General features: G+C 45.2%; 2 protein-coding genes across 2 annotated transcripts; one reads left to right on the top strand and one right to left on the bottom strand.

Moving 5' to 3' along the window:
* The first annotated feature begins 4,445 nt into the window (after positions 1-4,445).
* Positions 4,446-21,013, top strand: dnaaf10 (dynein axonemal assembly factor 10). The gene is made up of 8 exons (XM_055638855.1): positions 4,446-4,687; positions 7,222-7,322; positions 8,651-8,781; positions 10,430-10,531; positions 14,326-14,441; positions 16,668-16,802; positions 18,739-18,836; positions 20,739-21,013. Exons 1-8 carry the CDS (start codon positions 4,502-4,504, stop codon positions 20,944-20,946), a joined length of 1,077 nt encoding a protein of 358 aa, XP_055494830.1. The 5' UTR covers positions 4,446-4,501; the 3' UTR covers positions 20,947-21,013.
* A 7,857-nt stretch (positions 21,014-28,870) lies between these two features.
* Positions 28,871-118,203, bottom strand: LOC129699236 (uncharacterized). Its single transcript, XM_055638852.1, has 20 exons — positions 117,960-118,203; positions 106,069-106,273; positions 100,482-100,648; positions 94,739-94,869; positions 94,155-94,321; positions 87,261-87,346; positions 86,028-86,108; positions 84,461-84,575; positions 82,216-82,385; positions 80,129-80,350; positions 77,653-77,861; positions 68,995-69,129; positions 64,712-64,861; positions 60,381-60,609; positions 52,380-52,581; positions 51,107-51,365; positions 43,279-43,352; positions 37,377-37,534; positions 32,189-32,411; positions 28,871-29,895 (listed from the first exon to the last, which is right to left on the bottom strand). Exons 1-20 carry the CDS (start codon positions 118,119-118,121, stop codon positions 29,756-29,758), a joined length of 3,285 nt encoding a protein of 1,094 aa, XP_055494827.1. The 5' UTR covers positions 118,122-118,203; the 3' UTR covers positions 28,871-29,755.
* Positions 118,204-119,759: the final 1,556 nt, after the last annotated feature.

Here is a 119,759-nt window from a genome sequence, read left to right as displayed (position 1 = left end):
CCCGGCTCTTCCTGTTGGAGGCCGCTCCTCGTTGCGGCCCCAACGACAGCTGAGACCCGACGAGAAAAGGTCGGGTCTCCACTGCAGGGAGAGATTTAAAAGTTCCTCCCCCCCCCTCCCACCCCAACCCCCCCCAGACACACACCCCAACATGTGACAAAAAATAATAAAAACGCGGACAGGCTGCAGAGGCCGCTGCTGACCAGAGTCGCGCCGCCTACCGGTTGAAACTATAATTTATATAGAAGTCAAGTCAAGTCAAGTCAAGTTTTGTATTGTATTGTATTGTATATCTTTATTGTCATTTCCTGAGTACTCACATACCCAGAGGAAACAAAAAAACGTTGCTCAACCAGTGTCCATTCCGTGTGCAGTAAAAAATAAATAGAAATAAAAATACATACATCATGAACAAATTAAACACTCTACTCTCTACTAAACATCAACAGGCGTCCCGATCGGCAGCGGCACGACAGAGGCTCTGCTGCAGTGTGTCCAGGTTGGTGGTTGGTGCGCGATACTTTGGCAGGGGGCAAAGTCCGTTTATCAGTCTTATAGCCTGCGGGAAGAAGAAGAAAGACATAGACAATAGGTGGAGGAGTAGGCCATTCGGCCCTCCGAGCCTGCACCGCCATTCAATATGATCATGGCTGATCATCCAACTCAGTATCCTGTACCTGCCTTCTCTCCATATCCCTGATCCCTTTAGCCACATCTAACTCCCTCTTAAATATAGCCAATGAACTGGCCTCAACTACCTTATGTGGCAGAGAATTCTAGAGATTCACCACTCTCTAGGTAGAGAAAATCTCTAGGTAGAGTATCACTCAGTACCATGATGGTGGTGGACGTGCTAGTCAAGATGGAGATGGTTTTGGAGTTGCATCTTTTTATGTGTTGATGTTTTGGAGATCTCTGTTGCCGGCTGGTTGGGTATTCCTGCTGTCTGAAGAAGGGTCTCGACCCGAAACTTCACCAATTCCCCTCTCCACAGATAGACAATAGACAATAGGTGTAGGAGTAGGCCATTCGGCCCTTCGAGCCAGCACCGCCATTCAATGTGATCATGGCTAATCATCCCCAATCAGTACCCCGTTCCTGCCTTCCCCCCATATCACCTGACTCCGCTATTTTTATGAGCCCTGTCTAGCTCTCTCTTGAAATCATCCAGAGAACCGGCCTCCACCGCCCTCTGAGGCATAGAATTCCACAGACTCACAACTCTCTGGGTGAAAAAGTATTTCCTCGTCTCCATTCAAAATGGCTTACCCATTATTCTTAAACTGTGGCCCCTGATTCTGGACTCCCCCAACATCGGGAACATGTTTCCTACCTCTAGCGTGTCCAAACCCTTAATAATCTTTTAAGTTTCAATAAAACCCCTCTCATCCTTCTAAATTTCAGTGTACAAGCCCAGCTGCTCCATTCTCTCAGCATATGACAATCCCGCCATCCCGGGAATTAACCTTGTAAACCTACGCTACACTCCTGCAATAGCAAGAATGTCCTTCCCAAAATTTGGAGACCAAAACTGCACACAATACTCCAGGTATGGTCTCACTAGGAACAGTCAAAAAACACAACAAGATGCATGAAACATGAAATTAAAGTGACGAGTGTAATGTCCAGGATTGGGGATGTGCGAAGATTGGGGAGGTGGAGGGTCGAGGCTGGGTTCAGTGTGAGCTACGAGGAGGATGCTATGAATTGCACAGTGGCTTGGATAGTTTGGGTGAGTGAGCAGATGTATGGCACATGCAACATAATGTGGATAAATGTGAGGTTATCCACTTTGGTGGCAAGAATAGGAAGGCAGATTATTATCTGAATGGTGTCAGATTAGGATAAGGGGTTGCAATGAGACCTGGGTGTCCTTGTACATTAGTCACTGAAAGTAAGCATGTAGGTACAGCAGAAGAAAGCTAATGGCATGTTAGCCTTCATTGCAAGAGGATTTGAGTTTAGGAGCAAGGAGGTCCTACTGCAGTTCAGATTCAGATTCATTTTAATTGTCATTGTCAGTGTACAGTACAGAGACAACGAAATGCATTTAGCATCTCCCTTGAAGTTGTACAGAGCCCTGGTGAGACCACACCTGGAGTATCGACGTGTGCACTTTTGATTCCTAATTTGAGAAAGGACATTATCGCCATTGAGGGAGTGCAGCATAGGTTCACCAGGTTAATTCCCAGGGTGGTGGGACTGACATATGATGAAAGAATGGGTCGACTGGGCTTGTATTAACTGGAATTTAGAAGAATGAGAGGGGATGTTATCGAAACATATAAAAGGAATGGGCAGGCTAGATGCAGGAAAAAGGTTCCCCATGTTGGGGGAGTCCAAAACCAGGGGCAGTTTAAGAATAAGGAGTAGTTTAAGAATAAGGAGTAGGTCATTTAGGACTGAGATGAGGAAAAAAACCATTCACCCAGTGTGTTGTTAACCTGTGGAATTCTCTGCCACGAAAGGCAGTGGAGGCCAATTTACTGGATGTTTTCAAGAAAGAGTTAATTAGCTCTTCGGGCTAAAGGAATCAAGGAACGGGATACTGATTTTGGATGATTAGCCATGATCATATTTAATGGTGGTGCTGGCTCGAAGGGCGCAATGGCCTTCTTCTGCACCGATTTTCTATGCTTTCTTTGTTTTTCATTGCACCCTCGCCCCGCAAATTCTTCTTAATAAAACAACAAAATACTATAGATAGAGGCACGAGAGACTGCGGATGCTGAAACCTTGAACAAATAACAAAGTGCTGGAGTAACTCATCACAACATGGACGGGTGATGTTTTGGGATGTGACCCTTCTTCAGAGTCAAGAGTCATGAGTGTTTTATTGTCATATGTCCCAGATAGGACAATTAAATTCTTAATTGCTGCAGCACAACAGAATATATAAACATAGTACATAACAGGAGAAGTAAAAAAGTTCAGGGCGCATACACATGCACACATACTCAATAAATTGTTAACAAATATAGTGCAATAATAATAAGTCTGTTGCAGTTCAGAGCTTATTTGTTGTTCATTTCCATTCACAAATGCTGTAAGAAATAATGCAAGACATGTGAAATCTAACAGCTGTGAATTCCAATGCTCAGAAATAATAAATAGGCAAAGAAACAAAAAGGGAACCAGACTGATTCCTGGGATGTCAGGACTGTCTTATGAGGAAAGACTGGATAGACTTGGTTTATACTCTCTAGAATTTAGAAGATTGAGAGGGGTTCTTATAGAAACTTACAAAATTCTTAAGGGGTTGAACAGGCTAGATGCAGGAAGATTGTTCCCGATGTTAGGGAAGTCCAGGACAAGGGGTCACAGCTTAAGGATAAGGGGGAAATCCTTTAAAACCGAGATGAGAAGATCTTTTTTCACACAGAGAGTGGTGAATCTCTGGAACTCTCTGCCGCAGAAGGTAGTTGAGGCCAGTTCATTGGCTATATTTAAGAGGGACTTAGATGTGGCCCTTGTGGCTAAGGGGATCAGGGGGTATGGAGAGAGGGCAGGTACGGGATACTGAGTTGGATGATCAGCCATGATCATATTGAATGGCGGTGCAGGCTCGAAGGGCCGAATGGCCTACTCCTGCACCTAATTTCTATGTTTCTATGTTTCTATGAAGAGAGAAGGTGAGGGATGTTTAACTCGCCTTGAAGAATGCAACGGTAATACCGGTGGGTTGTAAGCTACCCAAATGGATTATGAGATGCTGTTCCTCCAGTTTGCATGTGGCCTTACTATGGCGATGGAGGAGGTTAAAATGGTTAGCAACTGGGAGATCCATCAGAAGGGTCTAGAGTGGAAGTGCAGATGTTCGTTTACACCAAAGATAGACATGAAATGTTGCAGTAACTCAGTGGGACAGGCAGCATCTCTGGAGCGAATGAATGGGCGACGTTTCAGATCGAGACCCTTCTTCAGGCTGTTGCCTATCCATTTTCTTCAAGATGCTGCCTGTCCTGCAGAGTTACTCCAGCACTTTGTGTCTGTCTGCAGTTCCTTGTGTCTTGGCTAAGGGGATCAGGGGGTTTGGAGAGATATGGGCCAAATGCGGGCAGGCGGGACTAATGTAGATGGGGCATGTTGGTCAGCATGGACAAGTTGGGCTGAAGGGCCTGTTTCCATTGTTGGGTGACTCCAATGTGTGTGCGCAAGCGCAGAGCCGGGCCAAAGCAGGAGCGATGCCGGCCGAAGGATGAAGGATTTGCACATGCGCCGTGCCGGCGGACAGTCGGCGGGTGGATAGATGTACGCATGCGTGGATGCCGGCGAGAAGTCAGTTGGTGGGGGGGTGGTGCGCAGGCGTAAAGCCGGCAATATTTCGACGAGTGGAGGGTTGTGCGCAGTCGCTTTGCCGGCAGACGGTGGCCGGGCGTGAGTGTGCGCACGCGCCCTGCCGGCAGCTTGTTGGGGTGGAGTGTGTGCGCAGGCGCGATGCCGGCCGGCCCACCCGGCGCAGGCGCAGTGGGCCGTGTGGGGAAGGAGGGGGGCCGCCATCATGAGCGCGGCGCTGGAGAAGCCGCAGATCATCTCGCACATCCACAAGTCGCTCAACTACACCCTGTTCGACTGCAAATGGATCCCGTGCAGCGCCAAGTTCGTGTGCATGGGCAACTACGCCAGGGGCACGGGGGTGATGCAGGTGTACGAGGTGTGCCAGGGCGAAGCCGTGCTGCTGAAGGAGGTGAGCAACGGCAACGGCTAGGCCGCGTTGCCATGGAGACGGCGGCTCCCCGCGGCCGCTCGGCCCGCAGCGTCACTGCTGGATACAGACATGGAACATGGTCTTGATCAATGAGGGCGTCAAAGGCCGTGGGGAGAAGGCAGGGAATGGGGTTGAGAGGGACCCCTTAAGAACTTACAAAATTATTTAGGGGTTGGACAGGCAGGAAGGTTGTTCCCGATGTTGGGGAAATCTAGAACAAGGGGAGTTATGGATAAGGATAAAGTGGAAAGTCTTTTAGGACTGAGATGAGAAAAACATTTTTCACACAGAGAGTGGTGAATCTGTGGAATTCTGCACAGAAGGTAGTTGAGGCCAGTTCATTGGCTATATTTAAGAGAGAGTTAGATGTGGCCCTTGTGGCTAAAGGGATCAGGGGGTATGGAGAGAAGGCAGGTACGGGATACTGAGTTGGATGATCAACCATGATCATATTGAATGGCGGTGCAGGCTCAAAGGGCCGAATGGCCTACTCCTGCACCTATTTTCTATGTTTCTATGAAAGGAGGTCCTCATTGACACTGGAACCCACTGAATGGTGAAAGGTTCAAGTTCAAATTTATTGTAACCTCAAGTCACATGGCATGACCCATGAGCTTGAACATGCACATGAACTTGAGGTCTGGATAGATGTGGAGAGGATGTTTCCACAATCCATTGCCACAGACGGCTGTGGAGACCAAATTATTGGGCGCTTTTTAAAGCGGAGATTGACGAATTCTTGATTGGTAATAAGGGTGTGAACGGTTGTGGGGAGACGTTTCTTGGTTTCCTGGTCTTCCAAAAATATTCCAAATGGAATTTAAACTGGAAGTGGCAGAGGGAGGACTTAAGCAAAAAAGGGTTTTTGGAGAAGAAGAGCTACCTTAAATTTAGTTGCGTCTGGTTGGGTAACTATGGTAGGGTGAAGTCTATTCCATGCTTTATTTGTGCAGGGGAAGAATGAATTACTGTACGCAGGAGAATGGGGTTGAGAGGGAGAGATAGATCAGTCTGAAGAAGGGTCTCGACCCGAAACGTCACCCATTCCTTCTTTCCAGAGATGCTGCCTGGCTGAGTTACTCCAGCTTTTTGTGTCTATCTATGATAGATCAGCCAAGATTGAAAGGCGGAGTTGACTGTTATTTTAAGAAGATGGACACGAAACTCTGGAGTAACTCGGCGGGACAGGCAGCATCTCTGGAGAGAAGGAATGGTTGACATTTCAGGTCGAACCCTTCTTAATGTATTTTAGTTTAGAGATACAGCACGGAAACAAGCTCTTCGGCCCACCGTGTTCCTGCTAACACTGTCCTACTTACTAGGGCTAGAGAACATAGAACAAACAGCGCAAAATGGACACTTCAGCCCACAAGCACACACTTGCCTGCTTTACCATTCTTATCTCCTTTTGTTGACAATTTACAATTTTATTGAGGCTAATTCTGCAGGCTTGTAGACGTCTTTGGAATGTGTGAGGAAACCGGAGCATCTGGAGAAAACCCACACAGGTCACAGGGAGAACATACAAACTCCGTACAGACAGCACCTGTAATCAGGATCGAACCAGGGTCTCTGGCACTGTAAGGCGGCTCCCTGCGGCCACGTGCCCCTTGTTGTCCCTGCTGGATACGGACAGGCTCTTGATCAATAAGTTCGTCAAAAGCTATGGGGAGAAGGCAGGAGAATGATGTAGAAGGGAACTGCAGATGCTGGTTTATAATAAAGGTAGATACAAAGTGTTCCATGGATATTTATTGTCACGCTGATGATACAAAAGTGGGTCATTTTGCAGATAGTGGTTGTGCAAAATTGCAGCGGGGGGGCTGCAACTGCCTGGGGCTCGGCTGGAATGGGCGCTACTCCCAGAGGCCGAGCCCGTGGACTGGTCGCGGCCTCCAGTGGTGGGGGATACCACGGCTACATTTGACCAGGCCAGGACTTGATGAAATGGCAGCAAACATGGCGGTGCCGGCATTACATTCAAAATGAATTTCACTGTGTAGTGTTTAATTGCATATGTGACAATAAATATTCATTGATCCATCTTTAGTAGGGCATTCTGCAAAAAGCCTCAAATATTTTTTCAGGTAAATGAGAGTTCTTATCATATCTGCATATAGGGAGAAGGCAGGAGAATTTGTTATCATTGCTCAGCATTTATTTGATTAAATACATTGAAGAGCTGGTGTAACTCAGCGGGACAGGCAGCATCTCTGGAGAGAAGGAATGGGTGACGTTTCGGGTCGAGACCCTTCTTCAGACCCTTCATGATTCCATGATTCAGTCTTTGACTGAATTATCTGGTAGACTCTTCCTGTGCAGGGATTATTTGCTGGCTTTTCCTAGCTTTTACAAGCTTTGCTAGCCTGAAGCCAAGGAAGAAAACATTTGCTAGTTTTACCGATGCACACACAGTTCTTTCTTGAATAGTTAGGTGTCTCTGATCTATTTTGAAGTCCTATAATTGAGAATTTTATGCTGATTTTCAAAATCTTTGGATTTTTTTTTTTCAGATTGAGAAATCCAAACCTATTAAATGTGGCACCTTTGGATCTGCCTCGTTACAGCAACGCTATCTAGCTACGGGGAACTTTGATGGAAACATGAATATTTGGTAAGGATTCAAAGTGAACAGAAGCTATTCTTCTTGCATGTGTTCCAGTTTTGGAGATGCAGTCAGAAATATTCCACGCTATTTGAAATTTTGCCCGATTGTTATGGAAATGTTTTTAGTTTTGAGAGATTTTTTTTACAACCCAAAAATGGTGGCAGAAAGCCGGGATCCTTATCTAAAAACTTTATTGAAATTTCTAAAACCAAAGTCAATAAATATTTATGGAGAGAAGGAATGGGTGATGTTTCGGGTCGAGACCCTTCTTCAGACTGGTGTCAGGGAAGTGGACCCGAAGGTAGACACAAAAAGCTGGAGTAACTCAGCGGGTGAGGCAGCATCTCTGGAGAAAAGGAATAGGTGACCTTTCGGGTCGAAACCCTTCTTCAGTCTGAAACCCGAAACATCACCCATTCCATCTCTCCAGAGATGCTGCCTGTGCCGCTGAGTTACTCCAACATTTTGTGTCTATCTCTTGGCTGATATTTTGTAATCTTCACTTTTACATCTTTGGCCAAATGAACACGGTGGGCATAATTTTGCTGACTTGGCCCCTCACTTGCCGGGTAGATTCCCGGCTCCTTGCATTAAGTGGCGTGACTCTGGATCGCCAAGCTTCAGATCACCCTGCACCCGTGCAGCACGATGGCAGGGTCTTGTGATATGACTGGGTCACAGGGTGCAGGTTGGAACAGGCCCTGTAAATGAAACTGCTGAGAAAACTGTGGCAGTCAGCAATGCCAGATGTCACACCTCTGGATCTCCCTGATTTAACCTGCCCAGGTCTATCCAGACCCAGCAGATGCCCCGGAGTGAGTCCCGGAGACTCCTTCTCTCCAGAGATGCTGCATGTCCCACTGAGTTATTCCAGCATTTTGTGTCTACCCCGGAGTGAGTTGTGGACACCATTTTGCCAGGTCACCAATGCAGCAAAGTAGTTTTTATTTTCTACAAAGCCTGTTCATTGACTGGATAGCATACAGCAAAAGCTTTCCACTGTACCTCGGTACACGTGACAATAAACTAAACTGAAACAGATGACTCAAACTGCAGAGATTGATAGATTCTTGATTAGTACGGGTGTCAGAGGTTATGAGGAGAAGGCAGAAGAATGGGGTTCGGACGGAGAGATATATCAGCCATGATTGAATGGCGGAGTAGACTTGATGGGCCGAATGGACTAATTCTACTCTTATTCCTTATGACCTTACGACCCAGAGTGTGGACACCATTTCACTGGGTCACTAACGTCGCAAAGCAGTTTCTGTTTCATGCAAAGCCTGTTCATTGCAAATTTTGTGTCTTCACTTTTCCGATTTCTGTTTATTCAGGAATCTCGAGGCTCCAGAATTGCCCGTGTACTCTGTGAAAGCTCACAAGGAAATTATCAACTGTATCGATGGAGTAGGTGGCCTAGGAATTGGGGAAGGAGCTCCGGAAGTGGTCACCGGCAGCAGAGATGGTGAATATGCTCATAGGGGCAGAATTAGGCCATTCGGGCCATCGCGCCTACTCCGCTGTTCAATCATGGCTGATCTGTCTCTCCCTCCCAACCCCATTCTCCTGCCTTCTGCCGATAATCCCTGACACCCGTACTAATCAACAACCTGTTTACGAAGGAACTGCAGATGCTGGAAAAATCGAAGGCAGACAAAAATGCTGGAGATACTCAGCGGGTGAGGCAGCATCTATGGAGAGAATGAATAAATAAAATGGCGCGGCCCGGTCCAGTCGCCGTTGTGACAGCTCCGCGAAAATTGTGTGTGTTTTTAACTTTCACTTTCATGTTCCTTTTTAACTTATTTCTAAGTTCTAACTCCCTAGTACTAACAAAGTATGACAGGGAAACCCTCTTAAATCTAAACTCTCGGGCAAACGGAGACTTTTTAAACTCTGTACTTACTGATCCAGCATGGCCAGCAGAGATCAGCAGAAGCTGTTGCAACAACAATGGGAGCTCGGCTGCAAGGAAAACCCGGAGAAAACATCGAGGGAAGCGGGGGGGGGGGATTCAGAATAGGCTGAAAGCCCAAGCCTTTCGTCCCCCTCTGCCCAGCATTCTTCTGGCGAATGTCCAGTCCCTGGAAAACAAGCTGGATGACCTCAGGGCAAGCGCCAGATTCCAGCAGGACATACGGGACATGGATCAGGAAACATGGATGTCTACAAGGCAGAGTCCTACCGACTGCGAAGGGCGGTGAAGGACGCAAAGAGGAGTTACAGATGGAGTAGCAGGACACCAGAAGCCTGTGGCAGGGGCTACGGATTGTAACCAACTACCGGAGCACCCCACCCTCATCCGCAAGTGCTGGCACTTCCCTAGCTGATGACCTGAACTCCTTTCACGCTCGTTTCGAGAGGAGCAACACCATCTCAGGTCTGCCGACTATCGACAATACCGCCAGCGGGCTGGCCACCGAAGCTGAAGGGAGGAATGTGCGCACATTCTCTCTGTCCGAGCACGATGTGAGGAGTGCTCTGACACGGGTGAACACGAGGAAAGCTGCAGGCCCCGATGGCAATGAGGGGGGTAGGGGGGGGAGTTGAAGTACTGAGCCACCGGGAGATCAGGTTGGTTATTGCGAACTGAGTGGAGGTGTTGGGCGAAACGATTGCCAAGTCTCGCCGATGTAGAGAAGTTGACACCTGGAACAGCGGATGCAGTAGATGAGGTTGGAGGAGGTGCAGGTGAACCTCTGCTTCACCTGGAAAGAATGTCGGGGTCCATGGACTGAGTCGAGGGGGGAGGTAAAGTGACAAATGTAGCATTTCCTGCGGTTGCAAGGGAAAGTACCCGGGGAGGGGGTGGTTTGGGTGGGAAGGGACGAATTGACCATGGGTTTACGGAGAGAACGGTCTCTGTGGTAAAGAGATCCTTCTCTCCATAGATGCTGCCTCACCCGCTGAGTTTCTCCAGCAGTTGTGTCTACCAACAATCTGTCTACCTTCACTTTAAAAACACCTAATAACTTGGCCAAGTCATTGGGTATTTTTAAAGATGGTGAATCATGTTTAAATGCTTGTGATTCTCTGTAGGTAAGGTTGTCTGTGTGATATTAGTCCCTGATGCTAATTCAATCACATTGATCATTTTCTTGTGTTTTTGAAAGGAATGGTAAAAGTGTGGGACCCCAGACAGAAGGACACTCCCGTGGCAAACATGCAGTCTGCAGGTGGAGATAACCAGCGGGATTGTTGGACTGTGGCCTTTGGTAGGTTTTGTCTACATCTTTATATTGAACATCCTGTAAAAATCAGCGTCTTCATTGGATGACGAAGAGGACATTTTGCGTGAAGGAATATTGAAGAACTTGCAACACTAGTCACAGCACCAGGCTAGGACTTTATTCCTTGGAGCGCAGAAGGATGAGGGGGTCATAAGGTCATGTAATAGAAGCAGAATTAGGACATTCGGCCCATCAAGTCTACTCCGCCATTCAATCATGGCTGATCTATCTATCACTCCTAACCCCATTCTCCTGCCTTAGAAACATAGAAAATAGGTGCAGGAGGACGCCATTTGGCCCTTCGAGCCAGCGCCGCCATTCATTATGATATGGCTGATCATCCCCAATCAATAACCCGTGCCTGTCTTCTCCCCATATCCCTTGATTTCACTAGCCCTTAGAGCTCTATCTAACTCTCTCTTAAATCCATCCAGTGATTTGGCCCCCACTGCCCTCTGTGGCAAGGAATTCCACAAATTCACAACTCTCTGGGTGAAAAAGTTTTTTCTCACCACAGTCTTAAATGGCCTCTCTTTTATTCTAAGACTGTGGCCCCTCGTTCTGGACTCGCTCAACATTGGGAACATTTTTCCTGCATCTACCTTGTCCAGTCCTTTTATAATTTTATATGTGTCTATAAGATACCCCCTCATCCTTGTAAACTCCAGTGAATACAAGCCTAGTCTTTTCAATCTTTCCTCATATGACAGTCCCGCCATCCCAGGGATCAATCTCGTGAACCTATGCTGCACTGCCTCAATCACAAGGATGTCCTTTCTCACATTGGAGACCAAAACTGTACACAATACTCCAGATGTGGTCTCACCAGAGCCCTATACAACTGCAGAAGAACCTCTTTACTCCTATACTGAAATCCTCTTGTTATGAAGAGGAAATCCTCTTGTTCTCAGCATAACCTCCGACACCCGTACTAATCAAGAATCTATCTATCTCTGCTTTAAAAATATCCATTGACTTGGCCTCCACAGCCATCTGTGGCAAAGAATTGTATCCTTATTTTGTATTGAAAAACTCTTCGAACCAATTTTCACATTGGTAAATGTCCTTCAAAATTAATGAGTATTTGAATCCTTATTTAAAGGGCCTGTCCCACTTAGGCGACTGCCAGGGACTAGTTTTAATGGAATTCACCTACGACACCTGGCGACAACTTACGACTGCGCCTATGACAACCTACGACAAACTACAACAACGCCTACGACAACAACATTTGTTGGCACTGTCGCAGAAAAATGTTCAACGTGTTTGCAGCAATTGCCTGTGGTCGCCCAAAATATCGCCTAAGTGGGACAGGCCCATAAGATTTATTAACTACTAGACTAAGTGGGACCCGTTGGGTCCCATGTTCACACGGGAGGGCTGGTCCCCCAACGCAATATTCCACCTCTCCACCAATTCCAATATTGGTGGCCAATGGGGGGCTTTCTGGAGCGCTAGTATGGGTACTGTGGGTTGAAGGGACTGGTTAGTATGGACATTGTGGGCCAAATGGATTCTTGGGGTGGCAGCTCAGTCACTCAAGCCTGATGTGCTAGCAGCTCACTAACGGCTGGTGGGCTAGCAGTTGACTCACGGCTATTCCTTGAAATTCCATTTCAAGCAGGGTGCAAGGCCACCAAATTCAAGTGCAGTTTCATACCACTTCAAGCAGGGTGCAAGGCCACCGAATTCAAGTGCAGTTTCATGCCATTTCAAAGCAGGGTGCAAGACCACCACATTCAAATGCAGTTTCATACCATTTCAAGCAGGGTGAAACCACCATAAAACCACACAAAAACACCACACTCACAGTTCAGTAGACATTCAGTGTGTTCACCATATTTTTGGCACTCACAGTTGAATAGGAATGTGTTCACACGTGATCCTCTCGCTCAGACAGAGTCGTGGGGAGTCCCCCCCTCCCCCATCTTTCAGAGAGACTGAGAAATTAAAAAAAAAACATTAATATGGGTTTTTATAATCCCTCCCCCGGTCCTCTGGCGGTGAGCGAGGGAATGACGGGTATGTCGTGGCCTTCTCTCGGAAATGATTTGTTAGTCAAAAGCGGTCAAGATTCTTTTAGTCATATAGATATTTTTTCAAAGAGTTTTACTGTCTAATATCTGTTGTGTTTGATGGGGGAAAATTAAAATCCTCCGCACCTGACATGAGTGGCGTAAGGAAATGCAGGTAAGATGGGTTTAATCTAAAACAAATCCCGGCCGTTTAAGTGTTTGGTCTCTCAATTCCATTTTTGGGCAATCTAAAATCAGCCATATTCCTCTTGCAAACACATGGAAGAAATGAACAAGTAATTCAGCACTACAACAACACGGCCATTTTAATCCATTTTTTGGGTGAATGTCTTGATCTCAGCAGCAGCCTTTCAAAGCATCCCGACTGTTGTTTCATTTTCAAACCACATTAAGGGCAATCATGGAATAATACCATAATCTGTACACTTGCCGAATACCAGGACACTTATTGTTCATGTATTGTTAGTGGGCTCAGAGCTCAGAGAAACTGTGTGATCCTGCTCGCTTCCTGCACCCATCTTGCAGAGACATGATTTGTAGGCACACCACTTCGATCATGAGTTTTATCATCCAACTCAGTCCCATACCTGCCTTCTTCTCCCCCCCCCCCCAGCCAGAAGGGCCACATCTAACTCCCTCTTAAATAAAGAATGGCGAAACTACCCTCTGTGGCAGAGAGTTCCAGAGATTCACCACTCTTTTTAAAAAAGTTCATTAATCTCTCCCTAAGCTGATTTTTCCTGGATGTGACCCCTTGTCCTGGGAAAACAGTCCTCCATATATAATAAACACTTGTGGCAATAACAGGCCTGTAAACACATTGTCCACAGATAATATATAATAAACATTCAATAAATGAATTATCCCAATACGCGTGCAAAAAATCCTCAAGTCCTTGGTGCGCTCATAGATAGTTCATAGTAAGAGTTAGTGTGTGTTTTTCTATATGTTATTTTATCCACTCCACAACTCTGATCTCTCACCGCCTAATAATCGTTTGCCCTCCCTACTCTGAACTCTTTCCCTGCTTTTCTTTGCCCACTGTTGTCCTTCAGAGCCCATAACCATTCTCTGCCCATGCTTCTCCCACCAGATTTCACCACCTTGTCCACTGCCCACTCTGATCTGCTGGCAAGTGGGTGAGTTTATCTCCTGGTAACGCCTGGTAACAAAGCAGCAGAGGACTTCAGTTCACAGGCACCAGCTTTGCAAAAGGCAATGCCGTGTGTACGTATAACGCCCAGGGTGGATGGCTGGGGTATTGGGGTCAGGCTTCACAGAGTTTCATGGGCAAGGTGGGGGAATTGTACAGTGGTGGGGCCTGGGATCCATAACTCACCAGTGAAACTGCTCAAGCTGCGAGTATGGGACGATTGATATTTCATTATCACATGTACCATATAAAAGGTATGCAAAGAATATACAAAGTTACATAGTGTTTAATGGTCACTCTTTGTTCTCAGTGATCCCCCCCATGCCTGGCCCCACGTTGTTCACGGCAGCCCTCCCACGCCAAGCCCCTCTCAGTGGCTCATCCTAAACTGACCTCCAACACCCTCCGCGGCCCATCTGACCAACGGCGTTTGTTGTTTGCCTTGTATACAGTGTCTCCTCCACGATCTGATTTTATAAAATAGTTTGGCCTGCCAACTCTAATAGACGATAGACAGTTAGAATGTGTACAAGTTGGGTTGGTCTATTTTGTTTTAACTCTCTCAAATTGTGTTTTGCCCTCTCGGCCAGGCCATGCCTACAATCAACAGGAGCGGTGTGTGTGCGCTGGCTACGACAACGGGGACATCAAGCTGTTTGACCTTAGAACTATGTCACTCCGGTGGGAAAAAAACATCAGGAACGGGGTAAGGAACAATTGTCATTTCAAATCAGTGTCAACTCCAAACTTCCCATCCTTGGCAGTGGGGAATAGAGGCAACATGGCTGTCTGCATGCATCCTATCAGACACTTGAGTAGGAGGATGTGGTTGGGTGTCTTCCTGCTTTATTTTACAAGTAATCTGTTGGGTATTTTTTCTCTGTCCATTTAATTTCTCCATTACCCATTTCTTTTCCTGACTCAATGTCAATTCCTCTGTTTTTTGGCCAGTTTAGTTTATCGTCACGTGTGTCAAAGTTTGTTTCTTAAAAAGCTGATAGCAACAAACGTTAATGGTAAACCTTGGCAATCTTTCATTGATTCATCAGACGGGAGTGGCAAAAATCTACAATGAGCACAAACGTTGCTCAGTGCTACCAGGGTTCCCACTCACAGACCAAAGGAGAGTTAGCACAATTATACATTTTTCTAATTGGTAAAACACTCCTACCAAGTCTGAATATGGCATGACTGAAAGATTCGTTAGCCTTTCACAATATAGGAAAGCTGGGTCAAAATCGAGCTCATCCAATAACAAGTTATTACTTATCTCTGGAGCGTCAGCTATTTTATTTCCAAATCTTGGCTTCATTATGGCCTTGAATGAAGCACGTGTTATTACTGCAGGCTGCCATCTTAATGTCTTTATGGAAAAGACAACCTGTCCTCTATATTGTGTTCCATATAATTTACAAAGTCATTCAGACTTGGCACTGAGCCATCCTTTTGTACTTCTAGTCCATGCTTTTGTAGAAGAACGACTCCATTTTAGATTTGACTATTAGCTCTTTCAACGTGTACAAAGATCAAGTGAAAAGCTTTTGTGGCATACTCTCCAGTCAGTGGAAAGACAATACATGATTACCACCGTGAGCCAGACTTACGATTCACTAGGTACAGAACTCTAGGGAAGTACAGAAACCTTGACTTCCATTCCTGTCACTTGCAGCAGCTCACTAAAGCAACTGGCAAGGTCTGGGTGACATTTCAAACTTGTGTACTTTGCAAACTGTGTCAATAGTGTCAAGAAAGTTTCTCTCGTTACTTTGCTCTGTAAACTGCACGTTTTCAAAGAAGGCTACTGTCCCAAAACGTCACCTATCCATGTTCTCCACAGATGCTGCCTGACCCGCTGAGTTACTCCAGCACTCTGTGAAACGTCACCTATCCATGTTCTCCACAGATGCTGCCTGAACCGCTGAGTTACTCCAGCACTCTGTGAAACGTCACCTATCCATGTTCTCCACAGATGCTGCCTGACCCGCTCAGTTATGGTGCAGCAGCATCTATGGAGCTAAGGAAATAGGCAACGTTTCGTGCCGAAATCCTTCTGGAAATAGGCAACGTTTCGGGCTGAAACCCTTACGGGTTTCGGCCCGAAACATTGCCTATTTCCTTAGCTCCATAGATGCTGCCTGACCCGCTGAGTTACTCCAGCACTCTGTGAAACGTCACCTATCCATGTTCTCCACAGATGCTGCCTGACCCGCTGAGTTACTCCAGCACTCTGTGAAACGTCACCTATCCATGTTCTCCACAGATGCTGCCTGACCCGCTGAGTTACTCCAGCACTCTGTGAAAACGTCACCTATCCATGTTCTCCACAGATGCTGCCTGACCCGCTGAGTTACTCCAGCACTCTGTGAAACGTCACCTATCCATGTTCTCCACAGATGCTGCCTGACCCGCTGAGTTACTCCAGCACTCTGTGAAACGTCACCTATCCATGTTCTCCACAGATGCTGCCTGACCCGCTGAGTTACTCCAGCACTTGGGTCTTTCTTTGTTTTTAGAGCAACTTTACCTTTCACGGTACCTCGATACTTGTGACAAATAAAATGCCATTGAACCATTGAACTTCAGTTGAAACTCTTGGCTGGGAGAACCCGTTAACAATTGTAAGAAGTGCTGGAAAACCCCAGCATTACGGTGCTGGCTCGAAGGGCCGAATGGCCTACTCCTGCACCTATTGTCTATTACAACCAGCACTGTGGAGAAAAGAGATTTCATAATTTGGGCATTAACCTGGTCAACCCTGTTCTGTCCACAAACACAGTTTGGTATTTATTGTGAATCTAGACTTTAATCAAGGGAAGGGTTTAGTTGCTCCGCTTTTGAGTTGCCTCTGCTTAAATTAATTTTTAAAAATTTTTTTTAAACTGTACTTGGGTATTGAACAGGTTTCAGCCAGTGGAATCACTTGCTTTTGCAGGTTTGTTGCGTTGAGTTTGACAGGAAAGATATCACCATGAATAAGCTGGTGGCCACTTCGTTAGAGGGCAAGTTCCACGTGTTTGACATGAGGACCCAACACCCGACCAAGGGCTTTGCCTCCGTCAGTGAAAAGGTCAGTCACTGGTTTACAACGTGACGTCTTCTATCTTGGTTAAAATGTGACTCCTTCGTGGTGGCTCGGTGGCGCAGCGGGTAGAACCCCAGTCTCAGAGCACCGGGTTCGACGATCCTGACCTCGGGTGCTGTCTGTGTGGAGTTTGCATGTTCTCCCTCTGACTGCATGTGGGTTTCCTCCGAGAGCTCCGGTTTCCTCCCACGTCCCAAAGACTTGCGGGTTTGCGGGTTAATTGGCCTCTCAATTGCCCCTATTGTGTAATGAGTGGAGGAGAAAGTGGGATAACAGAGAACTGGTGTGTGGAAAGGAACTGCCGATGCTGGTATATGCCAAAGATAGACAGAAAGTGCTGGAGTAACCATGCAGGTCAGGCAATATCCCTAGAGAAAAGGGATGGGTGACATTTTGCTTCAGGACCCTTCAGCCTGAAGAATGGTTCAGACCTGAAACATCACCCATCCTTTCTCTCCAGAGATGCTGCCTCACCCGCTGAGTTTCTCGAGCACATTGTGTCCATAGATCTAGTGTGGGCCTTGCTGTATCTCTAAACCAAACTAACCGCAGCAGGGAGGTTGCTATGGTGCATGGTGTAACAGCTTCAGTAGCTTGCTGGCAGCCTCCAGAGGGGAATCTGCTCTCGACAGGACCATTATTTTGTAGTACAGTCACTTAAACTCATGCCTGAACCGTGTATCGGATGGCCACTTAATATTGCTATTCAAAAGGATCATATGTCGACCATCCAGTTAATTCACGATTGCCCAAAAATATACAATCTCGGGTGTGGGTTGAGCTTCAAGGCATTCCCTCAATAGTCTTTCATGTAAGTTCTGAAGAAAATATTGGGCTGTGGGTGTGCGTCAAATTTAGTTTAGTTTAGAGATACAGCGCGAAAACAGGCCCTTCGGCCCACCGAGTCAGCGCCGACCAGCGATCCCAGCACATTAACACTATCCTACACACAATAGGGACAATTTACAATTTTACCAAAGCCAATGTTTTGTGTTGAGGTCCTTCTTCTGTCTGCAGAAGGGTCTGGGCCCGATGTCACCTGTTCCTTCTCTCCAGAGATGCTGCCTGTCCCGCCGAGTTACTCCAGCTTTTTGTGTTTACCTTTGGTTTAAACCAGCATCTGCAGTTCCTTCTTGCACAAAATGAGCACACCACTCGTTATACTCAAAGTGGTTCCTATAATTCTTGCTGCACAACAAAGCTATTCCAAACTATCCTTTTAGCTTAATAGTGCACTGACATCATGAAAAGAACCATATGTCTGTCGTTATTTTAATTAAACATATAGAAAGACTATACATGATTACAATCGAGTCATCCACAGTGTACGGATACATGATAAAGGAATAACGTTTAGTGCAAGACCCAGTAAAGTCCGATCAAAGATAGTCCAAGGGTCTCCAATGAGGTAGATGAGAGGTGAGGACCGCACTCAAGTGGGTGGTAGGATGGTTCAGTTGCCTGATAGCAGCTGGGAAGAAACTGTCCCTGAATCTGGAGGTAGACAAAAATGCTGGAGAAACTCAGCGGTTGAGGCAGCATATTTCCTTCGCTCCACATAGATGCTGCTGCACCCGCTGAGTTTCTCCAGCATTTTTGTCTACCTTCGATTTTCCAGCATCTGCAGTTCATTCTTAAACACTGAATCTGGAGGTGTGCATTTGTTTTCACACTTCTGTACCTGTTGCCTGATGGGAGAGGGGAGAAGAAGGGGCGAGACTGCTCCTTGATAATGCTGCTGGCCTTGCCGAGGACTAGATGGGGTCATTGGAAGGGAGGTTGGTTTTAATGGCCACTCGGAGGGAAGTAGGTGAGCCACTTCTCTAGTTGTCACTCACTCGGCAGGACAGGTGGCGCTGGCTTCTGTTGGTCCTGTTTTTTATAAACACTGTGTTTTGTGTGTCTGCTGCTTTTCCCCAAGGCATCCAAATCCACCATCTGGCAGGCCCGCCACTTGCCGCAGAACAGAGACATCTTCATGACAGCGGGAGGGGCTGGCAACCTGTACCTGTGGAAATAGTGAGTAAACACGGCAGACTGCTTGAACGTACGTGAAGCACCTGCCCTCCCTCCGCTTGCATCTGGCGATTAATGGTGCTGGAGAAACTCAGCGGGTGCAGCAGCATCTATGGAGTGAAGGAAATAGGCAACGCTTCGGGCCAAAACCCTTCTTCAGACTGATGCCACCTCCTTCACCCACACCTCTTTGTCGGGTCCATCAAACAATCCTTGTTCGAGGCGTACCAGGGCCCCATCCCCGACCTCTACCTCCGCTACATTGACGACTGCTTTGGTGCTACCTACTGCATCCACACACAACTGACTGACTTCAAAACCTTCCCTCTACCTCTGGGAGTTAATGGATGGGGTGGTGAAAGTGCCGACTCGGGACCTCCAAGCCGCGGAGCGTGTTCGACCATCCCGATGAGAGGGCCTGTACATCCGGCCGTCCGTAGCGGTGACTGCGGAGGGTTTATGGTTATGGCCCCGACCACGGGTGAACAAGGAGGAAGACTGGCTGGTCTTTGTTGCCTTTCACTGCAGTGAAGGATGCTGTGGTGGATGTTTGTGTTAAATCTTATTGTGTATTGTGTGTTCTTTTGTAATGGTATCGCTGCTGGCAAATTCATTTCACTGCACCTTCGAGTGTATGTGACAAATAAATGTTTCTTCTGGCTACTAGCTTCATAGGAGAAAACTAGGCCATTCGGCCCATCAAGTCTGCTCTGCCATACGATCATGGATGATCTATTTTTCCCTCTCAACCCCATTCTCCTGCCTTTTCCCCGCAACCTTTAACTAAACCATGTTCTGAGACAATGCAGATTTAACGTAGATACATTTCTGCATGTTTTCTCCTTTTTAATATTCTTCAGTTCCCAAATGGGGAGGAATATAAAATAAGCAATTGATGCATGTTGTTTGCAGCTGGGCAGCACAATGGCACAACGGTAAAGTTGCTGCCTCACAGCGCCAGAGACCAGGGTTTGATCCTGACTACGGGTGCGGTCTTTACGGAGTTTGTACGTTCTCCCCGTGACCTGCGTGGGTTTTCTCCGGGATCCTCAGTTTCCTACCACATTCCAAAGACGTACAGGTTTGTAGGCTAATTGGCTTGGTAAATGTAAAAATTGTCCATAGTGTGTGTAGGATAGTGTTAATGTGCGGGGATTAATGGTCAGCGCGGACTCGGTGGGCCGAAGGGCCTGTTTCCGTGCTGTATCTCTAAACTAAACTAAACTAAACTAAACTAAAAAACTCCAGGCTGCATTGGCTTTTATAACAACTCTATGTCAGTTCAGATTTATGCAGAGATATCACGTAAGATATGACAACAACTAGGTTTAGTGAAGTTCATAAATGATAGGAGCAGAATTAGGCCATTCGGCCCATCAAGTCTACCCCGCCATTCAATCACGGCTGATCTATCTCTCCCTCCCAACCCCATTCTCCTGCCTTCTCCCCATAACCCCTGACACCCGTATTAATCAAGAATCTATCTATCTCTGACCTAAAAATATCCACTGACTGTGGCCTCCACAGCCGTCTGTGGCAAAGAATTCCACAGATTCACCACCCTCTGACTAAAGAAATTCCTCCTCATCTCCTTCCTAAATGAACGTCCTTTTATTCTGAGGCTGTGACCTCTAGTCCTAGACTCTCCCACTAGTAGAAACATTCTCCCCACATCCACTCTATCCAGACCTTTCACTATTCGGTAAGTTTCAATGAAGTCTCCCTTCATCCTTCTAAACACCAGCGAGTATAAGCCCAGTGCTGTCAAACGCTCATCATGTGTTAACCCCCTCCTTTCTGGGATCATTCCCGGAAAAGCTGAACTTATTTGCTATGTGTGCGCGGGTGTAAGCGGAGAGATGTTATTGGCTTCAGTATGAACTGTCATTACCTTGTGTTTTCCAGTGAATACCCAGCCCAGCGCTCTAAGATGGATTCTGACAACGTGGACATGGGAGTGGCTGGCACAGTCACCTTGCTTCAAAATGCCACCATCTCCACCCAGCCCATATCAAGCCTGGATTGGAGCCCAGACAAACTGGGCCTCTGTGTGTGCACTGCATTTGACCAGACCGTCAGAGTTTTAATTGCAACTAAACTCAACCGAGTTTAAAGTGACTCTGTGTGTGTGTGCAGGAGAAACGGGTCCTTTGTGAAAAATAAAAGACTGCGTGGAAAACAATAGGGCTTTTTGTTGGAAAGTTGTCAAATAGACAGATCTTTATTTATTTTGTCGCTTGCTTCTTCTGCAAGACGATGCAAGCCATTCCCTGTTGCCTCTCTGGGGGTGGGTGGGAAGGTGTGGCCTTTGAGTTTTAAAGTTTGAATAAGTTTATTGGCCAAGTATTCACATACAAGGAATTTGCCTTGGTGCTCTGCCCACAAGTGACAACATGACATACAGTGACACTGCACTGCAACATCGGCCAACAGAAGTCACATCACGAGCAGGAAGGAACTGCAGATGCTGGTTTAAACCGAGGATAGACACAAAAAGCCGGAGTAACTCCGCGGGACAGGCAGCATCTCTGGAGAGAAGGAATGGGTGACGTTTCGGTTCGAGACGTCACCCTTCTTCAATCTTGATCCGAAAGGTCACGTGTTCCTTCTCTCCGGAGACGCTGCCTGTCCCGCTGAGTTACTCCAGCATCTTGTGTCTATCTACAAGTCAACTCACTGCTGAAGTGGCTGATCCCCAATCTTGTTGTATTCAGGCAACATTTTCTACCGATGGTACTCCCACTGGTGAATGAATGAGGAGTGCTCAAATAAAGTGCATGTCTAACTAGAAGCTTGTATTCCACCGGCTAATTCACCATTTGAGCCCCTGCAGAATTTGTATTTTGGCTTGAAAATATATTTGCTTTGTATAATAAGAAAATAAATTTACGTGTGTTGAGTTAATATCTTCTTTGCAAAGTCAGGAAGCATGGCATGAGTGAATATTCTCACAATTGTTACATTCTCATTTCAAAAACAACTCTGAATAAACAAGGGCATTTTTCTAGTGACAATATAGGAAAAATGAACGTGTCATTTTGCAGCAATGTCTGTGGAGTTTGTATATGAATACTTAATAGTGAAAGCTCCCATATATAAAAGCACCTGCATAAATGTGAAACTTAAAGACATAAGGAACAGCATGGAACACACGGTGCTGGAGTAACTCAGCGGGTCAGGCAGCATCGCTGGGGGACATGGGTAGGTGACGGTTTTGGTCAGGACACTTCTTCAGACTGGGGAAGGGTCCCGACTGGAAACGCCACCTATCCATGTCCCCTAGAAATGTTGCCTGGCCCTCTGAGTTACTCCAGCACCGTGTGTTCATAGTGCCAAAGCTGCCTCCTGCCAATCACAATAAAATATCTCCATTCATTCTCCCTTTCTCCGACTTTGGGAAAACTGGCAGCCTTCGTTATTCCAAAGATCGTTGTCCAGTAATGAGATTAATTTTTGATTTTGTTAAGTGTTAGACAATTTGCCTTGAGTACGTTAACGTACAGCCCTTCGTTACTCTTGCGGGGGGATCAAAATTCTTTCAGTTTTCACGAAGGGAAATACATTTCTGATGGATATTATTGTTACACACACAGCACATTTAAAAACATATTTTGTGTACAATTGTAAATAACGAAAATCTGAAAAATATATTGGGTTTTATTATTTTCCTGATTTTGATTTTGTTTTTTATTCACCTGTAATTTGGCCATGTCTTGTACAGCTTGAAAAAATATTTTGAATAATCTGTTGTATTGCATAAATAAACAACATGAATTGTAAAAAATAAAAATGTCTGTTGGATTTGTATATTGGAATAGGGAGTGAGATACCTGCCTCTTGGTCAGCTGTGTATGTGACATGAGTAATGTTTGTAACTTCCACATTCTTGTGGTGTGTGAAAGTGAGTAGTCGTTGAGACATGCAACATGGTAACAGGCCCTTTGGTCCAAAGATTCTACAACGAGCAAGATAGTCCACTCGACGAACAAGATGTAGTACGATCATGGGCAGATTCATGGGTAATCTTCGGCCCCATTTCCGTAACCGGCTTCCGTCTCCGCACCAAAGATCCCGTAGCGGAGCAAAGATACTAGCGCAGAGATGGAAGCTGGTTACGGAAACATCCTCGTAAAAATAAACGTTCTTTGGGACAAATCTTCTCGTTTTCAAAATTATATATTATAATTTATTAACACAAACTGTTCCCCCGCAAAGTTGATTACACTGCGAGTCGTGTCGGGTCGGGTCGGGTCGGGTCGGGTCGGGTTACTGAAATGGATGAATAAAAGGCCCACGTTCCACTCCGTTGCACACTACACGTCAGCCCATTGCATTTAGCAGGAGTGGTCTATCTTTGCTCCGCTTTAGGATCTTTGCTTTGGTCCAACTGTCCGTGACAACCAAGATGCCCCATCTAAGCCAGTCCCATTTGCCCGCGTTTGGCCCATGTCCCTCTAAACCAGGGGTGTCGAACTCATTTTAACTCGGTTTAGCTCATGGGCAAAATGCGACTTCATGCGCGCCGGATGGCGCCGTGCACGCCCGACTACAGTCCGATCTGGCACCGCAGACAGCTGCAGCACGCTCTGGCATTCGGGAGTCTAAACCATTCCTCCCTATCCTTGTACCTGTCCAGGTGTCTTTTAAATGTTGTTATTGTACCTACCTCAACTACACCCTCCGGCAACTGGTTCCATATACCTGCCTTACTCTGTGATAAAAGTTGCACCTCAGGTTCATGATAAAACTTAAACCTATGCCCACTGGTTCATGGTTCCTCTACCCTGGGGGGAAATATATTCATTCACTCTATCCCCCTCATGATTTTATACACCTCGATAAGAGGTTGCACAATAAATGATTATCTTTCAAAGTGAAGGTAGACAAAAATGCTGGAGAAACTCAGCGGGTGAGGCAGTCCCGAATGCCACCTATTCCTTCACTCCATAGATGCTGCCCCTCCAGCATTTTTGTCTACTTTTGATTTTTCCAGCATCTGCAGTTCTTTCTTAAACATCTTTCAAAGTGAAGTCATAAGTCCATAGGTTTTAGCAGCAGAATTGGGCCATTCGGCCCATCAAGTCCTCTCCGCCATTTAATCATGGCTGATCTATCTTTCCCCCTCAACCCCACTCTCTCTCCCTTCTCCCCGTAACCTCTGACACCGGTACTAATCAAGAATCTGTCAAACTCTGCCTTCTAAATATCCATTCACGGCCTTCACAGTCGTCTGTGGCAATGGATTCCACAGATTCACCATTACTCAATGGAGACTATGCTATGTAGACCCTGACTGCAGGATATGAATTAAGTGACATTTTTTTGCTTTCAAATTGTTTGTAACATGGAAGTTGGTTACAATTCCTTTGTCCGTTTTGTCATCAAGACATGGAGGCACCCAAAGGAATTGTCAGCACAAGCAAATTCTGTTGGGTATAATCCAATTAAATCCTTTAGACTTATCCCCAATTGCTAAATATTAAATGCATTCCCCTCTGATCTCAAATCCATTGGATGCAACAATTGCCGGGGACTAGATGTGTTCTGAATGTATCCCAGTGATCTTTGTCAATTTTCACACAGGCAACTAATTTAAAGTAAGATCGCGGAGTGAAATTTCCCCCACGTCACTCCGCCCTTTAACAATAGTCGCTTGGCTGGGATTTGTAACCCAGAAATTTCACAATTGTTAGTTGGTGCTGTGGAATATTACCTTTCTCTTAGTAAAGAATGCTGGCTGGCCAACTGAGTATTTCCAGCATTTACTGTTTTAATACCAAACTTTAAGGATGGTGCAGATTATATAGGCGTTGTTATTACACACCACCACACACAGTGTATTTTTTTACCACCATCGTAGGGTTTCCAGCCCTGCAAGTTTGACCTGGAACTTGTATTTAGATCATTTTCCCATTACTTTATCGTGAGCATCCTTAAGGAAAATCATTGTCCTTGGAGCATTGTAATTATAAAAATGATAGATAGATAGATTTGCAACAAAAATCATCCATTCAGGCAAGAAAGAATCTCTCTGCTATCCATCAGATCACAGCAAGGCAGTACATTCGTCCAGCGGACTCTCATTGTTTGTAACTCGTTTTCACCTCGGCCACAGCTAACAATGGCCTGTTTCCTTTTTCATCGTTACTTTTTTGTATATCTTACATTCATTTGTTCTAAGGTAGATAAAAATGCTGGAGAAACTCAGCGGGTGAGCCAGCGTCTATGGAGCGAAGGAATAGGTGATGTTTCTGGTCGAGACCCTTCTTCATTTGTTCTATATCTCTCTACATCACCATCTATATCTCTCGTCTCCCTTACCCCTGACTCTCAGTCTGAAGAAGGGTCTCGACCCGAGACGTCACCTATTCCTATACTCCAGAGATGTTGCCTCACCCGCTGAGTTACTCCAGGTTTTTATGTCTTATCTTCGGTTTATAGACAATAGATAATAAGTGCAGGAGTAGAGGCCATTCGGCCCTTCGAGCCAGCACCGCCATTCAATGTGATCATGGCTGATCATCCCCAATCAGTACCCCGTTCCTGCCTTCTCCCCATATCCCCTGACTCCACTATCTTTAAGAGCCCTATCTAGCTCTCTCTTGAAAGTATCCAGAGAACCGGCCTCCACCGCCCTCTGAGGCAGAGAATTCCACAGACTCACCACTCTCTGTGTGAAAAAGTGTTTCCTCGTTTCCGTTCTAAATGGCTTACTCCTTATTCTTAAACTGTGGCCCCTGGTTCTGGACTCCCCCAACATCGGGAACATGTTTCCTGCCTCTAGCGTGTCCAAGCCCTTAACAATCTTATATGTTTCAATGAGATTCCCTCTCATCCTTCTAAACTCCAGAGTGTACAAGCCCAGCCGCTCCATTCTCTCAGCATATGACAGTCCCACCATCCCGGGAATTAACCTGGTGAACCTACGCTGCACTCCCTCAACAGCAAGAATGTCCTTCCTCAAATTAGGGGACCAAAACTGCACACAATACTCCAGGTGTGGTCTCACTAGGGCTCTGTACAACTGCAGAAGGACCTCTTTGCTCCTATATTCGATTCCTTTTGTTATAAAGGCCAACATGCCATTCGCTTTCTTCACAGAGAAGCGGTTTAAAGCAGCATTGTCAAGACAGGCAGACCGGGTGCCTGATGAAACAGAACAAGATCAACGTGTAGGGAGGATCTGCAGATGCTGGTTCATACTGAAGATAGACACAGAATACTGGAGTAACTGCACCACCCTTTTTTCACACAGAGGGTGGTGGGTGTATGGAACAAGCTGCCAGAGGAGGTAGTTGATGCTGGGACTATCCCAACATTTAATAAACAGTTGGACAGGTACATGGATAGGACAGGTTTGGAGGGATATGGACCAAATGCTGGCAGGTGGGACTAGTGTAGCTGGGACATGTTGGCCGGTGTGGGTAAGTTGGGCCGAAGGGCCTGTTTCTGCGCTGTATCACTCTGTAACTCAGCGGGACAGGCAGAATCGACCATTGGTTCTCGACGAAACCAATAGCCATACTGGCAGCGACAGCGCTTGGCTGCTGATAAATATCCCTTGAGCATCAAATGATGAGCATTGCATTGTTGGTTTGCCAAGTCAATAGACAATAGGTGCAGGAATAGGTGCAGTACACCAGTCATTGAAGGTAGGCATGCAGGTGCAGCAGGCAGTAAAGAAAGCGAATGGTATGTTACCTTTCATAGCAAAAGGATTTGAGTATAGGAGCAGGGAGGTTCTACTGCAGTTGTACAGGGTCTTGGTGAGACCACACCTGGAGTATTGTGTACAGTTTTGGTCTCCAAATCTGAGGAAGGACATTATTGCCATAGAGGGAGTGCAGAGACGGTTCACCAGACTGATTCCTGGGATGTCAGGACTGTCTTATGAAGAAAGACTGGATAGACTTGGTTTATACTCTCTAGAATTTAGGAGATTGAGAGGGGATCTTATAGAACCGTACAAAATTCTTAAGGGGTTGGACAGGCTAGATGCAGGAAGATTGTTTCCGATGTTGGGGAAGTCCAGGACAAGGGGTCACAGCTTAAGGATAAAGGGGAAATCCTTTAAAACCGAGATGAGAAAAACTTTTTTCACACACAGAGTGGTGAATCTCTGGAACTCTCTGCCACAGAGGGTAGTCGCGGCCAGTTCATTGGCTATATTTAAGAGGGAGTTAGATGTGGCCCTTGTGGCTAAGGGGATCAGAGGGTATGGAGAGAAGGCAGGTACGGGATACTGAGTTGGATGATCAGCCATGATCATATTGAATGGCGGTGCCGGCCCGAAGGGCCGAATGCCCTACTCCTGCACCTAATTTCTATTTTCTATGGAATAGGCCATTCGGGCCTTTGAACCAGCAGCGGTGATGTGAAGATAAAGAAGAACGCAGATGCCGGTGGAGAAACTGAGCAGGTTGGGCAGCCTCAGTGGAAAGTGAAATGGTTCATGTTTCGGGTCAAAGACCCTGCCTGGGAACTGAGAAAAACTGCACTTGGCTGCTGAGAAATATCTTGTTCACCAGATGGTGGGTGCCAGGAGATAAGGCCGGCCACATAGACATCATTCCTGATGTCAGATTCCTATGCCTCCCTCTTTACACTCGTGGACCCCCTCCTTAACACACTGGTCAACCTGAGGAGCACCTTCAGCAACAGACTGGTTCCACCAAGATGCAGCACAGAACGCCACAGGAGATCCTTCTTCCCTGTGGCTATCAAACTGTACAACTCCTCCCCCTTCTGTCGTGGGGTAGACTGAGACTGACTCCCTCCCGCCCCCCAATGTTTGCACATCCCCCAAGCCTTTCCACTCGTCACTTTAGACGATAGACAATAGGTGCAGTAGTAGGCCATTTGGCCCCTTCGAGCCAGCACCGCCATTCAATGTGATCATGGCTGATCATATTGAATAGCGATGCATGGCTCAAAGGGCCGAATGGCCTACTCCTGCACCTAATTTCTATGTTTCCACTGTGATCATGGCTGATCATCCACAATCAGTACCCCATTCCTGCCTTCTCCCCATATCCCCTGACTCCGCTATCTTTAAGAGCCCTATTTAGCTCTCTCTTGAAAGTATCCAGAGAACCGGCCTCCACCGCCCTCTGAGGCAGAGAATTCCACAGACTCACCACTCTCTGTGTCATCTCATGTTTCTTGTATCTTGTGTTTTATGACTGTTGGCAGATCAATTTTCCTTCTGGGATAAATAAAGTTCTATCGTATCGTGAGATTACATCTATTGGCACGAGCAAGGGGCATGGACATGGCAAGGGTCATTCCAAAGCTGAAGATGACTGATTTTAAGAAGGAACTGTAGATGCTGGAAAATCGAAGGTAGACAAAATTGCTGGAGAAACTCAGTGGGTGCAGCAGCATCTATGGAGCAAAGGAAATAGGATTTCGCTCCATAGATGCTGCTGCGCCTGAAGATGACTGTGAATGTTTTAGATTTGGCAGTTTTGGACGTGGTGTCGAGATGTGAAGGAATGGAGGAGGAATAAACAGTACGTTTTGTGTTCGGGTATCCTTGGAGTGTGTTTATTATATTCTGATCAGGGTGAATATCGCACCGGAGGTCACACAAGATTTAAATAATTGAAACAAAACTGCAGATGCTGGGAATCTAAAAGTAAAACCACACGCATGTGAGTCAAGGTAGCGGAGAAGGTGGGTGAGGTCATGGGTGGGACATGGGAATCTCTGTGAGAGGGTGAAATAATGGATCCATTTACCCCCTTATCTGTACACTGTGGACAGCTTGATTGGAATCATGTTTTTGATTGGATTGCATTGAAGAAGGGTCTCGGCCCGAAACTTCACCCGTTGCTACTCTCCAGAGATGTTGCCTGTTCCCGTCGAGCTACTCCAGTGTTCTGTGTCTATGAAAGGTTTTGAGTTGAGTTTAGTTTATTGTTACGTGTACCGAGGTACAGTGAAAAGCTGCGGAAAGACAATACATGATTACAATCTGCTGACTCCAGCCATAAGGCTTGCAAAGAGCACCATTTAAAGCCACGTGCTGGAGGAATCTCTACCTCGCCACACATGACAATAATAGACTAAACTAAACCATTTTGTTGATGTTGTTAAACTTGTGAAGTTTGGGTGGAGTTGTATACTCTGGTCTATTGATACATACTCAGTTTTTATTGCACTGACAAAGTCCCTGTGATGAACAAGAAACCTGCACAAGTCTGACACAGTATTACAGTGAAGACGGAACTTAAAACAATATTTTGCTATTTTAATAATTTAATTCAAGTCCACCGGAGGTTAAACATGAATTAGCTTGAGATAGCAATAAATTACAAATGATTCTGCCTATGAATTTGAAGAGGTACTGCAGCAAGGTGGCATAAAGTAAAATGACAAAGCATCACTTGATGGGAGCTACCAATTTTGGGACAAATGGCTTGAGAATTCTTGAGTGGAATATGCTCCAGAATGACCAAGAAGTGCTGTTGAAAGTAAAACAGATTACTGTAAAGCTTCATAGTGGCAAACGTAGTTAGTAAACTATGTAAACTACATTGAGGAGTAGTCATATACAAATGTAGTTCAATATAAACGCCAGCTTCTGGAAAATGATGGGAATTATTTAGTCAAATAAATAACCAATTATAATCCTGGAGGAGATTTTGTGAAGGGTTCAATCATTTCAACTTTTGTTACAGGGGTGGGGGGGAATCACTTTAGAACTTGTAATGATGATGGGAACTACAGAATTATCTTTGAATGTACAGAATGTGTTGAGTAAACTGAGGGAAAACACTGAAAGTGGTACTTGTTTGGGCTTATAGAAAGTTGAACGCAGTTTCCAAAACTTTTAACGTGTTTGTGTTCGGCAGGATGCATTTGATGTTCAGATTCTCTCGGTGCTGACGTGCCATTTTATTACTGATAGCAAAGTAATTCTATATCCAATGCTTGAATGTGAAGAATGCTTTAAGTTCTGGATCGTTGAGAGGTTTCCCGTGGATCCCTGCGTAGATCTTCATCAGAAGTTGAGTCTTCAATTTATGGTCAAGAGTGTTAATGTAACCGTCGATAGAGGCTGCAAAACAATGCAAATATTTCAGGAATGGCACTGAAAATGTAAACAGGGACGGATGCAGCGGAATATTCATCGTTTTCTTGCAATTTCTTCTACATTTACGAGGATGTTGCCAGGACTAGAGGGTCTGAGCTTTAGGGAGAGGTTGAGTAAGCTGGGGTAGATACAAAATACTGGAGTAACTCAGCGGGTGAGGCAGCATCTCTGGAGAGAAGGAATGGGTGACGTTTCGGGTCGAGACCCTTCTTCAGACTGATGTCAGTGGAGGGGGCGGGACAAAGATAGAATATAGTTGGAGACAGTAAGAGTAGTGGGAGAACTGGGAAGGGGAAGGGGAAGGAGAGAGAAAGCAAGGGCTATCTGAAGTTAGAGAAGTCAATGTCCATGCCGCTGGGGTGTAAACTACCCAAGCGAAATATGAGGTGCTGTCCCTCCAATTTGTGCTGGGCCTCACTCTGACAATGGAGATGGCCCAGGACAGAAAGGTCAGATTGGGAATGGGAGGGGGAGTTGAAGTGCTGAGCCACTGGGAGATCAGATAGGTTAAGGCGGACTGAGGGGAACTGTACAACAAAACTGGGACTCTATTCCTTCGTTTGGGTCTCTATTCCTTGACGTGCAGGAGGATGAGGGGTGATCTTATAGAGGTGCATAAGATCATGAGTAGAATAGATCGGGTAGATGCACAGAGCAGGTGAATTGATGACCAGAGGACATGGGTTCAAGGTGAAGGGGAAAAGATTTAATAGGAATCTGAGGGATCATTTTTATCACACAAAGGGTGGTGGGTGTATGGAACAAGCTGCCAGATGAGACTGGGACTATTCCAATTTTTAAGAAACAGTTAGATAGATACATGTATAGGACAGGTTTGAAGGGATATGGCCCAAAGCAGGCAGGTGGGACTAGTATAGCTGGGACATGTTAGCCGTTGTGGGCAAGTTGGGCCGAAGGGTCTGTTTCCATGCTGTATCACTCGATGATTCTATTTTAAAGATGGGCATATGTTAAATGGTAATTATTTCTTGTCTGTCGTATGATGTTACCTATTGATCGAGCATACAATGAAAGATGTTCTTCCTTTTGAATATCACAATAATCTTTACATTCATGGTCGCACATTGTGGAAATAGGCCCTTCGGCCCAACTGTGCCTTGCTGACCAAGATGTCCCATCAAAGCTAGTCCCATTTGCCCAGGTATGACCCCAATTCCTCGAAACCTTTCCTGTCCATGTACCTGCCCAAAGGTTTTTTAAATGTTGTTTCTGTACGTGCTTCAACTATTTTTAATTTATGTGTTCTCTTTAAAGATTCACATATTTTACTGAGCGGTTACGTTAAGTTGTTGGTGAGACCACACCAGGAATACTGTGTGCAGTTCTGGTCACCCAGCTATCGGAGGGATGTGGTTACATTGGAAAGGGTTCAAACAAGCTTCACCAGGATGTTACCTGGTCTTGAAGGCTTGGGTTGTAGGGATAGGTTGGGACTTACGTATTTCTATGAAGCGAAGGAGGCTGATGGGTGACTTTATTGAGGAGTATGCAATCATGAGGGGCAAGGGTAAAGTGAATGCCCTGTTGTCTGGCCACTTGCTACACGAACCCTCGGCAGTCGGGGGCAGGGGTAGGGTCACGTGACTGGGCAATGGCGGGAAAGAGTTGTCACGGGGTATAGGGGTGTCCCTGAGTATATAACGAACCCCGGGTCAACCTTCCCTCTCGCTCCTCCTCATCCTCTCGCTTGGCGTGAGTGTCCTGCCACCTCAGCAGGAGCTCAGCTCGAGCCTTGCAGCAGCAACAATGACTAAACCTGCATGTATATCTTGCCTGAATAAAGAAACCGTTTATTCACGACGTTTGGTGCATCTACATTGGTGACCCCGACGTGATTCAAACACGCAGCCTTCTGATGTGCCTCAACAGCCCTGTCTTTTTCCCCAAGGTCAAGGATTCTAAAGCTGGAGTGCATAGGTCAAAGGTGAAAGGGTAGAGGATTTAAGGAGTGTATATTTTTTTCACTACGTATCTTGAATGAGCTGCCAGAAAAAGCTAAAGAAGAAAATTAATTTATGACTTTTATACTAAATTTGGACGATTTATGGATGGGAAGGCTCCAGAGGGCTATTGGGGCAAATGCACAGTATGGGACTAGCACAGTATGGTCGGCATGGACAAGGTGAGCTTAAGGGCCTGTTTTTACCAAATAACTACTCACATTAAAAAAATTGCCAGTTGCTATGTTGCACACAGTTTAGTAATTTTACATGCCAGAGATGATTCATATACGCACCGAGTCCCATTACTTTCCCATAAGCAATCATATTTGAACCCAGACGAGGGTCATCGAATTTTTCACTTTTCATTAAAAGACGGACTATTTCTCCAGTAATGAAAGCGTCATTGTAGGTCTGTTCCTCGATGGGTTTCACTGGAAACTTAGCGTAAATGTCCACAGCTTGCAAAGGGTCGGTTTTCAGGAGAAGATTTGCGAACTCGATGTAAGCATCGTGTACCTGGAAAATCGCAACTCATTTCACTTCCTTTAGCCATGAATTTAGATTTGCGTTAAATGCTTAAACATGCTATCTTAGTCAATTTTATCTCATGCAAAAGTGAACTTAACATTATCAGGTAGTAAACTCTGGAAATTATTAGCTAAGGCAAGGTCACAATGTCTCAGGATCAGACATTGAGTGGCACGGTGGCGCAGCGGTAGAGTTGCTACCTTACGGCCCCAGAGACCCGGGTTCCATCTTGACTATGGGTGCTGTCTCTACGGAGTTTGTACGTACTACCCATGACATGCGTGGGTTTGCTCCGAGATCTTCGGTTTCCTCCCACACTCCCAAGACATAATTGGCTTGGCAAAATTATAAAAATTGTCCCTAGTGTAGGATAGTGTTAGTGTGCGGGGATCACTGGTCAGTGCGGACTCGGTGGGCCGAAGGGCCTGTTTCCACGCTGTATATCAAAACTGATCTAATTGGCAGAAATATTCAAAGTAGCAATGTCAATAGACAATAGGTGCAGGAGTAGGCCATTCGGCCCTTCGAGCCATCACCGTCATTCAATGTGATCATGGCTGATCATCCCCAATCAGTACCCCGTTCCTGCCTTCTCCCCACATCTCCTGACTCCGCTATATTTAAGAGCCCTATCTAGCTCTCTCTTGAAAGTATCCAGAGAACCGGCCTCCACCGCCCTCTGAGGCAGAGAATTCCAGACTCCCAACTCTCTGTGTGTAAAGGTGTTTCCTCGTCTCCGTTCTAAATGGCTTAGCCCTTATTCTTAAACTGTGGCCCCTGGATCTGGACTCCCCCAACATCGCGAACATGATTCCTGCATCTAGCGCAGCGGTTGGCAACCTTGTTTTGCATAGGGGCCAGGAATCATGTCTGTGAGCAAATGGCAGGCCACATCTATCGCCATAGGTAATAATTGGAGGTAATAATAATGCATACTAACTAAATTAGTAATAATACATACAAATAATACAGACGTTAGTAATAAGACATATGAACTAGTGTGACACTTGGTGTTGTTTTCATGTGTTTTTCAATTTGTTTTCTGCAGGTTCCATGTCGCCTGCGAGCCCCAGGACTAATTGTAAAAAAACCCGCCTGTGGGCCGGATGATTACGGGCGGGTTACTGTAGGGCAGTAGGTTGCTGATCCCTGCTCTAGTGTGTCCAAACCATTAGTAATCTTATATGTTTCAATAAAATCCCCTCTCATCCATCTCAATTCTAGAGTGTACAAGCCCAGCCTCTCCATTCCCTCAGCATATGACAGTCCCGCCATCCCGGGAATTAACCTTGTGAACCTAAGTTGCACTCCCTCAATAGCAAGAATGTCCTTCCTCAAATTTAGAGACCAAAATTACACACACAATCCAGATGTGGTCTCACCAGGGCCCCGTACAACTGCAGAAGGACCTCTTTGCTTCTATACTCAACTCCTCTTGTTATGAAGGCCAACATGCCATTCACTTTCTTCACTGCCTGCTGAACCTGCATGCTTACTTTCATTGACTGATGAACAAGGACCCCCAGATCCCGTTGTACTTCCCCTTTTCCCAACCACGCCATTTAGATAGTAATCTGCCTTCCTGTTTTTGCTACCAAAGCGGATAACCTCACATTTATCCACATTAAACTGCATTTGCCAACTCACCCAACCTGTCTAAGTCACCCTGCATTCTCATAGCATCCTCCTCACAGTTCACACTGCCAACCAGCTTTGTGTCATCTGCAAATTTGCTAATGTTAAGTAATTCCTTCATCCAAATCATTGATGTATATTGTAAATAGCTGCGGTCCCAGCACCGAGCCTTGTGGTACCCCACTAGTCACTGCCTGCCATTCTGAAAGGGACCCGTTAATCCCTACTCTTTGTTTCCTGTCTGCTAACTAATTTTCTATTCATGTCAGCACGCTACCCCCAATATCATGTGCCCTAATTTTGCCCACTAATCTCCTATGTGGGACCTTATCAAATGCTTTCTGAAAGTCCAGGTACACTACATCCACTGGCTCTCCCTTGTCCATTTTCCTAGTTACATCCTCAAAAAATTCCAGAAGATTAGTCAAGCATGATTTCCCCTTCGTAAATCCATGCTGACTCGGACCGATCCTGTTACTGCTATCCAAATGTGCCGCTATTTCATCTTTTATAATTGACTCCAGCATCTTCCCCACCACCGATGTCAGGCTAACTGGTCTATAATTCCCTGTTTTCTCTCTCCTGCCTTTGTTAAAAAGTTGGATAGATTAGCTACCCTCCAATCCACAGGAACTGATCCTGAATCTATAGAATATTGGAAAATGATCATCAATGCGTCCACGATTTCTAGAGCCACTTCCTCGAGAACCCTGGGATGCAGACCATCAGGCCCTGGGGATTTATCAGCCTTCAGTCCCATCAGTCTACCCAGCACCATTTCCTGCCTAATGTGGATTTCCTTCAGTTCCTCCGTCACCCCAGATCCTCTGGCCACTAGTTCATCAGGAAGATTGTTTATGTCCTTAGTGAAGACGGATCCAAAGTACCTGTTCAACTCATCTGCCATTTCCTTGTTCCCCATAATACATTCACCTGTTTCAGTTTTCAAGGAATCCACATTAACTAATGTTTTCCTCTTCACATACCTTAAAAACTTTTACTATCCTGCTTTATATTCTTGGCTTGCTTACCTTCGTACCTCATCTTTTCTCCCCCTATTGCCTTTTTAGTTATCTTCTGTTGCTCTTTAAACATTACCCAATCCTCTGGCTTCCCGCTCATCTTTGCTACGTTGTACTATTTTATTTTTATACTGTCCCTGACGTCCCTTGTCAGCCACGGTCACCCCTTACTCCTCATGGAATCTTTCTTCCTCTTTGGAATGAACTGATCCTGCACCTTCTGTATTATTCCCAGAAATACCTGCCCTTGTTGTTCCACTGTCAACCCTGCTAGGGTATCTTTCCAGTCAACTTTGGCCAGCTCCTCCCTCATGGCCCCATAGTCCCCTTTGTTCAACTGTAATACTGACACCTCTGATTTACCTTTCTCACTCTCAAATTGTAGATTCAACCTGACAATAATATGGTCACTACCTCCTAATGGCTCCTTAACCTCAAGTTCCCTTATCAAATCCGGGTCATTATACAATAACTAAATCCAGAATTGCCTCTCGCTGGTAGGCTCCAGTACAAGCTGCTGTAAGAATCCATCATTGAGGCACTCCACAAACTCCCTTTCTTGGAGTCCTGTACCAACCTGATTTTCCCAGTCTATCTGCATGTTGAAATCTCCCATAACAAACGTAGCATTACCTTTACGACATGCCAATTTTAACTCCTGATTCAATTTACACCCCTACTGTTTGGGGGCCTGTAGATTAGTCCCATTAGGGTCTTTTTACCCTTACAATTCCTTAGTTCTATCCATACTGACTCCATATCTCCTGTTTCAATGTCACTCCAGTCCTCAAACAACTTCACTGGCTTCCCATCTCCCACCGGATCACCTACAAAATCCTGATCCTCACCTACAAAGCCCTCCACCATCTGGCCCCCCACATATCTCACTGACCTCCTCTCCCCTACCAACCCTCACGGTCCCTCAGATCCACATCAGCCGGTCTCCTCTCCATCCACAAGTCCAACCTCCGCAGTTTAGGGGACAGAGCCTTCTCCAGGGCAGCTCCCAGGCTCTGGAACTCCCTCCCCCAACTGATCCGCAATTCCGTGTCCCTCACCATCTTCCAGTCCCGCCTCAAGACCCATCTCTTCACCTCTGCCTATCCTTAGCCCCACGTCCCCCTCCCTTTTCATCTGTGCATTAATTGCCTCATACTGTGTTTTGTATTGAATTCTGTCTTTACTTTGTGTATTAGTCATGTCTCTACTATTTATTTCATTCCCCTTACATGTTTTTCCTCTACCTGCTAAATTTTTGTAAGGTGTCCTTGAGACTCTTGAAAGGCGCCCATAAATAAAATTTATTATTATTATTATTATTACCCCTTGCAAGGGACTGGCTTTCATTCCTCACCAACAGAGCTACCCCACACACTCTGCCCACCTGTCTGTCTTTTTGATAGGATGCACACCCTTGAATATTCAGTTCCCAGCCCTGGCCCTCTTGCAGCCATGTCTCTGTAATTGCCACAACATCATACTTGCCAATTTATAACTGAGCCTCAAGCTCGTCCACTTTATTTCTTATACTTCCCGCATTGATATACAACACTTTGACTTTGGTATTCACCTCCCCTCTAACTGCGGTCCCTATTGGCCCTGACCTTACTCTCTTATTCCTTCTCGAACTTTCCTCAATTGACTTCTGAGCTTTAAGGAGAGCAAGAAAACTGTGCTTGTGCTTGTTTAGGGAATCTGGCTTGTGCTGCTTATTGGAACTGGGTGTGTGTGACCGTAAACTTAATATTTGGGAATGTGTAGGAAGGAACTGCAGATGTTGGTTTAAACTGAAGATAGGCACATAAAGCTGGAGTAACTCAGCAGCAGAAGGAATGGGTGACGTTTCATGTAGAGACCTTTCTTCAGACTGATATTGGGAATGTTGGCCAGGGAGAGGATGCTGACGCTGCCCTCCCTACGTGGCCAAAGGATTTGGAAGAATATTCCAAGACATTTTCCAAGGCGTTTCTCGGGTGACATTAACGGCAGCGTTTATGATTCATCAATCCTCCCCCTCCCCCCCATCTCTGCCATTCACTACGTCGAGAGAAATGGGCAGGTTGATTGAATCTAGACACACAGTTTAACTCAATGGGTCACTGTGCCCCCAAGCAGCATGGAATTAATGGGAATCGACACAAAATGCTGGAGTAACTCAGCAGGACAGGCAGCATTTCTGGAGAGGCGTTTCGGGTTGAGACCCTTCATCAGACGGGTATACCTTTGGCCAAACATGATTATTGGACACCTGGAGATTGTGTTATTGATAACATTGAAAATGATGAACTTGTAATACCGCAGGTGCCATTTTAATGACTTCGTTGTAATAGTTTTGAGCTTCGATGGATTTTTCATCTATACGCGTTAAAGCTCGAGCCAGTCCGAGGCGATATGCAAAGGAAACACGGTTTATCCCAGGTGTATCACTCTCTGGTACTCGAGGCTGGTTACTGGCTAGAATTAAAAAAAAGAAAACCTTGTTAATTGTCTGATAATAATTTGAATCAAACATAATGGAATACAAAGGTCATTTACTTTGTTTACGGGGTTGAGACCTTTAAAAATGCTGGAGAAACTCAGCAGGTGAGGCAGCATCTATGGAGGGAAGTACGCCTATTCCTTCTCTCCATGGATGCTGCCTCACCCGCTGAGTTTCTCCAGCATTTTTAAAGGTCTCGTCTACCTTCGATTTTTTCCAGCATCTGCAGTTCTTTCTTAAACATTTATTTTGTTTATGTTTTTCGATGTATCACGGTACACATGACAACAAACCAATATCAATACTTGAAAATGTAAAAGATTTGCAAGTGCGGGAAAACCATCTATATAACCATATAACAATTACAGCACGGAAACAGGCCATCTCAACCCTTCTAGTCCGTGCCGAACACGTATTCTCCCCTAGTCCCATCTACCTGCGCTCAGACCATAACCCTCCATTCCTTTCCCATCCATATAACTATCCAATTTATTTTTAAATGATAAAAATGAACCTGCCTCCACCACCTTCACTGGAAGCTCATTCCACACAGCCATCACTCTCTGAGTAAAGAAGTTCCCCCTCATGTTACCCCTAAACTTCAGTCCCTTAATTCTCAAGTAATGTCCCCTTGTTTGAATCTTCCCTACTCTCAGTGGGAAAAGCTTGTCCACATCAACTCTGTCTATCCCTCTCATCATTTTAAAAACCTCTATCAAGTCCCCCCTTAACCTTCTGCGCTCCAAAGAATAAAGCCCTAACTTGTTCAACCTTTCTCTGTAACTTAGTTGCTGAAACCCCAGGCAACATTCTAGTAAATCTCCTCTGTACTCTCTCTATTTTGTTGACATCCTTCCTATAATTAGGCGACCAAAATTGTCCACCATAATCCAGAATTGGTCTCACCAATGCCTTGTACAATTTTAACATTATATCCCAACTTCTATACTCAATGCTCTGATTTATAAAGGGCAGCACACCAAAAGCTTTCTTTACCACCCTATCTACATGAGATTCCACTTTCAGGGAACTGTGCACAGTTATTCCCAGATCCCTCTGTTCACCTGCATTCTTCAATTCATAGAAACATAGAAATTAGGTGCAAGAGTAGGCCATTCGGCCCTTCGAGCCTGCACCGCCATTCAATATGATCATGGCTGATCATCTAACTCAGTATCCCGTACCTGCCTTCTCTCCATACCCTCTGATCCCCTTAGCCACAAGGGCCACATCTAACTCCCTCTTAAATATAGCCAATGAACTGGCCTCAACTACCCCCTGTGGCAGAGAGTTCCAGAGATTCACCACACTCTCTGTGTGAAAAAAGTTCTTCTCATCTCGGTTTTTAAAGGATTTCCCCCTTATCCTTAAGCTGTGACCCCTTGTCCTGGACTTCCCCAAACATCGTGGGAACAATCTTCCTGCATCTAGCCTGTGGCACCCCTTAAGAATTTTGTAAGTTTCTATAAGATCCCCTCTCAATCTCCTAAATTCTAGAGAGTATAAACCAAGTCTATCCAGTCTTTCTTCATAAGACAGTCCTGACATCCTAGGAATCAGTCTGGTGAACCTTCTCTGCACTCCCTCTATGGCAATAATGTCCTTCCCAGATTTGGAGACCAAAACTGTACGCAATACTCCAGGTGAGGTCTCACCAAGACCCTGTACAACTGCAGTAGAACCTCCCTGCTCCTATACTCAAATCCTTTTACTATGAAAGCCAAAATACCATGCGCTTTATTTACTGCCTGCTGCACCTGCATGCCTACCTTCAATGACTGGTGTACCATGACACCCAGGTCTCGCAGCATCTCCCCCTTTCCCAATCGGCCACCATTTAGATAATAGTCTGCTTTCCCGTTTTTGCCACCAAAATGGATAACCTCACATTTATCCACATTATACTGCATCTGCCAAACATTTGCCCACTCACCCAGCCTATCCAAGTCACCTTGTAGTCTCCTAGCATCCTCCTCACAGCTAACACTGCCCCCCAGCTTAGTGTCATCCGCAAACTTGGAGATATTGCCTTCAATTCCCTCATCCAGATCATTAATATATATTGTAAATAACTGGGGTCCCAGCACTGAGCCTTGCGGTACCCCACTAGTCACTGCCTGCCATTGTCCTAGGGATTCCCTACCTAAACCTGGTAAATTCCCTACCTTTTACCATTTACGTCCTATTTTCTTTATTCCTACCAAGATGTAACACCTCACACTTATTATCATTAAACTCCATCTGCCATCTTTCAGCCCACTCGTCCAACTGGCATAAATCTCTCTGTAGACTTTGAAAAATCTACTTCATTATCCACTCCCCCACCTATCTTAGTGGCATCTGCATATAATTAATCCACTTTACCACACCAATCCAGATCATTTTTATCCATGACAAACAACAGTGGACCTAACACAGATCCCTGTGGAAACCCTTTAGATTCACTGGCACCTTACTTGACAAACAACCATCCACCATCTTCTGGCTCTCCCATTCAGCCACTGTTGAATCCATCTTGCTACTCCACCTTAATACCCAACCATTGAACCTTCTTAACCAACCTTCCGTGAGGAACCTTGTCAAAGGCCTTACTGAAGTCCATATATACAACATCCACTGCTTTACACTCATCAATTTCCCGGGTAACCTCTTCAAAAAATTCAAGAAGATTAGTCAAACATGACCTTCCAGGCACAAATCCATGTTGACTGTTCCTAATCAGACCCTGTTTATCCAGATGCTTATATATATCACATCTTTCCCATAAAACAAACTGTCCCAATTCACTCCTTTTAAATCCTTTCGCATCTCATCAAAGTTAGCCTTTCTCCAATCAAAAATCTCAACCCTAGGTCCAGTTCTGACCCTCTCCATAATTATATTGAAACTAATGGTATTGTGATCACTGGACCCGAACTGTTCCCCAACACATACCTCTGCCACCTGACCCGTCTCATTTCCTAACAGGAGGTCCAGCACTGCCCCTTCTCTAGTAGGTACTTCTATGTATTGCTGCAAAAAACTATCCTGCACACATTTTACAAACTCCAACCCATCCAGCCCATTTACAGAATGTGTTTCCCAGTCTATGTGTGGAAAATTGAAATCTCCCACAATCACTACCTTGTGCTTACTACTAATATCTGCAATCTCCTTACATATTTGCTCTTCCAATTCTCGCTATCCATTTGGCGGTCTATAATATACCCCTATAAGTGTTGCTACCCCTTTCCCATTTCTCAGTTCCACCCAAATAGCCTCCCTAGACGAGCCCTCTAATCTATCCTGCCAAAGCACTGCTGTAATATCTTCCCTGACTAGCAATGCAACACCTCCACCTCTTGCCCCTCCAATTCTATCACACCTGAAGCAACGAAATCCTGGAATATTTAGTTTCCAATCACAGCCCTCCTGCAACCATGTTTCACTGATCGCCACAACATCATACTTCCAGGTGTCAATCCAGGCTCTAAGTTCATCCACCTTTCTTACAATGCTCCTAGCATTAAAATATACACATTTAAGAAACCCACCCTCTCTTATTCTCTGTTTATTGTCTTTTTCTTCTCTCTCCCCTACATTTTGGGTCAGAGTGCTACCATTCTCTGCCTCCTGCCTCACACACTGACTGCTAGCTTTCCCAATTTGAGTCCCTCCCCCCAACCATACTAGTTTAAAGTCTCCCCAGTAGCCTTTGCAAATCTCCCCGCCAGGATATTGGTCCCCCTCGAGTTCAAGTGCAACCCGTCCTTTCTGTACAGGTCGCACCTTCCCCAAAAGAGGTCCCAATGATCCAGAAACTTGAATCCATACCCACTGCACCAGTCCCTCATCCACTCATTTATCCTCCACCTCGCTCCATTCCTACTCTCACTGTCGCGTGGCACAGGCAGTAATCCTGAGATTGTTACCTTTGCAGTCCTTCTCCTTAACTCTCTACCTAACTCCCTAAATTCTTCTTTCAGGACCTCTTCTCTTTTTTTACCTATGTCGTTGGTACCTATATGTACCACAACCTCAGGCTCCTCTCCCTCGCATTTCAGGATTTCTTGGACATGTTCAGACACATCCCTGACCCTGGCACCAGGGAGGCAAACTACCATCCGGGTCTCCTGTCTGCGTCCACAGAATCGCCTATCCGACCCCCTGACTATAGAGTCCCCTATTACAATTGCCCTCCTCTTCTTTTCCTTACCCTTCTGAGCAACAGGACCGGTCTTTGTGCCAGAGGCCCGGCCGCTGTCGCTGCCCCCAGGTAGGCTGTCTCCCCCACCCTTACTCAAGCATGAGTACTTATTTTCAAGGTGTACAGCCACCGGGGTACTCACCAGTCCCTGCCTCTGCCCATTGCCCTTCCTAACTGTGACCCACTTGCCTGCCTCCTGTGGTCTTGGAGCGACCACCTCCCTGTAACTCCTTTCTATGACCTCCTCGCTCTCTCTGAGTAGACAGAGGTCATCGAGTTGCTGCTCCAGGTTCCTAACACGAAAGTGGGTGTGGGATTAACTGAAGAGCTCTTTGAAAGAATCTGCAGAGTTATTATGGGCCAAACAGCCTCCATCATTCTGTTAATGGATCTTAATGATTTCAACTTTACAGTGTCCACAAAAGATTGGAAAGAGTTGTAGATGTAGCCTCATCCGTCACATAGACCAGACTCCCCACCAGTGACTCCGTCTACACTGCACACTGCCTCAGAAAAGCAGCCAACATGATCAAAGCTGACCCACCTCATCATTCATAGTCAGAGTGATACAGTGTGGAAACAGGCCCTTCGGCCCAACTTGCCCACACCGGCCAACATGTCCCAGCTACACCCAGTCCCACCAGCCTGTGTTTTTCCCATATCCCTTCAAACCTGTCCTATCCATATTCCTTCTTCTCTCCGCTCCCGTCCGGCAGAAGGCACAGAAGCTTGAAAGCGGGCACAACCAGACTCAGGAACTGTTTCTTCCCCTCTGTTATCAGGCTTCTGAACGGTCCTTCCATAGGCTAGGGACCTGTCCGATTCTCCTCTACCCCATTGTGGACATTCGGAGCTTGCCACAAACTGGTGCGCTACAATGTTGAGAACTATATTCTGTATCACGGTGCACACGACCACAAACTAATTTAAAAACATTTCATGAGTTTGGGAAAAATAAAGCGTAGGATTAATTAAAGAGCTCTTTGAAAGAATCTGCAGATTTATTACGAGCCAAACAGCCTCCTTCTGCACTGCATCATTCTGTTAATGGATTGTAATGATCCTAACTCTACAGCATTCAAATCCTTTGAGAGACAAATTGAAAATCTCCTCATCTAATGAAGGCAATTTGAAAATTAAACACAAGTGCCAGTTATTGATCGCAACTGCAATCAGCAGTGAACACATCACATTTATCAGGCTGTTCGGAACTGGGCCAAATTCCATAAAGTCTGTCAGATAATACGAAAGTAAAACACACAAAGTGCTGGGGTAACTTAACGGGTCAGGCAGCATCTCTGGAGAACATGGATAGGTGATGTTTCAGGTGGGTCCTTCCTGAAACGTCGCCTGTCTGTGCTCTCCAGGGATGCTGGCTGACCTGCTGAGTTACTCCAGCACTTTGTGCCTTTTTGTTTTACAAACCAGCATCTGCAGTTCTTTGTGTCTGAAGTAAAAGGCGCTCGTTACAATATTCCAACGACTAAGCGATAAATGCAAGGCATTTCTGTGACAAATTCCTTTGCTTCTTACAAGTGGCAGCAGTCTGGTCTGATGCTTTAGCAGCAGTAGATGATGCAGGAGAAGTCTTGGCCGCTGCACGCCCCCTGTTGGTAAATTAAAAACATTCATCAGTGCCCGTTATATAAAACGCCACTCCAGATTAAAACAAACCCAAGAGGGGTCTTGACCCGGAACGTCACCTATTCCTTCTCTCCACAAATGCTGCCTGTCCTGCTGAGTTGCTCCAGCTTTTTGTGCCTATCTTCGGTTTAAACTAGCAACTCAGTTCCTTCCTACACACCTCTTCAAAGTCATCTTGTAGAGACCTAGCCCACAGCTAACAATGACCTGTTTCCTTTATCATCTTTACATATTAGCATATCTTTCATTCATTTGTTCTATATCACCGTCTATATCTCTCGTTTCCCATTCCCCTGTCTCAGCCTGAGGAAGGGTCCCAGGAATGAGCAGGTTGACCTATGATGAGCGTTTGTCGGCACTGGGCCTGTACTCGCTGGAGTTTAGAAAAATGAGGGGGGACCTCATTGAAACTTACAGAATAGTGAAAGGCGTGGATACAGTGGATGTGGAGAGGATGTTTCCACTAGTGGGAGAGTCTAAACTAGTGGTCATAGCCTCAGAATTAAAGGGCGTTCTTTTAGGAAGGAGATGAGATTTTCTTTAGTCAGAGGGTGAATCTGTGGGATTCTTTGCCAGACCGTATGACCCAAAACGTCTCCAATTCCTTTTCTCCAGAGATGCTGCCTGACACGCCGAGTTACTCCAGCATTTTGTGTCTATCTTCGGTTTAAACCAGTATCTGCTATCCCTTCCAACACACCTCTTCGTCCTTATATAGTTTCTAGTTTCTGGCACAATCTTGCCATATACCTTAGTAGGGAATTCATATAATAATATAATTAATATAGCATAATCGGCATGAACCCATGAAAGGCATAATCCGAATGAACCGTAAGCAGGTGTGTGAGGATGTTTAGTTTAGTTTATTGTCACGTGTACTGAGGTACAGTGAAAAGCTTTTGTTGTGTGCTAACTAGTCAGCAGAAAGACAATACATGATTACAATCGAGCCGTTTACAGTGTACAGATACATGATAGGGATAGCGTTTAGTGCGAGATAAAGCTAGGTGAGCGATAAAGGATGGTCAGAGGGTCACCAAGGAGGTAGATAGTAATTCAGCACTGCTCTTTGGTTGTGTCAATGCTGAACTACTATCTACCTCTTTGGAGACTCTTGGACTGTCCTTGATTGCACTTTGCGTTATTCCCTTATCATGTGTTTGTACATTGGAAATGGCTCGATTGTAATCATGTTTATGTCGCCTGGGTTGGGCACCTGGGATACTTTCAAGAGAGAGCTAGATAGGGCTCTTAAAAATAGCGGAGTCAGGGGATATGGGGAGAAGGCAAGAACGGGGTACTGATTGTGGATGATCAGTCATGATCACATTGAATGGCTCGATTGACCTATTGTTTATTGTCTATTAACCCGGTGGGCCGAAGGGCCTGTTTGCGGGCTGTGTCTCTAAACTAAACTGAACTAACATGATTGCTCAACAGTTAGGGCAGCATCTGTGGGAAAAGTAACAGGGTTAATGTTTCAGATCATTGACCTTTTATCACGACATCAAAGGAGATGGATTTAAAGTCTTCTCCACTTCCATCCAAGCACTAATCCTCAGGATTTTGTATGCTTTATGATTTTGGCATTACAGTCAAAAATATTCAGACTATAAAAAATTAAATTCACCATCAACTTTATAAAAATCTTTAAGAACAAAATTATCGGAAGCACCGTAAATACATTAAAAAAAAACAAATTCTAAAAACATCTATATAATTAAAGGTGTCATCTTGACCGGGGATTTTTCCCATTGATGAAAAATAAAAAAGCTATGAGTGTTTAAAAAACCTTGAGATCCTCTTGCCTGTCAATCACCGCGATGAAGGTAATGCCGCTTCCGAGGGGGGGGGGGGGGGGGGGGCTGGACTATAAAACCCCGGATGCCTGGACGTAACTCAATCACTCTGCAAGATCGCGAGGGAGAGGCCACGACTCTCATTCTAAGCTGCGAATCAACTGAACTGTGGGTCTGCAATGTATGGCAATAAATTATTTGTTAGCCCTTAATGACAATGCCATGAGTCGTTTGGCCTGCTGCCCTGCCTGTGCTTGAAACTGCAATGCTTTATTAGGTCCGACTGTGTTTGGAAGGAATAAATGCTTTATTAGGTCCGACTGTGTTTGGTTCAAAAGTCCCGCTCATTTCGCGACTTCCGCTTAGTGAATGTGAGTGTATATATGTGTGTGTGTTGTGTGTATGTGTGTGTATGTAGTGTGTGTGTATGTGTGTGAGTGTATGTGTGTGTGTGTGAGTGAGTGTGTGTGTATGATGTGTGTGAGTGTATGTGTGTGTGTGGAGTGGTGGAGGGTGTGTGTGTGTGTGTGTGTGTGTGTGTGTGTGTGTCTGCGTGTGTGTTAGGCAGAGGCTTGTGAATCTGTGAAGTTATTTGCCACAGAAGGCTGTGGAGGCTAAATCAATGGATATATTTGAGGCAGAGATAGAGTCTTGATTAGTACAGGTGTCAGGGGTCATGGGGAGAAGGCAGGAGAATGGAGTTAGGTGGGAGAGATAGATCAGCCATGATTAAAAGGCGAAGTAGACGATGGGCCAAATGGTCCAATTCTGCTCCTATCATTTATGATCTTATGAACTTGGCACACATGTCTATAAGCTAAACTAAACGCCTTGGGGACAGGAGTATTAGCCTCCACAATTACACCGACAGCTCCCGATATCTGCGACTGCAAACATATATATTGAGCAGATACCATAGAATTTATAAGAAACTCTTCCATAATCCAGTTTAGCTGCCCAACATTGCTGTCTCAGCATAGCTGCTGACAAAATTCTGCTTGTATCTATAATCGTAATTATTTCCATCAAATCACTTCCGCCCGCAGATGGAATCTGACCAGTTTTGATTTGTTACTGTTCTCAAAAGTGCTGCCGTTTGCGAGGGCATTATTCCAATGCCTGCATTGCCTTAGTTTCCAGTGAACATCTTGGCTAACTTCCCTCGTTCTACTCTCCGGAAGCACAAAGTCAACCCAACCTTAATGCCCAGCCCTTACCTTTCACTCTGCTCACCCATGCCCAGTGTCCACTGGGTCTACAGAGGCTGCCAGTAAAAGCTAAGGACAGCGTGGCTTTCCAGTCTCTCTAACACCTTGTCTCTGTAATCGTACAAGGCCCTACTAAAGTCCAGGAGAGCTGCACTTGTCTAACATTAGCCTCCATCATCTTATCACTCCACGCTCAGCAGCTGGGCCTGAACTCTTGAAATTCTTTCCCTTACGTCCTCTCGATTCTCCTACTTGGGTACAGGACTGTGCATTCACCCTGTCTATTCCCTTCATGATTTATACACCTCTATAAGATCAGCCCTCAGTCTCCTGCCCTCAATAAAGAAATAAAGGGGGCAACTTTTAAATCTCTCCCTGCACGGGAGACCCGACCTTTTCTTGTCGGGTCTCCGTTGTCGTTGGGGCTGCAATGAGGTGCGGCCTCCAACAAAAGAAGACCGGGGACTCTGGTGCCGACGACTCACCGTCACCGTCGTGGAGCTGGCCGAGTCCGGAGCGGGTGGAGCGGTGGTGGAGGGCTGCTGCTGCTGCGGCCCGACCTCCAGAGATTAGGAGGCTGCTACTGCGGGTCTGCGGACGGCGGCACCGGGAGCCCGCTTTTCAGGGCTCCTGCAACGGCGACTTCTCCCGCCCGAGTTGCGGGGTCGAAGAGCTCCTGGAGCGGGGCCTAACATCAGCGCCCCGCGCGGCTTGGAATGGCCGCGGGACTCTGCGAGCGCACGCCGGGGGCTCTAACACCAAGACCCGGTGTGCGACCTCGCACCACCCGGCGTGGCTTTAATGGCCGCGGGACAATCGCCATCGCCAGCCGGGGGCTTTGACTTTGACTCTGACATCGGGGGGGGGGGGGGGGGGGGGGGGGGGGGGGGGAGAGTGCAGTGGATAGATAAGTTTTTTTTGGCCTTCCATCACAGCAATGTGATGGATGTTTATGTAAAATGTAAATTATGTTGTGTCTGGGGTCTATTTGTTTGTAATGTATGGCTGCAGAAACGGCATTTCGTTTGGACCTCAAGGGGTCCAAATGACAATTAAATTGACTATTGACTATTGACAAAGCTTTTAGAAACATAGAAACATAGAAATTAGGTGCAGGAGTAGGCCATTCGGCCCTTCGAGCCTGCACCGCCATTCAATATGATCATGGCTGATCATCCAACTCAGTATCCCGCACCTGCCTTCTCTCCATACCCCCTGATCCCCTTAGCCACAAGGGCCACATCTAACTCCCTCTTAAATATAGCCAATGAACTGGCCTCAACTGTGGCAGAGAGTTCCAGAGATTCACCACTCTCTGTGTGAAAAACGTTCTTCTCATCTCGGTTTTAAAGGATTTCCCCCTTATCCTTAAGCTGTGACCCCTTGTCCTGGACTTCCCCAACATCGGGAACAATCTTCCTGCATCTAGCCTGTCAAACCCCTTAAGAATTTTGTAAGTTTCTATAAGATCCCCTCTCAATCTCCTAAATTCTAGAGAGTATAAACCAAGTCTATCCAGTCTTTCTTCATAAGACAGTCCCGACATCCCAGGAATCAGTCTGGTGAACCGTCTCTGCACTCCCTCTATGGCAATAATGTCCTTCCTCAGATTTGGAGACCAAAACTGTACGCAATACTCCAGGTGTGGTCTCACCAAGACCCTGTACAACTGCAGTAGAACCTCACTGCTCCTATACTCAAATCCTTTTGCAATGAAAGCTAACATACCATTCGCTTTCTTTACTGCCTGCTGCACCTGCATGCCTACCTTCAATGACTGGTGTACCATGACACCCAGGTCTCGCTGCATCTCCCCCTTTCCCAATCGGCCACCATTTAGATAATAGTCTGCTTTCCCGTTTTTGCCACCAAAATGGATAACCTCACATTTATCCACATTATACTGCATTTGCCAAACATTTGCCCACTCACCCAGCCTATCCAAGTCACCTTGCAGTCTCCTAGCATCCTCCTCACAGCTAACACGGCCCCCTAGCTTAGCGTCATCCACAAACTTGGAGATGTTGCCTTCAATTCCCTCGTCCAGATCATTAATATATATTGTAAATAGCTGGGGTCCCAGCACTGAGCCTTGCGTACCCCACTAGTCACTGCCTGCCATTGTGAAAAGGACCCGTTTACTCCTACTCTTTGCTTCCTGTTTGCCAGCCAGTTCTCTATCCACATCAATACTGAACCCCCAATGCCTTGTGCTTTAAGTTTGTATACTAATCTCATTTTCATTGTACCTCAGTAAATAAATGTGACAATAATGGACCAAAACCTAAACTACTAGCTGGGCCTAGGCTCGGTTTTTTTCTGCGCATCTTTGCTTGTGGACAGACTTATTTCTGTGTCTTCCACTCCACCCAACATTATTACAGGGCGGTACAGTGGCACAGCGGTAGAGTTGCTGCCTCACTACGGGTGCTGTCGTTCTCTCCGTAACCTGCGTGCATTTACTCCGGGATCTCTGGTTTGCTCCAACACTCCAAAGACGTACAGGTTTATAGGTTAATTGGCTGGGTGTCATTGAAAATTATCCCTAGTGTGTGTAGGATAGTGTTATAGTGTATCGTGTCTTTTTTTTTTTCTTTCTTTCTTTCTTTTTTTCTCTTTTTTCCTCCCACAAATATGTATATTTCCGCGAGCATTGCCACTTTTCATTTCACTGCACATCTCGTATGTGTATGTGACGAATAAACTTGACTTGACATCGCTGGTCGGCGTGGACTCGATGGGCCGAAAGGCCTGTTTCCGTGCTGTATCTCTAAACTAAACTTACAATATTTTTGTTGCTGGTTTTGTGACCTCAAGTTTGACAGATCTATTTAAAAATTCAGTGAACTGGTATGTTAATGATCATACAGTATGTGTTCCTACTTTTGTTTAGTTAGCTTCATTAGAGACACAGGCCCTTCGGCCCACCGTGTCTGCATCACCAGCGATCACCACACTTTATCCTACACACACTGGTGACAATTTACACTTATACCAAGCCAATTAACTTACAAACCTACACATCTTTGGAGTGTGGGAGGAAACTGGAAATCTCGGCGTAAACCCATGCTGAGAACGTACATTCTTTGCCATCTGTTATGGCTAGAACAAATACTTGTCCTTTGCAAATAATGTACATAATCCTTGTACTATACATCAGTATCAGAATCTGTCCTCCTGATTAAGTTTACAGATGGTACGCCTCGTTGTCAGCTTCCCCTCAGCCAACAATGAATCATTCAAAGTTTCCTTGCTTCGATCTGTCATTTTCAAACCTTATTCTTCCATATCTCTAGTCTCCCTCTCCCCTGACTCTCAGTCTGCAGAAGGGTCTCGACCCGAAACGTCACCCACTCTCACCTTCTCTCCAGAGATGCTGCCTGCGTCACTTCAGGATTTTGTGCCTATCTTCGGTGTAAACCAGCATCTGCACTTCCTTCCTACACAGTATCAGAATGAAATCCTGTCTCTCCTCTCATAAGGTCATAAGGAATAGAATTAAGTCAGTCGGTCCATCAAGTCTACTCCGCCATTCAATCATGGCTGATCTATCTCTCCCTCTCCTAACCCTATTCTCCTGCTCCCCATAACCTCTGACACCTGCACTAATCTAGTACCTATCTATCTCTGTCTTAAAAATATCCACTGATTTGGCCTCCACAGCCTCCTGTGGCAAACAAAAAATCCACAGATTCACCACCCTCAGGCTAAAGAAATGTCTCCTCATCTACTTCATAAAAGAGCGTCCTTTAATTCTGAGACTATGACCTCTAGTCCTGGACTCTCCCACTAGAGGAAACATCCTTTCCACATCCACTCTACCAAGCCTTTCAATGAGGTCCCCCCTCATTCTTCTAAACTCCAGCGAGTACAGGCCCAGTGCCGACAAACGCTCATCATAGGTTAACCTACTCACCTAGGATCATTCTCGTAAACCTCATGTGGACATTTGTGGAATTCCCTGACACAGAGGGTAGTGGAGGCCAAATCACTGGATGGATTTAAGAGAGAGTTAGATAGAGCTCTAGGGGCTAGTTGAATCAAGGGATATGGGGAGAAGGCAGATACGGGTCATTATTGCCATAGAGGGAGTGCAGAGAAGGTTCACCAGACTGATTCCTGGGATGTCAGGACTGTCTTATGAAGAAAGACTGGATAGACTTGGTTTATACTCTCTAGAATTTAGGAGATTGAGAGGGGATCTTATAGAAACTTACAAAATTCTTAAGGGGTTGGACAGGCTAGATGCAGGAAGATTGTTCCCGATGTTAGGGAAGTCCAGGACAAGGGGTCACAGCTTAAGGATGAGGGGGAAATCCTTTAAAACCGAGATGAGAAGAACTTTTTTCACAACGAGAGTGGTGAATCTCTGGAACTCTCTGCCACAGAAGGTAGTTGAGGCCAGTTCATTGGCTATATTTAAGAGGGAGTTAGATGTGGCCCTTGTGGCTAAGGGGATCAGGGGGTATGGAGAGAAGGCAGGTACGGGATACTGAGTTGGATGATCAGCCATGATCATATTGAATGGCGGTGGAGGCTCGAAGGGCCGAATGGCCTCTACTCCTGCACCTAATTTCTATGTTTCTATGGTCTCCTCCTGCATCTATTTTCTATATTTCTATGACCCTCTCCAGGCCAGCATATCCTTCCTCAGATATGGTGCCTAACATTGTTCACAATACCCTCGACATTGATATGTGGGCTGATTACCTGGTAGATTTGGATGGTTCGCTTGCTTTGGCACGGCCCGATAGAGACGTTTTGGATGCTCCTGCGGATCCTCTGATGCTAGGGATTTTGACTCTGCTAATTACAGATTTGGAGGAAGGATGCGACCCAGAAGCGAAGGGTGCAGCCTTTGTGTCTGGCTGATCCAGCTTCAGCTCCTGCTTGGCCTCAACTTTCTGCTGCTTCTGCTGCATAGCTTTCTGGCTTTCGTCCAGTTTCCAATCCTGCCACCATTTCTGCTCTGCAGAGGCCAAACAATAAAAAGCTCAGTCGCATCACATCTCGTCTCATTGTCTTTATAACACGGCAACAGGAAGCTGCAAGATGCTGCTAACTTACGACGAAAAAAAGACTCTGCGGGTCAGGCAGCATCTCTGGAGGGATGGGATTGGTGGCATTTCGGGTCTGGGCCCTTCTTCAGACTGATTGTAGCAGGCGGGGGCAGGACAAACCTGGCAAGTGATAGGTGGATACGGGTGACGGGTGGTTGGCAGATGGGAGGAGTAAGTGACAAAGGCTGGAGGTGATAAGGAGACAAAAGGGCGTCAGATAAGGAGAGGAGTGTGGCCAGAGGAAGGGGTGTACGTGGAAGGGTAAAAGGGTAATAAAAGGGAAATATATGACTCGGAAGAGTGATGAGTGTACAGAGGAGGGGAAGGGAGCAGGGTGACTGGCATGGTGGGAGAAATATTTGCACAGTGGGTTGGAGGGGAAGTGGGAGAAGGGTACTTGAAATTCAACAATTCAATGTGCATACCGTTTATCTGTAAGCTACCCGAGGGGAATATGGGGTGCTGTGTGGACACTCATGATACTAAATTCAAGCTCCTCATTTCCAAGTGCTTTCAGCACAATACTATATTGTATTTTGGACCGTCACAGATAAATGGAAGTACAGAGCTCACAAAGTAATTGGTTATAAAGTCATAGAGTGATACAGTGTGGAAACATGCCCTTTGGCTTGCCCACACCGGCCAACAATGTCCCAGCTACACTAGTCCCACCTGCCTACGTTTGGCCCATATCCCTCCAAACCTGTCCTATCCGCGTACCTGTCTGTTTCTTAAACGTTGGGATAGTCCCATCCTCAACTACCTCCTCTGGCAGCTTGTTCCATACACCCACCACCCTTTGTGTGAAAAATGTTATAGGAGCAGAATGAGGCCATTCGGCCCATCGTCTACTCTGCCATTCAATCTATATCTCCCTCTCAACCCCATTCCCCGTAACCCATGACCCCGAGCTGTTCATTTACGGATTAGTTCCATCGGCGGCTCTCCGGACATTGGTTTGTTCTCCAAGCTGATGCTGGCTCTGAAGCTCAGGCATGCATCTTCAATCAGTATTTTGGCTTTTGCTGGAGTAGTCTCATTGTCAAAGTCGACAATCTGGGACAGGCCAAGCATGTACAGAGCGTTACTATCGCAAGGAGTCTTTTCGACTCTTAATTGGCACACCTATAAAAAGAGGAATTGTACCGTTACAGAGATCTGACTGACGAACGTCATGCAAGCTAAGCAACAAGGCTGATTTTTTTTTTATAGTCTGGTTTAGTTTAGAGATACAGTGTGGAAACAGGCCCTTCATCCCACTGTGTCCACGCCGACCAACAAACACTCATACTAGTTGTATCCTACACATTAGGGACATTTTACAGAGGCCAATTAACCTACAGACCTGTATGTCTTTGGAATGTGGGAGAAAATCGGAGCACAGGGAGAAAACCCGAGTAAGTCTGTGGCGCGTGAGGCAGGAGCTTTACTGCCGTGCCATAGTGCCACACTAAATGGTGTTTTAGACAAAGGCATTGCTAAGGGTAGTCAATCAGTAGGTATTGCTGAGAATTGCTGGTTTCCAATGTATATTATGGTCAAATGGGCAGCACAGTGGTGCAGCTGGCAGAGCCACTGCCTGACAGTGCCAGAGATCCGGGTTCACTCCTGATCTCGGGTGCAGTCTGTGGGGAGTTTTCACGTTCTCCCTGTGACCGCATTGGTTTCCTCCAGGTGCTCTGGTTTCCTCCCTCATCCCAAAGATGTGCGGTACTTTAGGTTAATTGGCCCTCTGTAAATTGCCCTGAGTGTGTAGGGAGTGGATGAGAAAGGGAGATAACGAAGAACGGTCAAATGCTACCTTGATTTCACGGTGAGTCACTCACACTGACCATACCTACGGAATTCAGCTTCTTGGTCCCTATTTGGATCAAGCCGCTAAAGAGGTCTGGAGCCAAGGGAACTGGGCAAAACCTAAACTGGGCCTCATTAAGCATATTATTGCTGAATAATTCCACTTGATTGCACTGTCAGCAACATCTTCCATCAGAAGGTAGACTCTAAATGCTGGAGTAACTCAGCGGGTCAGTATCTCTGGAGAGAAGGAATGGGTGACGTTTCAGGTCGAGACAATAGACAATAGGTGCAGGAGTAGGCCATTCGGCCCTTCGAGCCAGCACAGCCATTCAATGCATGGCCATTTAAAGACTGCATGGATGAACTACAAAAATTGTTCATCCCAGTTTGGCAAAAGAATAAATCAGGGAAGGTAGTGCATCCGTGGATAACAAGGGAATTCAGGGATAGTATCAAAGCGAAGGATGATGCGTACAAATTAGCCAGAAAAAGCAGCATACCAGAGGACTGGGAGAAATTCAGAGACCAGCAGAGGAGGACAAAGGGCTTAATTAGGAAAGGAAAAATAGATTATGAAAGAAAACTGGCAGGGAACATAAAAACTGACTGCAAAAGTTTTTATAGATATGTGAAAAGAAGGAGATTAGTTAAAACAAATATAGGTCCCTTGCAGTCAGAAACAGGCGAGTTGATCATGGGGAACAAGGATATGGCGGACCAATTGAATAACTACTTTGGTTCCGACTTCACTAAGGAAGACATAAATAATCTGCCGGAAATAGCAGGGGACCGCGGGTCAAAGGAGTTGGAGGAATTGAGTGAAATCCAGGTTAGTCGGGAAGTGGTGTTGGGTAAATTGAATGGATTAAAGGCTGATAAATCCCCAGGGCCAGATAGGCTGCATCCCAGAGTAATTAAGGAAGTAGCTCCAGAAATAGTGGATGCATTAGTAATAATCTTTCAAAACTCTTTAGATTCTGGAGTAGTTCCTGAGGATTGGCGGGTAGCAAACGTAACCCCACTTTTTAAGAAGGGAGGGAGAGAGAAAACGGGGGAATTACAGACCAGTTAGTCTAACATCGGTAGTGGGGAAACTGCTAGAGTCAGTTATTAAAGATGGGATAGCAGCACATTTGGAAAGTGGTGAAATCATTGGACAAAGTCAGCATGGATTTACGAAAGGTAAATCATGTCTGACGAATCTTATAGAATTTTTCAAGGATGTAACTAGTAGCGTGGATAGGGGAGAACCAGTGGATGTGGTGTATCTGGACTTCCAGAAGGCTTTCGACAAGGTCCCACATAAGAGATTAGTATACAAACTTAAAGCACAAGGCATTGGGGGTTCAGTATTGATGTGGATAGAGAACTGGTTGGCAAACAGGAAGCAAAGAGTAGGAGTAAACGGGTCCTTTTCACAATGGCAGGCAGTGACTAGTGGGGTACCGCAAGGCTCAGTGCTGGGACCCCAGCTATTTACAATATATATTAATTATCTGGATGAGGGAATTGAAAGCAATCTCTCCAAGTTTGCGGATGACACTAAGCTGGGGGGCAGTGTTAGCTGTGAGGAGGATGCTAGGAGACTGCAAGGTGACTTGGATAGGCTGGGGGAGTGGGCAAATGTTTGGCAGATGCAGTATAATGTGGATAAATGTGAGGTTATCCATTTTGGTGGCAAAAACAGGAAAGCAGACTATTATCTAAATGGTGGCCGATTAGGAAAAGGGGAGATGCAGCGAGACCTGGGTGTCATGGTACACCAGTCATTGAAAGTAGGCATGCAGGTGCAGCAGGCAGTGAAGAAAGTGAATGGTATGTTAGCTTTCATAGCAAAAGGATTTGAGTATAGGAGCTGGGAGGTTCTACTGCAGTTGTACAGGGTCTTGGTGAGACCACACCTGGAGTATTGCGTACAGTTTTGGTCTCCAAATCTGAGGAAGGACATTATTGCCATAGAGGGAGTGCAGAGAAGGTTCACCAGACTGATTCCTGGGATGTCAGGACTGTCTTATGAAGAAAGACTGGATAGACTTGGTTTATACTCTCTAGAATTTAGGAGATTGAGAGGGGATCTTATAGAAACTTACAAAATTCTTAAGGGGTTGGACAGGCTAGATGCAGGAAGATTGTTCCCGATGTTGGGGAAGTCCAGGACAAGGGGTCACAGCTTAAGGATAAGGGGAAATCCTTTAAAACCGAGATAAGAAAAACTTTTTTCACACAGATCTCTGGAACTCTCTGCCACAGAGGGTAGTTGAGGCCAGTTCATTGGCTATATTTAAGAGGGAGTTAGATGTGGCCCTTGTGGCTAAGGGGATCAGAGGGTATGGAGAGAAAGCAGGTACGGGATACTGAGTTGGATGATCAGCCATGATCATATTGAATGGCGGTGCAGGCTCGAAGGGCCGAATGGCCTACTCCTGTACCTAATTTCTATGTTTTTAATGTGATCATGGCTGATCATCCCCAATCACTACCCTGCTACTGCCTTCTCCCCATATCCCCTGACTCCGCTATCTTTAAGGGCCCTGTCTAGCTCTCTCTTGAAAGCATCCAGAGAACCGGCCTCCACCGCCCTCTGAGGCAGAGAATTCCACAGACTCACCACTCTCTGTGAGAAAAAAGTGTTTCCTCATCTCCGTTCTAAATGGCTTACCCCTTATTCTTAAACTGTGGCCCCTGGTTCTGGACTACCACAACATCAGGAACATGTTTCCTGCCTCTAGCGTGTCCAAACCCTTAACAATCTTATATGCTTCAAACCCTTCTTCAGACTGATCTACATTTGATTTAAACTAGCATCTGCATTTCTTTCCTAAACATCTTCCATTAGTTTATTGATGACTGAGTGTAGACTGATTGGACTGTAATGAATGGATTGGATTAGTGCTTAGTGCATTGTTGGGTAGGTGTCAACATTGTAGTTGTTCTGGCACGACTTGGCTAGCAGCATAGTTAATTCAAAGGTACTACAATGGTTCTGAAGAAGGGTCTCGACCCGAAATGTCGCCTTTTTCCCTCACTATATATATGCTGCCTCACCCGCTGAGTTTCTCCAGCATTTTTGTCTTCCTTGGATTTTCTAGCATCTGCAGTTCCTTCTTAAACAATGGGGATGATGTATGGCCCATGCTTATTGCTGTATCCCATGCCTTCAGCCATCACTTGGGGTCAAGGAAAGAGCGTTCACGTCCCGGCCCTGTTTCTACCACCAGGCACAAGAAGCACAAGAAGCCATTGTATGCTGATGCCGAGAAGTGTGTTCATCTCTGGCTGAACAACATCTAATCTCCACAAGAAGAAGAAGCCATATCTTGTTATAATGTGGAGTGAATGGAAATAGGTGGCGACTGGTTCCATGATGGTGATGCTGTCAGGAGGGTCACCCACACAACATTGTGTGCCTGAACATGACCGTACAGGCAACATTCCTGCAGTCTGTGTCTACCTTTCATTTAAACCAGCATCTGCAGTTCTTTCCTACACATGACTGTACAAGCTTCAGCTTCCTCTTCTACGCTCGGATGTTGGGTCATGATGATGTTCTTTGAAATTGCTCCATTTGCCAGCTGTTTAATTGCCCACCGCCATTCATGAATAGATGTGGCAAGACGGCAGAGGGGTTGATGTGATCTGTCGGTTATGGCGTTGTTACCACAGGCATTTGCTTGCTGGTTTTGCTGTTTAGCATGCTTGCATGCCATGCTAGAGGCAGGAAACATGCTCCCGATGTTGGGGGGGGGTCCAGAACCAGGGGCCACAGTTTAAGAATAAGGGGTAAGCTATTTAGAATGGAGATGAGGAAACACTTTTTCACACAGAGAGTGGTGGGTCTGTGGAATTCTCTGCCTCAGAGGGCGGTGGTGGCAGGTTCTCTGGATGCTTTCCACATCAGTCTGAAGAAGTGCCTCGACCCGAAACGTGGCCTATTTCCTTCGCTCCATAGATGCTGCCTCACCCGCTGAGTTTCTCCAGCATTTTTGTCTACCTCCTTGTGAGGGCGGTGGTGACCGGTTCTCTGGATACTTTCAAGAGAGAGCTAGATAGGGCTCTTAAAGATAGCGGAGTCTGGGGATATGGGGAGAAGGCAGGAAAGGGGTACTGATTGGGGATGATCAGCCATGATCACATTGAATGGCGGTGCTAGCTCGAAGGGCTGAATGGCCTACTCCTGCACCTATTGTCTATTATTGTGTTGCAACTTTGTCAGGTTGTTTTTGTAGGCATGTCTGGAGCTGCCTCTGCCTCTGTACTCATTACTGAATCAGGACTGATCGTCTAGAATATAGAAACAAGGAACTGTAGATGCATGGATAGGTGACGTTTCGGCTCAGGCTTCTTCTTCAGACTCACAATCTGAAGAAGGGTCCTGTCCTAAATCATCACCTATCCATGTTCTCCAGTGATGCTGCAGTTACTCCAGCACTTTGCATCTTTTTGTCACATGCTGGAACGATTGAGTGAGGGACATGCCGGGCCAGGAGTTTCAGATTGGGGAGGTGCATATTTCTGCTGTTGACGATGATCTACAGACCTGGTTTGAGCTTGCAGGTCTGTCCTGGGCCGATCTCACTTGGGACATTGGTAGTGCCGTATGACACAACAGTGAAAACTTGAGGTGTGAGGTTGAGATTAACACCACAAGAAATCTATGCTGGTCTTTCCTGCATTAGTCATGGATGTGTGACAGGTCGACCCCAGAGGATGAGGTGCAGGGAGGTTTACCCTCAGGTGAGTTGTTCTATCTGCTGCCAACAAAGTCAAGCAAAGATTGGCACTAAAAGCTGGAGGCATGCAGTGGGTCAGGCAGCAACTCTGGAGAAACGGAAGTGATGTTTTGGGTCGAGACCCTTCTTCAGACTGTCTGAGTTCCTGAGTTACTCCAGCTTTTTTTGGTCTATCTTTGGTTTAAACCAGCATCTGCAGTTCCTTCCTGCACAGCAAAGTCAGGCAGTTGTGTGTGCTCTAGAATTCAGCCAGCAGTTTTGGTTTGGGTTTAGGATTATTATTGTCATGTGGGTGGGGCGAGGTACAGTGAGAAGCGGCTGCAATCTATCCAAACAGATCAGCCGTACGTAAATACAATCACGCCAAACTCAAGTACAATAGGTGGAGCAAAGAGGAAGGACCAGCGTGCAGAACAGTTCTCAGTGCTTGACAGACCTAACTTCATTGAATGCATTACTCATTAATTATATATTATTAATTGAATTTAAATTCAACAGTTGCCATGGTAATACATTAATTCATATCTTTATATGATTAGCCCCACACTCTCTGCTAATTTAACCATGCTCCCAACTTATAAACAATGCAGAATGGATTGGCACCAGCAAATCGATTTATAGAAAAGATTTTTTACCATATAGTCAATTAATTAAACATTAGTATTGCTTTAATATTTATAAAATACTGGACAGACTTGGATTGTTTTCTCTGGAATTTCGGAAGATAAGAGGAGACCCAATAGTACATAAAGTTATGAGAGGCATTGATAGGGTAGACAGTCAGAGTCTTTTTCCCAGATTGGAAGTTACAAAAATTTGAGGGCACACCTTTAAGATGAGAGGGGCAGTTTAAAGATGATGTGTGGGGAAAGTTTTTTTGCACAGTGAGTGGTGGATGCCTAGAACGCACTGGGAGGAGTGGTGGTGGAGGCAGATGTGATATTGGATTTAGGAGGCTTTTAGTTATGGATATGCAAGGAACGGAGGAACATGGATCATGTGCAGGCAGAGAAGATTAATTTAACTTGCCATCATGTCGACAGACATTGTGGGCAAAAGGGTTTGCGACAGTGCTGTATCTGTTCTATGATCTTGTTCTAATATAGTGCTTAACGGACCTGGACAGAAGGAAAAATGTTGTATGTGTAAGAAAGAACTGCAGATGCTGGTTTAAATCAAAGGTAGACACAAAATGCTGGAGTAACTCAGCGGTGAGGCAGCATCTCTGGAGAGAAGAAATGGGCGACGTTTCGGGTCGAGACCCTTCTTCAGACTGATGTCAGGGAAAGGTGCGGGAAAAAGGATGGAATGTAGTCAGAAACAGTAAGGCAAGTGGGAGAACTGGGAAGGGGAAGGGGATGGAGAGAAAAAGCAAGAGCTATCTGATATTAGAGAAGTCAATGTTCATACCGCTGGGGTGTAAACTACCCAAGCGAAATATTAGGTGCTGTTCCTCCAATTTGCGCTGGGCCTCACTCTGACAATGCAGGAGGCCCAGGACAGAAAAGTCATATTGGGAATGGGAAGGGGAGTTGAAGTGCTGGGCCACAGGGAGATCAGGGAGGTGAAGACGGACTGAGCAGGGGTGTTCAGTGAAACGATCGCCGAGCCTGCGCTTGGTCTCGCCGATGTAGAGAAGTTGACAACTGGAACAGTGGATACAGTAGATGAGGTTGGAGGAGGTGCAAGTGAACCTCTGCCTCACCTGGAAAGACTATTTGGGTCCTTGGATGAAGTCGAGGGGGAAGGTAAAGGGACAGGGGTTGCAAGGGAAAGTACCCGGGGAGGGGGTGGTTTGGGTGGGAAAGGATGAGTTGACCAGGGAGTTTGGGAGCGTACGGTCTCTGCAGAAAGCAGAAAGGGGTGAAGATGGGAAGATGTGGCCAGTAGTGGGATCCTGTTGGAGGTGGCAAAATGTTGGAGAATTATGGGGGGAGGGGGAGTGAGCGCAGAACTGTGGGATATCGAGGAGACCCTAGTGAGAGCCTCATCTATAATGGAAGAGGGGAACCCCAGTTTCCTAATGAATGAGGACATCTCCGATGCCCTGGTATGGAACACCTCATCCTGGGCGCAGATGCGGGTAGATGGAGGAATTAGCAGTAGGGGATAGAGTCTTTACAGGAATCAGGGTGGGAAGAAGTGTAGTGCAGATAGCCATGGGAGTCAGTAGGTTTGTAGTAGATGTCGGTCAATAGTCTGTTTCCTGTCATGGAGACGGTGAGATCTAGAAACGGTGGGGAGATGTTGGAGATGGTCCACGTTCTATGTTCTATAACCATTAAAATAATTAATTACCAGTTTACTCGCATTTTAAGATTATTATGTCTGATATAATCAATGTTTTATTGTCAATATATAATACTGAATCACAGTAATTTCTGATATAGTCCATACCGTTTGTTGCATCTCTAGTAGTTCATGGCAGACTGGAATACTGGTGTGTTTTAATATTAATGCCAAATTCTCACATCTACTACTGATGAACTCTTCACTCACATTTGGCTTTTTGCAAATCAAGTCTAAAAGGGTAAAATGGGCCTCAAGAAGCAGCCATTCCAAGTCATGAACTAAAGTTCCACGATATTGATATTTGGACAAAGCCCAGGCGGCTAAATCTGCAGAACTGATAACACAGAAGATTAGTTGGAACTCAATTCAACTAAGATTTCAAAACAATATTCCCCTGTTCTCGTCTTGCTGAGTTTGGCAAATCGACCACATTAATGTACAAGGATATAGAGGAATTCAATATTACCTCTGTGATATCCCACGGCACGCACCTGAATAAAGACCAAAGACAGACACAAAAAGCTGGCATCATTCAGCAGGTCAGGCAGCATCTCTGAAGAAAATGAATAGGTGACGTTTTGGGTCAAGACCCTTCTTCAGACTGAGAGTCAGGGGAAAGGAGGAAACAAGAGATCTAGATGGTGCGTGGGACAAATTGAATGGAAGATATGCAAAAAGCAACAATAATGAAGAGAATGTGAAGCCCACAATGGCACATTGTTGGCTGTGAGATAGGTGATAAGGTTATACAGACTGTGGAACTCAAAAGGATGACAGTAAAACAAGGAGGACAACTGGGGTGGGGGAGGCACAGAGAGAGACTGGGTGCAAGGGTTACTTGAAGTTAGAGACATCAATATTAAACCGCTGAGGTGTAAGCTGCCCAAGCGAAATATTAGATGCTGTTCCTCCAATTTGCTTTTGGCCTCACTCTGACAGTGGAGGAGGCCCTGGACAGAAAGGTCAGATTGGGAATGGGAAGGGGAGTTAAAGTGTTTGTCAACCAGGAGATAATGTTGTTGTCGAGTAAAGACTCTTAGAGGAATTGGTGATGAGACACAGCAGCTCAAGAAACTGATTCAGACAAAACCATTTGCTTTCAGGTGAAGAAGGAATAATGGGGAAAACTCACATTAATAATTGGTCTTTGAGTTAATTAAATCTTTAATATATCTTTATTTCTTTCTGTGGTGAATGCTTTCAGCTCCTTATTACAAGTATTTCTAAAAGCAGTGGAATTCAATCTTTTGGAGTCTTTTCTAGCCTACCATTGAACAATGTTACGGCTCATGCCTTAGATAACTCATTGGCAAATGGCCTACATATTTGACTACCTAACATCCAAGGGTTTCGTTACATGCAAACAGCAATCTTACAATTAGTTTGAAAATCTTTTCTGTCTCTACAAGATTTTTTGATCCTCAGAAACAATAAAGAAGCACGTCCAAACTTCTACAATATATATGTGAAAAAATACTGAATATTTATATATTTTGATGCAAGAAAGCAATGTGTCCAGTGACTAATGAAATGCCACAGATTATTCACAAAGATTTATGCACTAAGTGTGGCAAAGAACAAGATCTCTCAGGCCAGCTAGTCCAGACCAAAGTTTATTCTCCTCAGAATTCTATTCCTATGTTCATTTTTATCATATTAATATCATAGTCATATAGTGAGTGTGGAAACAGGCCATTCAGCCCAACTTGCCCACACCAGCCAACATATCCCAGCTACACTAGTCCCACCTGCCTGCATTTCCCTCCAATCCTGTCCTATCCATGTACCTGTCTAATTGTTTCTTAAACATTGGAATAGTCCCAACGTCAACTATCTCCTCTGGCAGCTTGTTCCATACACCCACCACCCTTTGTGTGAAAAAGTTACCCCTCAGATTCCTATTAAATCTTTTCCCCTTCACCTTAATCCTATGTCCTCTGGTCCTAGATTCCCCTACTCTGGGCAAGAGACTCTGAATCTACCCGATCTATTTCTCTCATGATTTATACACCTCTATGAGATCACCACTCGTCCTCCTCCAAGGAATAGAGACCCAGCCTACTCAACCTCTCCCTGTAGCTCACACCCTCTAGTCCTGGCAATATCCACGTAAATCTTCTCTGTACCCTTTCTAGCTTTCTATTAATATTTCCTGTTTTATTAAGTAACTTCCAAATAAAAGCACCATCTAACCTAAAGATTCCCAAACATTTTTGCTTCAGGCATCCACAGCACTGATATTTAATTGTGTTGAGTCCTCCCCATATTACACTCCAAAAAAACATTGTTTTTATAATTGTACACCAATTCTTTGTCCTCAAAATGCACCCTTCTTACCTAGCCATGCTTCTTAATAGGAATCTGTATGTTTGAAAACCTAACATAACCTTACAAGACCATGAAATCTAGCTCATGTGATAGGAGCAGAATTAGGCCATTCGGCCTATCAAGTCTACTCCGCCATTCAATTATGACATCTATCTCTCCCTCCGAACCCCATCCTCCTGCCTTCTCCCCATAACCCTTGACACCCGTACTAATTGTAATGTAACTACTCGTAGACACAAAATGCAGGAGTAACTCAGCGGGACAGGCAGCATCTCTGGAGAGAAGGAATGGGTGGTTTCGGATTGAGACCCTTCTTCAGCCCCGAAACCGAAACGTCACCCATTCCTTCGCTTCAGAGATGTTGCTTGTCCCGCTGAGTTACTCCAGCATTCTATGTCGATCTTCGGTATAAACCAGCATCGGCAGTTCCTTCCTACACATAACTACTCTAGATGATATTTTTACTATGAAGATTGCAATTTGATATATTATCTTTCTCTAATTCAGCTTACTGAAAGCATCTGAGCATTAATTATACATTTCCTTGGTGCCTAAGCCTTCCCTGGATTTTTTTTTTTCACCGTATGTTTTGGCTTGGATTAAATCTTGAGCAGAAAACTAATTGCTGGAGGAACTCAGCGGGTCAGGCAGCATTTTAGGAGTGAATGGACAGACGGCGTTTTGTGCTGGGACCTTTAGAAACATAGAAAATAGGTGCTTGGGGACGCCATTTGGCCCTTCGAGCCAGCATTGGCGTTCATCTTGATCATGGCTGATCATCCACAATCTGTACCCCGTGCCTGCCTCCTCCCCATATCCCTTGATTCCGCTAGCTCCAAGAGCTCTATCTAACTCTCTTTTAAATTCATCCAGTGAATTGGCCTCCACTGCCCGCTGTGGCAGAGAATTCCACAAATTCACAACTCTCTGGGTGAAAAAGTTTTTTCTCATCTCAGTTTTAAATGGCCTTCCCTTTATTCTTAGACTGTGGGTCCTGGTTCTGGACTCCCCAACATTGGGAACATTTTTCCTGCATCTAGCTTGTCCAGTCCTTTTATAATTTTATATGTTTCTATAAGAATCCCTCTCATCCTTCCAACCTCCGGTGAATACAAGCCCAATCTTTCCTCATATGACAGTCCCGCCATCCCGGGGATTAACCTCGTGAACCTACGCAGCACTCCCTCAATGGCAAGGGTCTTTCATCAGACCCTGAATCTGTGGAAGGGTTCTAACCTGAAATGTGGTCTGTCCATTCCCTCCACAGATACTGACTGACCCTCTGAGTTCCTGCAGCAATTTGTATGTGCTGTAAATTCCAGCAACTGCGGTTTCTTGTGTCTCTCTTTGATTATCTCTTTGTTTAAGAAAGAATTGCAGATGCTGAAAAAATCGAAGGTAGACAAAAATGGTGGAGAAACTCAGGTTTCTCCTTTGGGTGTCGACCCGAAACGTCACCTATTCCTTCGCTCCATAGATGTTGCCTCACCTGCTGAGTTTCTCCACCATTTTTGTCTACCTTTGATTAAGTCTTGACTGTTTTGTCAGAAAATGATCCAGTGAAGTACTTAGGAGGAATAATTGCTGGAGAAGCTCAGCAGGTGAGGCAGCATCTATGGAGCGAAGGAAATAAGCGACGTTTCGGGTCGAGACCTTTCTTCAGACCCGGCCCGCCTCGACCCGAAACGTCGCCTATTTCCTTTGCTCCATAGGTGCTGCCTCACCCGCTGAATTTCTCCAGCAATTTTGTCTACCTTCAATTTTCCACCATCCTTCTTAAACAGTGAAGTACTTATGGAGTTTTTTTTAACCAGATTGCAGATTTAGAGCACGGAAACCAACCCTTCCGCTCAACTTGTCCATGACGACCAAGCTGCTCCATCTACACCCACATTTAGCCCATATCCTGCTGAACCTTTCCCCTCTATGTACCCGTCCAAGCATGTTTCAAGCATTGTTATTGTACCAGCCTCAACTACTTCCTCTGGCAGCTTGTTCCATATCCCCACCACCCTCTGTGTGAAAAAATATAAAACCTCTGCGTGACTTACATAAGTGTAAGTTATTATATGACACAGATGGCAAGGCTAATGAAAGATGGCACTTACAAATTAAGTACTTGCTCAGGAGTCATTGTTTTTTCCGGTAGACCTGCTGGCGGGTTGAAGAGAAATGTTCCTAACCTGAATATTCCTTTGTGGAACTGAATGTTCAGGAGAGAAATCGGATCTAGAGCGCGAAGACTTGGGCCTTCGTGACTAGAACAAAAAGAATGGAAAAACATCTTGTATGCAATGAGTTAAAAAACTAACAATTAATCAGCTACCTTATTTGTGAAAACTAACAGGCAATAAGTAAGGCAAGGTGATTCAGCTTTAGACTTTAGAGGTACATTGTGGAAACAGACTCTTCAACCCAACATATTCGCGCCTGTACACGAGGGACAATTTACCCTTTTTATCGAAGACAAGTAACCTACAAACCTGTAAGTCTTTGGAATGTGAGAGGAAACCAGAGCACCCGGAGAAAAAGCCATGTGGTCACAAGGAGAACGCACAAACTCTGTACAGACAAGCACCCATAGTCAGGATCGAACCGGGGTCTCTGGCGCTGTAAGGCAGCAGCTCTACCACTGCGCCACCCAGCTCACTGTTGCGTAAACTATCCAGCAACTTCGTCCCTGCTCGACAACTGTATGGATCTCCCAACCTGCCTCATTGCGGCCCTTGGAATTTATGTCTGTAACTGTGATGGGTCTGTCCCACCCCTTGGGGTGACGCCTGTATGGTCACTGAAAGAGTCCCACCTTTTTCTGGTCGCCGCTGGATTTTCAACATGATGGGTGCCGGCAGTAGCTGGGAAAATCGTGTAAGTGGGACAGGCCCTTAACGCTACAATGCTGTAGCAATATATTCTGTAGTGTGGCATTTCTCTCTTTGCGCTGCCTGATGCACTTGTGTATGTATGCCTTGATTCTACTCATCGTATGATTTGACAGCATAGAAGCTTTTCACTGCACCTTAGTACGTGACAACAATAAACATAGATGAGGCCCTCACACGTCTCCTCGGTACCCCGCAGCTCCGCCCTTGTTCCCCCTCCTAGTTGCAACAGAGACTAGAGTCCCCCTAGTCCAGTGATTCCCAGAGTTTTGATACCCGTGTACCTCTTCCTAAATTTTCGTAATCATGTATCCCTCGTGAAAAACAATCGTATTTCATTGTAAAAGTCGATAGCAATTGTCACGCTGGAGACTGCAAATTACTCAAATGCAGCAGCTATCACAACGGGAGTAGGTGAATTCATACAAAATATATAATTTATTTGCAAATATGTATATAAAATCATTCGTAACCATATACCAATTACAGCACGGAAACAGGCCATCTCGGCCCTACAAGTCCGTGCCGAACAATTATTTTCCCTTAGTCCCACCTGCCTGCACTCATACCATAACCCTCCATTCCCTTCTCATCCATATGCCTATCCAATTTATTTTTAAATTATACCAACGAACCTGCCTCCACCACTTCCACTGGAAGCTCATTCCACACCGCTACCACTCTCTGAGTAAAGAAGTTCCCCCTCATGTTACCCCTAAACTTCTGTCCCTTAATTCTGAAGTCATGTCCTCTTGTTTGAATCTTCCCTATTCTCAAAGGGAAAAGCTTGTCCACATCAACTCTGTCTATCCCTCTCATCATTTTAAAGTCCCCCCTTACCTTCTGCGCACCAGAGAATAAAGACATAACTTATTCAACCTTTCTCTGTAACTTAGTTGTTGAAACCCTAGGCAACATTCTAGTAAATCTCCTCTGTACTCTCTCTATTTTGTTGACATCCTTCCTATAATTGGGCGACCAAAATTGTACACCATACTCCAGATTTGGTATCTCCAATGCCTTGTACAATTTTAACATTACATCCCAGCTTCTATACTCAATGCTCTGATTTATAAAGGCTAGCATACTAAAAGCTTTCTTTACCACCCTATCTATATGAGATTCCACCTTCAAGGAACTATGCACGGTTATTCCCAGATCCCTCTGTTCAACTGCATTCTTCAATTTACCATGTACGTCCTATTTTGATTTGTCCTGCCAAGGTGTAGCACCTCACATTTATCAGCATTAAACTCCATCTGCCATCTTTCAGCCCATTCTTCCAAATGGCCACAGTATTTTTTTCTAATAATTAATCTGTTTCAGTAGTGCATAGCTGAAAATTGCCGCGTACCCCCTGAAGACCTTTTGTGTACCACTGGAGGTACTCGTACCCCACTTTGGGAGACACTGCCCTTGTCCTCACCTTTTCACCCCATCAGCCGTCACATACAACACATGATCCTTGGACATTTTCGCCGCCTCCGACGGGACCCCACCACATCTTCCCATCTCTCCCTCCTCTTTCCACCTTTCACAGAGACCATTCCCTCCGCAACTCCCTGGTTAACTCGTCCCTTCCCAACGAAACCACCTCCTCCCCTGGTACCTTCCCCTGCAACCGCAGGAGATGCAACACCTGTCCCTATACCTCCCCCCTCGACTATGCCCAGGGACCCCGACAATCCTTTCAGGTTAGGCAGAAGTTCACTTGCACCTCCTCCAACCTCATCTACTGTATCCGTTGTTTAAGCTGTATATCGGTGAGACCTATCGCAGACAGGGCGTTCATTTTGCTGGACATCTTCGCTCAGCCCGCGTGAAACAACATGATCTCCCGGTTGCTAAACACTTTCATTCTCCTTCCCATTCCCACACTGACCCTTCTGTCCTAGGTCTCCTCTAGAGTGAGGCTAATCGCAAATTGGAGGAACAGCATCTCATATTTCGCTTGGACAGCTTACAACCCAGTAGTATAAATATTGACTTCACTAACTTCAAGTAACCTCTGCATTCCCTCTCTCTCTCCATCCCTCCCCCATGCAAGTCGCAGCAAGTTCCCATTCTCATTTAGTAAACAGCTAACAAATGCCTGTTTCCTTTGTCATTGTTATTTTTTTGCATGTTTCATTTATTTGTTCTATATCTCTCTACATCACTGTCTATATCTCTCATTTCCCTTTCCCCGACTAGTCTCAAGAAGGGTCTCGACTCAAAACGTCACCCATTCTCCTAATCTGGTCTCCTAATCTGAGGAAAGACATTCTTGCCATAGAGGGAGTACAGAGAAGGTTCACCAGACTGATTCCTGGGATGTCAGGACTTTCATATGAAGAAAGACTGGATAGACTCGGTTTGTACTCGCTAGAATTTAGAAGATTGAGGGGGGATCTGATAGAAACTTTAAAAATTCTTAAGGGGTTGGACAGGCTAGATGCAGGAAGATTGTTCCCGATGTTGGGGAAGTCCAGAACAAGGGGTCACAGTTTAAGGATAACGGGGAAAACTTTTTTCACACAGTGGTGAATCTCTGGAACTCTCTGCCGCAGAAGGTAGTTGAGGCCAGTTCATTGGCTATATTTAAGAGGGAGTTAGATGTGGCCCTTGTGGCTAAAGGGATCAGGGGATATGGAGAGAAGGCAGGTACAGGATACTGAGTTGGATGATAAGCCATGATCATATTGAATGGCGGTGCAGACTTGAAGGGCTGAATGGCCTACTCCTGCACCTATTTTCTATGTTTCTATTCCATCTCTCCAGAGATGTGCCTGTCCAGCTGTGTTACTCCAGCATTTTGTGTCTAACAGCAGTTCCTTCCTATACAATAATAAACCAATCTTGCAGTAATCTAATAATAATCTGTGGCTTTTTATTGTTATTGTTTCCTTCTGTTGGCACACAACCTGATGGTCTTGGTTCAGACTTATTTAATTCTATGAGAGATAAAGGACTTTTTTTGGAGATACAGGCCCTTCGGCCCACCATGTCCATGCCGACCAACGATCACTTATAAACTAGTTCTATGTTATTCCACTTTTGTTTCCTACTCACTAGGGACAATTCACAGAAGCCAATTCATGTTCATAAGTTCCAGGAGTGAAATTAGGCCATTCGGCCCATCAAATAACCTACAAACCTGCACATCTTTGGAATGTGGGAGGAAACAAGAGCAGCTGGAGTAAACCCACGCAATCACAAGAAGAACGTGCAAACTCCACACAGACATGACCCATCGTCAGGATCGAACCCGGGTCTCTGGCACTGTGAGGCAGCAGCCCAAGCACATGTGGCTATGCTCTCCAAAACTGGAATATCTTGTTATTTGTAGTTGTTATATTTGTTATTCATTGAACATTTAATTTTCTCTTTCTTCCCCCGTTATGTACTATGTTTACATATTCACATATTGTGTCGTGCTGCAGCAAGTAAGAATTTCATTGTCCCATCTGGGACATATGACAATAAAACACTCTTGACTTGACACTTGTTTTGAACTACTTCAAAATTACCTTGGTGGGTACTCATCTGGAAACTGAAGCTGGGCCAATAATTTCTCTAAGCCCTGCTGCAGGTATTGAATAGCATATCGTGTTTGTGGGCCCAATCCATCATCCCGATCCAACACAACCAGACCTGTATAAAACCTGATGATAAATGAGGAAGTAGGAAATTTACATCAAGTTTGCACACTTGTCAGACTACACGTTTATTATATCTCTCTTGATTATGTTCGTTGGAACTAAAATTGCACAAGTCCTCGACTGTTGGTAAATGTTTTAGGTTCACACAAGATAATTATGTTCATAAGTTCTCGGAGCAGAATTAGGCCATTCGGCCCATCAAGTCTATTCCGCTATTCAATTATGGCTGATCTCTTTTTCCCTCTCAACCCCATTCTCCTGCCTTCGCTCCATAACCCCTGACACCTGTACTAATGGAGAATTTATCTTGATTTGTCAGCAGACCACCACCAGGGGCGCCGGGGAGATTTCAAGTCCTTGCCTCCCCGGAGATGTGGTCATCTTTTACTCACATTCTCTGGGCTCTGCAGCCTACCATCGATGGAGCTGGAAGCCGCCTCGGACTGTCGTGAGCCCCACCGCGGGGCGCGGACTTAACATCAGAACGGATCCCTTGCCTGGGATCGCTCCCACCGCGGACTTACCATCAAGGGCTCGCAGTCTCGAGTGAGGCCGAGTCGGGAGCTCCAACATCGCAGAAGGTTTGTCCAGCCCGACACGAGGTTCGATCACCCAGCGCGGGGGAGCTGACATCCCCTCCCCCGATGCTGAACATCTCAACGTGGAGGGCCCAAACGCCGCCGGCTACGGGAGTCAAGATCGCCCCGTCAACGGAGGGCAAGAGGCCCCCGACCGAGAAAGAACAAAGGAGGACACTTGAACTTTATTTCGCCTTCCATCAAAGTGGGGAATGTGTAGGAGTCACTGTGGTGGATGTTGATGTTAAAATGGGTTTTTGAGTGATCTGTTGCTTTTAATTGTATAACTGACCTGGCCAATGAAATTCCTCGTATGTTGCAAAACATACTTGGCGAATAAAGTGTGATTCTGATCTGTCCATCTCCGTCTTAAAAATATCCATTTGCTCGGCCTCCACAGCCGTCTGTGGCAATGAATTCCACAGATTCACCACCCTCCTCATCTGCTTCCTACAGGTATGTCCTTTAATGCTGAGGCTATGACCTTTGGTCCTAGACTCTCCCACTTTGCCCCAACAATATTTCCAAGAAATAATACAATATTTCCAGAGGCTCAAAGTAAACAGAAATTGAGCTGAGCAAATTGTCTCAACAATGGAGCCAAAATGAATGAGATTAGGGTGCTGATTTGAATCCAGAATGAGTTGCAAAAGGGCTGGAAGAAGTTCTACTTGATAGATTGGCACACGTCATTAGAATGCAGGGAAGTTCAACCTGGTTCTGGCGTTTTAGGCAGGATAAGCTGCGATCTTTCTGCGAGTGTCTGTCGAGGCTGATCTATCTTTCCCTCTCAACCCCATTCTCCTGCCTTGGCTCCATAACTGGACTAATATTGATTGACTAATATTGTTACGTAAACTACTTTGATATATTGAAAGAAGCTGTTCAAAGTAAAAACAAAGTTAGTTATTTTAATAACATTTATTCAATGATTTTATTACATCATGAATTGAAAAACCATGAAGGATGCCAACCAGATGATATTTTGTGTTACACGAGTTTTTCTGTTCTTTCTAGTTCCATCAAACAAATGTTTTCTTTTATGTGAAAAGTGTCTTTGCCCTTCCACTAGTTAGATATCAGTCAGCATCAGCTGGAGAGGAAGGCCTGGTGGTTTTGGCACTGATGCCAGAATCAAACTATTCTATTTTACTTTGGAGTCACGTGAGTGACTACGTGAAGACCCCGCCGGCACGCATTGCACAGCGACAGGCGGGGTGAAGAGTTCTCCCGCAGCGGCAAGGTTTAAAAACACCTGCAGGTAAGTTACTACTCTGAGGTCGCGTATTTTGCCCTTGTGTTCTCTGTTTCAGAAAACCATGGACAAGGGCAAGAAGTCAAAACGGGTCGCGTCTCGACTGGCTGCGGGGCACCGCGAAAGTTCCGGCAGTCAACAGCAACCGGTGGCACCTGGACCGCAGTCACTGCAGTCCGTAGTCACCGACTTAACATCTGCTCAGCTGGGACCAGCGCCGCGAGCTGCACAGCCCGAACCAGCACAGCGGACTGGTGGAAAGGCGAAGCAGAAGTCAGTCCGGCCGGTTGACTCGGATGAGTCGGGCCAGAAAGACTCGCTGCCGGGGAGCAGTGGAGGTGACCGCATTTCCCGCATGGAGCGGTTGATGGAGCAAATGCTCCAACGTGACATGCTGCTCTGTAACACGCAATATGAAATGAATTGCCTGAGGAAGAGCGCGATAAGACCTGCTTTGAACCCCAAATTTGCTGGGTTGTGCAAGACTGCCACTGCACAACTGCAAATACTGCTATTTGGAGGTAATTTATCCAAGCAGGTCAAAGAGCTCGACGAGGAGGCTAAGGCTGTTGGGCTCATGAAGGCGCCATCAACGAGCAAGACCACATATCCCAGACGGCAGCACCCCTATGCATCCACCAGCAGGCAACAACACCAGGATGCTGGTGAAAGCATGAGGGCCGTGCAACAACCACAAAGGTCTTTTTTAGGCCAAGGCCCAGAGCGACCCTCATGGAAGATGCGCCAATCCCACACTCTGGCGCCTCTTCCGCAGAAGAGACAGAAACAGAAGAAGTGAACACTCCACCGGTAACCATGGAGGTAGGTGGGTCTGGTTCCTTCCAGAACATAAAGGGTGTAAGTTCAGTACTAACTGTGGGTAGGTTACACCTGATTTGGGAGGCATGGAGGACTATTACTACGGACCCTTATATACTACAAAGTATTCAGGGATATATAATTGAGTTTATTCATAAAGACATTCCCCCAGTTCAACATGCGCCTAGCCCAGTGTTTGTGCTTTCACAACACGAAAAACTGGAAGGTCATGCAGAGCTGGGGAGGCTACATGCTAAAGGAGTAATAGAGAGATCAGAACATGACTCTCTAGAATTTGTATCCAACATATTTACAAAAAACAAAAAAGATGGTGGATGCCGCATCATCATTGATTTGACAAAACTGAATACTTTTGTAAAGTATATTCATTTCAAAATGGAAACATTTGTTACTGCCAAGCAATTGATTTCCGAAGGTTACTTCATGGCTTGCATCGATCTAAAAAGATGCATACTATTCGGTACCTATACAGAAGGATCATCGCCGATATCTGTAGTTTAACTGGATGGGGCAGATCTGGCAGTATAAGGCGTTGCCTAATGGGTTATCATCAGCCCCAAGACTATTTACCAAGATATTAAAACCCTGTGGGGAAAAACCTGGAACTAGCTAAATCAGCAGTTTCAGCTCCCAAACTATTGTTTGAAAAACTGGGTTTTATCATCCATCCAGATAAATCTAAGTTGACGCCATCCACAACTATGGATTATCTGAGGGTCACCATTCACATGTCTGTAACATTGCCAAAAAACAAAGCAGCAGACTTAGTGGCGGCCTGCAACAACCTGGTTGTCATCAGTCAACCATCTATTCGACCCAGTTTTTCAACAGGTATTCGACAGGTAGCAAGGGTAATTGGGAAACTTGTAGCTGCATTTCCAGCTACACAGTTTGGACCTTTGCATTATCAAAATTTACAAAGAGCAAAGGCGCAAGCACTAAAACAACATGCAGGTCATTTTGACAGACCAATGCAATTACCAGCAAAAGCAATTTTGGAGTTACAGTGGTGGAGGCAAAACATTTGGCATAGCTTCAGCCCCATCATTATCAGTAACCCATCATTCATATTACAAACTGATGCCAGCGCTCACGGCTGGGGTGCTACTAATACCATATCTAGTAGTGGTGGTAGATGGACAACACATGAAGCATCGTTACTACAAACACTGGGTATAAACTATTTAGAGATGTTGGGTGCCTTTTATGGGCTAAAAGCATATTGCTCAACAATGCACCATCTGCATGTCCGCCTACAAATTGATAATACCACAGTGGTGGCATATATTAATCATATGGGTGGAATTAAATCAATATCGTGTGACAATCTGGCTAATACAATCTGGCAATGGTGTGTCAATAGAAATATTTGGCTATCAGCAACTTACCTACCAGGTAAACTCAATACAGTGGCAGACACCAGGTCACGAAAATTTAATGACAACACTGAATGGATGTTGGACCACAAAGTATTTGCTGATATTGTAACGCGATATGGAACACCAGATATTGATCTTTTTGCATCTAGACTAAATTACCAGTTGCCAACATATGTCGCTTGGGAACCAGACCCTGGGGCAGCAGCGATGGACTGGGGAAAATTGTTTTTCTATGCCTTTTCCCCCCTTCTGCCTCATCAGTCGGGTCTTACGCAAAATACAAATAGACACTGCGTCAGGTATTTTGGTGGTACCCGATTGGCCTACTCAGCCATGGTTCGATGTGATTCTCGACATGGTCTCGGAACCATGCATGTCCATCACCAAACTACAAAATCTGTTGGTCCATCCTGTAACAGGCGAGAGTCACCCATGCCATGACAGGGTCAATCTGTTGATTTGCAGAATCTAAAGAGACCATTCCTGGATCTGGGGTTGACGGATAGAACAATCAACATGATCACGGCAGCTTACCGGGAATCAACGAAGAAGCAATACCTCTCATATATCAGAAAATGGGAGATGTATTGCACAAGGACTGATATATCATACAACTCAGCCACCGTCACCAATGTCCTACAATTCCTGGCCAGCCTTCATTTCGATGAAGGTCTCAGCTATAGTGCTATCAACAGCGCCAGAAGTGCCCTGTCAGCATACTTGTGGCAGGGACAAGGACAGCACTCCATGGGATCTCACCCTCTAGTTTCTAAACTTATGAGGGGTGTATACCAAAGATCTTAGAGCAGAGCAAGATGGGCTACTCCTGCGAAATACAATGGGCTAACGTGTAGTACGCTACGGAGGGGATCCTGGGCATTTTTCCCCGCCCATTTTAGTAACCGGAGCCTACCTGACCCGACCCGACTCGCAGTGTAATCAATGTTGCGGGGCAACAGTTTGTGTGTGTGATTATAGGGTTAGATTCATAATTCTGTCAGTTCATACTTCTTGTCAAGAATAAAATTTGACTCTGGTAATTGTCTTTTTTAATGTTTTTTAAATCATTTCTTTTTAAATGGCTCACACACAGTGTTTGAGTTGATTTTGTAGTAACCGGAACCGACCCGACTCGCAGGGTAATTGACATTGCGGGGGAAGTTTTTGTGTGTGATATAGGGTTAGATTCATAATTTTGTTAATTCTTGTTAAAGAATAAAATGTTTATAAACACACATACATAAATGTGATATAAATGTATATAATCATATAACACACACAATTATATTTCTTCTGATCCAATGATGAAGTTTATTTCAGACTAGACAAGGGACATTAAATAAGAAACATTGTAAACCTCCCCGCAACTTCACACACACTAGGCCTTATCCCACCCCTCAACTCTCCCCCCCCCCCCCCCCCCCCCCCCCCCCCCCCGGGCCCACCCCCCACCTCCCTCCTCCCCCCGGGCCCCCCACCCCCTCCCTCGCCTGCCCCCACACTACCCCCTCTCCCCCCCTCCTATGCCCCTCTCCCCGCTGCCCCGTCCCCCCCCCGGCCCACTCCCCCCTCTCCCCGCTGCTCCCGGGCCCCACATTCCCCGGCCCCCCTCCTCCCCCCGGGCCCCACACCCCCTCTCCCCGGGCCCCACACCCCCTCTCCCCGGGCCCCACACTCCCTCTCCCCGGGCCCCACACCCCCTCGCGCTCTCCCCGGGCCCCACACCCCCTCTCCCCCGGCCCCACACTCCGTCTCCCTGGGCCCCACACCCCCCCTCCCCCGGGCCCCACCCCCTCACCCCCTCTCCCCGGGGCCCCACACCCCCTCTCCCCCGGGCCCCCACACCCCTCTCCCCGGGCCGTGGGCCCCCACTCCCCTCCCCGGGCCCCACACCCCCCACTCCCTCTCCCCGGGCCCCCACCCCCCCTCCCCGGGCCCCACACCCCCCTCTCCCCGGGCCCCACACCCCCTCTCTCCCCGGCCCCCACACCCCCACTCTCCCCGGGGGCCCCACACCCCCTCCCCGGGGCCCCACACCCCCTCTCCCCGGCCCCACACTCCCTCTCCCCGGGCCCCCACCCCCTCTCCCCCGGGCCCCACACCCCCCTCTCCCCGGGCCCCACCCGGGGGTGGCCCCCACTCTCCCCGGGCCCCACACCCCCCCTCCCCCGGTCCCACACCCCCCCCCCCCCGGGCCCCACACTCCCTCTCCCCGGGCCCCACACCCCCTCTCCCCGCTGCGGAAACAAAGATCCGATCTTTGGCCGGAAGCAAGATGGCGGAACAAGATGGCGGGGGCTGGTTGCTAAAATGTGTCCTATAATCACCCATGAATCCGCCCATGAGCGTACTACACGTTTGCGTGAGAGTAACCCATCTTGCTCTGCTATAAGATCTTTGGTGTATACAACACAAACCCTCCTAGAGCGAGGTATTCCCATATTTGGGATGTCAGTGTTGTTCTAACGTTGCTCAGGGGTTGGTCACCAGCAACGTTCCTGTCCCTGGAGAAGCTGACTCTAAAAGCAGTCATGCTGATGGCTCTGGTTTCAGCTCAAAGGGGCCAGTCCCTACATAAACTGAGACTGGATAACGTGGTAATTTCAACTAACAAGATACATTTTCGAATCTTGGAGTTGGTAAAGCAAAACAGGCCAGGGTCATCAGGCCTTAATTTGGAATTTCGGGCATACCCTACGGATATCCGACTGTGTGTAGTGACACACCTATTGTTATACTTAGAGACCACTAAAACCCTGAGAGGCAGTGAATTGGGATTATGGATCAGCCATAAACAGCCTCACAACAGGGTATCGGTGCAGACCATTTCTAGATGGCTCAGACAGGTTTTGGGAGCTGCAGGGGTGGATACTGACACTTTCAAATCTCATTCCACCAGGGCTGCAGCAACATCGGCAGCAAGAGATATGGAAGTGCCTATGGACCACATCCTCGCTACAGCAGGATGGTCTAGGGAGAAGACCTTCCAACTTTTTTACAATAAGCCGATTGCCAAACCTACGGTGTTTGCAGAAACAATTTTAAGTTCTGTAACATGATTTTATCCCAAATGAGAGGGAGTATTATTATTTTGTTAAAATAAATTCACTATTGTTTTGAATTTCTGATTCATGTTTGAATACTTCATTGAATACTGAATACTACATACTTCCTCCCCTGGTCAACTAAGGCAGTGAATGAAGCATGGACTCGTTCCACGGCATGAAATCACAGATCTTTAAAATCTTCACATAGTCACTCACGTGACTCCGAAGTAAAATAGTAAGATTAAACGAGAACTTACCAGTTTGAAGTTTGATCGTTATTTTATGAGGAGTTACGTCGAGGGATTACGTGCCCTCCACGCCCACCCTCTATCATAAAGGTCAACTGATATTCTAGTTCTTCTTATCTTACTATGTTTATTTAATCTACTGCTGTCTGTGATATCACATGGTACACAAAAATGCTGGAGAAACTCAGCGGGTGCAGCAGCATCTATGGAGCGAAGGAAATAGGCAACGTTTTATCACACCGCTGCTTTGAAGAATGCCACGCATGCGTTGGAAGCGGGTTCATCACGTATTCCCTCAACGTTCCTCCTCATAAAATACAGATCAAACTTCAAACTGGTAAGTTCTCGTTTAATCTTACTATTTCAAATGCTCACATACTACATTTAGACTTTACTTTAGACTCCAGAGATACAATGTGGAAACAGGAGAGTCTGCGCCGACCAGCGACCCCCCCCCCCCGTACACTAGCATCATCCAACACACTAGGGACAATTTACAATTTACAGAAGCCAATTAACCTACAATCCTGTACACCATTAGAGTGTGAGAGGAAACTGGAGCACCCAGAGAAAATCCACACGGTCTCAGGAAAAACGTACAAACTCCGTACAGGCAGCACCCGTAGTCAGGATCTCAGGATCGGACCCGCGGCTCTTGTACTGTAAGTGGCAACTATGCAGCAACTATGAGTCCAGAACCAGGGGCCACAGTTTAAGAATAAGGGGTGAATCATTTAGAATGGAGATGAGGAAACACTTTTTCTCACAGAGAGTTGTGAGTCTGTGGAATTCTCTGCCTCAGAGGGCAGTGGAGGCCGGTTCTCTGGATAGTTTCAAGAGAGAGCTAGATAGGGCTCTTAAAAATAGCGGAGTCAGGGGATATGGGGAGAAGGCAGGAACGGGGTACTGATAGGGGGATGATCAGCCATGATCACATTGAATGGCAGTGCTGGCTCGATGGGCCGAATGGCCTACTCCTGCACCTAGTGTCTATTAAAATTACACCAGCCCATTTAGCAGCAGCAAAATAGCACAATGTGAGCAAGATAGAGTACGCGCTTCACACCGTCACCTGACTGTCTGTCTTATCGATGTATCACAGAAATGTCAATTCCCAAAGGTAGAAAGTTCAGGATATCCTTACATCATTATTTCACACCTAGAAGTTTAACTACTCACCTAATGCAAGGCTCGGTTGGTTTCTGTGCTAAGGCTGTTTGTAAAAGTTTCAATGCTTCGTTATTCTTCTTCTGAGACAACAACATACGTCCAGCATGGAAATTGTATTGCCACATTTGAGGCTGAAGTGATACGGCATCCATGTATTTCAGAAAAGCCCAGTCAAGGAATTGCTGCTCATCTGGCTGTGTTGATTTACGTTTACTGTCCTAAATGAGATGTCCACCAATGATAATACAGAGCATCAGTCACACGTCAAAAACATACAGTAAAACCAAAAGAATGTATGAGAAGAACACTTCCTGCAACAAAAGTGTATAGGAAGCAACTGCAGACTGACACACAATGCTAGAGTAACTCAGCAGGACAGGCAGCATCTCTGGAGACAAGAAGCGGGTGATGTTTCTGTAGATCAGTCAGTACTAATTGACCTGATCCATATCATATTTTACTGCAGGTTACACAGAAAAGCTGGAGAAACTCAGCGGGTGCAGCAGCATCTATGGAGCGAAGGAAACCTTTCCTTCGCTCCATAGATGCTGCTGCACCCGCTGAGTTTCTCCAGCTTTTCTGTGTAACCCTCATATTTTACTGCATACCAATGCACACTCAAACAGCTATCTGGTTTGAGTGTCTAATATATTATCTAGCCTGCTGGTCCAGCCTCTAATTAGATTTGTCGTAGAGCTTGAGCTTACAACACCTATGTATTTGAGCTCCGTGTGCTTTCCAATAAACAACTTATACTCATCTATGGATTCTGAGTTATTTGACATTCTCACAGTTTCTGGTCTTTGAGTTTAGTTCACAAACTCATAAACTAAACTCCAAGCCCCGAAATGTCACCTATTTCTTCTCACCAGAAAGGCTGCCTGTCCCGCTGAGTTACTCCAGCATTGTGTGTCTATCACGGTAAAGAAAGTGTTGCCTAATGCTTTGCTTGCGTTTCCAGCAACACGTTTTCTGTATCTTTCCAAGGTAATAATTATGAATACACCATCCTCTTGTGAGATTTTAAAGGATGGCTTTCATTCCCCGTGGTGAGTCCTGTCAACTGACGTCAAGTCAGGAGAACGATAACAAAGACTGCAGCCTGGCACCCACCCGGAACATGCGCCCATTTTAGGGCGGGCACTATGGACGTCGAACCAGATGGCATCAACCTGCTGCGGTCCTGCCGACTCAAATGCAAGAAGAAGATGATATACATTGAGCACGTCGTCACGAATCCCAGGACTGAACTCAAAACCTCTATTCCACCAATCGACCTCACTGCGGATGCTGGATTTTTTCTTTATAACTGTTTCATTATGATGCTGCAATATTACAGTTTGCACTCTGGTATTTTTCTCGTTGCCCTATCTGATGTATTTGTATATGGTTCGATTGTACTCATGTACAGTACACATTGATTTGACTTGGATAGCACACAAACAAAACTTTTTCATGATATCTCGATACACGTGGACATAATAAACCAATGCCAATAATACATGTTAATTATCTTCTGAATTACCACATTTAACACACAATACAGGTTCCCCAAGATGACCCCCGGAAACTGCTTCTGGGCACTGCACCAGAATTATCCATCTGGAATTTCACCAGTCAGAGACACATCTCCTTTAGATTCAGATTCAGATTCAATTTAATTGTCATTGTCAGTGTACAGTACAGAGACAACGAAATGCATTTAGCATCTCCCTTGAAGAGCGACATAGCAAACGATTTGAATAAAAAAATAATAAGTGTCCGGGGGGGGGGGTGGTGATTGGCAGTCACCGAGGTACGTTGTTGAGTAGAGTGACAGCCGCCGGAAAGAAGCTGTTCCTCGACCTGCTGGTTCGGCAACAGAGAGACCTGTAGCGCCTCCCGGATGGTAGGAGGGTAAACAGTCCATGGTTGGGGTGAGAGCAGTCCTTGGCGATGCTGAGCGCCCTCCGCAGACAGCGCTTGCTTTGGACAGACTCAATGGAGGGGAGCGTGGAACCGGTGATGCGTTGGGCAATTTTCACCACCCTCTGCAATGCCTTCCGGTCGGAGACAGAGCAGTTGCTGTACCATACTGTGATGCAGTTGGTAAGGATGCTCTCGATGGTGCAGCGGTAGAAGTTCACCAGGATCTGAGGAGACAGATGGACCTTCTTCAGTCTCCTCAGGAAGAAGAGACGCTGATGAGCCTTCTCATTTTTGAGAAGGCTCATCAGCCTTCTCCCTCAAAGTTTGTCCCTCTCATTTTAAAACTATGCCCTCTAGTCTGACATTTCCACCCTGGGGAAAAGGTTCTGACTGTCTACCCTATCTTTGCCTGTTATAATTTTACATACTTCTCTCAGGTCTCCTCTCAGCCGCCAGTAATGCAGAGAAAACAATCCACATCTGTCCATCCATAAGGAAAAATTGTGATAAACAAATCTCGGTTCATGTGAATCCGCTTTCTTTTATTCCTTGAAAATGTAATGTTATAGATTCCTACCGCTGCAGACTGCTTGGATTTCCAGTCGTAGAGTGTCTGCACGTGGTCAGCTTTTGCAGACTGTCCTTGTTCCTTTAAGTGGTGAAATTCCAAGTCCAATGCCTTCAGCATCTCGACTGTGTTCTGCCCCTTCATGCCATGAAGCTTACAGATTGCCAGGATCTCTTCATTTCTCCCAGACATCTCAGCAGCACTCAGCTTTTCTACATCATCTGCTTGGACCTGAGGTAGACACAAAAAGCTGGAGTAACTCAGCGGGACAAGCAGCATCTCTGGAGAGAAGGAACGAGCGACATTTCGGGTCGAGACCCTTCTTCAGACTGATCGGCGTATGCCTCAACCCGAGGGCATTCAAATTATTATCATAGGGTCATAGATTCACACAGCACGGAAACAGGCCCTTCAGCCCAACTCGCCCATGCCAACCAATTTAGTCCCATTTGCCCGTATTTTGCCCCTACCCCTCTAAACCTTTCCTGTCCGATGCTGAGATATAGAAATTGTGTTCTCCCTAAGAGCAAAATAATAACCCTCCCGAACAACAGGAATATAGATGATTTCTTGAGCCTAAATAAGGACATGGTATCAGGGTTCCCTGGCTAGTAATTGCATCTTAGCATGGCATTAAACCGAGTCCACGTCAACTATCGATCACCCGTTCACACTAGTTTTATGTTATCCCACATTCACATCTGCTCCCTTTCTACACGGGGCAATTTACAGAGGCCGATTAGCTAAACAAACCCGCACGTCTTTGGGAAACCCAAGCACCCCGGGGAAACACACAGTCACAGGGAGAACGTGCAAACTCCGCACAGACACGCCTGAGGTCAGGATCAAACCTGTGTCTCTGGTGTAATGAGGCAGCAGCTCTACCACAGATGCGCCACAGTTCTCAATCACAATTTAGTCCAGAGGATGCAGTCTTTCCAATCACGTCATGAAGGGAGCTATCACATTGCAAGCAGCTCCCCTCCTGCTACACGAGACGATTGCTGTAGAATTAGTGGCTGCTGTGTTAATTTGAAGGGAGTGGACTTGAATAGGAAAGTTGCTGACCCTGTTTTTATCTAGTACCATGGGCTGAATGAAAAGTAGGTGAAGTCTTGCCCACTTGACTATGAATTTGGATGATCTTACTGCAGGAGTGAGCAGCAAACAATGTGGCAGTCAGTGAAGGCACCGAACGCTGGTCTGAGGCATTTTAAAGCTGGCGGCAGACGGAGAAGAGGATCGGTGAAACCAGGTCAAAGGGCCTTCAAGGCCAAGATAAGACTGCACTCTTAAAAACATTGCGGATGCCGGAAATGTGGCGGCTCTTTCTCTGCTTTCTCAGTGAAGTCTATTACACTACAATCGTTGCAATTTTGTGCTTATTTATGATTGTGCTAATCTATAGTATGATCTTACATTTTCCCTAGTGGAAGAGTCTAGATGTTTCCACTAGTGGGAGAGTCTAGAAGACATAGGAACGGAATTAGGCCATTCAGACCACCGTGTCTACTGTGCCATTTGATCATGGCCGATCTATTTTTCACCTCTCAACCCCATTCTCCCCGTAACCTTTGACACCCTCCATCGATGCCGCCTGACTTGCTGTCACTCAAGCATTTTACGTTTGAACCAAACATTTGCAATGTCTCTCTTCTCTTTTGATATCTCCTATGATTTCCAGTCTTCTTTTTAATTTTCAACTGTCCACAGTATTTTGCTTTGATCAATTTGGATTGTATGGAACTAATATGTTCCCGATGTTGGGGGAGTCCAGAACCAGGGACCACAGTTTAAGAATAAGGGGTGAGTCATTTAGAACGGAGATGAAGAAACACTTTTTCTCACAGAGAGTTGTGAATGTGGAATTCTCTGCCTCAGAAGGCAGTGGAGGCCAGTTCTCTGGATACTTTCAAGAGAGAGCTAGATAGGGCTCTTAAAGATAGTGGAGTCGGGGGATATGGGGAGAAGGCAGAAACGGGGTACTGATTGGGGATGATCAGCCATGATCACATTGAATGGCGATGCTGGCTCGAAGGGCCGAATGGTCTCTACTCCTGCACCTATTGTCTATTAACACAATAATGCAGCCTTACCGTCTCCATGACTCCGTATACCACTTTCAAATGGTAATGTTCCTCCAGCACCACGCCCAACTGGAAATGCAACTCAGCATCCTTTGGTTTCAATTTTATAGCCAAGGCATAGTTCGCTGCTGCCTTATGCAGTGCATCCAGGGGGGATTTCCCTTCCTCGTAGTAATGCACTGTCACAGATCAGAATAAAGTCATATTACACAAAAGCAAGCACATTACTGAAACTACATTTTTGACACAAAGCGTGGCTAATCAGAAATAGGACATGGTTTGTACCGTCAGCCAACATGAGAAAAATGGGATGCAGGATTTAGGAGATCCTCCTGTCCATCTGCCCGGTAAGTAAATTGGCCCTTTGAAAACTCCAATTTTGTCAGTGACCAATCTTTTAGATAAATCGCAGGATCATACTGTGATACAGCCCAGGAAGTCATCATTCTGTAAATGTGCCCATGCTGGCTCCTTGGCAGAGAAATCCAAATAATATTATTTTCTCTCTGGCAGCTCTTCCCTTACAATCTCTGTGGGTGGCACGGTGGCGCAGCGGTAGAGATGCTGCCTTACAGCGCCAGAGACCCTGGTTCGATCCTGACTACGGGCGCTGTCTGTGCTGAGTTTGTATGTTCTCCCTGTGACTGCGTGGGTTTTCTCTGGGTGCTCCTGTTTCCTCCCACATTCCAAAGACGTGCGGGTTTGTAGGTTAATTGGCCTGTAAACTGTCGCCATTGAGTAGGATAGAGCTGGTGTACGGGTGATCATTGGTCGGCGCTGCCTCGGTGGGCCAAAGGGCCTGTTTCCATGTTGTATCTTTAAATTAAACTAATGACCTTCTGAACAGGTGCATGGATAGGAAAGGTTAGAACAGTGGTTCCCAACCTTTTTTTGGCCATGCCCCACCTAATCACCTCTAAAATCCTGATGCCCCCCCCCGATGTGGTGATATATAATTCTTATCATTTAAAAAGTGAACTCGGTTTCAGCTGAAGAAGCTTAAAACGCCAATACCTTGGTTTAAACAAGCTTCAAAAGAACATGGCATCCATGAAAAAGAAAAATGAAATAAACAAAAGATAGTTAAAGTTCGGAGCAAGAAATTACTAAAAAATTGTAAAAAAAAGAAGAAAAAAACATTAGGTGGTATTAAAATAATAATAATGATAAATATGATAATAAAAGAGTATTCACAGGTAATAAAGAGAGAAAAATAAAAATCGAAAATTTGGACCCAGACCTCCTCAGTCGCGCTCAATTGCCCCCCCTTAAAAATCAAATTGCCCCCCTGTGGGGCGTACGCCCCACGTTGGGAACCACTGGGTTAGAAGGACATGGTATAAATGCGTGCAGGTGGGACTAGTGGGGATGGGGCATTTGGGTTGGCATGGGCTAGTTGGGCCTCTTTCCATGCTGTATGACGCTGTGACTGTAAATATATATTTACATGTAACAAATAAATACATATGTATTTTGTTACTGAATCTGATCTCACCACCCTTCCAGAATGTAGTCCAGGGTCCAACAACACAGAATGTTTAAAATGCTTCTTCATGGTGGCCCACAAAGAACTTGAAAGAACCTTAAACTTTGTAGTTGATTATTAAACTCTTCAGAGAAGCTTGGGATGGTTGATATATTTATTTCATATGTTGACCACATTGCAAAAACAATGAAAACTTTAATAATTATTCAATTTTTTCCTTCAACAAATATGTCCTGTCTTTTTCTTCAAAATCTTTACTTGCTCATCAGAGGATAGTTGCTATCCACTGACTAAATCCATTTGAAGAAGAGTCCTGACCAGAAACATTGCCTATCCATTCCCTCCACAGACACTGTGCTTTGCTCAAGATTCTAGCATCTGCAGTTCTTTGTATCTCCTTTATTTCCTGTAGCCTGTTCCAGAATCTATGGTCACAATTATTGTTTAGGAAACTGAACCGCATTGTTTGCAGGGGAGAATCCACAGTCATAACTTCACCATCATACCCACAATTAAAAAAAAAGATGGACTTGGGGAAAAAGCAAGAGCATAACTTGGCAACAATATGGCAAAAAAAATTACATTGCTACTTGTTGAAGATAATTAATTAGTCCTGCAAAAGTAGACACAAAATGCTGGAGTAACTCAGCGGGACAGGCAGCATCACTGGATAGAAGGAATGGGTGACATTTCGGGTCGAGACCCTTCTTTAGACCGAGAGGGTCCTGCAAAAGAGAGGTAAATGTCATGGAACGTCACAAAACGTGCCTGATTTGGAAACCATTGCTCTGTATGTTTTTATGAAATTCTCGGCATCGCTGGAGAGCATGGCAGCATTATCTCCACGAGCTTGATCTCGAAGATTCTTTTCCCAGTTACGCGCCTTTGGCACAGCACAGGAAAAAGAACATTATTGCAGTCCATTCAACAGTATTAATGTTCATTGAATGTTCACTTCATTTCTTTATAAATATTAAAAGTCAAATGCTCCCTGAATCAGTTAAAATGGATTTCCAAATTACTTTGAGGACTTTGGTTAGGCTGCATTTGGAGTACTGTGTACAGTTCTGGTAACCCGACTACAGGGAGGATGTGGGGGCATTGGAAAGGGTGCAAAGGAGGTTACCAGAATGATGCCAGGATTGGGGCTCGTTAGCTACAGGGAGAAGTTAGACAGACATGGATTGCTTTCTCTAGAACACCAGAAGTTGAGGGGAGACCTGATAGAAGTATATAAAATTATGAGATGCATTGAGAGGGTAGACATGTCAGAACCTTTTTCCCAAGATGGAAATATCAAAAACTGGAGGGCATAGCTTTAAGTTTAAAGTGAATGTGGAGGGCAAATTTCTTTAAGCAGAGGGTGGCAAGTGCCTGGGGTGGTGGTGGAGGCAAATACGATAGTGGCATTTAAGAGACATTTGGATAGGCATGTGGATATGCAGGGAATGGAGGAATATAGATCATATGCATGCAGGTAAGAGTTGGTCTTGGCATGATGTTTGGCACAGGCTTTGTGGGCCGAAAGGCCTTCTCCTGAGCTGCACTGTTCTATTTTCTATGTACTTCACTCGGGCTTTGCAATCTTTATAATTGACATAACTTACATGAAAGAGGCCTACAATCAGAATTTCACTGGAATTTAGAAGGATGAGAGGATATCTTATGGAAACATATAAAATTCTTAAGGGGTTGGGCAGCCTAGATGCAGGAATGTTCCCGAGGTTGGGGGAGTGCAGAACCAGGGGTCACAGTTTAAGAATAAGGGGTCAGCCATTTAGGACTGAGATGAGGAAAAACGTTTCCACCCAGAGAATTGTGAATCTGTGGAATTCTCTGCCACAGAAGGCAGTGGAGGCCACTTCACTGGATGTATTCAAGAGAGTTGGATAGGGCTAACGGAATCAAGGGATATGGGGAGGAAGAAGGAACAGGATACTGATTTTGGATGATCGGCCATGGACATATTGCTGACTCGAAGGGCCGAATGGCTTACTCCTGCCAGTAAATTTTTTATGTTTCTATGTTTCTGGTTTATATCCAATAAATAGCCTGACAGTGGGATAGGTGGAGGTGTCAAAATGGGAATCAATTTTACATCAGGTTCATAATGTTGCTGTCTACTTTCAGAGCAAAATGACAGCATGGCAGGGGACTGAAGAATGTCAACAACCATGTCTAACAGAAAGCTGTAATTCCTATTTAGTATTTGATATTATCATCTACAGCAATTCTTCAAGTCATTCACATACGTTTTTACTGAGAGTTTTACTCTTTTCAAAAATGCATTAAAAAATATTAACAATATAATGCAGGAAAAGTTCTCACTTTTTACCTCTACAGAATGTTTTAGCGCATGTTTAAGCTTTGGTGTGAGGCCAAATTCGGTTTGATACCATGAAGTCCCTGTAACGTCCTAAGGCATATCAAAGATATGGATTATTAAAGAATAATTACGAATATGAACTTCTATAAAAGGAATCAATAAATAAGAGATAGTCAGTAATCTGCTAATGAACAGAATTAAATAATAATTTTAATTTCCGAAGGTAGACAAAAATACTGGAGAAACTCAGCGGGTGAGGCAGTATCTCTGGAGCGAAGGAATAGGCGACGATTCGAGTCAAGACCCTTCTTCAGACTGATGAGGGGGTGGGGGGGGGAGGGGGGGCGGGAAGAAGAAAGGAAGATGCGGAATTTCCGATTGCGTTTATACCACTGTACATGTTCATTCATTATTGATTTTGGTTTGCCTCTAAAATTGAAAGAGAAACAAACGCAAGTTGGACATAATCTGGAGGAACTCAGCGAGTCGGGAAATATCTGTGGTGGGAAATGGACAGACGACATTTCGATTGATAGAGTGGTGGGGAGAAAGCTGGAGAAGAGCGGGGAGGGGGAAGGGACAGGGAAAACCTGGCAAGTGAAAAGTGGATGCAGATAAGATGGGGTGATTTGCAGATGGGTAGAGATAGTAACAAAGAAGTGAAGGATTACTTCAGGACGACTGGAATGTAGGCTGTGGTTACACTCAAATTAACCGGATTGTTTCTGAAGGACAGAGCAGCTTTAGCAGAATACTACATGTTGAGATGAGTTTAGTTTATTGTCACATGTACCGAATTAGAGTGAAAAGCTTTCATGTATAAATTGCTTGCTTTTATAAACACTGCATCTTGATGCGGGCAGATAATACAATTATTAACGTTTTAGGAAGGAACTGCAGATGCTGGTTTACTCCGAAGATAGACAAAAAATGCTGGAGTAACTCAGCAGGTCAGGCAGCATCTCTGGAGAAAACAAATGTTTTGGGTCGAGGCCCTTATTCAGACTTATGAGAACTAGAGATATGAAGAGGTACAAAGAACAAATGAGTGAAAGGTATGCAAAAGGACAAACCAAAGCCAGCAATGATGATTAAGGTAAGGTGGAGCTCACAATGGTCCATTGTTGGCTGTGGAGAAGGTGGTAACAAGTGTAACTAACAAGTGAAACAGTAAAACTAAGCAGGACAGCGGTGAAGCTTCTAAGAAATAAGAAGTTGGTTTATTTTCCTCAAATAACTAACCTTAGAATCCAATTCTGCTGGTGGCCGGTATGAACACTGCTGTATATGGGCGCCGATTTCTGACAGTGCCATCGCATTTGGACAACCTTGAAAGCGAGAGCAAAACTGTAATCATAGGTTTGGCTAAATGGCCCATATAAGCCTGTAAGAGCATTAGGAAACTGAATGGTCACAAAATAGACCAGCAAGTATTGTTAAAGAAAGAACTGCAGATGCTGGAAAAATCAAAGGTAGATAAAAATGCTGGAGAAACTCAGCAGGTGAGGCAGCATCTATGGAGCGAAGGAATAGGTGACGTTTCGGGTCGAGATTGTCTGTGCTGGGACCGCTATTGATTGTGACATATAAATGGCTTGGATGTAAATATAGATGGGTTGGTTAATACGTTTACCAATATTGGAGAAGTTGCGGAAAGTGAGGACGGCTATCAAAGCACACAGTGTGATTGAAGAAGATTCTTGACCCGAAACCTCACCTATTCCTTCGCTCCATAGATGCTGCCTCACCCGCTGAGTGTCTCCAGCATTATTATCTACCAGCAAGCATTGTGTTCAGTTTCGGTCACCTTGCCACTAAACTGTAAAGGATGCAGATACAATTTACGAGGAGCTAAAGGGAGAGGTTCCCTGAGCTAAAGGGAGGGATAAAAGGGATTCTCTGAGCTAAAGGGAGAGGTTGGGCAGGCTCGGGTTTATTTCTTAGAGTACAGGGAGGATGAGGGGTGATTTGATGGAGCTGTATGAAATCATGAGGGGAATAGATACAGTGAAAGCACAGAATCCTTTTTATCAGGGTAGAGGAATCAAGAAACAGAGGGCATAGGTTTTAGGGATAACTTTTACACCCAGAAGGTGGCGGATATATGGAATGAGCTGCCAAAGGAGGTAGTTGAGGCAGCACAACAACTAAATTTGGAAGACATTTGGACAGGCAGACGGACAGGAAAGGTTTAGAGGAATATAGGCCAAATGCACGCATTACATGGGGCATCTTGGTCAGTGTGGACGAGTTGGACCACAAGACCTGTTTCCATACTACACGATTCTATGACTCATGCAAATATATCCCTTTGTTCATTTGTTTTGCGTACACATTGGCAAAATGCATTTCCATATCGAATGATTCCAAATGCGTATAGCTCCCTTCATCTGGCCTGGAAGCACAGAATCTTCAGCGGAGAAGGCGAAAACGCTTGCTATTGATGGAGTGCAGCATAGGTTCACCAGGTTAATTTCCGGGATGACACGACTGACATATGATGAAAGAATGGACCGACCGGGCTTATATTCACTGGAATTTAGAAGGATGAGGGGATATCTTATAAAAACTTATAACATTTTTAAGGGATTGGACAGGTTAGCTGCACCAAAAATGTTCCCGATGTTGGGGGAGACCAGAACCAGGGGTCACAGTTTAAGAATAATGGGTAGACCATTTAGGACTGAGATGAGGAAAAATGTTTTCACCCTGAGAATTGTGAATCTGTGGAATTCTCTGCCACAGAAGGCAGTGGAGGCCAATCCAGTGGATGTTTTCAAGAGAGAGTTAGATTTAGCTCTTAGGGGCTAACGGAATCAAGGGGGTATGTGGAAAAAACAGGGACAGGGTATTGATTCTGTATGATCAGCCATGATCATATTGAATGGCGGTGCTGGCTCGAAGGGCCGAATGGCCTACTCCTGCACCTAATTTCTAGTTTCCATAGTTCTAAAATACAATCATCCCGTGACAGTCTTATGAACTTCCTTGTCACCCAGTGCCTGAATAGATTTAGCTAAAGCCACGTTCTGTCCACTATCCATGAAATGACAATTGGCAATGGGAATATAAGGAAAAGATAGACGAAAATGTGCAAAACACCCAGTGAAATTGGGAAAAATTGGGAAAATGATCTGCAGTGAACAGGGGTCAAACAAGTTTACTTATTACTATTTAATGAGAATCTAGGAGAGATCTTTCATTGTATTATCCCTTTTGCTATTTTTTAATGAAGGCATTTGAGATGAAATGTGATGAAAAATTTGCTGAAGGAATGCGGCTAATCAAACAATATGTTAATGTGATTGATATCTCTGAGCTGTATGGGATAAAAAATGGAAGCACATTTGTACAAGGCAGAAAATCGATTTTAATTATTTTAAAACCAAGTGGTTTCTGAACCAACTTTAATTAAAATAAGACTATTGTGCTTTAACTCAATCAGAACAAATAACTGGTTTCTCACCAAACATTGCTGGAAATCAATGTAGTTTTAAAATATCACAACCTCCAGTTGAATTGATTGATGTATTGAAAGATACAGTGTGGAAACAGGCCGTTGAGTTCATTGAGTCCGCGTGTTCTGTGTTATCCCACTTTCTACACACTACCTACACACTAGAGACAACTTACAGAGGTACATTTACAATTTACCCACAATCCCACACGTCTTTTGGATGCGGGGGGGAAACCGAAGCACTCAGAGGAAACCCACGTGATCACAAGGAGAACGTGCATGCAGACAGCACCTGTGGTCAGGATTGAACCTTAGTCTCTGGTGCTGTGAGGCAGCAGCTCTACCAGCTGCACCACTGTGCTGCCCCCTTATTTGTAAACGTATTCTGCTTGAAATATGTCATCTATTTTCACACAGAGAGTTGTGAGTCTGTGGAATTCTCTGCCTCAAGAGGGCGGTGGAGGCCGGTTCTCTAGATACTTTCAAGAGAGAGCTAGATAGGGCTCTTAAAGATAGCGGAGTCAGGGGATATGGGGAGAAGGCAGGAACGGGGTACTGATTGTGGATGATCAGCCATGATCACATTGAATGGCGGTGCTGGCTGGAAGGGCCGAATGGCCTACTCCTGCACCTATTGTCTATTTTGATTGTGCCTTGATAATCTTCCTGAAATTTATTTAAGCTGCTCATTGGTGTTCTTAATTAAGTCATGCATCACTTCATAAGTAAGACATTTTAATCGCCAGGTATGTACTGTATATATCAACATTTTGATATTTTAAGCCTTTGACATGATTTAGGATTAAGAACAAAATAAAAAGCCAATGATGAGTCCTGTAAGTCATATTATTTCTCAGAGTATACTTGATTTCATTTTGGTAATCTAGTTAGGATTATAATTGATGACCCATAGTCTTTTATTGCAAATGTTTGGCCACATATATAGTTGTAAATAATCAAACCAAAATGCATTAGAATATATGCACGGTAGAAGCAATGTTAAACTTCCCCATCTTAGATGTCTTGAACAAAAGAGATGAGAAGCATCCATTTTCCTGCACGGCCCCCACATTCCCTTGATTCCCTTAATATCTAAAAACATATTTTCTGCGGTCTTGAAAATATTGAACAATTGAGATTACAATCCCTCTTCTCCCCTCTCCCATCAGGCTAGAGGTGCAGAAGTGTGAAAACTCATACCTCCAGATTCAGAGACAGTTTCTTCCCAGCAACAAGAATGACTATCACTAACCAACGAGCAGTCCCGACCTACCATCTACCTCATTGGCGACCCTCAGACTATATTTCATTGAACTTTATTGGACGTTATCTTGCACTAAACATTATTTCCTTTTATCCTATATTTGTACACTGTAGACAGCTAGATAGTAATCATGTATAGTCTTTCCGCTGACTGGATAGCATTCAACAAAAAGCTTTTCACTGTACCTTGGTACACATGACAATAAACTAAACTGGTGAATTCCAAAATGTTAGCCTGATATCACTCCCTAAATATCAAGATTCCAGAAACAAAATGGATCGGGTGTTCTACAACAATGCATGTGCGATGACTACTCTGATTCCATAGAGGGGTACATTATAAGGTGTCAGAGGTTACTCTGAATTGTAGCATGCCAACCTTGTACGTCAAAAGTTGTTGTTTATGTTGCTTCAAATGCCTCTTCAAACCGAATCTACGTGGCCGAAGATAGACGCAAAAAGCTGGAGTAACTCAGTGGGACAGGCAGCGTCTCTGGAGAGAAGCAATGGGTGACGTTTCGGGTCTTGGCCCTTCTTCACACAGCACGCCACCCATTCCTTCTCTCCAGAGATGCTGCCTGTCCCACTGAGTCACTCCAGTTTTTTGTGTCTGTCTCCAGTTTAAGCCAGCATCTGCAGTTCCTTCCTACACAAATCCACATGGCCTCTGCTTGCAATATCTCATGTGGCGACTCTGGCGAAGTTGAATGTTGGATATTTTCAGTTTGTGTGGTGATATGAGGTGGGAAGAGGGGTAAGATTTAATAGGAACCCGAGAAATAACATTTTTTACACAAAGGGTGGTGGGTGTATGGAACAAGCTGCCGGGGAAGGTAGTTGAGGCAGGTATTATCATAACACTTAAGAGACACTAGACCAAGTGGGATCCATTGGGCCCCATTCCCTCAACGCAATATTCCACCACTCACCCATTGCCCTATGCAATATTCCACAACTCACCCATTGCCCAATGCAATATTCCACCACTCACCAATAGCCCCCAACTGCCCATGCGCGGCTCATTTACCTTCATCCCCCAGCACTCCCACCCCCTCCACACTCCCCCTTCTTTCCCCTCTCCTCCTCCCCTCCCCACTCCCTCCATCTCCCTCCTCCTCCAAAACCCATCTCCCCTCCCTACCCCCCTTGACGTCATTGTGAGGTGGAAGCTGCTGGGTTTTTTTTTAATGTAAATGAGATTCCATTGTGATGTCATTGTGGGGTGAAACACTGCTGATGGGCAGTTTATGAAAAGTTCAATTGCAAGTTCAAGGGATTTTTTAGAAACTGGATTTTGTAACGTTTAAAATGTGAATAACTTGTAAACTATACCATCAATCTGAATGATAATTTGATACACCACAACACAGGACAATGGTGAGTAAGGTGGTCCAAAAATTGTAGCTCTATCGTGTACCGTTTTGGCGTAATATCAGGATCACACTCATCACAGACAGACAGACTGAATCACAGACATAATAGCAAACAAGATGAGAGTTTTAATAATATCTATATAACTAAAAGTCTCATCTTGACCACTTCCTGTCTGCGCTGTATATTGATTTTAGAAAAAACGCTAACCTATATCGCTATGATTTTTGGCCATCTTACTCACAGTCCTCCGCTGAGGCAGCCTCGAGGATTTTTCCGATCGATTAAAAATAAAAAAGTTATGAGTGTTTAAAAAATCTCGAGATCAGCTAACTGGTCCTCTCGCCTGTCAATCACCATGATGAAGGTAACACCCCGTCTGGGGGGGGGTGGGGGGCAGGACTATAAAACCCCGGATGCTTGGACGCGAGTCAGTTACTCTGGAAGATCGCGAGGGAGAGGCCACAACTGTGATTCTAAGCTGTGAATCAACTGAACTGTGAGTCTGCAACGTATTTGCAATAAATGATTTGTTAGCCCTTAATGACAATACCATTAGTTGTTTGGCCTGCCCTGCCTGTGCTTGAAACAGCAATGCAAATTTGGAAATGAAATGACAATGCCATGAGTTGTTTGGCCTACCCTGTGCTTGAAATGGATTGACTTGGCTTGAAATGGATTGAATTGACTTGAAATGGATTGATTTGACTTGAAATGGATTGACTTGACTTGACTTGGAATGGATTGAAATAGATTGTTGGCCCTGCACTCACTGTGCTTGAGTTGACCCACAACACCCATGCTAGCGCTCCAGAAAGCCCCCCCTCCCCTCACCACTGGCCAGCAATATTGGAATTGGTGCAGAGGTGGAATATTGCGTGGGGGGACTCAACGGGTCCCACTTAGTCTAGTATAGATGTAGATGGGAACAGGTACATGGGTGGAAACGGTTTAGCAAGAATCAAGGGATTTCTGTCCAAAGAAGACACTGAAAAACTTCATGCATATATTTTTAGTAGGTTATATTATTGTAATGGCATCTTTACAGGTCTCAATAAAAAATCAATTAAACAACTGCAGCTTATCCAAAATGCCACTCTGCCAGAGTCTTGACCAACACCAAGAAAATGGACCACATTATACCTGTCCTTAAATCTTTGCACTGGCTCCCTGTGTGTAAGAGGATAGATTTTATAATTCTGTTACTGACCTACAAGGCACTGAATGGTCTAGGTCCAAAATACATCTCTGACCTACTTGTTGTATATGAGGCGCCTAGACTCCTCAGGTCTTCAGGGACAGGTTTACTCTGTGTTCCCAGGGTCAGAACTAAAAAGGCTGAAGCAGCATTCGGTTTTTATGCTCCACTCCTGTGGAACAAGCTCCCTGAACACCTGAGGTGTGCACAGACTGTAAGCGCATTTAAATCAGGCCTAAAAATACTGTTGTTTACTATAGCTTGTCCATAAATCCGACATGCAGGTAATCTTAACCATCTAATTTTAACCCTTTTATGTGCTTTTTAAAATCGTTTTATTGTTTCATTGACGTTGTTTTTTTATTCATACATTTGTCGTATTGCTTATTTTGCAATTTTTAATTATTGACTATTTTGTTTTTTCTTTCCTGTAAAGCACCTTGAATTGCTGTTTGCACGAATGGTGCTATACAAATACACTTGCCTTGCCTTGCCTTGCCTAGAGGGTTATGGGTCAAGTGCGGCCATGTGGGACTAGTGTAGATGGGGCATGTTGGGCGGTGTGGGCAGGTTGGGCTGAAGGGCCTGCTTCCACGCTGTATGACTATGACTACAACCTCTGAGTATGCAAGACAGTCTACATATTCTGATCTGAGTTTAGTGATCGTTTCCCTGAGATCATTTGAAGCTTGTTCCAATGAATTAAAACTACAGTACAAGTGGAAAATTGGAGGAATGTCCTCTGTATCATGCAGAAATTATTAAGTGAATAATTTGGTTAAGATATTCAATTTTTATTTAAAACGTGAACATTTTTGGAAAATATTGCCAAAAAGATTAAGTGTACCTCGATATTTGAAGCAACAATAAATAGTGGCATCCAACATTCTTCTGTCCAATTCGTATTCTGGGACATACCAATCTTGAGCAAAGGGAGTTTCATCGATAGGATCACACATTGTCTTTCGAGTGAGGTATTTAACAGCTGATTCTGAGAAAATGTGCTTGTGATCACTTTGCAATAAGAAACAATAACATGAATTAAAATGTTGAACAATCATGATCATTGCATAAACAGCAGAGCAACATTGTGGGAGCAGCTTACAACTGATTAGGATACCATTGATCTAGTCCGAGCCTCAGCTTTCCTTTGCTCTTGGTAGAAACCTAAGCTTTAAAAGGCTGGAAAAAAAGAGGTGGGAGCAGGACAAAACCAGAGAAGTGATAGGTGGATACAGGTGGGGGGGGGTTGATTGGCAGCGATGGGTGGAGTAAGCGACAAAGGCTAGAGATGAAAAGGGTGTCAGCTGTAGTTGGGAGTTTGGGACACAACATGGTTGCACGCCAGAAAGAAATCACCCGGTTCTTTTGATGTGGTAGTGGAAGAAAGAGCATTCATTTGAGTCAGTAAGTTCAAGAAAAGGTTCTTACCTTCCTTTGATAGAGACTGGCTGGTAGAAAGCCTTGAGGATTATAGGGCACTCAAACTCAGCAGCATCATTTGGATGTGCAAAAGTGATGGACCATGGAAAGCGTGCGTGAACAACAATAATCCGATATATCTATGCAGGAAAGTTTTAAAATGATCATTTTTTTTCTTAAACAGGCTTCCTTGCTCTACTGGTGTTCGAAGCTTAAATTATATAGCCATATAATAATGTGACCCGATCTTACACTTTTACCAAATATTGACAAATATTATTAGTCAATAATGTCAAAACCTTTACTATCTGACGAATGGGGAAGGATTGTAATCAGTTCATAATTGATTGTAGAATTAGGCCATTCAGCCCATCAAGTCTACTTCACCATTCAATCATGGCTGATCTATCTCTCCCTCCTAACCCCATTCTCCTGCCTTCTCCCCATAACCCCCGACACCCGTACTAATCAATAATCTACAGAACGTTTTTCCTTCCATTATTTATTATGTAAAAGAATATGTGTGTTATGATTGTGTTTATAATTTGTTTGGTTGTTTTGTTGTTTGTCTTTTGCACAAAAGTCCGCGAACATTGCCACTTTCATTTCACTGCACATCTCGTATGTGTATGTGACAAATAAACTTGACTTGACTTGACTTAATCTATCGATCTCTGCCTTAAAAATATCCACTGACTTGTCCTCCACAGCCTTCTGCAGCAATGAATTCACCACCCTTTGACAAAAGAAAATTCCTCATCTCCTTCCTAAAGGAACGTCCTTTAATTCTGAGGCCATGACCTCTGGTCCTACTCTCCCGCTAGTGGAAACATCCTCTCCACATCCACATTCCCCAAAATGGTGGTTCTAATTTAACGCCAGAACAAATAGTTCATGTTTGTCATTATTGACTCCTTTCAAATTGCACACTTGAAGAATGTCACATCTTCCGATGGTTAGTGGTGCTCTTCCCATTACTGAACCTTTTGTGCAACCTCCATTTGCATTTAAATAGAGTTGTAACATCAGTGGTTCACAGTGGCATGATCGAAAGAGCCCAAAGCTTGAGATGATAAAAATGATTTTTAAAAATGTGCTCAATTGGATGGGGCAGGAGGTGGTAAGTTAATTATGATTTAAATCAATATTAATTGTTCTTCGTGGAAAATGAAGCTCATTTAAAGTTGAGATTCAGTTCAGTACAGAAGTAACACATCAATTTATGCACAAAATCCAACAGCATTATGTGCAGGTAAATGAATGTCTAGATGAAGAGTCCCGATCTGAAACGTCGACTGAGGCACCAGAAACTAGACTCCTTTGCACGTCTAGCATTTGTCACTTACTCCACCTTTCTGCCAATCATCCTCCCTCATCTGTGTACACCTATCACTTGTCTGACTTTATTTGACCCCCCCCCACTCCATCAGTCCGAAGAAAGGTCCCGACTGAAGACTTTATCCGTCCATTCCCTCCTGAGTTACTGCCTGATCTGCTGAGTTCTTCCATCAGTTTGCATTCTTGTCTAGATTCCAGCATTTGCAATTCCTAATATAATAACAGCTAATCTTGATGTTGCTGTTTTAAGGACAAATAAATATTGGCCAGAACACTGGAGGAAAAAGGTCAGTACATTCTGTAGTTTATCCTGAACAGCCTAGTGGTGTGTCACTTTAGATTATATGTTCTCATTTCAAGAGAGAGCTAGATAGGGCTCTTAAAGATAGTGGAGTCAGGGGATATGGGGAGAAGGCAGGAACGGGGTACTGATTGTGGATGATCAGCCATGATCACATTGAATGGCGGTGCTGGCTCGAAGGGCCGAATGGCCTATTCCCGCACCTATTGTCTAAATCTGTGGGGTGGAGTGGTTCAATGGAGTGGGTTGCAACATGACCTCCTGATTCAGAAGTAGCTGCAACTGAGTCAAGGTGAACTAATGTGCTTTTTCTGACTTAATTAAAATAAAGACACACCAACTTAATGACAACTTAGCCAATTTGTAATGTGATCATAAATCTTTCAAAAAGCATGAAACTGGAATTGATGGCAATCTGACAAATAAATAAACCAGCATCTGCAGTTCTTTCTTGCACTTGAAAATAACAAACATTGATGTTGTACCTGTACTTGTGTACCACAGATGCTGGTTTAAACCGAAGATAGACACATAAAGCTGGAGTAACTCAGCGGGTCAGACAGCATCTCTGGAGTGAAGGCATATGTGACGTTTCGGGTCGAGATCCTTCTTCAGACCCTTTGATATTATACTTACTAAGTCAGAGGGAGATATAAATTCCACTTCTGCCATGGTGAGATTTGAACTTGTGACTAGTAGCAAGGCTCAGTGCTGGGATCCCAGTTATCTATATTAATATAAGTCTGATCTTGACTGCTTTTGGCCCACTCTGGTGCTGCTGGAGATATTCATGTTTTATAAAAATTCCCCATTCTCTCTGCTGCCCCCGCTTGCGGCAGTGGGGAGGGACTATAAAATCCGGAAGTGTAGTTCCTCACTCAGTCTCTGCCAGATCCAGGAAGCGAGAGGGTCACGGCTCTCTGAGCTGCGAATAACACTGAACGCACGTCTACTACACGGTGAGTCCCCTCGATGCGGCTGTAAGGTGGCTGCTGCCCAATTGTTTGCCTCGCCTTTTTAACAAGTTTGTGTTCACAAAATGAATTTTGGTTGTCGGGTGGCTGCATCCAAATTGTTTGCCTTGGCTTGGCTTTTAAAATCGTTGCAACAGTTGGCTGCCAGCCCAAGAATCCATTTGGCCCACAATGTCTGTACTAGCCCTCTGGAAACCAGTACCTTCGGCCCGTAACACTTATACTAGCGCAACAGAAAGCCCCCCCTCACCCCTACTGGCGAGCAATATTGGAATTGGTGGAGAGGTGGAATATTGTGTTGGTGACCAGTCCTCCCGTGTGATGCTGGGACCCAACGGGTCCCACTTAGTCTAGTTTACAATATATATTAACGATTTAGACAAGGGAATTAAATGTAACATCTCCAAGTTTGCGGATGACACAAAGCTGGGCAGCAGAATGAGCTGTGAGGAGAATGCTACGAGGCTGCTATGTGACTTGGATAGCTTGGGTGAGTAGGCAGATGCAGTTTAATGTGGATAAATGTGAAGTAATCCACTTTGTGTGGCAAGAACAATAAAAGCCTGTCCCACGGTACGAGTTAATTCTAAGACCTCTCCCGAGTTTGTCCTGATTCGAACTCGGAGATTAAGGAAATGGCCACTCGTCGGTACTCGGGGTTCTCGTGGACATTTTTCAACATGTTGAAAAATCTTCACAAGTCTTCCCGTGCTTACCTGCCATCAGCGAGTCTTCCCGAGTACCTGCCGTTAGCGGTAAGAGCCACTAACAGATGTCTCCTCGCTCCGACGTACCCGCTACGCTCATTCTCCGTGCTTACGAGTTTGGAGGTCCTACCGCAGTTGTACAGGGCCCAGAGTATTGTGTGCAGGTTTTGTCTCCTAATTTGACGAAGGCCATTCTTGCTATTGTGGCAGTGCAGCGTAGGTTCACCAGGTTAATTCCTGGGATGGTGGGACTGATATATTATGAAAGGATGGGTTGGCTGGGCTTGTATTCACTGGAACTTGGAAAGATGAGGAAAAATGTTCCCGATGTTGGGGGATTCCAGCATCAGTTTGTCACCGTTTAACGTTTAAGAATAAGGTGTAGGCCATTTCGGACTGAGACGACGAAAAACGTTTTCACCCAGAGTTGTGAATCTGTGGAATTCTGTTTTTAAGAATTCATGCCGCTGAATCAATTGTCCAGATCTCCAGATTTTAGCCCTACAATCACAGCAAATTTCAATGTTTCCTCATCTTCTATCCCACAACTGCACCATTTAATGGGTCAAGTCACCACTCTCTCAAGGGAAATTAGGGATTGGAATCAAATGCTGGATCAGTCTACGAAGCCCACATGCCTTGGATATGTAGGAAGGAACTGCAGATGCTGGTTTAAACCAAAGATAGACACAAAAAGTAGGAGTAACTCAGTGGGTCAGGCAGCTTCTCTGGAGAAAAGGAAGGGGTGACATTTCAGGTCGGATGGTCTGAAGAAGGGTCTCGACCCAAAATATCACCTATTCCTTTTCTCAAGAGATGTTGCCTGACCCATTGAGTTACACCGGCTTTTTGTGTCTAACATCCCTTGAATGAATCTGCTAACAAAAACCTTAGTCTTAAGAAGGGTCTCGATCCGAGATGTCACCCATTCCTTCTCTCCAGAGATGCTGCCTGTCCCACTGAGTTACGCCTGCATTTTGTGTCTAGCTTCAAAATAAACCTTAGCCGTTTCATTTGTTTAAGAAGGAACTGCAGATGCTAGAAAATCGATAGTAGACATAATGCTGGAGAAACTCAGCGGGTGAGGCAGCGTCTATGGAGCGAAAGAAATAGGTCAGATGAAGACCCTTCTTCAGAGGGCCTCGACCCGAAACGTTGCCTATTTCCTATGCTCCATAGATGCTGCCTCACCCGCTGAGTTTCTCCAGCATTTTTGTCTACCTTAGCCTTTTCATTCATCCCAGTTTTTCCTTCCTACATTTATCTTCTCACTGCACTTAAAACCTGCCAGTCTAGATAGTGTACTTAACGTGGAAAGTCATAATGAAAGTGGTGCTATGAGGGTTTCCATTTCAGTTACGGCCAAACCTCCTAGCAATGTTATTCTCTCGCACATGATACACAATGGAAATGTTTTTGTATGAGAAAACCGCATAAAGCATTTTGGATGTGAACCAATGCCACTTGATTCAAAGAGAGATGAGGAGTGATTAGGTTTAGATAGGGAGATAATAGTGGGAAGAGGACAATGGGAGCAGAAATGATGTTCACAATGAGGTAGAGTAGACAGGCTTGGAGACAGTTGAAGGAGGGATGTTGCGGTACACAGTATGCTTGGTCAGGGAGAAGGCTCTGGGTTGGAACACCAGCAGGGAAAATCTGTTTTAGAGCCCTTTTAGTTTAGTTTAGTTTAGCTTAAAGATACAGATGTGGAAACAGGCCCTTCGGCCCACCGAGTTCGCACCGAACAGTGATCCCCACAAATTAACATTATCCTACACACATTAGAGACAATTTACAATTACACCAAGCCATTTAACTTACAAGCCTGTATATCTTTGTAGTGCGGGAGGGAACCGGAACACCCGGAGAAAACCCACAAGGTCACAGTGAGGACGCACAAACTCCATACAGACAGAACCCTTAGTCAGGATCGAACCCGGGTCTCTGGCACTGCAAGGCAGGCAGCAACAACCGCTGTGCCACCCCCCCCCCCCCCCCCCCCCCCCCCCCCCCCCCCCCCCCCCCTTCCCCTCCTTCAGACCAACCCGCCGGCCAATTAAGTCCCAACCCTGACTTGTATCCACCTATCACTTGCTGGGCTTTGCCCCACCCCCACCCCTCTTTCCCCGGTTTCTCCCCCCCCCAATTGGTGTGAAGAAAGGTCCTGATTTCTGTCCATTCCCTCCACAGATGCTGCCTGACCCACTGAGTTCCTCCAGAACATTGTGTTTTGCATAGGGGAACCCAATGGAGATTAATTACCAGCACTGACCTGCTGTGCTAAATGGCCTGTTTCTGCACAGTAATTATTAAATAATAGATTTTGCTTTATTTTATGCCAATTTTAAAATTGCAAGAAATCACTTTAAATTGCAAGAAAATAAACAAATGATATGAAACTTTAATGAAATAAATCAGCTGCATTCTACCTGGGATTGAGTGCCATTTGCTGATGTAACATTCACTTCAATTTTGGTATTTCCCATTAATAGCTGCACCGGTTCACTGACATCTGACCCATTAACAGTGACTGCCATATTATTGTCTGGCACTGTTGGCTGAGCAATTACAGAGGTCATATGGATTGGTGCTGTACCTAATACATGAATACAAAAGAATATCTTTTAATATCTGGAATCAACTTTGACGTGCATTGAATAATAGTTTCATAGCTTTATGTTTAAATAGTTTCAATAACTTTCAAATTTAGTTCCAAATAATGTCACCTACACATTCTACAGACTATCATGAAATTAAGTGAACATATGCATAATTAGAATACAATCACAAACCCCCCCCGATCCAACACCCTACATTTGATAGTCCCAACCACGTCACAGAATCGTACATCCCAACTTGCCCACGACGACTGAGATGTCTATCTGAGCAGGTTCCGTTTACCCGCATTTGGCCCATATCCCTAAGTTCATGCATTACAGGAGAAGAAATTAGGCCATTCAGCCCATCAAGTGTACTCCACCGTTCAATCATGACTGATCTATCTCTCTCTCTAAACCTCTCCTATCCACTGAACAAATATATGTTATAATTGTACCCGCATCTAGTTTTCTCCGACAACTCGTTGCAAATAATCACCAACCTTTCCCATCCGTGTAAAGTTGGAGAGAAAAATAGTTTGACTATAATTTCAATGTAAGATTTACAACATCAAATATTGATGTAAAGGTAGGTTTGGAAGATGATGTTGCCATTGATATTTGCTTCACTTTCAAATTTTATTTCCAAATAATGTTTAGCTGCAGGATGAAATGTTTGGTTAATTATATCCAATTAACGCCTTTATATTAAAATGGTTCTGGCAAGAGATTTAAAAATAAATGACACCTAATGTTGAGAAGGTAGCACTGGGGTTTAGTTAGGAGATACAGTGTGGAAACAGGCTCTTCAGCCCACTGAGTTAGCAGCAAGAAGCAACCACCCGTACACTCGCTCTATCCTACACACTGGAGACAATTTACAGAAGCCAATGAACCTACGTCTGTGGAATCTGGGAGGAAACTGGAGCACCTGGAGAAAACCCACGTGGTCACGGGGAGAACATACAAACTCCTTACAGGCAGCACCTGTAGTCAGGATCGAACCCGGGTCTCTGGCGCTGTGAGGCTGCGCCACCGTGCCACCCCCTGTTCTTTAAAATGTTTAAATCATTTAAATGTTATTACGATTGTTCTGAGGATCATGCTATAGGAAGGAAGTGGTTGTGCTGGAGAGAGTGCAGAGGAGCTTCAGCAGAATGTTCATAAGGTCATTGGAATAGAGTAGTATTAGGCCATTTGGCCCATCAAGTCTATTCCGCCATTCAATAATGGCTGATCTACCTCTCCCTTCTAACCACATTGTCCTGCCTTCTCCCCATAACCTCTGACACCTGTACTAATCAAAAATCTATCTCTATCTTTGCCTTAAAAAAGAAGGCTCCAGTCTTCTGTGGCAAATGAGATGAGAAGAACTTTTTTCACACAGAGAGTGGTGAATCTCTGGAACTCTCTGCCACAGAGGGTAGTCGAGGCCAGTTCATTGGCTATATTTAAGAGGGAGTTAAATGTGGCCCTTGTGGCTAAGGGGATCAGAGGGTATGGAGAGAAGGCAGGTACGGGATACTGAGTTGGATGATCAGCCATGATCATATTGAATGGCGGTGCAGGCTCGAAGGGCCGAATGGCCTACTCCTGCACCTAATTTCTATGTTTCTAAATAATTCCACAGATTCACCACCCTCTGACTAAATAAATTACTACCCATCACCTTCATAAAAGAACATTCTTTAATTCTGAGGCTATGACCTCTGGTCCTAGATTCTCCCACTGGTGGAAACATCCTCTCAACATCCACTGTATCCAAGCCTTTCTCTATTCTGTAAGTTTCAATGAGGTCGCCCTTCATTCTTCTAAACTACAGTGAGTACAGGCCCAGTGCCAACAAACGCTCAGCATGTTGTCTGGATCAGAGGACGTCAGAAGTTGGATAGGCAAGGTTTGTTTTTCCAGGAATGGAACAGTCTGTTAAAGGTATCTGATATTTTATGAGGCATAGATAGGGAAGATAGTCAGAATCTGTTTCACACGATAGGAAAGGCAGAGCTTAAAGGTGAGAAGAAGGAGCTTCAAAAGGGATTTAAGGTCATAAGGAATAGGAGTAGAATTAGGCCATTCAGCCCTTTAAGTGAACTCCACCATTCATTTATATTGCTGATCTATCTCTCCCTCCTAACTCCAAAACCTTTATATTCAGAGTGGCTTATATTCAGAACTCGGTACTAGATCAGCTGTGTGGTCTGATACTATGTTTAAGAGACATTGAGATAGGCAAGCCATAGGATACATAGAAACATAGAAAAATAGGTACAGGATTAGGCCATTAGAGCCAGCACCACCATTCAATATGATCATGGCTGATCGTCTAAAATCAGTACCCTGTTCCTGTTTTATCCCCATATCCCTTGATTCCGTCAGCCCCAAGATCTAAATCTAACTCTCACTTGACTAAATGTAGACTGTACAAGGTGCTGGTAAAGCACATTTGGAGTGCTGCTTACAATTCCAGTTACCTGCTAGGAAAGGATATCATTAAACTGGAAAGTATGCAATAATGATTTACAAGGATGTTAATGGGTCTGGACGGTTTGATTTATAAGGAGAGACTGAGTCTTGTTTCCTTGGAACATTGGAGTCTGAGGGATTACCTTATAGAGGTTTATAAAAGCATGATAAGGTGAATAGCTAGTCTTTCCCCCCAGGTAGGGCAGGCACAATTTAAAAGGATCATGAGAAACAACTTTTTCCATGCAGTGATGCCTGTATAGAACAATTTGCCATAGGAAGTGGTGGAGGTGGGTAAAATTATAACATTTAAAAGATATTTGGAGAGGTGCATGGATTGGCGAGATATGGACAAAGCAAAGGCAATTGGGTCTAGTTTGGTTGGGCAACTCGTAGGCTTTTCAGGTTAGCTTTATGACTTGAAATGGGATTAGCACAGATGGGCAAAAAGGTTGACATGGAGTGTGATAGAGTCAAAGAGCTTGGAAACAGGCCCTTTGGTCCAACTTGCCCACGCCCCGTCTACATTAGTCACACCAGCTTGAGTTTGGCCCATGATCCTCTAAACGTAACCTATCCATAGTGGTACATGGATAGTTTCTGTGCCGTTCAACTCTATGACTATCTCTGACCTGTTTAATAGGAACAATGTGTGTAAACACCTTGTGAACATTCTTTGTTCTGTTTATGCATTACATTTAATTTTGAAACTATCGAAGGAAGGATTACCAACGTCTAAAATACTAATCCTTTGATCTGTAATTCTACTGCACTTAAAAACCGACACTATCTTGCTAAACTAGTGTCGACATTGATGTGACATTCGACAAATAAAATGTCAGTACTGGGGGAATATTTTTTAAAATTGTGTAAGGTTCAAAAAATAGATGTCGCATAGTCACAAAACCAGGTTTGATATTTCTATGCTGCATACCTGTTAATATGCTGTACATCTTCATTTTATTGTTGTAAATGAACACGGCATCCATTTGTAACATTTGTTGAATTACTCTTGCATTGGGGATGATATGCACAGTTCAGTTTAACCATATAACCATATAACAATTACAGCACGGAAACAGGCCATCTCGGCCCTACAAGTCCGTGCCAAACAAATTTTTTTCCCCTTAGTCCCACCTGCCTGCACTCATACCATAACCCTCCATTCCCTTCTCATCCATATGCCTATCCAATTTATTTTTAAATGATACCAATGAACCTGCCTCCACCACTTCCACTGGGAGCTCATTCCACACCGCTACCACTCTCTGCGTAAAGAAGTTCCCCATCATATTACCCCTAAACTTCTGTCCCTTAATTCTGAAGTCATGTCCTCTTGTTTGAATCTTCCCTATTCTCAAAGGGAAAAGCTTGTCCACATCAACTCTGTCTATCCCTCTCATCATTTTAAAGACCTCTATCAGGTCCCCCCTTAACCTTCTGTGCTCCAAGAGAATAAAGACCTAACTTATTCAACCTATCTCTGTAACTTAGTTGTTGAAACCCAGGCAACATTCTAGTAAATCTCCTCTGTACTCTCTCTATTTTGTTGACATCCTTCCTATAATTGGGCGACCAAAATTGTACACCATACTCCAGATTTGGTCTCACCAATGCCTTGTACAATTTTAACATTACATCCCAGCTTCTATACTCAATGCTCTGATTTAGAAAGGCTAGCATACCAAAAGCTTTCTTTACCACCCTATCTATATGAGATTCCACCTTCAAGGAACTATGCACAGTTATACCCAGATCCCTCTGTTCAACTGTATTCTTCAATTCCCTACCATTTACCATGTACGTCCTATTTTGATTTGTCCTGCCAAGGTGTAGCACCTCACATTTATCAGCATTAAACTCCATCTGCCATCTTTCAGCCCATTTTTCCAAATGGCCTAAATCACTCTGTAGACTTTGGAAATCCTCTTCATTATCCACAACACCCCCTTTCTTGGTATCATCTGCATACTTACTAATCCAATTTACCACACCTTCATCCAGATCATTGATGTACATGACAAACAACAAAGGACCCAACACAGATCCCTGAGGCACCCCACTAGTCACCTGCCTCCAACCCGATAAACAGCCATCCACCATTACCCTCTGGCTTCTCCCATTCAGCCACTGTTGAATCCATCTTGCTATTCCTGCATTTATACCCAACAGTTGAACCTTCTTAACCAACCTTCCATGAGGAACCTTGTCAAAGGCCTTACTAAAGTCCATATAGACAACATCCACTGCTTTACCCTCGTCAATTTCCCTAGTAACCTCTTCAAAAAATTCAAGAAGATTAGTCAAACATGACCTTCCAGGCACAAATCCATGTTGACTGTTCCTAATCAGACCCTGTTTATCTAGATTCTTATATATATTATCTATATATAGTTATTAATATATATTATATATATATAGTTTAATGCAGCATAGGGTCAGCATTAATCTGGAGCATGCAATCACTGAAGGCATGGGACGTAAAAAGTAAACTTCCTTTCTTTGACAATAGAATTAATTTATAATTAGCACTCCGCAATCACTGACAATACCATAACACAAAACTCGAACGATAAACTTTCTGACTTTCTGACTACTGGATGTGTTTATTTCCCCTATTAAAGGGGTCCTTATTACACATCCTGATCAAAATATTTTCTTTTTCATCAACCGGTTTTCTACAGCTATTGACCTACAATACCAGGGCAACTTAATTTTTAAGAAAGAACTGCAAATGCTGGAAAAATCAAAGGTAGACAAAAATGCCGGAGAAACTCAGCGGGCGAGGCAGCATCTATGGAACGAAGAAATAATCTTCAGAAGGGACTCGACACAAAACGTCACCTATTCCTTCGCTCCATGTATGCTGCCTCACCCGCTGAGTTTCTCCAGCATTTTTGTCTACCTCCGGGGCAACTTAATGAACTTTTAGCATTCAAATAAATGACCCACATACATGTATATTCATACACAGACATTGAAAACGCAGGATCGAGCGGCAAATTTTCAACTATTTTCAGTCCACTTAGCAATGGCGTGCTGGCGGTAAGCTTGGTTGCCTCTACTATATATTGCTTCAGGGTTCCATCCTCAGCTGCAACTTCAATTATAATTTTATTTACACCTTCTTTAAGGGGAACAGATTTACTCCCAGCAGCACCCTGGAACAAAACAAAACAAAAGCAATAAATTACAAAATTACAGAATTCGAGGCGGATGATTGCTGTTTCCACATATGCTGACAAGTTGAAAATCAGATATGGACTCATTAAATCAAAACATTGCGCTCCTACATTAAACCTCTTCAAAGAAGAATATGGAGATTAAATGGAGGTGGTCCAGGACAGAAAGGTCGGTATGGGAATGGGAATTAAAATGGACGGCAACTGGGAGATCCAGCAGGCCTTGACAGACCCAGTGTAATTATTCGGTGAAACGGTTACCTGATCTATCTTTGGTCTCGCCAATGTAAAGGAGACCAAATCAGAAGCACAGACGAGGTTTGAAGAGGTGCATGTGAACCTCTGTCTCACCTGGAATGAACGCTAGGGTTCCTGGATGGAGGTGAGAGAGGAGGTATAGGGGCAGGTGTTACATCTCCTGTGGTTGCAGGGGAAAGTACCTGGGGAGAGGGCGGCTTGGGCGGGAAGGGATGAGTGAACTAAGGAGTTACAGAGCGAGTGGTCTCTGTGGGAAGTGGAAAGGGATGGGAAGATATAACGGGTGGTGGGATCATAGAAACATAGAAATTAGGTGCAGGAGTAGGCCATTCGGCCCTTCGAGCCTGCACCGCCATTCAATATGATCATGGCTGATCATCCAACTCAGTATCCCGTACCTGCCTTCTCTCCATACCCCCTGATCCCCTTAGCCACATCTAACTCCCTCTTAAATATAACCAATGAACTGGCCTCAACTACCCTCTGTGGCAGAGAGTTCCAGAGATTCACCACTCTCTGTGTGAAAAAAGTTCTTCTCATCTCGGTTTTAAAGGATTTCCCCCTTATCCTTAAGCTGTGGCCCCTTGTCCTGGACTTCCCCAACATCGGGAACAATCTTCCTGCATCTAGCCTGTCCAACCCCTTAAGAATTTTGTAAGTTTCTATAAGATCCCCTCTCAATCTCCTAAATTCTAGAGAGTATAAACCAAGTCTATCCAGTCTTTCTTCATAAGACAGTCCTAACATCACAGTTGAGATGGCAGAAAGGTCACAGAGTTAATTCCGGGATGGCAGGACTGTCATATGCTGAGAGAATGGAGCGGCTGGGCTTGTACACTCTGGAATTTAGAAGGATGAGAGGGTATCGTATTGAAATGTATAAAGATTATTAAGGGTTTGACAACGCTAGAGGCAGGAAACATGTTCCCGATGTTGGGGGAGTCCAGAACCAGGGGACATAGTTTAAGAATAAGGGGCAAGGCATTTAGAACGGAGATGAGGAAACACTTTTTCTCACAGAGAATTGTGAGTCTGTGGAATTCTCTGCCTCAGAGGGTGGTGGAGGCCGGTTCTCTGGATACTTTCAAGAGAGAGCTAGATAGGGCTCTTAAAGATAGCGGAGTCAGGGGATATGGGGAGAAGGCAGGAACGGGGTTCTGATTGGGGATGATCAGCCGTGATCACATTGAATGGCGTTGCTGGCTCGAAGGGCCGAATGGCCTACTCCTGCAACTATTGTCTAAATGATGGATTTATGGGTGGAAGGGGCCAGCAGGAAAGAGGATGAGGGGAATGAAAAGGGAAATGAGAGACGGTGATGAGTATATTCCGAAAACAGGTCCCAACATGAAAGATTGTCTGTTCATTCAAACCACCTACGCTCCATGACCCCCTGAGTTACTCCAGCACTTTATGCTTTGGCAGGAATGGAGGCAAATTATCTTCAATCTCCTGGGAAGATGACTGCAATAATGTTTTGAGTCCATGTGAATCTCCTCCCATTCCATGCACAGGTTAAGGTTTATTATTGTCACATGTGCAGAGGTACAGCGAAAAGCTTTGTTTTGCATGCTAGCCAATCAGATCAGATAATACTATATGTAAATACAATCACGCTAAACTCAAATACAATAGGTAGAGCAAAGGGGAAGATAGAGGGTGCAAAGTATAGTTCTTAACATTGCAGCACATCATTCCCTTAGATAAGCACGGTGGCGCAGTGGTAGAGCTACTGCTTTACAGCACGACTCGGGTTCGATCCTGACTATGGGTGCTTGTCTGTATGCAGTTTGTACATTCTCCCCGTGACCTGTGTGGAATTTCTCCGAGATCTTCGGCTCCACTCTCCAAAGATGTACAAGTTTGTAAGTTTATTGGCTTGGTGTAAATGTAAAATTGGCCCTAGTGTGTGTAAGATAGTGTTAGTGTGCTGACTCAGTGGGCCGAAGGGCCTGTTTCGCACTGTATCTCTAAACAAAACTAAACTTAGTTACCTAAAATTGGAGAATTTATAGTTCATACTATGGCGTTGTAAGCTATCTCCATCTGTACTTTGTCCTGCCTAGGCAAGGATACCAGCATAATCAAGGAGTAGTCTCACTGAAGGATCCCAGTCACTCCCCTTCCCTTCTCCCATCAGGCAAGAAGTCTGAAAACCCAGATTCAGGAACAGTTTCTTCCCAGCTGTTATCAGGCAACTGAACGGATCTCTCGTCAGCTAGCGTGAGATCCTGACGTCCCATCTAACTCATTGGAAACCTTTGAACTCTCTTTAAGCGGACTTCATCGGACCTCAATGTTATATCTTCGCACTAAATGTTCAAGTTCACATTTATTGCCACATGCACCAATTAAGGTACAGTGGAATTTGACTTACCATGCAGCCAGACAATCAAAAGTGCACAATACACAATAGAGTATAACATGAATTATGTGTATTGTGCTCTTTATCCTTTATCTTTAACTGTGCACGGCTTGCGTGTATTCATGTACAGCCAGTTCTTTGACTGGATAGCACGCAAACAAAAGCTTTTCACTGTATCTCGGTTTAATTTATTATTGTCATGTACACCAAGGTACAGTGAAAAGCTTTTTTGTTGCGTGCTATCCAGTCAGTGAAAAGACTCACGGTTACAATCAAGCCATGCAGAGTACTGATACAGGGTATAATGTTTAGTGCAAGGTAAATCCAATCAAAGATAGTTTGAAGGTCTCTAATAAGGCAGTTGAGAGGTTAGTATCACTCTCTAGTTGATAATAAGATGGTTAAGTTGCCTGATAACAGCTGGGAATAAACTGTCCCTGAATCTGGAGGTGTGAGTTTTCACACTTCTGCACCTCTTGCCTGATGGGAGGGGAGAAGGGGAGACTCGTCCTTGATTATGCTGCTGGCCTTGCCGAGGCAATGTGATGTGTAGATTAAGTTAATGAAAGAGAGGTCTGGGCTGCGTCCACATTTGTAATTTGTCTCTGTAAATGTATGAAATCGTGGAGAGAGCTGTTCCCCAAACCAGGCTGCGATGCATCCCAATAAAAGGCTGTAGTAGGTGGTTAGGGTTATTGCGGACATGCTCAACTTCCTAAGCCTGCTGACGAAGTAGAAGCCTTGGTGTACTTTCAGTTTAGTTTATTGTCACGTGTACTGAGGAACAGTAAAGCTTTTTGTGGCATGCAACCCAATCAGCGGGAAGACTATAGATGATTACCATCAAGCCGTCCACAATGTACAGGTACAGGATAAAGAGTATAAAGTTTAGTGCAAGATGAAGTCTAGTAAAGTCCAATTAAAGATAGTCAGGGGGGGGTCTCCAATGGGTTAGATGGTTGCGTTCAATAAACCAAACTAAAGGAAAATATATTGTTCAACCAAACTTGTCCACTTTACTGGGCAGGTAGCCACACATGCCCTCATTATAAAAAATCTTAAAAAGTGTACCCTACAAAGTGATTTGTATTGATGCTGAAGCCAGGTGATTCTTTGCGTGATGGCCCCAGAAGTGGATCGGCTAATATAGATTACAATCACTGCACTCTTTTAAATCTTTAACTAGAACTTTATTCTGACTTTACTGCTCTTTATGTTGCACTCAACATTATACCCTTCATCCTGAATCTCAACACTGTGGTCAGTTCGATTGTAATCACGTATAATCTTTTTGGTGACAAGATAAAACACAACTATCCCAGGAATTATTGGGTTAACATGTAGTTCAAGTTCAAGTTCAAGTTTATTATCATTCCGTAAGTGGCGGCGCTGGTGAACGGCTGCGGCTCGCCTGCAGTCCGTTTGTTTTTACTTTTATGTGTTGTTTTTTTCGTCTTGTTTAGTTAAGTTTCTGGTTTTTAGGTTTGTGTTATGTGTGAGGGTGGGGGGTTGAAACAGGGCTTTCTGTCTCTCCCTTCGGGGGAATGCGACTTTCTTGTCGTATCCCCCTTCTCTGCCTCCGTCTGCGCTGAGGCCTAATGGCGGAGCTGGCGACCTCGAGGCTCCGGAGGCAGAGCCTGTCAGGACTCGCCCTGGGCTCGCTCCCGTGAGGGCGGCCCAGCTCGAGGGTAACGGCGCTCCCGTGAGGGTGGGGCTCGAGGGTAACGGCGCTCCCGTGAGGGCGGCCTGGCTCGAGGGTAACGGCGCTCCCGTGAGGGCGGCCCAGCTCGAGGGTAACGGCGCTCCCCTGAGACGCTCCCGTGAGGGCGGCCTGGCTCGAGGGTGGAACGGCGCTCACGTGAGGGCGACCCGGCTCGGGGCTGGAACGGTGCTCCGGTGGCTGAGACGGCGTTCTGGCGGCGGCGGCCTGAGTCCGGGGTTCGGCCGCGGGCCAGTGGACGACATCGTCAACAGCTGTGTCCGCTGGACTGGAGGGCGGCAGCTTCGACCACCCCCGGGCCGCGGAGTTTGAACCGGCCCGTTCGCGGAGCTCGGTGAGCCGCGGGACTGACTTACCATCGCCCGGTGGGGTATCGCCTCAGCGCAGAGGGAGAAGAGGAGGGAAGAGACAGCAGCCCTAAGATTCTTGCCTCCATCACAGTGAGGAGGTGTTTGGTGGACTCACTGTGGTGGTTGTTAATTTGTGTTTACTGTCTGTTCTGTTGTTTATTATTGTATGTATGGCTGCACGTAACAACATTTCGTTCAGACCATAAGGTCTGAATGACAAATAAAGGATCTAATTCTAATTCTAATTCTAATGTGTCCCTGATAGGACAATGCAATTCTTGCTTTGCTTCAGCACACAGAACATAATAGGCATTGACTACAAAACTGATGAAGTGCAAATAACAAATAATGGGTTATTAATGTTCAGAGTTTTGGCCGAGCCAGGTTTAATAGCCTGATGGCTGTGGGGAAGTAGCTATTCCTGAACCTGGTCGTTCTGGCAGCGGTGACTTGAGTCCGGGGTTCGGCCGCGAGCCAGCGGCTGCGGCAGCAGGACTGGTGGACGGCAGCTTCGACCACCCCAGGCCGCGGTGATTGAGCCGCGGGACTGTTTTAACATCGCCCGGTGGGGTATCGCCCCAGCGCAGAGGGAGAAGAGGAGGGGAAGAGACTGCAGACCCTAAGACTTTTGCCTCCATCACAGTGAGGAGGTGCTAGGTGGACTCACTGTGGTGGATGTTAATATGTGTTTATTGTTGGTTTTTTTATTGTATTGTATGTATGTATGTATGACTGCAGGCACGAAATTTCGTTCAGACTTCGGTCTGAATGACAATAAAGGAAACCCTGTAACCCTGTTTGTCTGCATTGGGCCTGTATTCGCTGGAGTTTAGAAGGATGAGGGGAAACCTCATTGAGACTTACCGAATAGTGAAAGGCCTGGATAGAGTTGATGTGAAGAGGATGTTTCCACTAGTGGGAGAGTCTAGGATCAGAAGTCAGCCGCTAACCAGGGCTGTTAAAGTCCGCAGCTGCCGCAGGCTGGAGCACCAAAGGCTGACGCCTGGCAAAGGGATCGCCCGCTCCGAGATGTTAAAGTCCACAGCCTCCACAGTTTGGGAGCTCCAGAAGTCCCAAACAAGAGGCCGCCAGCTCCATGGTGTTAGGCCACAGTGTGGATGGAGATACAACATGGAAAAAGTCGCATCTCCGTCGAGGAAAGAAATAAGAAAAGTTTCCCTCACCCCCCCATATAATACAAAACTAAAGATAAACTAAAACATACATTTTACAACAAACTAAAAACACAAAGGAAAAAGTGGAAGACAGACCGTTGGCGAGAAAGCCATCGTAAGTGCCCCCTGATATATATATATGTGTATGTATATATATATATATATATATATACTAGACTAAGTGGGACACGTTGGGGGGGGGGGGGGGGGGGGGCTTTCTGGAGCGCTAGTATGGGTACTGTGGGCTGAAGGGACTGGTTAGTATGGACATTGTGGGACAAATGGATTCTTAGGGTGGCACTCAGTCACTCAAGCCTGATGTGCTGGCAGCTCACTAACGGCTGGTGGGCTAGCAGTTGACACGGCTATTCCTTGAAGTTCCATTTCAAGCAGGGTGCAAGGCAACCAAATTCAAATGCAGTATCCTACCATTTCAAGCAGGGTTCAAAGCCACCAAATTCAAGTGCAGTTTCTTACCACTTCAAACAGGCTGCAAGGCCACCGAATTCAAGTGCAGTTTCCTACCACTTCAAGCAGGGTGCTGGGCCACAAAACTCAAGTGCAGTTTCATGCCATTTCAAGCAGGGTGTATGGCCACCAAATTCAAGTGTAGTTTCATGCCACTTCAAGCAGGGTGCAAGGCCACCAAATGATAGTGCTGTTTCATGCCATTTCAAGCAGGGTGCATGGCCACCAAATCCAAGTGCAGTTTCATACCACTTCAAGCAGGATGCAAGACAACCCCACTAGTCACTGCCTGCCATTCTTAAAGGGACCCGTTAATCCCAACTCTTTGTTTCCTGTCTGCCAACCAATTTTCTATCCATGTCAGCACTCTACCTCCAATACCATGTGCCCTAATTTTGCCCACTAATCTCCTATGTGGGACCTTATCAAGTGCTTTCTGAAATTCCAGGTACACTACATCCACTGACTCTCCCTTGCCATTTTCCTCGTTACAAAAAATCTTCAAAAAATTCCAGAAGATTAGTCAAGCATGATTTCCCCTTCGTAAATCCATGCTGACTCGGACCCATACTGTTACTGTTATCCAAATGGCTATTTCATTTTTTATAATTGACTCCAGCACCTTCCCCACCATCGATGTCAGGCTAACTGGTCTATAATTTCCTGTTTTCTCTCTCCCGCCTTCCTTAAAAAGTGGGATATAAAAGTGTATATATATATATATATATACATATACACACACACATAGAAAATAGGTGCAAGAGTAGGTAATTTGGCCCTTCGAGCCATTCAATATGATCATGGCTGATCATCCAAAATCAGTAGGTAGACAAAAATGCTGGAGAAACTCAGCGGGTGAGGCAACATCTATGGAACAAAGGAAATAGGCAACGTTTTGGCCCGAAAGGTTGCCTATTTCCTTTGCTCCGTAGATGCTGCCTCACCTGCTGAGTTTTCTCCAGCATTTTTGTCTACCTTTGATTTTCCAGAATCTGCAGTTCCTTCTTAAACATCCAAAATCAGTAACCTGTTCCTGCTTTTTCCCCATATCCCTTGATTCTGTTAGCCCTAAGAGTTAAATCTAACTCTTTCTTGAAAACATACAATGAATTGGCCTCCACTGCCTTCTGTGGCAGAGAATTCCACAGATTCACAACTCTCTGGGTGAAAAAGTGTTTCCTCATCTCAGTCCTAAATGGCCTACCCCTTATTCTTAAAATTGTGTGACCCCCCCCCCAACATTGGGAAACATTTTTCCTGTATCTACCCTGTCCAATCCTCTAAAAATGTTATATGTTTCTATAAGATCAAGAGTCAAGAGTGCTTTATTGTCATATGTCCCAGATAGAACAATGACATTTTTACTTGCTGCAGCACGACACAATATGTAAACATAGTACACCGTAAACAATATGATAAAGGGGAAAAAGTTCAGTGTGTGTACATACATATACTCACAAGTACACACACACACACATATATATACACAAATTCTACATATAACAATAGTAGTGCAATAATAACAATAATAAGTCTATTGTAGTTCAGATTCCCTCTCATCCTAAATCACACACACACACACACACAAGGTAGACACAAAATGCTGGAGTAACTCAGCGGGTGGGGCAGCATCTCTGGAGAGAAGGAATGGGCGCAGTTTCGGTTCGAGACCCTTCGTCAGACTGATGTCAGGGGAAGGGGCGGGACAAAGATAGAATGTAGTCGGAGATGGTAAGACTAGAGGGAGAACTGGGAAAGGGATGGAGAGAGAAACCAAGGGCCATCTGAAGTTAGAGAAGTCAATGTTCATACTGCTGGGGTGTAAACTACCCAAGCGAAATATGAGGTGCTGTTCCACCAATTTGCGCTGGGCCTCACTCTGACTATGGAGGAGGCCCAGGACAGAAAAGTCATATTGAGAATGGGAAGGGGAGTTGATGTGCTGGGCCACAGGGAGATCAGGTAGGTGAAGACGGACTGAGCAGGGGTGTTCAGTGAAACGATCGCCGAGCCTGCGCTTGGTCTCGCCGATGTAGAGAAGTTGACACCTGGAACAGTGGATACAGTAGATGAGGTTGGTGGAGGTGCAAGTGAACCTCTGCCTCACCTGGAATGACTGTTTGTGTCCTTGGATGAAGTCGAGGGGGAAGGACAGGCGATGCATCTCCTGTGGTTGCAAAAGAAAGGAGCTGGGGAGGAGGTGGTTTTGGTGAGAAGGGACAAGTTGACCAGGGAGTTTCGGAATGAATGGTCTTTGCGGAAAGCACAAATGGGGTGGAGATGGGAAGATGTTGCCAGAAGTGGGATCCCATTGGAGGTGGACAAAATGTTGGAGGATTATATGTTGTTATATACATACACGCAAAAGATAGACACAAAATGCTGGAGTAACTCAGCGGGACGGGCAGCATCTCTGGAGAGATGTACACACATGCACACATATTTACATATATATATAAATGCGGTGCTGGAACCACACCTATTTACAATACACATTAATGATTCAGAAGAAGGGATTAAAAGTAACATTAGCAAATTTGCAGATGACTGGGTGGCAGTGTGAACTTTGAGGAGGATGCTATGAGGATGCAGGTTAACTTGGACAGTGGGCAGATGCATGGCAGATGCAGTGTAATGTGGATGAATGTGAGGTTATCCCCTTTGGTGACAAGACAAGAACAGGAAGGCAGATTATTATCTGAATGGTGTCAAGTTAGGAAAAAGGATGGTACAAAGAGATCTGTGGTGGTCCTTGTTCATCAGTCACTGAAAGCAAGCATGCAGGTACAGCAGGCAGTGAAGAAAGCTAATGGCATGTTGGCGTTCATAAGGAGAGGAGTTGAGTATAGGAGCAAAGAGGTCCTTCTGCAGTTGTACGGGGCCCTAGTGAGACCACACCTGGAGTATTGTGTGCAGTTTTGGTCTCCAAATTTGAGGAAGGACATTCTTGTTATTGAGGTACACAAGGTTAATTCCCGGGATGGCAGGACTGTCATATGTTGATAGAATGGAGCGGCTGACAATAGACAATAGGTGCAGGAGTAGGCCATTCGGCCCTTCGAGCCAGCACCACCATTCAATGTGAACATGGCTGATCATCCCCAATCAGTACCCCGTTCCTGCCTTCTCTCCATATCCCCTGACTGCTATTTTTAAGAGCCCCATCTAGCTATCTCTTGAAACCATCCACAGAAGCTGTCTCAACCGCCCTCTGAGGCAGAGAATTCCACAGACTTACCACTCTGTGAGAAAAAGTGTTTCCTCGTCTCCATTCTAAATGGCTTACTCCTTATTCTTAAACTGTGGCCCCTGATTCTGGACTCCCCCAACATCGGGAACATGTTTCCTGCCACTAGCGTGTTCAAACCCTTAACAATCTTATATGTTTCAATAAGATCCCCTCTCATCCTTCTAAACTCCAGAGGGTACAAGCCCAGCTGCTCCATTCCCTCAGCATATGACAGTCCTGCCATCCCGGGAATTAACCTTGTAAACCTACGCTGCACTCCCTCAATAGCCTCAAATTAGGGGACCAAACTGCACACAATACTCCAGGTGTGGTCTCACTAGGGCTCTGTACAACTGCAGAGGACCTCTTTGCTCCTATATTCGATTCCTCTTTTTATAAAGGCCAACATGTCATTCGCTTTCTTCACTGGGCTTCATTGGGCTGGGCTTGTATACTCTGGGATTTAGAACGATGAGAGGAGATCTTATTGAAACATTTAAGATTATTAAGGGATTGGATGTGCTAGAGGCAGGAAACATGTTCCTGATGTTGGGGGGAGTCCAGAACCAGGGGGTACACAAAAATGCTGGAGAAACTCAGCGGGTGCAGCAGCATCTATGGAGCGAAGGAAATAGGCGACGTTTTGGGCCGAGGGAGGTACACAGAACCAGGGGGCACAGTTTAAGAATAAGGGATGGGCCATTTAGAACAGAGGTGGAAAAACTTTTTCACCCAGAGAGTTGTGATTCTGTGGAATTCTCGGTCTCGGAAGGCAGTGGAGGCCAATTATCTGGATGCTTTTAAGAGAGAGTTAAATAGAGCTCTTAAAGATATCGGAGTCAGGGGATATGGGGAGTATGCAGGACTGGTGTACTGATTGTGGATGATCTGCCATGATCACAGCGAATGGTGGTGCTGGCTTGAAGGGCCGAATGGCCTACTCCTGCACCTATTGTCTATATCAGGGGTCGGCAACCTACGGCCCCCGGGCCGAATGCGGCCCGTAACCAGAAATCGTCCGGCCCGTAGGCAGATTCTTTCCCCGTAATCATTCGGCCCACCGAGCGCAGCCAAGTGTAGAACTCTGGCCGTACCGCATCCTGGGTAAAGCTGCTGGCACGGCCGTGCACCTTCTGCGAACACGTTTATGAAAGAACTGCAGATGCGGGAAAAATCGAAGGTCGTCAAAAATGCTGAAGAAACTCAGCAGGTGAGACGTACAGGGATTGCATGAGGCTCCCTAAGCTGCTGAGTTTCTTCCAGCATTTTGTCTACCTTCTGTGAACACGTGATTTGATGCCTGCCATCTGGGGCGGGATGCAGACGGGATCTATTTGCACACGTGATAGATGTGGCCCGCCATCCGCTCACAGACATGCGTTCTGGCCTCTATGCAGGACAAGGTTGCCGACCCCTGGTCTATATGAATTAATGAATAAGTTTATTGGCCATGTAGTTACATGCAAGCCTTTGGTGCTCCGCACACAAGTGACATGACCTACAGTAACAGTTGGGAATGACACATGACAAAACATTCACATACTCACAAAAGAAAGACAATAAATGCTGGAGTAACTCAGCTGGACGGGTAGCATCTATGGTGAAGTATACACACACACATTGAGTCTGAAGAAGGCTTTCGACCAGAAACACGATGTTTCTTCTCTCCTTTTCTCCATCTCTCCAATTCCTTCTCTCCCATTCCTTCTCTCCAATTCCTCTCCTTCTCTCCTTTTCCCCCATTCCTTCTCTCCAATTCCAATTCCTTCTTTCCTTCTCTCCAATTCCTTCTTTCCTTCTCTCCAATTCCCTCTCCTCCTCCCCCATTCCTCCTCTCCCATTCCTTCTCTCCAATTCCTTCTCTCCCATTCCTTCTCTCTAATTCCTCTCCTCTCCCATTCCTTCTCTCTTTCTCTCCAATTCCTCTCCTCTCCCATTCCTTCTCTCTTTCTCTCCAATTCCTCTCCTTCTCTCCCATTCCTTCTCCCCTTCTCTCCCCTTCCTTTTCTCCATAGATGCTGCCTGACCCGCTGAGTTGGTCCAGCATCTCTGTCCACCACACATTGGTTGAGTTGAGTAGAGTAGGTGGCGGCCACTCACCAGGATCTGGTACGAGGCCCCGTTGCCGCTGGGCGTCGCGTTCACGGTGGCCTTCAGCGCCTCCACGCCCACTGTCAGCTTGTACTGGGTGATCTTGGGCTGGAAGGGAGGCTCCAGGGTGCCGGGAGACACCACCAGCTTCTTCAGGTCGCAGTCGTCCATGATGGCGGCCGGCGGCGCCGAGGCCTCTCACTGTCCCCAACCGACGGCGCCCGCTCCCATGGCAACGGAGGCCTCACACCCACACCCACACTCACTCTCCACCCCGGCCGAGCCCGAACCCGCCCGCCCTCTGCTCCCACCCCAAACCAACCCCCAGCTCTCGCCCACACCTTCTTTAAACCTCAGATTCACACCTCCTTCTCCCTTCCCGCCCTTTCCCTTCCCTCTCCCCGCCGGCCCGCCCGCGCTTTCTCACGCACCGCCCCCCTCCCCACACGGGACTACAACTACCGGCAGTCCTTGCGGCCCTGCGCATGCGCGGCAAGGGGGCATACTCATCATCATCCTGAATATCATTAACATCATCCTCATCACCATCATCATGCTCGTCATCCTCATCCTCATCCACATCATCATCATCATCATTCACAACATCCTCATCACTATCCTCATAATCATCCTCATCGTCCTCCTCATCATCATCATCTTCACATTCATCATCATCCTCATCATCATCATCATGCTCGTCATCATCATCATGCTCGTCATCCTCATCCTCATCCACATCATCATCATCATCATTCACAACATTCAGATTCAGATTCAGATTCAATTTTAATTGTCATTGTCAGTGTACAGTACAAAGACAACGAAATGCATTTAGCATCTCCCTTGAAGAGCGACATAGCAAACGATTTGAATAAAAAAAATAATAAGTGTCCGGGGGGGGTGGGGGGGTGGTGATTGGCAGTCATCCTCATCACTATCCTCATAGTCATCCTCACTGTCCTCCTCATCATCATCATCATCATCACATTCATCATTCATCATCATCCTCATCATCATCTTCATCATTGTCATCCTCATCATCATCAACATCTTCATCATAGAAACATAGAAACATAGAAATTAGGTGCAGGAGTAGGCCATTCAGCCCTTCGAGCCTACACTGCCATTCAATATGATCATGGCTGATCATCCAACTCAGTATCCCGTACCTGCCTTCTCTCCATACCCCCTGATCCCTTTAGCCACAAGGGCCACATCTAACTCCCTCTTAAATATAGCCAATGAACTGGCCTCAACCACCGGTCACTGAAAGTTGGTGTGCAGGTACAGCAGGCAGTGAAGAAAGCTAATGGAATGTTGGCCTTCATAACAATAGGATTTCATTATAGGAGTAAAGAGGTTCTTCTGCAGTTGTATAGGTGAGACCACATCTGGAGTATTGTGTACAGTTTTGGTCTCCTAATTTGAGGAAGGACATCCTTGTGATTGAGGCAGTGCAGCGTAGGTTCACAAGATTGATCCCTGGGATGGCGGGACTGTCATATGAGGAAAGACTGAAAAGACTCGGCTTGTATTCATTGGAGTTTACAAGGATGAGGGGGAATCTTATAGAAACATGTAAAATTATAAAAGGACTGGACAAGCTAGATGCAGGAAAAATGTTCGCAATGTTGGCCGAGTCCAGAACCAGGGGTCACAGTGTTAGAATAAAGGGGAGGCCATATAAGACTGAGGTGAGAAAAAACTTTTTCACCCAGAGAGTTGTGAATTTGTGGAATTCCCTGCCACAGAGGGCAGTGGAGGCCAAGTCACTGGATGGATTTAACCATATAACTATATAACCATATA

Source organism: Leucoraja erinacea, chromosome 8, assembly GCF_028641065.1.
Source record: "Leucoraja erinacea ecotype New England chromosome 8, Leri_hhj_1, whole genome shotgun sequence".
NCBI lineage: Eukaryota > Metazoa > Chordata > Chondrichthyes > Rajiformes > Rajidae > Leucoraja > Leucoraja erinaceus.
This window is presented reverse-complemented; position numbering and strand designations above follow the sequence as displayed.

What these genes read in the sequence shown, in the direction of transcription:
- LOC129699236 (XM_055638852.1), bottom strand. Translation starts at nt 118,121, where the DNA reads ATGGACGACTGCGACCTGAAGAAGCTGGTGGTGTCTCCCGGCACCCTG. An exon ending in AGACCAGACTGCTGCCACTT is followed by an intron (nt 37,535 to 43,278) that starts GTAAGAAGCAAA and finishes TTTTAATTCTAG; the next exon opens with CCAGTAACCAGCCTCGAGTA. An exon ending in TGGGAAAGTAATGGGACTCG is followed by an intron (nt 29,896 to 32,188) that starts GTGCGTATATGA and finishes ATTGTTTTGCAG; the next exon opens with CCTCTATCGACGGTTACATT.
- dnaaf10 (XM_055638855.1), top strand. Translation starts at nt 4,502, where the DNA reads ATGAGCGCGGCGCTGGAGAAGCCGCAGATCATCTCGCACATCCACAAG. An exon ending in AAAAAAACATCAGGAACGGG is followed by an intron (nt 14,442 to 16,667) that starts GTAAGGAACAAT and finishes TTGCTTTTGCAG; the next exon opens with GTTTGTTGCGTTGAGTTTGA. An exon ending in AACCTGTACCTGTGGAAATA is followed by an intron (nt 18,837 to 20,738) that starts GTGAGTAAACAC and finishes TGTGTTTTCCAG; the next exon opens with TGAATACCCAGCCCAGCGCT.